This window comes from Esox lucius, chromosome 19 (genome assembly GCF_011004845.1).
Source record: "Esox lucius isolate fEsoLuc1 chromosome 19, fEsoLuc1.pri, whole genome shotgun sequence".
In the NCBI taxonomy this organism is placed as follows: domain Eukaryota; kingdom Metazoa; phylum Chordata; class Actinopteri; order Esociformes; family Esocidae; genus Esox; species Esox lucius.
The window spans coordinates 32,300,036-32,444,214 of NC_047587.1; the positions used below are offsets into that span (position 1 = coordinate 32,300,036).

A 144,179-nucleotide genomic window follows, 5' to 3' on the forward strand; every position below is an offset into this window, starting at 1 on the left:
CGTGTGACTAAAGAGTCTGAGCTATCTTCTGTCTGCACTGGACCCGTCCTTCACACTGATGGTAAGGTAGGCACCTTTACAGGCCTAGGCTAGCTAGTGGCTCCTTTTTATTTTCTGCTGTCTCAATAAATTATTTTCAGCAATGAACCTGCTCACTTAGGATTTTCAAAAGACCGCAATCTAAATTATAATGATTAGCTTTCTGAATTGCTGCCCCAGTCATTTCATTATTTTACAGCGCAGCAGTATCCTACAAGTCAGGGCAGGCTCTAGCCATAAGGAACAGAAGTGGTTGCTTTGGGCACCGGACCCCTAGGGGGCCTCTGACAGTAATCAAATTTGTTTAGGGTCTTCAAAAGGCTAGAGCTGCCCCCCAACAAATTTGCTTACCATTTCCTAGGATAGTGCATTGAATGCTGAGGGCAAGGTGGCGAACTCTTTTATATTTCTGTTTGTGTCTGACTCCTCCCTCTGCTATGCTCCACCCACGCTCATACATTTAGTACTGGTGCTGAACACTAGTGACTGTATTTATGTATTTTTTTAATACATATGGTATTTACGCAGCGAATCCCTGGGGACACGCTTGACCCCACTAGTGCACCACTGAACATAATTTATACAAGCACTTGAAAGTGTGTGCATGGGCACAATTTGTGCACGGATTGCTTAAATCTGCTTCTTATTGGGGGGGGGGGGGTTGTGCATTAATGGGGGATTTTGGCCATTTTCACACAATTATTTTCTAGCTCTCTTTCATTTTCTGAAAGAGAGCTAGAACACAACACCCCCCTGCCAGTTGCCGAGTGGGTCAGCCCAACACCCCCAGCTCACCACTGTGGAGCACGGAATGGTACATCCTGCTGGTACGTTCTCTGCACAGTCATGATTCCAAAGCAAGCAGTCTCCTCTCCTCTCTGTGAGGCTTGACACTGGGAAGGAGAGATTAGAAGAGGAGTATCTCCACTTATTCTGCTTGTTTGAAAACATTCCCCTGCTTTTTCTCTTTCTTTCTCTGTCTCTCTGGTATGACCCTGTTCAAGAGTGAATATCACAGCCTAAGACGTGAGTATAGGGTATCCTACCTTTTCTCTCTCTCTCTGCGTGCATGTATCTGCTGAGAAAACACAAAGATGAAAAAGCAGCGTATCAACTGTGTTTGTTGTGTCTGAACTGTCTGGTCCTTTTGATCAGTGCTATTAGAACTTCTTCCATGCGCATCTTTTGAAGGATGCTGGGTTATCTGTGCATTAAATGGGGTGCCACAAGATACGTGGGCACAAGCCAAACAAGCATGTGTGGATGTTGTTGATATCTAGAGGTAGTTTGTGTGGTTATATCTAGAAGTTCTTTGTATTGTTATATCTATAAATATTTTGTTTGTGTGGTTACTGTATAGAAGTAGTTTGTCTGGTAATAATATAGAAGTATTTAGTTTGGTTATAATACAGAAGTAGTTTTTGTGATTGTATTTATATGTTTTGAGTGTTTACAACCTAGAAGTAGTACCTTTGGTCATACTATAGAAGGCGGTTTTATGTGTAGAGCTAGTTTGAGTGTGTGGGTGAGAGGTTGGTGAGCTGAAGTGATTGAAGAGGCTATGTAGATATTAACTGCCAGGAAGGCAGGAATCGATCAGATTCTGCAGCTTTGGCCAGAACAACTAAAGCCTCCGTCATTCACACAAGGGAAGGACAGAATTCACGGTCCGTGTGGAATCCTTGGTTAGGGGATTTGAAGCTTCCCTGCAGTATATTAGATGTTGTCTAGAATGTTTCTAGTCTGACCCCAGGTCAGGCACAACAAGAACATTCTTGAAAATGGTCCTGTGACCTGGATGTGAATGATGAGGTAGATGGGGTTTGGTGGAGGAGGTCAAAGCAGGGTGGATGTTAGTGGATGGCAAACCGGCCTATAGCATTTTGGCTGGAGTACAGAAGGTTGCTTGAAGGTTGTACAACCATAGATTAGGCAAAACAGGATGTACTCCTACACTTGCAACATACAATTGTGTTCCAATGGTTTCACAGATTTCCCCATTATTACAGAATGCAATCAAATTCTACAGTTAAATTACATTACAATGAACAAAACTCTTACTAATATTTACCAGTGTACCTCAATGTGCTCTAAAAACATTATGGGTTAAAACAACATAATTTGGGTCTTTGGAATCCCAACACTGATTAATAAATGGACAAAACACACATACAAACAAACAAAATGTCCACGGCAGTTAGGTTTGCGTGAATAACCTAGTATGTTAAATTGTTGGGATTACACAAACATGGTTTCATTAAACCATACATTGGGTATTATTTTACTTTCATGCTGGGTTAACCTAGCAGCTGGGCCTTTTAAAAAGCAATCATTTGGTTATTTTCAGAAGGCTTAGCTGGTGCGATCACAACATGTGTTCATTTTACAACAGAAAAGATTCAATCCTTCATGGGGAGGCTAAACAATCTGACAGCCGCACCCGCACTGAAGCAGCCTACCAGCCAGCAGTTTGGTGGTGTCCAAACAAATAAGTGTGGGGTCATATATTGTCTTATTTTCTTCAAAGCACTAAAACATCTCTCCTGATATAATACATAACCCAGTCCAAAACACAGGGCATAAAATATATACCGTAAATATAATTACACATTCACTGTCTCCCCGCCTCTGTTTTCTCTGTCTCTCTCTACTTCACCCTTGCTCGCTGTCTCATTTGCTATGCTGCATATGTTGCCCAAACAATACAAGGGTAATTACAAAATAAATAGCCCTAATCATTCAGTCACTGATGCACAATTACCCCGTAAGCAAGCTCTGAACATTCCTGTGACCTGACAGCGATATTGATCTCCGGGGTTGGCCGATTAATGGTCGCCCGCCAGGCAGCCAACAGATGGTGGACGATGACGCTCGTAAACCCCGCACTGAAAGAGTAACGCACCCCCAGCAGCAGGGTGCCTTTCTGTCATAAACAATGCTACCATGAGGTGTCACTTCTCAAAGGGTGGGCTCGGTGCCACCGGCGCATTCTGGTGTTCGGTGGTTGTTCGGCATTGTGCCGTCCACTGTTGACGGCGCTCTGACAGAAACAAATACATTGTCCCCCACGCGGGATACCTCATTGGTCTTGAACACGAAGATGGATTGTTTGTGTGTGTGGTGCATTTCTTCGGTTCTCAACGTGCATAGGTGGATGTTGTGTATGGTCAGAAATGAGACACAACGTAATGAGGTCTGTGTCTGATGGCGAGTCCTCATTAGAAATCGTTGAAACTCAAGTCCAATCAATGTCTTGTCAAATGTTCAAATTCCAGCGATAGACCTTTATATTGCAATCAGTTTTTGATTGAATATGGCACTTTTTGTGGACTAAGATACTGTTTGGTGTGCAGATCTCGTCATCTCCTCAATTGTATCCTTTTGTCACATGTGATTCTCGTAATCGGATATGCGTAGAATCAGACATACTTGTCATCTGAAAAAACAGAAGGGTATTTTAAATACACCTGGGTGCTCTATGCAACCCTGTGCAATTTTAACAAAGTGCGCGCTGTGAAAACAAACCATTGTCAGCTCTCGTTGCACACCATAACAACCGTGTTAATGTCAGCTCGCAAAACCCTCAGAGCTGACCCAAAAATATCCCTTTAAAGCTTATTACAAGGCAGTCAAATAACAGTGTTGTAAGATTTTAAAGAACAATAGTAAACGCCAAAAACAACTACAAAACCCTTACAACACTGCCTCTGCAAAGTCAGTGGAAAATATAACATCCTTGATACCTAGCTATCAAATGATTCCGACACAAAATGTATGTGGAGAAAGAAATGGAGACAGTTCAGCCCTGAGAGACGAATGGGTGACAGTGAATGCATATGCCACTACGTTTGTATGTGTGGTGTGGGTGACAGTGAATGCATATGCCACTACGTTTGTATGTGTGGAATGGGTGTGCTTCTCTGATGATGTTTTGTCTGAGTACTCGGCACACCCATAGGTGATATTCTGTAGAGCCATAGTGAGAGAGCCTAGTTTTGACAGATTCCTCATGAAACATACTGTAAATATGTATGACAGTTAAAGATGCGTTATAGCGGTTGAGTGGAATTGATCCAGGTGTAGAAGTGGTGTTCATGAGCCCAAACAGGTCCTGTTTTTTTCAGTACTACATCATTAATTCAGTGCTATGTCACACATTTGGTATGATATACTATGACTTTACTACTTCCACAAAACATTCTTTTTACTTAAGGAAGAGGTGACACGCATTTTCCTCACATATATATTTTTTAAGACATCAGAAGGAGAGAGGGGAAGACGAGGCATGGTGAACAGTAGAGACAGGTGTTGAACCCTGGTCTCTAGAGAGGAGCCATATTTGTTAATGTAACCAGAAGTGTTATCACTGGACCGTTGCACACATTGTTGTTTATTTTCTTCTTGTATATTATAATATTTGTATGTTTTAGATCCCACAGTGCATTTTTTACTTTATAACATCAAGAGAGCATCAGTGAAATAGCATGAAGCAGGAACAGCAGCCAAAAGGAGCAGCTGTAGTGGAAGACAGCACTATCAAGAAAAGGAACTAATGGAAGCAAGCACTCTGTCCCCGTTAGAGAGAGACTTTGACAAACCCCTCTGCCTTTAGAGCATTTTTAATCTTTTAAGATATGACAAAAGCGGGGCCTTTTCCAACACACAGCATGGTTCAAATGAGTTCAGAGGAGACCGGAGACAGGAAGAAAAAGGATGGTTGGGGAACCCCATTGAGCACAGGGCCTGAGGGTTTGAGAGGGGTGGGGTGGTACGGGGTCTGGGTCTGGGCTCAGGAACTCTAATTGACAGACAGGTAGATGTTGGAAGAAGTGAACCAATGTGACTGTGAAAGCCAATTCATTTGACTCTGGCAGATGGCAATTAGGCTCGGAGTCCTCTCATTATTGTGTCCTGTGAGTGTGTTGTGAGGGTGTTGTGTCTGTGTGTGTGTGTCTGTGTGTGTGTGTCAGTGTGTGTTCGCGTGCGCGCATCAGTATCTGTGCACTTGTGCATGCGAGCCCAGGGCTCGTAAAAGGTCAGACTGTATCTGGCAGGCCACTCCGCTCACCTGTCCACCTCTATTCCAGTTACCCACAGGGTTTCTTTTACAAGGACACACCTGTCTTGAAAGCTGACGTTACTGAGCCTCTAAATGGATGTGACTTCACTGCCACTGTTACACTGTGTTTCAGATAAAACCATGACTGGGGAAATGAGAGCCAGCCGCCCAAAGGCGGGAACCAAGAGAGCCAGCAGTGAGGCCTACAGGTGAGTCCAGATTCAGGTCACGTTCCCTTTTCACTTCCATGTCTACTAGTAAGAACCATCTCCCTACTGCAGGGGTGGGCAGATAGATTCAGCCACTGGATGACAGAGGTCGGGGGTCAGACTAGAGTGAATATTGTGAAAAATGGTCAATTAGGTAATTCAAGCATTTTAACAGAAATCCTTTTCCCTTTTCCGTAACTTTTACAGAGTGCCCTACTTGACGCATTAGCCACCCTCATTATAATAATTGCACTCATTATTAAAATAATTGCACTAATTGCGCTAAATTGTACAAATTTGCCACAACTAAGCCCAAGAAGGAATCATATTTGACAATAGCGATGGCTGCTTATCTCCATTGAACAGTGACACGTTCACGTGATTCACGTAATGTAATCATTTAGGAGATTATTTGCCAACCGCCGGACGCCAACCACGTGCCTCTCGAATCAACGCTGACGACGGACACGTTTCCCATATTGCTGTTGTTATTTGAGGTAGCCCGGGAGCCTTGGTCATTTATCAGAAGTGGTGTGTCGTAGCAGTGGCGTTTTCACCGTGTTGTTGTTTCACGGTTCCTTTACCACACGTTTGGCTGCGCTGACTGTGGACCCGTAATCTGTTTGGAAGCTTGGGAACTGGGGGCAGCTGCTGTAGAGAAATGCCTTTGTCAGACTAGTTTAGTACAAGGTATTCCAGCCCAGCCAGCTGTCCCAAGCTGTAAGCCTGGTTTATACTAGGGTCAAACGACGTGTTTTAAAGTGACAATCTGAAAGTTCGCATGTAAACACAACTATGGCCAACTCCCCAAGACCCTACAGTCATGCTCCCCTGGAGGGATTAAGAGGGGCCTAGCCGACGTCGGGCTTCAGCGCTGGTCTGGTGGTTTGATTAATGGACCAACAGCAGGGATGCCGGCCCACCAGTCCAGTATCTAAGGGATCAATGCAGTCATCCTGAGCACACGGCGACATCCCAGAACCCCTGTCTTTGTGGTGTATAACGTCAACATCAAATGGATCCCTATCGCTGCACCCAGACAGACAGGATTAGGGCGTTTTTGAAGATGACATTATACTGCACTTTGAAACTATTGTGGTGTGTGACCTATGCAGACCAAATTCCAACATGATAGAAGGCTCTATTCTTATTATCTCATTCCTACTATCATGTCTTCACTCTTATGAATCCAGGTTAGTCTCACTGATATTACATTTAAGGATCTGGTCTAACCGAGGCAGCGACGAAGAAACGACGGTTCGTAGAAATAGCAGAATTCCTCAGCTTGCAGAGTCAGACATGCCCTGAACTCATTGTACTGTAGATGTAGACATTACAATCAAAGAAGCGTACAAGCGTTATGGATCAAATCAATCTTGACGATCTGGCTTCCGAGTCCTAATGACATTTCTCAGTTCCCAACTTTTTAACACATCTAAGGAAATAAGACTCTGAAGTTCCATACTGGTCTAAAGAGAATCGCCCAAATTCTCATAAGTAGACCTTAGGGAGTTTTTTTTGGCTTGTAAGGTCACTTTAAAACAGCCACACTGCTGTGAACTGTATTCTCTGGTATAATGTCTCAGCATGTACATTACTGCTTCTGGTAATGAGGCATTGTTAGTCTCCGTTAGATGAGAGAGAGAAGGCGGAGTAGAGTAGGCATACAGACCTGTGCGCCCGTGAAGCTGCTGGACAATGCAACTTCCCAAACACACGGCCTTTCGTCAGTTGCAATCCCTCAATACCTACTGATTGCAAACTAAATTGTGTTGGATTCTCATGGTCATATAAGTGACCTTACTATTCTCCATGGCCCATTAGTGTACAGTTGTTCAAGTTAGTGGACTGCCAGCATGTATTAAACATAATGGTTCCGGTAGAATCTGAATATGTAAATTATAAGTGCACCTTTACAGTCTCAATACATTTCCTGGGAGAGAATTTGAATGGGGTAGTTCTGGGTTTAACAATAAAGCCCTACTGTCCTATTGTCAGTTCAACATGGGGATACCATATTATGTATAGTTTGTCTATATCATAACGGATGTTAATTGTGGTTTTGCAAGTCAAGGCTCTCTAGCGTTACCACAAAAGGCTGGTATACGGTACTGTTGAAGTATCCCTTTATGAGCCATTCCCACCGTCTTTCCGTTCCTCCCTCCCGGAGTGTCTGCACCTTGGCTGTCCCCCCCTCCCTCAGACTCCCTCCGCCCCATTCCACCTACCTCTACCTCTGCTGCTTCCTGCTACGCTCCATTAAAGAGCGGTTACCTCCGTGAGGACCTGACCAGCCTACAGATAAACACGCACGCGCAAACACACACACGCGCGCGCGCACGCAACGTGTGCATAAATAGGGTGGATAAATAAAACTCTTTCCCGCAGAATTTACATTTGCTGAAGCAGAACAATGTTTGGGGAAAGAGCATTTGCTTGATAACAATGATATTGTCACCGTCTCTGGTTGTCTTGGTAGGGGCCTGTCATAATGTTAGTGGAATGTGAAATGTGTGGCTGGTGTATTTTAGCCAGCAACGGCCCGCTCTCACGATCATCTCTCTGGTCCTCACAAGTCATCGGAGCGTTGTTGTTAGGATTTTCTGTCTGCATTTTAAATGTCTCCCACTGGACTCGCTTTCATATTTTACACTGAAGCTTTAAAAAAGACAGTTTGCATCCATATGCATTAATTTGACACTTCAGTTCAGAAGCGAAGATGAGAGGACTTGGTCTCCCAGGTGGCTCTGCTTGGCTGTGAGGATGTTTTTTAATGCTGTGAAGACAGGTTTTCTGCTGTGTGTGTGTGTGTGTGTGTTTGTATTCACGTGTGTGTTTGTTTGTGTTTGTGCACAAGGCATAGCTTGAAGGCTGTTGGGCTCAGTTGTCTGTCCGTCTCTTGCTGCTCGTTGCGAAATGACACACACACACACATCCTCTTTGACAATGACCTTGGCACCGTCGTTTCCTACCTATTGGCATCCGACGCCGCGGCTCCACGCACCCAAACGCTCTCATTCCTGTTAAGTATATTATTCCAGGAAGCCTCCTCCCCAGACGCAAGCTTAGTAGATCATCAAATGTGAAGTGGCAGCCGCCAACAACACCATGTTAGCAGTATAGGAGAGAACACTTAGAGGGGTGTGGCCAGCTGGCCAACGGTGTTATGCTTTGGGTGTCGGTCTGTGCTTCAGAGGACCTCCATCTCCGCCTGGCGGAATCTTCCAAAAGACTTAACCACCCTCCGGAGGGACGCTGGCCCACGGAGCCACAGCCCATTGCTTTTTATAGTCTCCCTGCCTGCCTTCTAGGGAGTGCATTAGAAAACATAATTCCTATTCCAATTCATGTCCTGGCTCTCGTCTCCACCATGATTTCCCTCCATTCACTGTCACGTAGTGCCAGACTTCACCCCATAAACAGTCCCAATCAAAAGGCTGGCGGGCTTCAAGAGCCCAGGACACTGATGCATATTTCATAGGGCGTGGAACTCAAGCCCCTCACGAGGCCTGAAGAATGGGGAGCGATGGAACTGTCCACATCCTGAGCAGATTCCTGTTGCTGCTAACATTGAATACAGATCATTATCTCTGCTGTGACTTGTCAGTGCTTCCCCTCTGCCTATCAGGGAATGGAAAAATACAGTACAAAGGGGAGTAAAGGGACTCACAGTTTCCCAAGTTGTCCACAGCGCTGTAGCCAATAGTTATGCGTGTGTGTTTGAGCTGGGGCGAAAAGTGATAGAGTGCTTATTTGGCACAGAGGAAGCTATCTGCTGTCTGTGGATAGTGCAGCTTCAGGGTTCGCCACAGAAATGAGGCCAATTTGCTCTTCCCTGCTAGAATAACTAGCTGCCCAATCTACTGCCTCCTCCTTCAGCTCGGCACTGGGGCGTCTGAGAAGGTTGAATGATGGTACTGTAATTGCTTCAATACACTTACTTCAGCAAGTGCCTTCGTGAAGTTGCTATTTGTATTGTAAACACGCCATATCACAATTTGTACAGGTGCCGTATCTTAAAGAGTAACTATCACAAAAAATAATAATTCAGGCAAAACCACATGCTTTAGCTATATTGAAACGTCAATTCTGATCTTTATTGTGACAGTTTGTTGCAAAAGTGATGTATTTCTTAATTTATTCCAGCTCTTTTTGTCCCTTCAGCTTATGCCATTTACTTTTCTGATGTAGAGGCACCTTGCAAAGGTGCTCCATTCTAATCTCAAGTGGGTTGGCAGTTAGCCAGCAGTTAAATCATTTGACCAGTAAACAACATTTTGCTGGATCAAATCCCTTTGCCCTGTTGTTCTGTCCCTGTACAAGACAGTTAACCATAATTGCTTCCATCTTATTTTCCTGCTTTAGCAAACTTGCTCAAATTAAGATCCAATATATGTATGCTGTGGTAGACATGTTTATTCTTCACAGTACTGATTCATCTGTCATTCATAGGATGAACCTAAGCAATGATAATAAAGCGTTGACCTCACCACTGTGGTTTTCAAACTGAAAGACTCAGAGATAAGTAATTTGTCTGTATAACTTGTTTTAAAATTCCACTCAAAGAAATGTCAAACAATATCTCTTTGCTCCGCTCATATCCCCATCCATCACACTTTAATCTCTTGGGGAAGTTTGTGTCATGTCCCGTTCTGTCGCTCGCTCATCTGTCACTATGATGTAGTACTCTCCATATCCTTCATATTACTCTGGAGCCATCTGACTAAAGAGCTGTCCCGATAGCAGCCCAAACATGTCACATACAATGGATCTTTTCCCCTCTGTCCTCTGAAGTCACACACAATGCAGACTGTCATAATGCAGTCATTATAAAGAGCCCCCACTTCCTGCCACTGTGGGATGACTCTGCCTGAGGAGCCATCTTAGTGTGGACAAGTGCTTCTTCTTCATGTTCTTCAATGTGCTTGTACACCCTATACTATGCAAGGCATGCTGGTAGACCTTCCGCGCACACACGCACACACACACACGCACACGCACAATGACCTTCTGTATATCCACGGACGGATGCTTAGCCTGGCTGGCCCAGTCCCAATGCAGTGGAGCTACGTCCTGACCTTGGTTGGTCTGTGTTAGCATTGCTGTGGGATCATTATACTGTCTGGGATAGTCATGCCGTTTCTTTTTTCCTCACTCTTTATTGTTGGCTAGGGTGGTGGTCCTGCGTTCTAAGACTCTTCCTCTGATGGGCATGCCCTGCTGCAGTGTGGGTTTGAAAAATATTGCCTTTTTTCCTGACCTCATTCTTGCCCAATAAAGCAAAACGAACACCTGAAAAAAATTTCCTTAAAACTCTTGAATGGTTAAGAAGATAAATCTTTGTTTGGACCATATAGACATACAATTTAATTACTTTCAACCCTTAAAAAAAAACTGAAAACGGCATAATCAAATACATTTATTCCAAGAAAATTATGTCTATACCAAGAAAAGTGTGACACAATATTATAAAAGTTAGTATCTGGAAACCATGGTGGATGGTGGGAGATATTACTGGAGCACATGATATGATCAGATGGGAAGTTTTTATTAAATTATCTATTAAAAAAACCCATGAAAAATCATGAATCTGAAAAGTGAAAGTAATACTTAGGAAGAGATCAGAATTTAACATAAGTTCAGTCCATCTTTGTGCTTGGCGTGTCCAAATTGTGAATATAGTGCAATATATAGTGAAAAAAAGGCTTGAAAAAGCTCATGTACAACAACCTTTATGGCGTCACAGAATTACAGAAGTTACAAAATTGTGAACTACTCAAGAATTTAAGAGTTTCATTACTGTCTCTGTTTGCTGTCGATTGTCTTGAAATATTCAATGGCCTTTCAAGGGGAGTCAAGGGGAGTCAAGGGGAGATGTTCCGTTGGGGACAAACATTAACTATGGGGTTACTACCGGGCCCGCGGTGGGTGGGGGGCGTGCTCGCACTGGCAAAACTCCCGGGGTGGTTTTACTTGGACACATTGTTTATGTTATTCTGCCAAGTGCAGAAGCATAAATCAATGCATCCTAAATATGTATTCCTTATATTGCTTGAAATAATACACAAACACTAAATAATAGGCTACAGAGGTTATAGAGTAGCAATTCAATATACTAACAACATTTTAATTACAACTGTTAATCACATGACCACACATCACATTTTGTGGATGTTATATAGATGTCCATAGCTGTCAAATTTAGAATTATTGTAGATAAACCATAACTTTCTCCACAGATGAAATTAACCATTTAATTATACATAGCAAGCTACAGCAATGTTAAATGCCCCTTTGCTAGCTATCAGGACAAGTGTTACATGGCAATGATGGCAAGCTACTTCATCTGCAAATTTGCTAGCTCACAAACTTTACTAATAATATTGACGATTGCATTACATTAGCTAGTAGACGATATCAGACATGTGTAAACTATAATAAATGGCTGCTGATAACTATAAGCAGTGGTGTAGTGGTGCCCGGAGAAGTGGGTATACTGTAATCAGGGGTGTAGAATTAGAGGGGGGGTTCATAACCCCCCCCAAAGTTACAGACAGGTCAATGTGACCCTCCTGGAAAATAGTGAAAATCCTGGGATTCTGCTAATGACTCATATTTGTATCCTAATTTAGTTACTTGGTGTTTTGCATATGCAACACTGACTCAATGACAAACAAGTTATTCATAAGAATACAACTGATGGCACCTTTATTCATAGCAATTAGTTTCTAAGTAATTAATCATTTTATTGTTAATCATAAATATAATAATAAATTATGTCATGCAGTTTGATACAAAATATGAAGCCATTTTAATCAAATACAAATCACAAAATTCTATTTTGTATTTGAAATACATGTATCATAAATACTGCCCATCCCTGTATAACACCATGTAGATACATTGCAAACCAAGTCAACCTTTTTATGGGGAAGGGGGGACTCAAAGATATTAGAACTGGTTACCATAGAGATTAACATCGAAAGTAGAATAAATATAATACTATTCAATAAAATTAAATATGTATATATTACAGCAGACAATCCTGACAACTGGGGTTGCAGGACATGTTTTTAGCTCCCACCCATTCGCCTTATTCACCCACGTCACTTCCTTTAAACCAAAACGAGGCTGTGGGGTACGGAAGTAACGTTGGCTCGCCCATCGGTAGACTTCTGTCATAACGTTACCTACAATGCCGCCGCATTGTTGGTTTCCCAAATGTACGTCTTCAAAGAGAAAGAAATCCTATACAGGTCAAACCTTCCATCGTTCCCCCAAAGATCCTGTACTTGGCCGTGAATGGATTCATAAAATAAGAAGAGATCCCGGTCGCCATTTCAAGGTATGATATTAACATTAGTTTACGATGCTAACGTTAGCCATATTTACGTTAACTGTCAGAGATAACTAGCTTAACCTTCTGGCTAAATAGACATGACTTTATTAGCCACAAACTAGTCCTTTTTATGTTATAACAAGCGGAGGGCTGATTCGGGGATAACGTTAAGCAAGTTGTTGCTCTTTTTACTAGCCTGGGCAGCTAACGTCCTGCCGCCGTGTCTTACAGCAAAATATAAACAAGACTTGAACTGTGTATGTTTATGATAATAACCATTGCTAATCTAGACCATGTTAAGCACACAACTACATTTAAAAAAACCATCCATTTTACTGGGTTTGTGCATCCCAGTAGACGACATTACTGATTTGTTTTTAGCATCTGTGTTACCTGTGAGACCTGAATAGTACCTTCCCCAACCCTACGTAACATCGCTATGTGAACTGAGCAACCCATGCCTGTAAACAAATTAACTTATACTTAATATTTATTAATTTTAATAACCAACAGTAGCACCCTGCCTTACTTTGTAGTGACACATTGGAAACAAGCTATTTTGAATGATGGTTCCAATACACTTTTAGCTAAAGATCACATCAACTGCACATAACATGTTATTTTTAGTCTAGCATGGAAAGATGAACTGTTGATATGAACAATCAAGATGAACTGTTGATATGAACGAGATGAACATTTGAACGTTTAGCTAGCGTATTCTAGCAGTGGCACCACTCCGCAAACTGAGCAGTTTATCCACAGTCATGATACCTGAATGTTGTAAGATGCCTCGTTTTTTCGCATTGAGCGAAAAGACTTAGCTCTCACACTGACTGTCTCGCTCCTCTTGACTGTCGGTAAAATAATTTATTGTTAACACTCAAAATAACAGTCAGTCTGGTGTGGTTAATATATCTTAACAATGCTTAGCATCAGCTTGTAATGTTGTCACGTCCTGTTGTTTTATCTAGCTAACAAGCTAATTTTAAAAGTAACGTTAACTAATGTTGATTTCAGAAAAAAAGCTGTGATCGTCTGTGCATTACCTTCCACGTCGTGCACATATCCCTCGATCCAGTTGCTGTATCCTTTCAGAAAAACAGCCCGGGGAATCATGCAGTCCTTATTGGCCCATTTTTCGACATAGTCCACTGTTATTTCGGGAAGACATGAAAGATTTGATGTCCACACAGGTATCGCCATGATGACAGACGCCCGCTGCTGCGCTCTGTCAATGAACTTCCGCTTTAGAGTGTACCCCCTAGCCTCGTTTTGGATTTCAAGACGGAGGCGCGGTGAATAAGGTCCATAGACACCCCAGTGGTTTGCCAGTGCAAACTCGCCGTCCACTGCTTGTAACACACGTGAACGCCTTTATGACAACCTTCCACATTTTTAAGCTAATACAAAATGTTACCTTAGATGGCAAATTTACAAATGTAGAATTTGCCGTCCAAGGGTACCTTTTTTATTATTCGTTGTCAACGTGGCGCTTACGTAACAGTTATGCTTCCTCTGCTGACGGCCCGCTCCCATGGTGGGACGCACACTGGGCGCGAACTCGCGGCCTTCTGCTTCGCAAAAACCTTTTGAGCTATACAAAAGGTGCAATTGTTTGACAAATCGGCAACATTTTTAACTAACATTCTAGTCATACAGTATTCCACATAAGTCAAACATTCCAAGTGACGTCACACACCGTTGTTGAGGCTTGGACCACTATGTCCATTGCTTAACAGGCTGAAACTACTACATTTGTATCTGTAAACATGTTAACATTCTTAGACAAGAAAAGGCATCGTTTTGACATTTTACAACTAGTTAGTGACAACATCAGACATATTTTAACTATAATAAATGCCTGCTGCTAATGCAAGATTAATTAACAAGATTACATTTTATATCGTACATTTAGTAAAAATATGCAGCAGTACCTTATTCCATTACTGCTAGGCTAGTCTAGTGCAATCCTGACTGCACAGTTGCGTAGAGTACCACGGACCGACGCCCAGTGTTTTCACAGGAAGGGAGAGGGAGCACCGTGGTAACGGGTCCAGGCGGACTCTGGGGCACCACCTTTTTATGGTAAAGGGGGACTCAACGATATTGGAACAGGTTACCTTAGAGATTAACAACGAAAGTAAAAAAATATAATACTATTGAATAAAATGTAATAATATATTATAGCAGACACAAGTGACAACTGGGGTGGCGAGTGGGGTGCACGGTAAGAAAGGCAGCGTGGCCATTTGAGCTGTTCAGGTGCGTTCAGAAGTTGGGCCATGGTCAATATTATGCAAATGAATCCGCCTAATGCGAGGCGTTCATCCAATGGACGTAGGTTACGTCTCCAATCGCATACTACATTGGAGGATGGTGAGTTCCGTACTGTTTAGTATATAGTAAGCTAGTATGCCGGTTTTGGGACTGATTAGGACATACTACCTCGTCGTCAAATTGTGTCTCAACATTATATGATTTTGTCACGTATGAATATCATGCCAAGTTTGAATATTTAGCTAGAAACCATTAAGCATTATGTTAAACTGACTATAACATTTGTTATGAAATTTACTTCCACCACAAATAGCATCTATTAACTATGTATTTTGCCAGTGGCGGTTTTAATAGCATATTAGGAGTATCTTACAGTTTGGAATAGTCATACGAATTGAGCAATTGCTAGCTAGACATGATGAACTTTACACTGCCAAAGCTTTTTCATTTCATGGTTCGTTTTTCTTTTATTCGTGAATGACATTGATACAATAACTATCAATATAGGTGATGATAACTGACTTTTTCTTCAAGCGAAAAGACGAGAGAACGGTGGAAACCCCTTCTCTTTTGGTGTGCAAGCGGTTGTCGTCTACATTACCCCAAGAAGCATGCATGGATGCGTTCTTCGAAAGTCCATCAGAAATAGTAGACCATCCTGGAACAATTGGCATACTATTTTCAGCGTATGAGACATACTAATCTTCTCACATACTAATCTGTACAGTTTTTCATAAACAAAGGAGTGTCTTCCTTCCTTCGTTGTACTGCAACAGCACATGAAATTTGCTCCATGTGAAATGTTCTGCTACCAACTGGAAGAAAAGCAAATTATAACGGGGGACAAGCACAATAATGCTTAGAGCAGTTGTTCTCAACCCAGTTCCTGGAACCATCCCGCCCTGCATGTTTTAGATCTCTCCCTGCTCCATAACACCTGATTTAAATGATCAGCTCATTATCAAGTCCTAGATGAGCTACATCAGGTGTTAGGGCAGGGAGAGATCTAAACATGCAGGGCGGGGTGCCTCCAGGAGAAGGTTTGAGAAAGCTGGTGTCTCAGGTGAGTTAGCACTGGGTTTATAATGTGCTGTGTTTATTTAGAATTGAGTTGTTTGTTTTATATGGCAGCACCACAGAAACATGTTGCCTGATAGCATAGTGTTCATGATAATGTGCGTTTTCTATTTTTCCCATGAGTGAGACAAATTATAGTTGTTGGTTTCGTGTGAATTTAAAAAAGTTCATGGAGAGATGTCAACACAGCCCTCCCCCGCCGAAAAACAAACACCTATAGCGCATGCGCCCGTAAGCGGCCATCTGAGGCAAGGCCGCGCGCTTGCAGCCAAATTCGTGTCAGAACAGTGGACGTGCACCATCAGTCGATGAGACATGTGTCATTTCGTCCGATGGCCACGTGTGCGAGGCTACATCTGGCGGTTGAGTTACGGCTGTCAATGAGAAGCATTTTAAATATCCCTAAACTGGCCCCTTCGCTTAAGTCCAGTGTATTCTGAATCTCTGGGCAGAGCGTCGTACATTCTCCGGGTGAGGGGGTGCATAATAATAGTCTTTATCATTGGGTGAGTCAGTAACACTGGAAAGTTTATGGCAATACGTTCCTCCTCCCATCTAATGGATATCAAATGATGTCTCCTGTTTTTGTCCCTCTAGATCAGGTGGTTGCATTCTAGACAAAGCCGATTTATTGTCAGTGTCAACTGGTGTCAACAGAGTAGGCCTAGCTTGTCAAGATCCCAAGCGGCTGGTGGGAGGACAGTCCATAGTAATGGCTGGAATGAATGGAATCAAACACATTGAAACTGAGTGTGATGTGATTGACATCATTCCATTTATTCCATTCAATACACCAATTAAAAGGCCAGTGGCCACCTGTGGTCAGGACTCTGGTAATGTTTTGTGAAGTGTAGTTGAATTTCATACATTGTGTCATTGCTGCTGCAAACGGTATTAGAAGAGACACATACAAATGACAACTAATACAGAATCTATTTGTGAATCAACTGCTTTGTGAATCTGTATATTTCACTGCAACACTGCTCACTGTGTCCAAGTTTCTTGTTAAAAATACATTTTAAAGAGGTGTCATTCTGCTCATGAATATAAGCTCTCTGCCCAGTTCATGGTAGTTAGGCATAAGGGAAACATTTTTTTCTTAACTTGTGAACATTTGATATAGCTAAACAGTAAGCTACTGTATGTGGCCAATATACCAGGGCTAAGGGCAATTCTTAGGTTTTACGCATCGGGATAAATAACATTATAAATCATCCTGTTCAAATCCTGAAAGCTGATTGGCTGAAAGTGGTAGTATATTTAAACAATTAGGCACCAGGGGATGTGGTGTATGGCCAATACACCATGGCAAATAGCTGTTCTTTGGCACAAAGCATTGCAGAGTGCCTGGACACAGCACTTACCCATGGTATATTGGAAATAAACTTCAAACCCCAGAGATGCAATTATAAACTGGTTGCAAACTAGGGCTGGACGATTTATGGATTTACACACTGTCCCGACCACCTGTCCAAACAACGTTAGTGATCCATGGAACGGTCGTATGTGCTCTGCTCTTGGAGAGATGAATTACACAATGTAACACAATGTATTAATAAAGGAATAACACAATGTAACAAAATGTATTAATAAAGGAATATCACAATATATTAACACAAGTTAGCTCAATTCTTAAAAAAGCCTCAAAACAATGTAAACAACTTTAAATTCCCAAGATAATTCAGCCTACTTCTTATATAAAAACATTTGAAAGACCCAATTGACCAGGACCAGTCTTTATTTCATCAACAAATTTTTGCCATTATTTTATTATTGTAACTTTTGTGCTTGACATTAAACATTTAGATTGTTACCGTTGTCTTCTAACTTCCTTATTCTGTTGTAACTGGCATAACAATTATAAAAGTTACCAATGCAATTAAAACAGTAAAAACAAATGTTTTTCCTGGTGTACAGTTACATATTTTCATGACTTTCAGCATTCAGGGACCAATCACCTGGTTAATAATATATATTTTGTATTTCACATGGCTGACATGTATGAAATGATTCAGACTGTGGTAAGAAATCTATATTCTCACAGACCACGTTTCCAATATATTTAGACAGTTGAATACTCTTTTATAATTGTATAATATATATGACATGTTGTGTTTTGTTATAAACCAGGAAATGTAGATGCCCACATTGGGAACCGGTTTAAAATAGCAATAAGGCATCTCAGGGGTTTGTAGAATATTGCCAATACCACTCCGTGTTGCATCGTGCCCAAGAACAGCTTTTAGCCATGGTATATTGTCCATATAACACACACTTTTTACTTGAATACAACAGTGTCAACATTTCCCTCTAAACATAAACCAACCCTACATACAGTATGTCTGTCTACCACTATAACATAGGGAATGACTAGATGAAAGATAAATTACTTGGCTTTGATTTGGTATGTGATGAACACAGGGATTATCTTCAGTAAGAAAATGCAGCATGCATACCTTCATAGTGGTCATTGCAGGTTATTTAATCATAGTCATTTCACGGATCATTTTGAGCCTTTTTTATTTGGTGCATTTTGTCTCACACACAATTCAGTTTCCATAATCTTGCAGGAATGATTTGTCTCGTTGACTGCGATGATTACGTTCCTTTCTAATATTGCAAAGTCTTTGTCATTATAAGTTGCTATTGGGAGAATACTACCTTATGTTTGGTTACTTTTCCCTTTGAATGAACATTGGCTGCAGAATGTAATAGTACATACAAGAAATACAAATTGTCCCCTATTTCACATTGCATATTTATTGTAATGGGAAAATGAATTTCATTGCTCACTATGCAGTCAGTGAATACTACGCTTGTTGCTAGCACTTTCAACTCATACAAGGATTAAAAATGGCAGATGTTGACACATACGTCCACCTAAATTGTGTTCCAGGTGCTGTATAGTAATTTGCTATAATTAACAAGGCAGGGGTGGTGTTCGGTTGGCAAAACACCTCAAACCTATGATGCCTTACTGCTATCTCAAACCGGTTACCAACACAATAAGAGCATTAAAAAGTGATGTGATGTCATACCACTAGTATACAGCCTCATGTACCAACTGGCAATCAGGGTTCATGTCACCCAGTTTATAATGAAGCAGGAAGATGGGTGGTAAAGATGGCCAGTATACCAAAGCTGAGGTGTTCTTGTGCACGATGCAACACAAAGTGCCTGAATACAGCCTTTAGCTGTGGTAAATTGGCCACATACCACAAACCTCGGGTGACTATGAAGGTAGAAATAATGTTTGTCATAACCGTGGTCCTGTTTACAATGGCTTTTAGCTAATCTGCATTCAGGATTCAAATTACCCTGCTAATAAATGTTTATAAATGCATGACAAAGGTGCCCTGGGATGCTTCTGGTTGGCTCTACTCGTCACAGGATTATGTTTAAACAAGTCCACCCAGGTTCAAGCAACGATGCCTATTTGCCTGCATTAGCCAATCAAATTCAAATATTAAACGTGTAAGTACTCTCCAGAAAGAAGAAACAAGCCCAGCATTAACACAAGCCCAACATTAACACAAACCTTAACTTTAACTCAAACATCCCTAAACCAGGCAGCAAATATGCAGCTAGTCATGCTAAGGTGGTTAATTTGTTTGTAAATATAACATTTCACCTTTTAGGGATATAGCGGACACTCTCCACCATAGTGACTAGATGCTGGGTAACTGCTATGTTCATGGACGACATGACAAATCTTTCCCCTTGCCAGCTCGGGATTCAATCTGGAATCCTATCGGCTACTTGTCAGATGCTATAACTGCTAGGCTAACTGCTGCCTGCTTAACTGCTGCTAGGCTAATTGCTGCCTCCTGAAAACTAACCAATAAAGAAGTGAATTTATAATTTCATGTTTGAATTTGATTTATTCACATGTCAGAATGTGCAGAGTTGCTCTAACTTTTACTTCCTGGCCCAACAGTCCTGCCATGCCAGTACAATCCAACAGACCTCCCTCCCTAATTTGGAGAATGGACAGCTGTTATTATTTGTTGTTATTGCCCTCATCTGTGTTCCTGATCACTGTCCCAGTTCCTCCTTTCCCAGTGTATCTTGTCAGTTAATGTTTTCAATTTTATTCTGTTTGCTCTGTTCATTTCTTTTTTTAGTTTGATTAAATCCTTAGTTGTTTTTATTAAAAGTCGTCCATTCTCCCAGTGTCTGTCCTGCCTCTTACATGCAATGTTACATTAACCTGGGTTTCGTTGCTTAAAATATTGGTCTGTGAGGAAGCAACAGCTTTTGTCATTTCTCATCCAACCGAATGTCATATGCAGAGTCAGCGTGTATGATTACATTGTTTAATGTACAGATACAAGATGGATATGATGTCATACCCTTCATTGTTCTAAAAAGTGTATTCTGTTTGTGTATGGTGAAGAAAAGCAGAACATATCAGAATGAAATGATGACTATGCATACTGAAATTTCAATTTGATTTACTGAATAGCCTAATACTGCTTTTGCATTCTATAACTTAGCTAGTCATTTTGGTAAAAAACACACACTTCTGAAATGATGCCCACCTGACCCGAATTGCAGTTTTAAATGGGATGTTTTACATTACGTAAACCATAACAGCACTTGTTTGATGGTGAAGGAGCAATGTTGTATTGCAAAACAAAACAACTACAAGTGCTTGCTCTAATTTCTTAATGATACAGCTAGGAGAGTTCAAAAATCCGACTCTTGTTTGAGTCGTAAAACTACACATAAATAGACTGTGCACAGGGGATATATTGGGATTTGGGAAGTGGGGGAGCCCTACTTTCTACATTCCAGTTGTATCTAAAATGTTAAACTGCTGGCCAGTGGAAGTACAGGAGCCCAACTCCCCCTAGGGGTCATTTGGACCTTCTGTGCAGGAGCTCTGCTCCTCCTGGCTTTGGCCCAATTTCACCACTGACTGTGCGCCAGTTGATGAGGTGTGTGGCCCCTTGGAGACATCAGGAACTTCTCTCACTCAAAATCTTTGTTAATTCTTTTGTCTTGTGTTCCACCCACTCCACATTTTCCAGGAATATTATCATGTTACTGAACGTATGCAGGATCTTTTTGCACATAAAATCAACTGTATAATGTTTGGATTCAGCCTTGTTCCAGGTAGTGTTGTTCTCTCACTTTAGGTCCAATCATCTTTTTGTCTTTTCCCCCTTCCTTTCCTTGCATTATGGTATGCATGCATGTGCTTTTATTATTCCTTCTGTAAGAAACCTTTTAGAATGTAGCTCCATCCATATAAACCAATTCCAAACAGTGTAAGGGGTTAAGCGTGCAATATCAACTTGATATGAGTTACAGCCCAGCTTCCAGCCCTATAAAAGCAAATAGAGCCAGCCTTTTAAAGATCAGCCCCGTGGACGCGAAGAGATAAAGTGATGCTCAGAGGCTTTTTAAGAGTGAAACGTCCCTCCACTGTTGTTTTCATTACACTCACCTTGTGTTTTACACCTTCTCCACTGAGCAGTGGAGAGAGGCTGGAGTTTATAATGCCTGAATCCAGTGATTTTCTTTAATATACAAAATATTTATTAGGCTTCATCCTGTTTTTTAAGGTAACTCATCACTGCTCCCTGCATTTTGTGTCCATAAAAAAAAACAGACAACTGTGTAGGTTCTTGTACTGTACATACAGTGGGGAGAACAAGTATTTGATATATTTTGCAGGTTTTCCTACTTACAAAGCATGTAGAGGTCTGTATTTTTATCATAGGTACTCTTCAACTGTGAGAAAAGGAATCTAAAACAAAAATCCAGAAAATCATATTGTATGACTTTTAAATAATTAATTTGCATTTTATTGCATGACATAAGTATTTGATCACCTACCAACCAGTAACAATTCCGTCTCTCACAGACCTGTTAGTTTTTCTTTAAGAAGCCCTCCTGTTCTCCACTCATTACCTGTATTAACTGCACCTGTTTGAACTCGTTACCTGTATAAAAGACACCTGTCCACACACTCAATCAAACAGACACCAACCTCTCCACAATGGCCAAGACCAGAGAGCTGTGTAAGGACATCAAGGATAAAATTGTAGACCTGCACAAGGCTGGGATGGGCTACAGGACAATAGGCAAGCAGCTTGGTGAGAAGGCAACAACTGTACAAGATCTCACCTCGTGGGGCATCAATGATCATGAGGAAGTTGAGGGATCAGCCCAGAACTACATGGCAGGACCTGGTCAATGACCTGAAGAGAGCTGGGACCACATTCTAAAATTAAACCATTAGTAACACACTACGCCATCATGGATTAAAATCCTGCAGCGCACACAACGTCCCCGTGCTCAAGCCAGCGCATGTCCAGGCCCATATGAAGTTTGCCAATGACCATCTGGATGATCCAGAGGAGGAATGGGAGAAGGTCATGTGGTCTGATGAGACAAAAATGTAACTTTTTGGTCTAAACTCCACTCGCCGTGTTTGGAAGAAGAAGAAAGATGAGTACAACCCCAAGAACACCATCACAACCATGAAGCATGGAGGTGGAAACATCATTCTTTAGAGATGCTTTTCTGCAAAGGGGACAGGACGACTGCACCGTATTGAGGGGAGGATGGATGGGGCCATGTATCGCGAGATCTTGGTCAACAACCTCCTTCCCTCAGTAAGAGCATTGAAGATGGGTCGTGGCTGGGACTTCCAGCTTGACAATGACCCGAAACACACAGCCAGGGCAACTAAGGAGTCTCAAGGTCCTGGAGTGGCCTAGCCAGTCTCCAGACCTGAACCCAATAGGATCTGAAGGATCTGGAGAAGGATCTGGAGAAGGTCTGTATGGAGGAGTGGGCCAAAATCCCCGCTGCAGTGTGTGCAAACCTGGTCAAGAATTACAGGAAATGTATGATCTCTGTAATTGCAAACATACAATGTGATTTTCTGGATTTTTATTTTAGATTCCTTTCACAGTTGAAGAGTACCTATGATAAAAATGACAGACCTCTACATGCTTTGTAAGTAGGAAAACCTGCCAAATCGGCAGTGTATCAAATACTTGTTCTCCCCACTGTAAATGACAACTGAAAAAGCCATTAGTCGTTTGCTGAATGCTGGAAACAGTGACAACATTTGCAACATTTTCAGATGAAAAATATTGATTTGCAACCAGCTGGAATGTGATTTTGACTTGTGTGAGAAGTGTGTGGAAAAACTGAACACAACTGGATACTAATACTGGTTGCTTTATGTATGTTGAATCAACGTATTTATCACTTTTCTTCCTCATATTTGTATTTCTGCAGTATAGTGTTCTCATCTGCATTTGTTTTATCTCCTGTATTTTCTTCTTCATGTTAGTTCCTAAGTTTAATGTCATTGTAATTTACTTGTTTTTTTAGTTTTTCTTCCTTCCTACGCAATATTTGCCATTTTTGTTTGCCATTTTTACTCACTGATGTGTACTCAAGCTGCATTTAAACTGCTTTTGCTGAAACATCTCGATGTATTCAACTCTGGACTTTAAAATGCTTCCACCGAAACTACACCAGGTGTATTCAGTATCTGGCCTTCAAAGACAGCTCCAACCCCCTAATCAGGGACTTATTTAGACCTGGGACACCAGGTGGGTGCAATTATGATGGAGTAGAATAGAAAACCAGCAGGCTCCAGCCCTCGTAGGGTAAGGGTTGAATACCGCTGCTCTACACCCACAGCTCTTGAATACTTCTACTTGGAAGTGCACTTGCACATGCGTGATGATAAGAGCAAACTCGCTTTGGAGTTCCCGATGGCTACACACCTCACGATGAGTCTAATCCAAACATGTAGTGGAGTTGATTTCTCACTTTGGGATTGCTGGCGTTAGAGTCATGACTACAGTTTGAATTGAATTGTCGTTGATATTGACTCTGCAAGTCAGTATGGTTGTTTGCTCGTCCACTCAATGTTTATAGACCTAACCGAACAAAGGTTATAGACCTAACCAAAGATTCTTGTTTTCACTTTTCTTATTTATTATAGCTTATCTTCCTTTGACGATATACACTGCTCAAAAAAAGTATAATGGAACACGTAATCATCACAGTATAACACCAAGTCAGTTAAACGTCAGGGATAGAAATCTGTCTAGTTAGGAAGCATAAATGATTGTGTATCCATATCACTTGTTTTGGTGCAAATGAAAGTGACAACAGGTATACTGGAGAGGCAAAAGCAAGACAACCCCCAAAAAAGGAATGGTTTGCAGGTGGTGGCCAAAGAAAATTGCTCCCTCCTTATGCTTCCTGACTGAGTCTTCTCTAGTTTAGCATTTTTCTATTGTCCTTGTCACTACTGGTAGCATGAGGCGGTACCTGCAGCCCATTCAGGTTGCATAGGTAATCCAGCCCCTCCAGGATGGCATATCCATAGTGCCGTCGCAAGAAGGTTTGCTGTGTCTCACAGTACAGTCTTAAGAGCATGGAGGAGATACCAGGAGACGTTCCATTACACGAGAAGAGCTGTAAAGGGCTGTAGAACTCCATGAGGGTGGCATGAGGGCCCGACGTCCTCTAGTGGGACCTGTGCCAGCACCGTGCAGCTCGACTAGAATTCGCCAGAAATTTTAAAGTGTCTGGAGTCGCCGTGGTGAACGTTATGCTGTCTGCAACATCATCAGCAACATCATCAGCATGACCAGTTTGGTGGTGGGTCAGTGAGGATCTGGGGAGGCAAATCCTTGGAGGGTCGCACATTATGAGTTGCTGTTATGAAATTCTTTCAAGTTGGAACAGCCTGTGATTTCAGTTGTTTACTTTGATTTGTCTGATTCGATGTGAGTTTGAATCCAGCCCACCTCATTTTGTTTTCAACGCATTATGCAATGTACAGTAAAGATTGATTTTTAATGTATTTCCTTCATCAAGACCCAGTGTGATATAAGTGTTCCCTTATATTTTTGAGCAGTGTAAATGTTTCCTGTTCCAATAAAGCCTATTAAACTGAAATGTTAAATAGCACAGAGATAGAGTGAGAGAGAGCGCACATACACTAATGCAAAAAGCACAAGCAAGTGAGAGAGGCACACTGAAATATTAGGCCTGGATTTTGGTTTTATATTCTTGATGTTCAGACATTCCCCTTAATACACATAGAAGAGAGCAACCAAATGCTGTACTTATCTAACACTGTCATCATAAGGCAGTAAGCTTTTACATCAATTGGCATAATAGCACCAGCTGAAGACCATCAATATCAAATCTCAAACAAAGTCTATTCAAAATACAGACGGTGGGCTAATTAAAAGTAAAAATCTGAATGACCGGAGGAACATAACGATTGCAGATGCTTTTATAAAGGTGTACTGCATGATACAATTAAGCAGTTAACATCCTATCATGCTCTCAGGGCCAGCTGACCTAAATTTTCGATCAAGATGGCAAGAGGAAAAGATCCAATTGTTAGACAGCACTCTCCACCACAACCATCAAAACACCAAATGGGGGAATATCTTGGAAGAACGGTGTTCCATCCAGTAGAGAGAGACTTGTAGATTTTCTGCCAAGGCTTATTGAAGCTGTTCTGGTGGCTCGTGGTGGTCCCACACTACTGAGACACTGTGTTGGTTTGTCCTCGTGGTGGTCCCACACTACTGAGACACTGTGTTGGTTTGTCCTCGTGGTGGTCCCACACTACTGAGACACTGTTGGTTTGTCCTCGTGGTGGTCCCACACTACTGAGACACTATGTTGGTTTGTCCTCGTGGTGGTCCCACACTACTGAGACACTGTTGGTTTGTCCTTGTGGTGGTCCCACACTACTGAGACACTGTGTTGGTTTGTCCTCGTGGTGGTCCCACACTACTGAGACACTGTGTTGGTTTGTCCTCGTGGTGGTCCCACACTACTGAGACACTATGTTGGTTTGTCCTCGTGGTGGTCCCACACTACTGAGACACTATGTTGGTTTGTCCTCGTGGTGGTCCCACACTACTAAGACACTGTGTTGGTTTGTCCTCGTGGTGGTCCCACACTACTGAGACACTATGTTGGTTTGTCCTCGTGGTGGTCCCACACTATTGAGACACTATGTTGGTTTGTCCTCGTGGTGGTCCCACACTACTGAGACACTATGTTGGTTTGTCCTCGTGGTGGTCCCACACTACTGAGACACTATGTTGGTTTGTCCTCGTGGTGGTCCCACACTACTGAGACACTGTTGATTTGTCCTTGTGGTGGTCCCACACTACTGAGACACTATGTTGGTTTGTTCTCGTGGTGGTCCCACACTACTGAGACACTGTGTTGGTTTGTCCTCGTGGTGAACCCACACTACTGAGACACTGTGTTGGTTTGTCCTTGTGGTGGTCCCACACTACTGAGACACTGTGTTGGTTTGTCCTCATGGTGGTCCCAAACTACTGAGACACTATGTTGGTTTGTCCTTGTGGTGGTCCCACACTACTGAGACACTATGTTGGTTTGTCCTTGTGGTGGTCCCACACTACTGAGACACTGTTGGTTTGTCCTTGTGGTGGTCCCACACTACTGAGACACTATGTTGGTTTTCCTCATAGTGGTCCCAAACTACTGAGGTACTTCATGTTGTTTTTTCTCTAAATAGTCACCCATCTGTACATACACATTTCAAAAACACATTTTATTTAATGTCAAACATTAGTGTTACCAAACTCCATATAAATATACCCAAACCCTTGTAAGATCAAATCCTTTTAAAAAGAAAGACATTCTGTGACCACAGCTTGGCCATAGTGACAAATAATAATAAAACAAACATTGCAAACACTTGGTTATATGACATGTAAAATGTACATTTTCTTCTCCACGTCTCAAAATAAAATTCAATCAGAGGTATTTCTATTCTGACATTTGAAAAAGAATTGCAGTATTTTTTTTAAACAGTCCAGTCAGGAAGATGTATGTAATTTCCTTTGGAGAAAATATAGTCTGCAGACCTTGCAGCAGATTATGAGACCTTAACTCCCACCATGTGACACAGAAGTCGTATACACAATGATAACGTTTTCCCTGTCAATTCCATTCATGCCAACAAAGTACCTATTGATCTGAGAGATGGGGATATTAAGCAAAGATGCAGAGAGTGAGAGAGCAGTGAGACAGAAAAGAGAAGAACACTAATTATGTCTTTGTCCCTCAGACAGACAGATGGAGTGGGAGAGAGATGGGACAGAAAGAGAGAGAGGGAGAGCAGAGGGAGAGAGAGAACAGGGTAATGATGTCTTTGTCCCTCATTGGGTACTCCTGCTGAGATGTGCGTTTAACAGAAAGAGGAATCAGCACTTCCTTTGAACAGAAAAATAACAGCTGAATAACTGTGCAGTGTAAAACTCCAACCATTTAACCTCCCTGTCTCTGAGACAGTACATCCAGGATGGTAAGCTGTGCATTACCAGCAAAGAACAAATGAATGAGGGGAACTGTTTACAAAAAAAGAAAGTAAAAGGTAATCTTGCATAGAGGTATAGAGTATAAATACTGGGTTTTTTGCATTTAAAGAATGCTCTGCTCCAACAAAATAGGGCTTATCATTTACATTTATCATTTACACTTGGCTTTTATCCAGAACAACTTACCCGACTGTGTTATTGTATAAATTATGTACATACTTTACTTGTTTTATTGCCTATTTTTAAAGGGGAAGGAGAGGGGACGATTCGGCCATCATCAGATTAGAAACTTTGCCAGAACACCAGGTACTCATATGATCAGTGCCACAGAATCTTTAATGATCAAAGGGACTGAGGACACCTGTTTAACAACCCATCAGAAAGATCTCACCCAATGCCGGGCAATGTCTCCAACACTGCCCTGGGGCACTGGCATTTTAACATTATACCAGAGAAGAGAGTTCCCCCTACTGGCCCTCCAACACAAAAGCCAAACGCATCTGGTCTCCTATCCAGGGAGCGACCAGAACTAACCCTGATTAGCTTCAGAGGCAAGCCAGCAGGGTTTCAGGGCGCTACCAAAAGAACACATCTGGACCAATCGATGCAAATGTTGATGAAATCACCAACCGGACCTGTGATACTGCCAGTACCGCCAATTTACCTCATAGGTTGGCCCCCTTAATTTGCTTCATATGAACCTCTGTCTGTCTGGAAGACACATTTCTATATGTTGGTCGTAATTCAGCTTAAATCCGGGCCGCCCTTCGATTTGAGAGGAGCTGAAGTGGCAGGAAATCAGCTCCCCGGCCCATTAACCCTGGTCACGCTGCAGCCAAGCTGATTTATTACACAGCAACACGCTACTGAGGCCTCAATTTTAAATAGGAATACATCTATCTGGGGAGACTGAGGGAAGGCAATTGTGACATGCTTGAATTTTAACCTTTATTTAAAGCCTTATATTCAATCTGTCGTCTCTTTTTTGGGGGATGGTCCAGCACTATCCTCTATGACTACAGCTTCCATTTTTGGTGCAATTCTTTTTCTAGATTAGGCATAGAATACAGGATCAAATCATGTTAAGTCACATGCTAGTTTACTATTGTGTACAAAAGCTAGTTTACTATTGTGTATTTTATCTAGCTCGGAGTATGCCCAACCATGGCTTACCTCTACATTATTTTGACAGCCATACCTCATTTCTGACCACTTTGCTTCGCCTCAGCTTACCTACGTACCACTCAAGCGTGCCGCACAAGCCCTGAAAAGTGAAGCCAAAACGTCTCGATCGCCCCCTGGTGAGTGGTCCCAGTATAGGTCATAAACCCCGCCCTCCCCATGTTATTCAAAGGGACGCGAGACCAACTAAACAATTAAATGACCCTTCAAATATATTTTTTCCGAAGCTGGTTTCTGTCATTTACTGTAGTTTGTATCACGCTAATGTAAATTCAAGAGTTTGTTTTTAAAATAAGTTTGTTTTTAGTTAGTTATTTAATGCTCTAAAAACGGTGGTGTGACGTCGTGATTCACAGCTGTGATTGACAGCTATCTGAGCCGAGGAGCCACTGAATCTTCGGAGGACTGAGGAGATTGGAACTTTACATTTAATCTCTAAATTTCTATAATTGATATAATTTCACACGGACATAATGGGTTGTTCTGCAGTACATTGTGCTAACCGATCTGGCATTTCCAATCGATCTTTGAATTTTTTTCGGTAAGTTAAATTTATAAGCTATTTAATTAGTAAATAAATGTAATGGGCTAGCTAACGTTAGCTAAAAGACAACAAGCCTCGTTAATAGCCATGTTAATAGCTAGCAGGTGATCGTTAGCTAGAAGTTACCAATTATTTTTGTATTAGGCCTATTCTAAATTAAGGTTAAACACGATGTAAGTTAGGCTATAACATATCGTCTAGGTTTAACAAGCAAAGGTTGTACTGTACTTGGACTTGCGATTGATTACGGTATGCGCATTCTGCGAGGGAGAGTGAGGGCGGGGCACAGGGGTGGGGCCGTTGATTTCGCGGCTTTACGGCTTTACGGCTTTACTTCCTGCTCGCTACTGCGCATAACTACTGCGCAGAACTGGTCCCAAGATCGCTATCTGCGCAGACGCAAGTCCAAGATGTCAGCGCCGTATCAGGACACTGGTGGCTTCATTTTTCACCAATGGAAAAGAGCGAAAGGGCGTCGTCCATTATTTTTACAGTCTATGGTACCACTCAATTTTATCTCAGTTTTCCTGTTTACCTTCATGGTGTTGTCAACCATGATTTACTGACTGTATAAAGTGCAGTAGGCAAATGTCTCTATGTAGCACTGAAGCTAAACAATGGTTAAGCTCCACCAAACAGTCTCCTTTGACCTCCTGCTCTGCAGCTGAACAAAACCAGACAACACAGAGACAAAGAAAGAGATCGATAAGTCTCCCAGAATACACTTCTCTATTAATACTGATGACGGCTCACAGTTAAGGCCTTTATTGCTAGTATCCTATCATTTGTAATATGCCGGCCCGGATACCAGAGTTCCCCACAAGGGAAAAACAAACAGCTGCTGTCATGAATCCATGTTAGATGGTGGGAGTTACTCATCAATGCTGTTGGAGATGATTAGGACTAAAAAGCCCTTAAAACAATAATGCACGGGGAATTGAGACAAGGCAAGGACGTATAAACGTCAATCTTCTCAGGTACCATATCTAATTACAACAGCTGGCACCGCTCTTTGGAATAAAACCGTTATCCACTCTGTTATATTCAGGAGGGGCCGGGCTCACAGAGCTGCTTTTGTCTACAGACAGATCAATAGTAATAGTTATATGCTTGGTTTTACACAGCTCAATATGAATGGTTCACTGCATTGTTGTACACCGCTCAACAGTAAATGGTGGGGAGCTTGGCAGTGACCAAAATCAATAATTCAGTTAAATACTGATTAATACCCATTAACGCTGATGAAGATGAATGGGAGTGGAGTCATGCAGGGCCTTTAATGAGCACACAGCGGGCTGGAGCCATCCATTGCTTTTGCTTACAAGGCCCGGTGTGTCAGGGTGGTGGAGGGAGCGTCCACGCTAACACTGATACGCTTTGTTTGTACATTTCTCTCTTTCACACTTTCTTTCTGGTCTGTTTCGAATTCACTCACTTTCTCTCTCTGTTCTTCTCTCATTCTCTTTTTGTCTCTGGTATTTCGGGTTATTCACACTTGCAACAGTTATCACTACAATAATTCATTTTGAATTACATTTGCATAATATGTAAATGAAGACAAATCTCAGTGATTGGTGGATGTAATGATTCGTAGAAGACAGACCGAGACCCAGGCGCAGAACTCAATAGTCGAATTTAATTCAAAACTAGGTTAAGCATCTAGCTTTCAAGAACATAATCTCCAAAACCACGGATACGAGACAATAACACCTGACCAATAACAAAACCAAACTGAACTAAATAATAGAGTGATTGTGCAATACAAAACAGTCATGCTAGACAAGACAGTGCTAATGAAAAAGGGGTGCGATCAGAAGAAGGGGGAAACCGGCACTCCCTGCCGGCGGTCAGCAGGAGGGTGATTTGGAACGCCGATGGGGGTAGCGATGCCAAAGGCCTGTTACGGTGGAAAACATGCACACTCAGCGCCTTGCCCTGTCATTACATTACCTGGTGATTTGGGCAACAGGGCTAGTTCATTATCTATTACAAATTTGCATGAAATGAAGTATAATTCCCAAAGAACAACAAGTGACTATACATTGTGCATCAAAAGTCTGCACACCTGTGATGAAAAATGCAGCTTTTGCTGATCTAAAGGTTGTAATCAAGACAAATGTTATTGGAAGCCACACCTTGTTTGATTTTGCTGTGTGCTTCAAATCGTTGTCATGTTGAAAGATGTAACTTTTTCTTCTTCTACTGTATTATGTTCACACAAACCAGCCAAAATAAGAATAATTTCTCCCAGGCAGAGAGATCCCGATCAAGCACGGTTAGGCTCCAATGTTGTAGTACACTTGCAGTTAGCAATATCTGTGTTTTACATAGTGATTACTAGCTACAGATTTCAATAGTTACTGTAGCTTCTAATGCTACAATTTAGAAGGGGTGCAGAAATTCCTACGGCCTCTATTTTGTGGTACAAATCAACAGAATTAACATATTTATTTGCCTTTTTGGTCCTGATTAAACAGCCCAAATGTGATTACTAAATACACTCTTCAATCCGTATTTCATCAGTAGAAAGCTCAGATTCAAACACGTATGGCACAATATTAAATGTAAGATCACTTCCAAAAATGTTATTCTTCATGATGACAAGCTGTTGTGTTGTTTAATGTAAAGTTAGTTAGCCAACTAGATGATGGATAGAAAAACCTGCCAATGTGAGATGGAGGGAGTGGCCAAAGCAGAAAGGATCTTCTCCCTGGAGTTTTAATCTTTTAGAGGAAGAATTTTGACCCCTTGTACGTTTATCAATATATCTGCTAATAGGAACATTGCTGAAAGACACCCAATCGCTCTGTCAATCAAGGAAAACCGCAACTACACATAAATGTACTTGTAGCGCTACTAGTAAAACATGGAGGCTTCCCGAAATGAAAAATATGACTACATAAACATTCAAAGCTTGTTCTTTACTGACAATTATGTGTGAAAGAAATCTCACTGCCCTGGAAATCTCTCAGATATGATACACACCACCGGTTGTGAAGGGCCCCTTTAAGGTTGCCTTTAGCCTCTTTGTAGCTTCCATGATGAGCCTTCTCCGTCTGACATTTTGTAGGGACACCCTGATCTTTCCAATGTCCTAGTGGTGCAATCTTACCTCCACTTCTAAATGATGGTCTTCACAGTGTTCCATGATATATGTAATGCCTTCAAATTATTTTATGCCTGTCTCCTGATCTCTACCTTTTAGTAGTAAGATCCTAAAGATATTTTCTTTGCTCCTTGTGGACCACGGCTATAACTAACTTATGCAACCAAGAAACCATCAAGAAAGTTCCTACAAGAACAGCTAATTAGATTCACCTAAATGGAGATCAAATAATCTTTGTGCATAATTTGGAAAATGATCTGAACACAGTTACAATCTCCATTATCCGTACTTGTGCAACCAAAGCATTGACATTTCTTTTCCCTTTTTATTATTTTACAGATACATTAATAATTAAAAATAATACATTAGATAGGTTTAGTTACCTGCAGTATGCTTGAGAATGTGATGTGCATGGAGATTTTACCTACAATCTTTATACCATTGGAATGTGACCAGATTTTATAAAATGACTCGATTTCTTTCTTAACTAGTATTTACTCAAGTCCACTAAAAAACACCTGTTGCTTTTGGATAGCCACAGTCCAGCTGACTGGCGTTTCAGCTTTAAGCAATAAACATTTTTGGAACTGCTCGTAAGATTGCTAGTAGACTGCTAGTAGACAGACTGATGTTTTCTAAAGTAAATTTCTTCCCAGAAACAGTGGTTTTGAACACTGTCGAGTGGAGGAATGTTTCTTGGTCAGTACCACATCTACAATATAGCCAGACAAACAACATAGTAATCTAAAGGGATTAGTGTAAGGGAATCACACATAACATGCTGCATCAAAAGCTAGCTAGCTACTACTTCTGCAAAGAAATTAACTCATGTTTGCAAGCAAATTTTCATGAATTAGCAGCTGCCTTCTCCCAATTCGCAGTAAATCAAAAGTCAAGAAAACACTGAAATGCGGACTGATTTGTAAATTTGGGTCAGCACATTTAAAACTGTAAACTGACATCTAAGCACGCCGTTTGTGTGAAAACTAGTTAGGCATCTAGCTCTTTACGTAAAACATGTTTTTAAACATTTCTGATAACACCATAAAACAGGAAACATCCTTAGACCTCCTGCGACATCGGACAGGGAGATAGCTTAATATGTTTAGCGTTAGCAGCTAGCTAGTATAGTCATCTAGCCATCAGTGTAGAACGTGTGGATTGGAATTCCCAATTTGATAGCCTATTCTGTCCTATTATAACCACACGGAAAGTTTTTGTGTCCTTGGCTAGAAAGCTTAGCTTTCTACCAAACTTGCAGTGATGTGCAGTTCGCGTACGAATTCGTTCGTTTTGAACGAATCTTTTTAGTGACCCGGGACTCACAAGTCCTTTTTTCTAGTGACTCGATCGTTCATTCAAACGCTTGACACCGGATTTCTACAACATGATCACTTGCTTCATAAACGGTCCTCCAGCTCAGTTCTCTGATCAACGACTATGTACGTCATTAGCAGAGAAAAATCGATCAAGACAGGAACACCATAAAGACATGTTTATAACTGATAATTGAAATCACACTATAATAATGAATGTAGTCAGTTGATTACTGATGTCACGAAAATAAAAAGTACTCGCGAACGACTGTTTAGTTTTACGGTTTTGCTAGCTGCTGTTGGACCTGGATCACAATTGTATTCCCCATAGACTGTATATAAAATGGACGACGCCCTTTCGCTCTTTTCCATTGGTGAAAAATGAAGCCACCAGTGTCCTGATACGGCGCTGACATCTTGGACTTGCGTCTGCGCAGATAGCGATCTTGGGACCAGTTCTGCGCAGTAGTTATGCGCAGTAGCGAGCAGGAAGTAAAGCCGTAAAGCCGCGAAATCAACGGCCCCACCCCTGTGCCCCGCCCTCACTCTCCCTCGCAGAATGCGCATACCGTAATCAATCGCAAGTCCAAGTACAGTACAACCTTTGCTTGTTAAACCTAGACGATATGTTATAGCCTAACTTACATCATGTTTAACCTTAATTTAGAATAGGCCTAATACAAAAATAATTGGTAACTTCGAGCTAACGATCACCTGCTAGCTATTAACATGGCTATTAACGAGGCTTGTTGTCTTTTAGCTAGCCCATTACATTTATTTACTAATTAAATAGCTTATAAATTTAACTTACCGAAAAAAATTCAAAGTTCGATTGGAAATGCCAGATCGGTTAGCACAATGTACTGCAGAACAACCCATTATGTCCGTGTGAAATTATATCAATTATAGAAATTTAGAGATTAAATGTAAAGTTCCAATCTCCTCAGTCCTCCGAAGATTCAGTGGCTCCTCGGCTCAGATAGCTGTCAATCACAGCTGTGAATCACGACGTCACACCACCGTTTTTAGAGCATTAAATAACTAACTAAAAACAAACTTATTTTAAAAACAAACTCTTGAATTTACATTAGCGTGATACAAACTACAGTAAATGACAGAAACCAGCTTCGGAAAAAATATATTTGAAGGGTAATTTAATTGTTTAGTTGGTCTCGCGTCCCATTGAATAACATGGGGAGGGCGGGGTTTATGACCTATACTGGGACCACTCACCAGGGGGCGATCGAGACGTTTTGGCTTCACTTTTCAGGGCTTGTGCGGCACGCTTGGTATTCCCCCTTCGCTTGAAGCTTCGATGCTGCTCCCATCATTGTAACGTCAGAACTACCCATCTTCTCATGTTTCTGCCTCTCAACAAATTTACTAAATACGTTTCTCAAGGGCACATTTCATTATATATGTTTTTTTTTATAATGTATTTTTTCCACCTTGAATTTTTATGTTTTGTTACTTAAGCAAGCAATCTTCCACAGTTCAAATCTTTAGCAAATGAGCCGCCAAGATCTGACGTTACACCCAGGGTTGCCATATATCACTGACATACTGACCAACCACCTGCTTCTTTTACATAAAGACTACAAAAACGCTACTTTTGTACAACCCTATCCGCATCTGGCAACACTAGTAGCAGCCACACAGTCACATTATCATCATACAAATGCATCATGGAATAACAAAACAAATATAGATGCTTATCACTTCAATGTCAACTAAATTGTATTCAGCAGAAAGTCATGATACCATTTTATTTTGCTAGCAATATTTTTTTACTTCTTGTGGGGCCCTCTGATTGGCTGCCTCGCACCCATTTAAGCTCCATCTCTGCCTGGACCAAAATCAATATGAAAAAATTATTGTAAATATTAAAAAGAAAAAATACATAGCGTGAACATTCCAACAAAAACTAAGTATTTGTGAAGTACTACAAATAACATATTTCCCCAATACCCTTTAAAATATAATTAGCAGTCATACAAATGTCTCCTTTAACATACATTAAATCATTCTCATGTAAATTGGCTATCTATCTCTCTGGCCTCTGTCCTGATTAACTCAGTCCTGTGTGAGAATGTCTTATTGCTGTATGGGGCAAAGTAGTGTTATTGATTTCTGTCCTGGAGTCTAAACATTGACTTTTCTACAACTGCAACCTCCCACTCAATATCCCTATATCTGTCTTTCACCAATCTTTTTTTCTTTTTATACATCGTTCCTGGCTTTGCTGCTCGCTGTGGTTCTGTGTGTCAGTCTTGGTGGTGTTTACTTATTGTTATAGATGACTGTGTTAGTTAACATTAACATCAGCAGCAGGGCAGTTTTTGCTCCCAAAGCAGAGAACCAAGTGCACGTGTCAGTATGTAAGACTGAGTCAAAACCGGAGTTGCTTTGTCTGACAACTCTAACTGAACTGCTTCAACTGCAGTTACTTACAAAATGTTGGGTGTTTTACAAAACATCAGCAATGTATCAAGTCATCAGTGACTGGATTGTCCCTCAACAATCAAGGTATCAAAACCAATGAAATTTAAAATGCCACGTGTGCATTGGCTAAACCTATAGGTTTCTGGGACCAATCAGATGGTTGTATCGTTTTGAGATATGGGATGTGGTCTGATCGAGACTTACTGCTGAGAAGAAATTAATGTCAGTGGGTGTGACAGTGTTTGGTTGTAAGGAATTTGGGTATCCAGGCAAAGTTGATTCTGTAGTTGTCAGGTCTACATTATATTACAAATCTATGATAGAGGAAGAGTCCTGAAACCATAATAATAGTCTATTTCTGACATTGTAATGAAGTGAATGTGCTGGTATTGTAACCCTATTGTTTTATTTCATGTTTTAAAATTTGGTATCCTGCCTGATAGAATAACGACCCCTGACAGCAAAATTGCAAAGCATGACTGTTTCCCATTTGATTTTAAAAAGCATTCAACCAAAACTGTGATAATGGCCGGGTAAGTGCTAACAGGGGAGCATACTTCACTTCCCTAAGGAGTGTCAAGGAGAAAGAGAGGCTTTGTCCCCAGTGTGACAAGGATTTTACAATGCGTGTCAAGGTTATAACGATGTTCAAACATATCCCAGCCTTAAGTGTCTGTATCAATCTGTCTCCTTCATGGACACTCCACCTATCTGTCTTCATTGACCTGTGTTCTATAATTCCTAACACCCATCATATCCCAACCTCCCTCCCTCCTCCAGGCAGCCATCTTATTCCTCTTTCCCCCGTCTTCTCAGATCTGACTATGACCTGGAGTACGACAGCTATCCAGATGACCTCTACAACAGGTGTGTTGCCCAGTTCTACCTACAATCACAGATTTGCATCATGAGGTATTCTTGCCCTTCGCTATTATGGCCAAGTAATGATGAAACTATTTTATGATAAACTGTTCTAGTTCAGAACTAGGTTATCTCGACTTATGCAGTTATTTCTCTCTTAGGAAGGTTATTCATTCTGTCACCTCTGTGTTCTGAGGTACTGCTGTGACCAGCCTCCAGTCACACCTCATGAGGTCACATCCAGTGTAGGTCTGCTATCTGATTGGAAGTCAACTTTAGAGTGATACCGTTGGTCAACCACTCAGGTCTATAGGATTTTGGGATCGTAGCATCGGCTCGGCCCTGCACTTCTCTCTAAAAACTGATTTGTATGAATCTACCAAAACCTTCTGGGCAAACGTAATGTTTCATTAATGTCGGTATCATCTTTTAATTTCATCCATAAAACCTTGATTAATGTGATGAGATTCTTGACGTCTCTCAATGATTCATGTTGCTTGTTTGTATCACCCCTACCCAATGTTTAAATCATGAGTTCGATCATGTTTGACAGACCTTGTTTAAACAAGGTTATTATTTGCATAGTCTTATAAAGAGTATATAAGAGTAACACACACTGCAAATATTTCTCCACTACAGTCTTGTGCTTCAAACCCCTTTTGTTTGTGAACACAATTCTCCAGTACGCCATGTCTCCTCTTTGACTGCTTGAGTTACATGGAGTAGTATAAGAGGGGTGTATGCCTACGTGTGATAGGCCTCTTGAATGTGATACCAGAGAATAGACTGTACCGTTAACTCATCTTAAATCCCCTTGTCTGGTACAAACCAAACGGCTAAACAGCACAAAAGACACTTTCTTCGCTCCAGCAACTGCGTCTATACTCTTCCCAAGTGGTAATAGCGAGACTGGGGACAAGGGCCTTGGGAAATGTTGAAGTGTTCTGAGTGCTGTCTCAAAGTGAACCCCTGCTTAGTTCTAAGGCTCCACTTGAATAACGCAATTAGCCAGGCTTTGATTGGCTGAGAAAGGGAGGGGCCCAATGTGACTGGTGCTGATGAAGAGGGCTGCAGAGAGGAGCGATAAGACTGCAGCAGAGCCTGCCAGGGCAGGGGGAGGGTGTTCCAGCAGTGAACTGAGAAGAGACAACAGCCTGAGAAAAGGGTCTTCATCTTCTACCGTGAGGTCCAAGAACTGCTGATGCCCCGGATGAAGAGGCCAGCATACACAGTGAGGTCCAAAAGTATTTAGACTGTGACAAATGAGTTGCTGTTTTGGCGCTGCACACACTCAGAAATAGAAGTACTGGTGTGTACTTAAAAGGGTACAAATGCTGGTCGCTGAGGGTGTACCCTTTAGTGTCAGTCCATTTTTGTACCGTATCAAATTGTACCAGCAAATGACCTACACACGTTTTCAGTGCTGCAGGGTCCAGTGCAGCCCCTCCCCTCGGGGGTGAAATGGGACACATTTGTTTTTTCTTTTGTTTAATTCACTCTGTACCATTTCTGTTAGTCAAAAGGCACTCTTCTGTCCCCATAAAGACCAAAATTGTACCTTTGGTGGAACATTCTTTAAAAGTGTACCTATAAGTACAGAACTGTTCTTGTTTCGTACCTCCATTTTTGAGTGTGTACTCCAGCATTTTAGGTTTTTATGATAAAATGTTCATCCGTATGGAGTGAATTGTATCAAAATTACAGTAATTTTTCTGCTTAGTCCCCCAATTCTAGGAAACAAAATGTTTTTTGAACACATTCCCAAATGTGTTTTGGAAAGCAGTCAAAAATTGTGTATTTGGTCCTACTTTCATAGTTTGCAATGACTGCATCAGACTTGGAATTCTAAAAATCTGTTGGATACTGGCAGTTCGTGTTGATTGTGTTCAGGTTATGTTTTGCTCAATTAAAACGAATGGTAAATAATGGATTGTGTCATTTGACTTCAGAATGTTACCTAAAGTTACTTCATTGCCACTTTTAAATGGCCCTTAATGTGTCCTTGCTTATTCACAGCTCTTGTAGCGTGGTCTCATTGACAGGGCTTTCCCTGTGGAATACTGAAGGTGAACGAACTCTTATTTCTATACACTGAAAACTCAGCAAGTTCACATATAGGGGATGTGACCTAAAGGAAACACTGGTGTCCTCACTGGTGTTGAAAAAGGGAACGTTTCTATGGGTATAGGCGACAATAAGGCACTTTTGGTAATGTGTGTGTGTATGTGGTTGTAGAAACATTTTCTGCTTCTAATTCTGAGCCCATAAACCTAAAACAACCCATTTGTTCATGTTTTACTCAACCATCGGTGCAGTAAATAGGAGCTGCCTGTTCTCTTAACCAGAATATCAGACTCAGCTAACAGACGATATTATGATGCAGTGCTTCCCCATGGGCTGCATCTAGCCGGGCGGCAGAGTTTCTACTGACCCTCACTGTATCCACATGACCTGACATGCCCCCCGGTTGTCTGCCGCTGGTGCTGATTTCACAGATGGGTGAACACGGTCTCTCTGCACGGCTGACTGGACACCTGGCTGCCCGCCCTGCTGGTCCGGAGTAAAAGCACGGCTCAGCTTGGAGCACCGTGAGGCAAGAGGAAATGCCACAGCAGGGGAGGGAAAAGGGCAGAGCCGGGGGGGGGGGGGGGGGGCGACAGCATGCAAAATGACTGAATCGGTTCAGCCCCTTTGATTCGGTTCAGCCCCTTTGATTCGCCTTCAGCCCTTTTGATTCGGTTCAGCCCCTTTGATTCGGTTCAGCCCCTTTGATTCGGTTCAGCCCCTTTGATTCGGCTTCAGCCCCTTTGATTCGGTTCAGCCCCTTTGATTCGGTTCAGCCCCTTTGATTCGGTTCAGCCCCTTTGATTAGGTTCAGCCCCTTTGATTCGGCTTCACCCCGGTGTCTTTCTGTCCTCAGTTTCATCCCTTTCTCATATTTTACTCACTGGCACACAACAACACAAGATGACTTAGAAAGCCTAGCTGGCCGTGGACCATTGCTCTTTGGAAACTCGTAGGATTGGGATTATTATGCTGAAGGTCCTGATTTACAGGGTATCCAATAAGGACTTGGAGATATATTTCCACCACAGTCTACCACATCACCCTTTAGCCTATATCCATACATCCTGTTTGAAATGCTCTCCGAGACTAAGCCCTGCATGTATTCTTCTTGAGCCCAGTCAACAGTGGCCATGTGTGTGGGTAAATATTTATTGGCAGTTATCTGCTCTGCTGTGGATTAAAAGCTTACAAAGGTACATTACTTTCAAAGTGGAACTCGCTCTCCTTCACGTTCCTTTGTTGCCAGAGAGCACAGTACAGTACAGTAGGTAATCGTATTCACAAGTTCTCAGTAAAGTCAACCTACCGTTCTTTTTCACTTCCCTACAGAAAATTATTCACACACTATTGCCTATAATGTATTGTTTTACAAGGATGTTATTTCTCATTGATAAACAGATCATGTAGAATGTCAGATTTTTCCTTCAAAGGTCAATAAACAGTGTGATTAAATAAGAGGTCATTGTGTTCAGAAAAAAGCTCAGTGTGGTCATATAGGAGGTCAGTGTGGTCATAGAAGTGGTCAGTGTGGTCATATAGGAGGTCAGTGTGGTCGAAGAAGAGGTCAGTGTGGTCATATAGGAGGTCAGTGTGGTCATATTAGAGGTCAGTGTGGTCAGAGAAGAGGTCAGTGTGGTCATATAGGAGGTCAGTGTGGTCATATAGGAGGTCAGTGTGGTCATATTGGAGGTCAGTGTGGTCAGAGAAGAGGTCAGTGCGGTCCTCTAAGAAAAAAACTGACAATAACACTGATTTATCACCTAAACTCAATTTAAGTAATTCAGCAGACACTCATATCTAGATGAGTGAGACATGATGAGACCTTATCACATTAATCTCTAAGAGAAGCTTCTGATGATCCTGATAGACAACGGGCATTTGGTTTTGGAGGGCAAACAGAGTGGGGGTAGTGTGGGAAAACATCTGACAGGGAAACATCTCTGTCGAAGCACACAGTCTATATCAGAGATAATCTGAAACAGAAATACTCCCTCCCCTAGAATCCGCTCTATCTCTCTCCTACACACACACACACACACAACCCCCCCCCTCCCCCCCACACACACACAGAGCTGCAATGGTCACACTTGAAGAGATAAGCGCACCTAGGGATGAATGGACTCTAGGATGACTGATCCATCTCCTCCTGGCTGGTTGACCTCAAACACTTTGAGATGGAGGGACTGAAAGAGTGAGAGACAGAGATAAGAAAACAGAGAAAGACCGGGAGACATTGAAAGGGACTGAACAGGAGGGAGAGGGACAGGAAGAGAGAAGACATACTGCCATTGGCTAAGAGCCCAGCGAAATGCAAAGAACCTCAGAGCTCTTTGAGACAGAGCTTTTTAGTGACAGTCTATGAGATCCATGGAAAATGGGTTACACCAATCTATTATTGTGATTAAAGAGTACATACTGTACAAATCCATCAAAGAACCTTTTACTTTTCATCTGGCAGGTTTTGATCTTTATGCAGACGACAGTAATCTAATGGGCAAAATGGTCCTACTCTCTTTTGCGAATTCAGGAAAGAATGTGCTGACACATCAATGGATGATTGTTTTAAAGTGCATGCTAGCAAGGGAAATAAACCTTGGTTCATTTATTGTTTTAAATCTCATATAGTTGCTAGGTTCAATAACGGTGTCAGGAAACGCTCTAGTAATATTGTTTAATGAATATTTGAAAACACTTACTACTTCCTCGACAAATCCTCATAAAGCAATGTGGTTTTCCCTCAGAGTGTTTGACTACCAGCGTGTCCCGGCCTCCATGATGCCAGCAGAGCCCAGCCCTCTGAAACGCTCGCGAGGCCCGTCTTCCGGCCTGCACCGCTCCAGAGACAGAGCACAGGGCAAGAGGAGCACGCAGCACACCGGTTCCACCAACACCAGGGTCAAGTGTGAGGAACCCCAAACATACACACGCATACATACAAACAGCACGCTGGTCCCAAAGTCAACACGATAACAGCCCATCATAGTGCAGGACTCAAACACCCTGGCACACCGAACACTTTTTACAATCACGCACCAACACACACACACACCCTCTCCACACAATAAAAGCAACAATCGCATGGAGCTCTCATTACAGGGAAAATGTGATCCGTGCATGTGCGAAAATTTTATCTGATGTGTGTGTGTGTTTGTGTTTGCTTCGTGTTATCTCTCGCTGACTAAGTGTGTGCGTGTCTATGAGCCCATGTGGGAGTGTGTGTGTGTGTATTGTATGCCTGAGTGTTCCTCCTGGTGTAATGTCTTGTCGGCGTTGGGAACGACAGTGCTGGGAGCCCCAGGGCACAGTGAGAGGCACCAGATGGTCTCTTCATTAAAACCTCTCTACTGCAGGGCCCCCGCTCTCCTCCTCTCCCACCAGCCAGCCTACCGTAACCAGCCTATCAGCATGCCGCAATTAGACCAAGTTAATAGTGCATAACAAATAAGAATTGTTTATACTAGTTTATTACAAGCCTTAATAGTTTTTACTGCCAGCCCATCAGAGGGAAATTACATTGCCTTTGTAGCTGCAGAGGTCACACAGCTTTTGATACTAAAGAATTTCGGGGTGGTTTTCTCCGAGCGGGCAGGTTGCGATACGACCGTCCCATTAAAGACAGCCTGGAGTCAGGACAGATGTTAACGGGGAGAGGTTACAGTGATGGCATTAATTAGAAGACAAAAGTGAGGTGTGAGTGAGTGAAGGGCTCATGCTGTTTCTCGACACGCCGTATACTGGCCTCAGGACCGAATCCTCTCTGAACACCTCCATTCCCGCTGCTCTCTTTAATCCTTGTGGTGGAAGTTAAGCGTTGGCGTTATTGAAATGTAACGGCAATGTGCCCCACATAAGCACATACCGCGTTCCATGTAAACACCGCATATGGTGGCCTCGTCGGGAAATTGCCTTTACATTTCTATTGCCCCCACATCCATTACGCTTCAGGGAGAGATTGAATAGTGTCTCTTTCTCCTCGTCCTTTTCTCTCGGCAGTGAAGATGGCAGAGCTGCTGGCCATAAAGACGGAGTTGACTCTGATCAAGGTGCAGATTGATGGTCTGCTGGACAGTGTTGACAAGATGGACAGACAGAGGAAGGACCAATCAGGTAGGAGGACTGGGCTTTTCTAGTAGCTCTTCGCTGGAAGCTAAAGTTAAGGAATGTTTGCTGCTCATATGACCATGCTTTGTAATGGTCTTTGGAGTTAATGATAATGACAGATAAAAAGTAGAGGAGTGAATTACAATTCATTGACGGAAGTTACTCAAATGGATTTAAAGGTCTATTGTGACTTATTTGTCTCATTCCATGGAGTGCTGAGTCACGCAGATAACAGAACATGGTCGACAATAACTGTCAAAGCGTCGGTGTGTGTTCCAGATTCACCTCTGACCCGGGAGGGTAGTGTGTCGGACTCGGTGAGCAGTCTGGACGACTCCCCCACCAGCCTCCCCCAAAGACAGAGAGAGAGCCCGGAGCCGGGAGAGGCCAGCGAGGATGATCACCACCACCAGAACCCCCACCGGGTAAACACACTGACTCTGGCTCCCTCTGCTGGAGACATATCACACCCGCGTCTTTTTATCTGACTGGGGATTTCTGTACAAACAGTGTCTTAGCAAATTGTCTTAGATCTTTAATAAGTCTGTGTGTGTGTGTGTTATTGAACAAAGAGATGAAGGTTTTGGGAGAACAAAAAAAAAAAGTTAGCAACGTATTGTTCTTCATACTTTGGGACTAAGGCACAGGCTCCCCCAGTGCCTCCACCTCTTCAAAAGAAGAGTAATTATCTACAATTACAGCCGAGTGTCTCCCTACCTAGCTGACACAAGAAGTGTTCTGCCCCCGTTCCTCTGTTCATTCTCAACACCAGGCTGTGTGGGCTGAGCTGTAAGTGGTTTCACCAGGCAAGGGCAGCTATTGTTTCTCTGACAGTTGGGGGGGGTATGAATAGAGGGAAGAGTGTTTAACCAGTCAACCACAGATCAGCAGAATCCCAAATCTGTCCCACTTTAATAGATCACATCAAGTAAGTCTTAACTGTAATTCTCCATCCGTGTATCTCGATGGAGTATGTAATTATCTCTGTTCCTTTATATCTGTTCACCTCTTGCTCTCTCTCTCTCTTTTGGTTTCCCAGATGAATTACTCTGATCTGGAGGATGACATGTGAGCCGATCAGGTATGTGTTAATGGGATTTGACGGGATTGTATCACAAAATGTTATGATGCTTTGTAGTTACAGTATTGAATTTAGGGACTTAAAAGTTTTTTTTACAAATATTTGTCAAATAGTTCCCGGTTCTTTTAACAATACTTGTTAAAAGAACCTTGAAATATAGATTTATATATATTTGAATGTAGATTTAAATAGACCACCTTTGAAATATAGATTTATATATCCCACTGTATCAACTATTATAACATTTCACAATGCAGTCTGGGAAATTTACAAAATGGTGGTCTACGTCGTAGAGCTTTGGGAAACCCATCACAGATGCTATCATCTTTTCCAGTTGATGCTGAATGTTTTTAATGTTTGTGGGCACAAATTTACTTTTGATTGATGGAACCTATGTTTAATGACTTTACAACATGGACCCAAATCCAAAAATCCTGGAATACATCTTTAAATTGTCAACCTTGGTTTTTTCCCTATACTTGTTTAAGAAATGAAACTAGATTTAAGTCGACAACATCAAACACCACAAAAGCATCTAACTAATACAGGCATTATCAAACAGATGGTAAAAAGCCTTGATTCTTTATTTTAATATATCATTTCATTTATTTACACAAACGGCAAACTTATTTCTGTTGGTTTAATAGCACTACATCAAGTGGCAGGGCTTATTATGTTTATTTACACTTGGAATTTTTTTCTAGATTCAGAACTAAAAACAACTTAATGAAGCAGATATTATCTCTTAGGTCTTGCACAGCAAATACTTGGATAGTGTAAACATGTGTTGCAGAATTGTGATTAGAATATTTACAAAATCTTTAGGGGTTAGCAATTAGTGCTTTAGTTGACAAGCCACTGATAAATTTGACAGCTGTAACTAAAAAAATCTTTTTTTCTCTCTCTCTAAAAATACAAACATTAGTAAAATATGGAAAATGATTCATTTGAAAATCTCCAATGAATATATAGACGTGTCAAATGTTTTAGCCCTTTGAGTTAAGGTTTGACAACAAGTCTGGTGGAGCTGATATTTAAATGTTCTTTTCAAACACGTATTGTCTACCTCCGTTCAGCTTACCACCCCGTCTGTTCCTATTTAATAAAAATACCAAACAGTGTTAGTGGTTTTCCTGTTGGACAGAGATTGTCTCGATTTTCCATAATTCTTTGATAACATTTCATTAACTTGGTGTTAATTTGGTGTTCTTGTCGGTTGCCTCTCCCTTCATTTGCCAGTGACTCAGTCGACTCGGTGACGACAGCAGCACCGACAGATGCCGGCATACTCCAGAGAGCAGGAAGAGATCATCTCTGATGACAGTCTACATGGACAGCACCCTCAAACATACAAAGTCACAAAGTTTGATCTTCAGTGAATCTTTTCATTTGATTTATAGGAAATACCTCTCTGGTTTTCTTTCATATCTTCATCACTCCTTTGCAACGAGTTCCTACCGACTAATGGACAAAAAATGGCAGCTTAAAAAAATAATAAAAAATGTTGTTGCTTAAGGAAAGGGACTGACTGATGCACATTAGATTATTCATAAGGTTTATGTATAACCTCATCTACTATTTCCATAGGTGTCTAAAAACTGTCCATATCCACGTAAATAAAGACAGTCAGTGTGACGACAGCTGTGTTATCACTTGGCTCATAAACACCAGGCTGACTGGCTTTATTTGAAGCCAGATGCTTGGAACTATTAGCACAGCAGTTTACATGGTTTTATGTTGACTTGACTGACTGAAAAACTCAGTTGTAAATCTAGAGGAGAGTACTGCTGTTGTTTGTGACCAGTGTGAGAAGTGATACGTATATGCTGACTAGTGGCTACTTAGAGAACAAACCGCCATGTTTTGTTATTGTCAATGACTTGAGGAGGAATTCTTCTGATTGCGTTATCCTGGGGACCATTTGGGCTGTCAAAATGATTTTTTTTCATGTCACAACTAAAAACTGTTATTCATTGTAGATTATTCATTTACCATCATTCAGACATAATGTTTACTACAGTATATTTAAAACCACATTGTTTGAAAACAACTGTTTAAAGGGTACATTTTAATGATCAAGAAAACAAATCCAGACTGTATTTACTCTGAAAAAAAATCTGTGTTAGATTCCCTTTGTTTTTATTTTTCATAATTATCTGTTTCATGAAGTCTGGAGGTTTTTGTTTATAACGTACTCAATGTAAAGTACATTGTGACAGTAGTAAAGGTATGATTATTTTCATATACCTGAGTGGGCCTATTTACCTGATGATACATTTCAGGAGTAGTCTATAGGCCTAGAAATTTGGTCGTTTTTTGGATTGGTATTGTTCTATTCAGCCTTGTTAATTTCATACATGGTAACAACCGTAACTTAATTGTTAGGCTATTCTGTGAGTTGGCTGGACTTTAGATGGAGAGGAAATTGATGTATGAACATTCGTCCTCTCAACACACTTTCCATGAACTCATTTTAAAGAAAAAACGTGTTTAATTATTTGTTTTAATATCTATATTTTTGCATGGACATTGAATGGACCAATCTTTTTATAGGTTGTGCGTTTGGCACCCATTAGCTGGTTGATGGAATTTATTTGACATATAGCTACCTACCTGTGAGCAGGATGGTCTTAATGAAAATCCTGGCAGCCATTCTCAGTGGAAACGAAACGTTAAGCTGTCTGATCGACGAAATCCAAATGGAATTACACATCACTTTGAAAGCCGGCGTTGAGGCTGATACAGGCAAACTGATAGCTTTCTCAACACATTTCATGGAGGTTGATTTAATTATAAAACAGATGCAATGATAGGCATATTGTATGTTTTCTTAGCAATTATGGCATCGAGATTTATTCAACGGACAATCTTAAGGTCACTGTAATATTCATTTTAACATAGCCTATATGATAAACAAATACGTAGCATTAGGATTGTAGAGTAACCCACTACTTTTTTTACAGTCGATTTTTAATCTTTGGACTATTCCAATTTTACTGTATTGTCTATTGTGTATTATTAACTCGGTAAGACCACCACAATAAACCTTATGAACTATTTGGCCAAACCTTGTCAACGTTGACAAGATAACACTCAGTTAGTCTGGTCAACCTTTGGCACCTGACGTGTTTGCGCATACTAGTTCCAGTGTTGCTGCCCTCGAGACGAAACATTTACTCGTTGTCTTGTTTAAAACAAGCGCGTGTTTGTGTGAGTGCTGAGGACTAAATAAACGTATTTTCGTAGCCTGGGGATAAAACAACCAGTTATCCACGTTGAGAACCAAGGGCGAATTCTCGTACGCTATATCAACCGCTTTACCAGGTATAATAACACGTTTATTAACATATTCGATTTTAACGCAGCAATTAATGTGATTGTTTCAGGCTCGTTATTTTGGATTATCTTATTTTGTAACTTTTGGGTATGTTAGAATTAAATTAAATGTGTCAACTTGCAATCTAAATTGTCATAATATTACTGCAATATTAATAGTTGATCGTGACACATTGTGGTGTTTGGAAAAGTTGTTATAAATGAGTCAAATATAGGCCTATATTTATGAAATTATTATTATGGGAAACTACAGCAATGATGTTTGAGTGTAGGACCTTCACCACATCACACCATGCCAATTTTGTCACTTTCCCCACAGTCTTCAAAGATGTCTTTCAAACCTCAGGAGAACCCCTTAACAACCCATGTGTTGAACACATCTGATGGAGTCCCAGGGGCCAGAATGGCTCTTAGTCTGCACCGTCTGGACTCCAAACTGGTTATTTGGAACCTAGTTACCGTGGGGTACAGTGAAGAACTGTCTGACATAGACATACCACTGTCTCAATCTCAAAGTGTATGGCTAAATATAACTGTTGGATTCAGATTGTCTAGATTAGGCCGGTTTGTACAACTGCTGTTGTTTGCTGTTGTTAATTAATAGTAAGTGTTAGATGAGACTACACAATTTAAGATACAGGGAACACATTTTTGGCCATGTACATTTTTAAATCCTAAGTATATAACAACAGTTATGCATGCAGGAGAATCATTAAAGTTGTCATTCGTTTAGAACAACTGACGAAGATGGTCGCTGTCCTGGACTCATTGCTAGCGAAGCTTTCACACCAGGAATGTATAAAATGCGTTTTGAGACTGGACAGTATTGGGAGAGTTTGGGTCACACGTCCTTCTACCCTTATGTTGAGGTGAGTGGGTGTGAGCGTTATGCCCAGCCATCAACACCACTTAAGACATACCTTCACCCTTTATGAAAGACGTCTCTACACATTTCAAAGCGTTTTGGTTTAGAGAGCAAATGTTTATTAGAAGGTTTTTGGTATATACGTTTACCGCTTCATAATGAAAGCTAATTATGTCTGCCAAAGTTTAAGAAGTTATAAATCTAAGGACAATGTACTTATATTGCATTGAAGTAGTGTTTAGTGTTTATTCCCATGTAGTACGCAATGAACTTATCAAGCCTGTGACTTTATCCATACTGACATCAGATTAGTGAGTATCCATTAGCACAGTATCCACATGATTGTTCAGAAACATCTACATACATGTGATTCCAAAATGACAATAATACAATACATTATTTTCCATTCAGTTATATTGGAAAAAATATAATTTGAAACAATAAAATCAATCAGCAAATGAATCCAATAGGTTTGTAGACTCACAAGCTTGATGTAATAATTCAGTTCAAGAAATATGATATAGGAACTTAATTTCAAAATGGTGAAACATATTTCTACCCTCATCTAAAAAGTGATATTCTGTACCGTCCCCTCATAATAATAAAAAAATGTAATCAAAATGCAGAATTATGGTGCCCCTCTAGATTGTGAGTTTATAGATTTTACAGATGTCCTAAGATAAAGGTGATGGCTGGGTATGTATGATCTAGCACGGACATACCAAATACACATTCAAACATGTCTGGTGGATTTACAGCATTTAAAAATTATTAACTGAACAAAGATTATTTTTTAAAGATTAACAAAGAAAGTGTTGTTGTTGTTCCTTTGTCTCATTTTTGTTCAACAGATTGTTTTCACTATTAAGGACCCCAGCCAGAGGTTCCACCTACCCCTGCTCCTGAGCCCATTCTCCTACAGCACTTACAGAGGAAGTTAGAGCAGTATATAGTGGCACTTCTGATAATGTCCCTCCCTACTAGCTATATTCTCTTTTGTATTTTATAGGTGAAAATCACCCATTTTCACATGTCAGGTTTATTTTCATTCTTTCTGTGCTTGTAGTTGTCAAATTATCCTTAGTCACTACTCACCATTGACTATAATGTGATAAAAGACCAACATATAAAATAGGTGGCTTAATTTTCACAGAAAAAGATGAGCTTCCCCTTTAATAAATATATTGGGCTCATCCTTGCGTGGATATGGATACTATAGTTTCAGCCACAATACTGTAGGAGTTTGAATGTTTTGAGGATGATAAACTGATCTAAGCCATATGGTTGCAAAACAAAACAATATAAAGGTCGTTTAAGTTACTGAAAATGGGTGCTACTGTGTTTATCACTTAGTGAATATGTTATTTAGCTTTTGTGAATCTCATATCGCGTACTTGCATACTATAGTATGCCAGGTTACTATGCCAGAAGAACTACCCCAAAACGCATGCACAAAAATGCACCAGAAATATTAGACCATCCGGGAACTTTTGGCATACTATTTTGAGCGTAGTATGGTTTGGGACATGGTATTCTTCTCACATACTAATCTGGCGTACTATATAGTTTGCAAGTATTCGATCGGAGAGTCACCCTTTGTCTGTTCGTTATGACTGTAGCCTTAACATTTGTAATCCACATGTCAAATCTCTTGGCCAAGTTAATAAACCAATAACAGAGCAAGATCATGTTCTGCAGAAGACCAAACGTCCTCACATTTGCGCCAGCATTAAATATATATAATTAAAGCTGCAACCTTGTCATTATTTAATACTATTTATGTTTTCATTGTTTTCATAAAAATATCAACATATTTTTTCAAACTGTCCATCAGACCATAAGAAAAATGTGAGAAATATTAATTACAACACAATTTCCATCAGGCATATGTATGGTCAGCTTATTGGGGTCCTCTATAGTCAGTGTCTGGATGACATTCTTATAATATGTAAGCACTGGACGTTATTCAATGCTTAATCTCAGATGAACTGTACGAAGACAGAATAACCAGAAATACATAGTATTTTGAAAGCGTAGGGGTCAAGTGGCACTGGGAGAATGGCTCAAATGTTGGGGCTTCTCTCGAGGGCTGCTATGCCTCTACGGATGTCCGTAAGACCTTGTTATGGACGGAGTACAGTGGTGGCAGCAAGAAATGTTTCTGTGCTGCTTGGCTACCGTGGGTCTGTCAGGGTAAGGTTTTTCTGTGATAATTTAACCAGCTAATATTAGCTAACAGTTCTATCGATCTTATAGTTGGTGGCTAGAACTGTTATAGGATAGGACAGTTAGAACTGTGACATGGCCATATTTGCGTGTTGGCTATCTGTCCTAGCTAAAACAGTACTAGTGCAGGTCAACAGGCTGTCGTGAATTGACCTAGCCTAGTTATCCAACGACACAAAAAAAATCATAATCCTGATGTGACGCTTTCCTCCTCAGACTCTTGCTAAAAATAAGTTATTATCCGCTCATGAAATATATTCATCTCATCAACCAACGTTACTGTACTCCACTGAGCCACCAAACGGTAAGAAAGTCTTCCAGAGTATCTATAGAAATGTCTCTTGGAGATATGTCTACATAAACTGTAGTACAGTAGTGTTAGGAATGCAGACTGTTGAGCTGATCTAAATTATCATCCTTTCAAATGAAGGATAGTTGTTCTAAGGGGAAAAGTGAATGGCCTCTGGATCAACATTCTTTCAGATGTTTAGTAACAAGCTTTAGTAATGTTATAATGATTGTACTGCTGTTTAACATGTAGTGTGCAAATAAAAACCTATAAATATATTTGTACAGATTTACCAAATTTGTGTGGTTTGGAAAGATTCTCATTTGGACATTTCCAGCTTCCTCTGAGCTCGTCTCCTTATCCTAACCCATTAGATAATGTCTCTTCCCTCTGATGTTTCTTTTTCAATTGGTTTTGAGAAGGAAACCTATAGATGAAAGTATGAGAAATAAAAAGTCATAACAATACTGACCTGTACTTCTCAGGTACAGAAGCTGGGTCAACTTAGGCTTCCCAGAGTAGGCCTGCCACACTAGATACGGCTCTTTGGCTCTGTCAGCAGCGTCTGGACTGTACCTAATGCTCTTCACTTTTAATTAGCAGACGGGAAAGGGAAGGAATCAGGTGGCAGTGGAGGTCGTGGAGGGAAAAGAGGAGGAGGGGGGAAAGACTGGTGGAGCCGAATGCAGAAGGTATGTGATGGATCCTATTGTCTGTCCTCACAATAGGATCCTTACATTATTGACATTGTCTAGTTATCAAACACAAGTTGTCACTTACCTTGAATTGTGTGTGAAATCGACAAAACATTTCGCTGTCTAATTGTATATCAGTCAGTATTAAATTAAATAATTCCCACCTTGATGTCCCACCTAAATGCCCTCACATAATGTTGATTCACCCAGTTTCTCCCAGTGGGATTTTTGTTGTCTGCATCTATTTGACATTCTGTGGCAGTGAGTGCAGAAACATTAGCACTGTGCCGTGTTGACTCTGTCCTCTGTCTTTCTAGGGTGACATCCCTTGGGATGAGAAAGACTTCCGTGCCTTAGCTGTGGTGTTAGTGGGGTTTTCTTCGGTGGCTCTCTACTATCAGTTCAGAGACACAGGCAAGGAGATCACCTGGAAAGACTTTGTGCATCGCTACCTTGGCCGAGGAATGGTAAGACCGAACGACAAACGATTCATTGAAATAATCAAGAGTTACTTTTAATGGAAATGCTTGATGGATGACGTAATCTAAATACCAGTGTGATTTAACAGGCTGCAGTTTTGTTGAAAGTGTTTTCTATTTTGCGGTCTCTGTGTGTGTTATAAGCATAGGCTTTTTCTAAGCATGGTCATTGGTCTTCTCTCATCAAAGGTTGACCGTTTAGAGGTCGTCAACAAACACTATGTGAGAGTCATTCTTGTCCCAGGAGCAGAGGCTGACGTGGTAGGTAGACATATACCGTTCTGAAACCTGAGCTTTAGCCCTGAAATTAACCAGGAATGAATGACTTGATGTTCTGTCGATTTTTCCCATCAGGATAAATGAGGGATTTAATAGTGCAGTTAGTGTTTTGTGAATACATTGGAAAGCGCCAGCTAAGGGCTTATATCCTTGTGTGGGGCTGCGTGTCTTTCCCCAGAGCTATGTTTGGTTCAACATTGGCAGTGTGGACACCTTGGAGAGGAACCTGGAGTTGGCTCATCAGGAGCTGGGACTAGAGCCCTCCAATAGGACCACAGTGGTGTACAGCAGCGAGAGCGACGGGTGAGGAAATGCGCGCGTGCACGTGCACACACACACGAGACACGCACACCATTATGTTGTCACATCAGTTTCACCATTTTCTCCACAGGTCATTTGTGATGAACATATTCCCCACCTTGTTGTTGATTGGCTTCCTGCTCTTTACCATGCGACGGGGACCTATGGGAGGAGGTGCTGGGGGTGGAAGAGGCGGTCCGTTCAGCATGAGCGAATCAACAGCGAAGATGATGAAGGACAACATCAACATAAAGTTTAAGGATGTGGCTGGTTGTGAAGAGGCCAAACTCGAGATCATGGAGTTTGTGAACTTCCTGAAGAACCCCCAGCAGTACCTGGACCTGGGTGCTAAGATCCCCAAGGTAATCCTAGAAGCAGAGGCGGAGCTTAAATCGGTGCAGTGGTTAGGTGGGTGGGCTCTGCGGCTATGGTTCACACCCATGAGAGAGAAAGGTATGCTCTGCCACTGCCTAGAACACACTTCATTTGGATGAAACTGGGACCACCAGACATACTGCTCTTAGAGCTTTCTTGTTGTTTGGGTTCCATCAGTCATACTAGCCCTTCAACGCCTTTGAATTTCAATGAGACAATATATAATTCCTAAAACGCATTCATTGGGATTATAAGTGTGCTGACGTTTTCCAATGTTAAATGATGGTTCTATTCGACTGCGATAAAAAAGAGAACCCACTGTCAGGTGACTTCCAGATTGTGTGCGTGTTGCCCTGTGTGTTCCCAGGGTGCTGTGCTCACTGGACCTCCGGGCACCGGGAAGACTCTGCTGGCCAAGGCAACAGCAGGGGAGGCCAACGTTCCCTTCATCACTGTCAACGGCTCAGAGTTCCTGGAGATGTTTGTGGGCGTCGGGCCTGCCAGGGTGAGTACACACAGGGGACTTGGCGTGTACTCGTCTATCAGTAGAAATAACATTAAACTCAAGGCACATTGCCTACTCCGAGGATGTGTCGGAAAGCTGTTTCATAGAGTTGAGCGCTTTTCCCCTGTAGGTGAGGGACATGTTTTCCATGGCCCGGAAGAACGCCCCTTGTATACTGTTCATAGATGAGATAGACGCGGTGGGCCGTAAGAGGGGCGGCGGTAATTTCGGAGGCCAGAGCGAACAGGAGAACACTCTGAACCAGCTTCTGGTAGAGATGGATGGTGAGTGGATTTAGGGGGGTCGAATGAGATGGGGGGGGGGGGGGGTGGCCTGGCGCGTTTTCTCCAGAATGTGTACTTTATCGGGTCTTATTCTGTGGATCTTCTCCTTCTAGGGTTTAACACCAGCACTAATGTAGTCGTCCTGGCCGGGACCAACAGACCGGACGTTCTAGATCCGGCGCTCATGAGGCCTGGCAGATTCGACAGGCAGATCTACATAGGTATGGAATCTCTGTTTCCCCGGAACTCAGGCAACACGTTGGCCAGCAGTCATTTCAGTGAAATGTCGGCCTGCTGCATATTGATAAGTTGGTATGACCAGGAGTGTGCCTATGTGTTAAGACTTATGTCAACCTTCCTGGAGACATCGCAACACGTAACCCAGACAATGTGCGTAATTCATTGAATATATCCCTGTTTCAGGCCCGCCCGACATCAAAGGCAGGGCGTCCATCTTCAAAGTGCACTTACGGCCCATCAAACTGGACCCGGCTATGGACAAAGACGGCTTGGCCAGGAAGATGGCCGCCGCCACACCAGGCTTCACGGGTGAGTCCAGCTACTCTCTGCGAGCACCTGATGTCGCATGTCGTGTATCATCAGTGCGTTTCAAACATCCCCTGTCTCCAGGCGCTGATATCGCTAACGTTTGCAACGAGGCTGCCCTCATCGCAGCCAGACACCTCAACCCACACGTGGAAGGGAAACACTTTGAGCAGGCCATCGACAGGGTCATTGGAGGTGGGTTGTGGAGTCTTACTGAATGACCTCTAAACGCTACAGATTTGAGGTAACTGCAGGTATTCTGATATGTTAGTTGTGTGCCTTCACCGTCGGTTCTGTTCATTTAGGCCTTGAGAAGAAATCCCAGGTGCTCCAGCCGAACGAGAAGAAGACCGTAGCGTACCATGAGGCTGGCCACGCCGTAGTGGGCTGGTTCCTGCAGCATGCTGACCCTTTGCTGAAGGTAATGGCCACTTTGAACGTCATGCTCCGTTTTAGTCAGCGGTCGCTAACCAGAGACACGTCACCGTGAATAATGTTTTCATGAGCACGTTCGTGGCTTCTACAGTGCGGTTGAGATGCCGCACACTAAGCAACTGTCACTTTTTGTAAGTTGGTGGGAGGAGAATGCTTGACTTCTAACCTCCACCTGAGCCAACTGGAATCGCAAGGGGACCGGAGAGAATAGTTAAAGTCATTACATTATAATGTTCAGGCATGAGTTTGAAGAACTCTCTCGAACTCCATCTCGGGTTGCAGGTCCGTTAGTGTGGGTGTTGAGGCGTGCCTCGTTTGAAGTGCTTCGTGGTCCAGTTCAATCATATTTGCCCGCCTTAGCAGTTGCTAAATCACTGTTTAGGTTCTGCCCCAATAGGTTTTGTCTGCTGCGATTGTCTCCCCATGAGTTGGATGGAAGTGTGCTTTGAGTTGATGGGATTTGATTTCACCATTTAGAAACGCAGTTCAATCATGCGATGAGATTTGACATGGCATGTAAGCTGGGAATTTGGGGAGCTGCTGTTTGTAGCATTATTCTAAAGCCGTGTATCTGTATCTGTTCCCAGGTGTCCATCATCCCCAGAGGAAAGGGTCTAGGCTACGCACAGTATCTTCCAAAAGAACAGTACCTGTACACGCGGGAGCAGCTGTTTGACAGGATGTGCATGATGCTGGGCGGGCGTGTGGCTGAGCAGGTCTTCTTTGGGAAGATCACCACGGGAGCTCAGGACGACCTGAAGAAGGTCACTCAGTCAGCGTATGCACAGGTACGGTACCGTATGCTGCTTAAATACCGTATGCTGCTTAAATACCGTATGCTGCTTAAATACCGTATGCTGCTTAAATACCGTATGCTGCTTAAATACCGTATGCTGCTTAAATACCGTATGCTGTTTAAGTGAAAGCCCTGCACTCAGCACTTTCACAGGAATGGCTTTCAGATGATTCCCCAGTTACACTCAGGGGACAGAAAGCGATGGTACAAAAAGCAATGGTTAGCATGTTTTTATATTTTAAATTTGTGTTTTTTGTTTTGTTTTTTTGGCCCTACTGTTTTTGCCCTCCAATCTGTGACAATGACCTTGCCTCATAACAGCAACTCCACAGTGGGTTTGGGAAAGTTGAGGATTGCGACGTGTCCCAAGATGCACAAGCCGATCTGCTTCTTATCGCACTGCTCGCTCATCCAGGAAGTATTCGTCGGTACCTACGTCCTTGGAGGAGAGCGCGTTCCAGCTAACAAGGGTTGACTTGCCCGCGCCCCACCCACCACAAGCTGTTGCTAAATAGTGTCAAAGCAGCCCTGTCCGATATTCTGGCCATACACCTCAGACGGTCACTGCCCGCTGCGGGACCCCTGTCCAATGTCGGTACGCTGCGACCCAGGATGTAAACTCTGTTCAGCGATGTGGATAGGATTGTTGTTGTACTGTTATTTTAGTTGTCTTGATGAAGCCTCTCGTTTCCTCTTCCTGTCTCCAGATTGTGCAGTTTGGGATGAGTGAGAAGCTGGGCCAGGTCTCGTTTGACATGCCACGACAGGGGGAGATGGTGATGGAGAAGCCTTACAGCGAAGCCACAGCAGAGCTTATAGACCAGGAGGTCAGAGATATGGTGGACAGTGCCTACCAGAGGACCATGGAGCTCATTGTGAGCAAGAGAGACTGTGTGGACATGGTGAGAATGAACCTACGTTAATATCAGGTCTCTGGGGGGCCAAGCCTAAATGTAATTCAATTCATATTAATAAATTGTATCTGAAATGGCCACATCTGACTGGATGCAGAATGCAATTTGAAATGAAGGAATTGAATCCAAAGCGATTCATGTGAGACATGTAACATGAAAGCTTAATGTATTTGACAGATTTATTATGAAGATGCAGTACCTAATCATGCAAAGAAGACAAACAGCATTTTTTATGTTACATTGATTATAACTCAAACTGTTTTATTTTCTTATACGTTAAATTGTTCACCTCCGTAATGCATTCTGGGAGATGTAGTTATTTATTCACTTATTAAAAAATATTAGGGGAATTGGGAATTATCATAGACAAACATGATCATAACATGATCCAGAGAAATGTCCTGAACACTGTGACGGGACGGAGCTTAGCTTTCTCTCCACACCCAACCTTCTGCCGCTAAAATCTTAATATTGCTACCTGATTTCCCAACTAAATGATAGAGGCAGATAATATAAATATTTAATAGCCTACTCGCAAAAAATACATACGTGTCATGTACCATGATGAACTGACGCTTGTTATTGGGCTACAACAATATCTACAGCATTTACAAAACTTCACTGCTAGCTGCTGTTGGACCTGGATTATGACTGTATCTCCCTTTAGCTTGCAGCTGCGATGCTGCGCGCTTGATTGTAAAGTCAGATCTATACATCTTCTCATTCCTCTGCTGCTCAACAATTTTACAAAAGACGTTTCTCAAGAGCACATCATGTTATTTTTTTATAATGTATCGCTTTTATTTCAGTGGCAGACATCTATTTTCCATTTTTATGTTTTGTTACTTAGTTAGCTATTTTCCACAATTCAGATCCTTAGCAAATGAGCCGACAAGATCCAATGTTACACCTCGGGTTGCCAGATTCACTGACAATATACTGCACAATCACTCATGGACTCCACATGAAAACAGCACAAACGCTATTTGTTCTATACAACCCTATCTGGAAACCTCTGCATCTGGCAATAGTTACAGCCCCCACTGTCACATATTGGTCAATCATACATGCATTATGGAATAACAAAACAAATATAGGTGTTTATCAATTCAGTGTCAACTAAATCTGTCATCTGATCTAGCACATTAATCATAATATAATTTTATTCTGCTTGCTATAATTTTTTCAACCATAAGATAAACTCCCTGTGATTGGCTACCATTATTTAATAATTTAATTTAAGCTCCGCCTCTGCACTGTGACCAGTAATTCTTTAAGTATTTTTGTTTTAACAACTGTAATGTTTAAACCTAATGCTACATGGTGTGGCTAATCATACATTATTAGCTTCCTCTGTATCTAATAAATATTGGATTTGAAGAGCCATCTTCAACACAATTTAGAACTGACTTCAACCCTGATAAATATCAAGGTTTCCAAGGTCATCGGGGCACTGTGGCGTCATCGGGGCACTGTGGCGTCATCGGAGCACTGTGGCGTCATCGGGGCACTGTGGCGTCATCGGGGCACTGTGGCGTCATCGGGGCACTGTGGCGTCATCGGGGCACTGTGGCGTCATCGGGGCACTGTGGCGTCATCATGCTCTCTTAAACGGTCCCTGGAGCTGCTATCTGGCTCTGAATCTGTTTCTCATGATTATTGCTTCGTTAACTAACCCTACCTTTCCTCTTCCCAGGTAGGAAAGCGTCTCCTGGAGAAGGAGGTCCTAGACAAGGCGGACATGCTGGAGCTGCTGGGGTCGCGGCCTTTTGAGGAGAAGTCAACCTACGAGGAGTTTGTGGAGGGGACAGGGAGCTTTGAAGAAGACACCAGCCTGCCTGAAGGCCTGAAGGACTGGAACAAGGAGAGAGCGGACCCAACCGAAGAGCTGGCCCCAGCCAAGGAGAAGCAGGCAACATCCTAACCACCCCCGTCTCAGCACGTCATGTAGCTTGGGTTGAGAGAGAGGATACCAGTATGCCGTTATGGCTCCACATACCGGTATGATTTAAAGAAAAATACTGTCAGTGATGATATATTGCTATGAGGTTTAATTTAATTAAGAGCTCTTCACACTGGACTTTGATGTTTGGTTTATTATAAAACCATAATAATGGCAAAAGCACAACTATAAAAGCCCTTGGAATGTAGTTGTTGCCATTCAAGAGTCATGTACGCCTCAGTAGAATACAGGCTCAAAATATATGCGCAACTAATCGGAAGTTGCATCAAATGGGAAGACCGAGAGGTGCTCATCAGAGAATGGGTTTAAACAATAGTGACCAAGAAGTTGCAGCTGTGTAGAAATATTAAACTTTAAACAAATCCAAAGCACTGTCTCTCCTGGAAATGTTTTTTGTTGAATAGCAGCTATTGCCTGACAGGAGAGGTACCAGGTTCACCTCCATGGCCTTCTTCAGGGTGCACAGGTTTACAGTGACAGGTGGAATGAATTACCAGAAATGGAGGGGTGTGGACAATATCCATTAAAGTGTAAACTAGTACCTGTAAAGTTAAAATCTGAAAATCACTTTATCCCTATACAATGTTAGAAATAATAACTTGGGGTTAATCAGAAAAAGTTGTACAAATAGCTGCATACTTACAGACTAACGTTTTTACAGGAGATTGTGCCTTGGTTTTAACACAGCTGCAAAATGATTTGGTCACTATTCAAAATTCGATTAGTCTGAAACATAAAATGCTTAACGAAAATAGTTATATATACGAGTCCTAGGTTGACTTACCACAGTTCCATTTCAAAGCCAACCTTTCAGAAAGTTGAATTCAGATCTTCCAAAGCCTTGTTATTGGACAGTTTTTGGGGGTTGACCTGATATCATCCTCTTTTAAGGCAAAAATGGTTGGCAACTGGCACATTAGAATTCAGGGTTTATTTAGCAATTTTTGCTTACCACCATATAAAAAAGACAAGTTGTGATTTATGTTCAGCTCTTTATTTCAAAAGGGATTTTACCTCCTGGTAACATTCAATTCACCATTGTATTTTTTCTCCCTGAAACGAATTCTGCATTTGAAAGTTGTTGTTGTCCCAATGAATTTGCGTTAATGCATTAATCTGCATTTTCCCTTAAGACGTTCTGGGCAAAGTAATTGTTTAGTAGGGGAAAAAAAGGTCTGCTTCTGAAATAATTCACAAACTGAATGTTAATGAAGATTACTATTAAGATTATATTCTAGTTTATCAAAATGTTACTGGCAGAAAGACCACAATTTAATACCCAAGACCTTTTAAAAAGTTCACCTCCTCCTCTCAGGCCTGCATTGATGCAGCCGCGTGTGACACTGCAGAATTTAGTGATGATCTGTGTAAATCAGGATATTGCTACCTCACTTCAAAGCGATATTTTCAAATGAACTGCTCTCTTACAGGTTTGTTAAAAGCCTCTTGCCTTCCCCTTTTAATAGGATTTCCAGTACTCCAACATTGTATCTGATCTCCACTGAATGTCTGTTTAATTATTTTAAGTATGTAATACTCTGGAGCGAAAGTTTGTATATATCTTTTGTCATAAAATGTTTGTGTAATTGATGGTGTTTTCAATTGTGCACTAAAAGTACATTTACCTGTTACCATCTCTTGTAAAGTGTTACTGGTGGATGCAAGTGGTTTCCATTTGGGTCTGTCAGAAGCCGTATGATAGCGATGTGCATACTACATTGTATAAATGGTTTGATCAATAAATGCAGTGGGCTTTCTCATTATTTCAGTTCTCTCGTTTTCACCAACCAGTTAAACACATCCTGATCAGTGGCTACTGCTCTGAAACATCAGGTTAATTAGGCTTATGCCTACAATAGAAATGGTACCATAATGTCGTGACCCTTATTTAAGTATTTAGCGTTGAGACTGTTGTCCAACCACATTAGTGCCATTTGACGATGACCGATGGCCTGTGCAAAGGCATTTTCAATGCGGCCGGCATATGGTGTGACTTAGGCTATGGTAAACTCTGCATTGGAAAATGGCAGCATTCATGAGCACATTCTTTATCAGCTCTTCTTGGATGGGAGAAATGGATGACAATGAGTATTAAAACAAAGGATCCTTGGAACACTGACCTGTATGGACCATACGGAGAAAGAAACCAGACACGTTTCTATATTCAGTGCATTGTAATATTAAGATATGAAAGCACCTATGGCAAGTCATTTACATTAATTCCTAGCTTCTAAATGTACATGATTTGAAAATGAATCACATTGAAATACATCATGAAATTCATACATTTATCAACTTTGAACTTGGAATGATTTCACAGGGGAAGAATTTGGCAGGAGTCATCCAACAACTAAAGGGTTGCTGGTGTCAGAAACTCAGATCTCCTGCCACTGTGACCTTGAGCAAGGCACTTAACCCCTAACAGTGTTCTATGGCTGCTTGTAGCTTGTGAGCTAGTGTCATGACATACATTATTGCCTAGAAACGCAAACCTACAAACATGGTTTGTAATACAGTTTTGGTATGGTAATTCATTTCCACATAAAAAAAAACAAAACCCACTATCAATAAATTACATCTTAATGTTACTGTGTATAAAAATCACAAAAAAAGCAAAGAAATCCTATGTTCCTGAAAGTCCTGCATATCATCTGTCTGGGTGGTTTGTCCTGTCTGCACTCAGACTAATTATTCAGAAGAGGGCAGTAGTGTTCCTATAATGTTTAAGACTCCCAGTTCCTCAGATGTCCACAAACTCATAGAAGAGTCTGAAGCGTAGACGTGGCATTAATGGACCGTTGACTCTGAGTGTCAGAGTGGTAACATGATTCTTACTAGAAAATAGCCCTTGGTGCTCCAGAACTGACTTTTACTACTGTGTTGGCAGGTCCTTTATGTGGCTGACAGTTTTTAAGGAAGTAGAAACGGAATGAGAAAATAGTTTGGTCTGAATTCTCATGTCCATCCGAGAACCACTGGCCATTAGAGAGATGGAGCCTAGTTATGTCCATCTGCGTAGGGCCAATGAGGTGAATAAAGAAGCCAGGAAGAGGGCCAATGATAGGCTGATCTCTGAAGCTCCTCCACAGTCCTTGGCATTTTCCTACAATCAACAAGAAGAGAATGAAATGTCAGTATAACTTATATCTTTCTTTATAGATAGAACAATATCATGGGAACTGTGTTTTCTGCACTCCTATTGCTTTATATTGATTGTCGCAATAATCTACTTTGACTATTACATACCATGTTGATTAATAGTTTTGAATTCGAAAAACGTACATATCCTAACCTTGTAGTCAGTACTACACCAATGTACAAAAAGTTGGGCTCACCTTTGGATGGTAGGCATGACAGGACTTTGGGCGTCTGCGGACCTTCTGAGATTTCATCCTGTTACACTTGACGGATGCGTTGTATTTGATCTCCTTGGGCTCCAGGGGGATGGCAGGGTACTGGCGGGAGCAGTCACAGTCCGCCTGGACCACCATCAACACCAAATTACTTTCAGGAATGGCCTGCACCACAAACATTCTGGAACACAAAACATTCCATTACCAATCTGGAACACAAAACATAATGTTAACATCCTAGGACACAAAACATTCCATTACCATTCTGGAACACAAAACATTCCTATTACATTTTGGAACACAAAATCAGTTCAACAACATCATTCTGAATTGCAAAAGACTCAGTTGACATAATATGGAACACTGGGAAGAAACTTTACTGTAGTGAAGTGGAGGGTTGTTCATAACTGAAATTCGGACAAAAGGGTGGGGAACCCAATTAACCCAGTGGGTCAGTTCAGGGAGTAAATAAACACCTAGCCATCCCACTCAGTTAAATCAAGCTATCCAGGAACAGTGTTGTTCCTTAGATGTTTGGTAATTCATATCGCAGGAATATAGCATGGCCACAAGATGGCACCAACACAGTGGACTTGATTGAGGGGATCTTACTTCTGACAACGGCCACATTTGATGAGACTGTTGGTCTCTCGGATGGAGAAGTCTAACATGAAGCCAGGGTACTCTGTGTCACACGGCTGCAGTGCTTCAGACTTCTTGGCTTTATGGGCTAATAAGGATAAAGTCCACATTAATGACATGGTTTCAAAAAAACGAAACATTTTATTTCCTATCTGGTGCCTTGTTGGGACCAGGAACCCAGAAATCCATGTTCCCTAGTCTTAATCTTAGCCCAACCCTAACGTTCACCTCAGTAACAGAACCTTTACGCATAAACATAACCTACAAGAGCCTAACCCTTAATCACCTAATGCCTATACCTAAAACTACCCCCACTTCTAAAACAATTGATTGTTTTATCCTAAACCTACGCCCTAAACTAGAAATAGTATTTTCCATAGTGGAAACAATGCCCAAAAGCCTTGTGGGGACCAATTTGTCAGGCTTCACTAACTTTGTGGGGACATCTGATCATACCAGGTACACACATAAGACCTGGATCTCACACACACACCTTACACCTATCCTCATCTACAAGCCCCATCCATACCAGAGCTGTGGAGCTCTACTCACATGTGTGGTAGCCAGCCTTGGCTGTGTGAATCACAGTGGAGGGGGGATGGTTGGAGAACCAATCACCATGGACCACAGATAGATGAACAGGAAAATGAAAGCGGTGTACAGTCAAATGAAAGAGGTGAGAAAACGGACGGCCGACAACGTTTAGATGAGATACAATGAAAGGTGAATGAGACAGACATATTGAGGCACGGCATGAAAGCAGCAGGATGATCGTGGCAACATGAAAGCACAAACATGTATTATGTTGAAAGTGATATGGCCGGTTTTATGACTCTCCCTCTACGGTTGTGTCCAAAAATCCTGTCTGCAATGGTCTTTGTCACACTGTTTCCAGAGCGGATAACTTACCGTCTACAACGTAATCCGAATGCCACAACCCGCAGAAGTTGAACTCCAGTAAGAACCTGTAGAGAAATGGATTCGTTGGAGAAGAAAAACAGTGTCAAAAGCAAATTTGTTTAATATAGTTTCAAACAACTGGAATACAGTTCAAAATGTACCTCAAGGATATCGCCTCAAGGCTATGGTTCTCGCCTATGGAACAAGAGGAACTACTCCCTACCATCAGGCAATGCTGAAACCCTACATCCCTACCAGGGCTCTTCGGTCAGCCACTTTGGGGCTCTTGGCTGTCTTACACCTTTCAGGGCAGTTCCCCATCCACGCAATCAAGTGGTTGTTTCACTTAGCTCTTTTAAAATGTGTGTAGTTACTGTCTGTCTCTCTGGATCAGAGCGCCTGCTAAATGACTTGAATGTAAAAATGTAAAAGTTAACAAACAGCACGTAGGGAGCTTCTCTCCCAAACTCTGGTTAGAAAAGTGTTTCTCACACTTACATCAGCATGTGAGAGAAGAACCATTTAATCACTGCAGAAAGGCCGTAGAATGGCTACCGGGAGGCAAAGAAAGAGAGAAAAGATAAGAAACTACTGGTAACTACAGTGAAAAAGAACACAGGAACATCTGCATAGTCATTTTACCCATTTAACACCATAACGACAATGGGTGAATATTAAGGCATTAATACATCATTTATAAGGAACACACATTTATTACATGCTTATTATTGAATTTACGCCTGTAGAACAACTGACCAACGATAACTAAACGATAACACACTATATAATTCTCAGGCAATCAGTAAACCTAACCAACATAGTGCCGTCATGGGGGTTTAGCAATAGAAAAACACCACTGTAATGACTGACTTACACTAAGAAGTGGGCGGGCACCACTGGAATGGCTGTGTCCTGTTCTACACATGCCTTGGTAGTCATACAGATCCACCCTGTTGGACAAGCACACAATGGTGAGGAACTAGGGGTTACATAACCCTGTGTACAGTTGCACATTTTGGGGACAGTATGTGCAGAGTAATGTCGTTTATCTCACTTCTTGAACATGCCCGACTTGATCAACGATGCCATCACCGACCCGTCCACTGCACCGAAGAAACGCCCGACCTGCATCGACAGAGGCATTGTTAAGACCTTGGTCATCCCAGAGCTGTATGACCACAAAAAGGTACATGACTTGAGAGTCAGAGAGAATGGAGTCGGAGAGATTGAGTCCGTGAGGGTAAAGTCAGAGATGATGGAATCAGAGATGATGACTTCAGAGAGACAGAGCCAGGGAGATGGAGCCATTGTGAATAGAGACAGTGAGATGGAGTCATATAGGATGGAGTCAGAGAGATGGAGTCAGAGTGGATGGAGTCAGAGAGATGGAGTCAGAGAGATGGTATCAGAGTGGATGGAGTCAGAGTGGATGGGGTCAGAGAGATGGGGTCAGAGTGGATGGAGTCAGAGAGATGATGTCAGAGAGATAGTGTCAGAGTGGATGGAGTCAGAGAGATGGAGTCAGAGTGGATGGAATCAGAGTGGATGGAGTCAGAGTGGATGGGGTGAGATAGGGTGGGGTCAGAGTGGATGGGGTCAGGGTGGATGGGGTCAGGGTGGATGGGGTCAGGGTGGATGGGGTCAGGGTGGATGGGGTCAGAGTGGATGGGGTCAGGGTGGATGGGGTCAGAGTGGATGGGGTCAGGGTGGATGGGGTCAGGGTGGATGGGGTCAGATAGGATGGAGTCAGGGTGGATGGGGTCAGAGTGGATGGAGTCAGAGTGGATGGGGTCAGGGTGGATGGGGTCAGGGTGGATGGGGTCAGAGTGGATGGAGTCAGAGTGGATGGGGTCAGAGTGGATTGGGTGAGATAGGATGGAGTCAGAGTGGATGGGGTCAGAGTGGATGGGGTCAGGGTGGATGGGGTCAGGGTGGATGGGGTCAGAGTGGATGGGGTCAGGGTGGATGGGGTCAGGGTGGATGGGGTCAGAGTGGATTGGGTGAGATAGGATGGAGTCAGAGTGGATGGGGTCAGGGTGGATTGAGTAGAGAGAGATTACATAGCAGCAACAAGGCCTTCAGTATTGCTACATTCCTTATTAGGACACACTTTCACAATGTTTCACAAAGTCTGCATAAACCAAGATAAATACCCCCTGTGGATCATACAGTATTAAGATATGCCCATTTGCTACCTCCAGTAGTTAATCTTAGTGTTTACCTGTTCCTCTTCCTTCCTCTTACGTTCTCTGTGTTCGGATTGTGTCGGAGTCCTGTCACGTGTGATAGTGTTTTGTCACAGCTCTCCCTAACCGACAGTACAGAATACGCTCCTCTGCCCTGCGTCTATCTTCTCTGACTTTAGTACATCTCTGTACCCTGAATTATTCAAAGCCACTTTGTTTTAGCAACACTGTCCAAATTTACAAGTCATCCTCGATCCTCCCCCCTTTCACTCTAACTGCGGCTGACACTTCACTTCATTCTCAGGGAGAAGGGGAGAAGAGGAGTGGAATTTCCCAGTGGCTTTTTAAGAGATGCAGTGTTTGCTGAGTGTGTGTGTCCGTGTGTTCGAGTTAGTGTGTCCGTGTTCTCCAAGTGTGAGCTCTGCTCCCGACAGCCAGCACTACGAATGAAACTTGACGCTCTATTTACCTGGCAGCAATGCTGTGAAATAAAAATGCTACGTTTTGGCAGAAAATCTTTGCAAACCACGCATCTATCACAGAATAAAAATCCAAGGCAGGGTGTTCTCAATCAACTCTATCACTGAATGTTGCGTAGCCAGCGTTGGTTCTTTGTTGCTTAGTCACAGTCCTATAACGTGGTACATCTAAAACTCGGAGGCATGTTTTGTATGACCCATTTCTTGAAGTCAGCACTGTACTGCATCCATATCTCCAATTATTAAATATTTACAGAGCTCTGCTTAACCCAATCCCTCTCTTGGAATAAAAAAGGGGAGCTCTCTGTGTTTCCACAAAACTTTGTCAAAGTCCGAACCTCAGCAAAATGTTAGGGGGTAGCACTTAATCATTATATCTGCTTAGTAAGGTTTGCTTTAGTGCCTCACTTAGACAGACCTATTGAATTCAAATGGAAAATGGAAAGACTCCCATCCGCGGCTGGCCTCAAGTGCCCTGAATAGCGACACGGGGGCATTGGCCTATTCTACAAACTCCTCGAAGCCCCGGGCACACCCTGTGGCTTACACGACCCCTTCCGATCCGGGTCGTTTCGGGGCAAGCTAAGCCACATCTGTCGGCATCTGTTTGGCAAAAGGAGCCTGGTGGCGTGGGGGAGCTGCGGGGCTCCCGGCTGATCATACCTCCACCGTCCACACCGCCTCCGGGGAATCTCACAGACGCGCTTCGTGTCCGTCAGGGGTGGAGTCGAGCGAGGGCGCGAGCCGTGCAGTGGCGGGCTGTGTGCTAATCCAATGCGCATTCGTTCTTCTGCCGGGGGTTTAGCGGGTAATCTCAGTGCATTACATCTGATGAAATATCACACTGACGTCTTATTGCGCGTGGTGTATGGATCTCATAGCTCCCCGCGTTTCCAGGAAGCCGTATTGGCACGCGTTTATGCAATGGGACGGCCTCTGTGCTGTGAGGTCAAGTGAGGAGGTGTAGTAGGTTGCTAGCTGCCTGTAGCCCCTGCTCAGTCCGTTGGTCGCCTCTACCTATGTGTCTAAAAGGGATTAGGACCATAAGTGTCCTCCTATCCTATGAGGGCTCCAGATGTTGTTGTTTTAGCCTATTACTTACAGCCTCACAACGTGCCCCCTCCCCTCTCTCCTCTCTGTCTCCCTCCCTCTCTCTCTCTCTCTCTCTCTCTCTCACCCTCCTTCATTCTCCTCTCTCTCCTTCACTCTCTCCTTCCCGTAATCCCCACCTCAAACCTCTCCCCCTTCTCTTTTGTCACCAGGGCGCCAACAATTCCCCCAGAACTATGTTAACACAATCACCTGACCCCGCCTATTTCAAGCTGAAACCAACCGGATCGATTATATTGAACCATTCGCTGGTCAAAAGGCTTCTAATGCTCAACGTTATCTGGGTTCATTTGTTACATAAAGCACACACCACGTATTGCCCCAGAGCCACGGGTTACGTAACAGGTGTCAAGTGCTGTCAGGACGGGGGTATAGATCGGACACTTCGATCTGGTCCGGTGAACGGACAGTGCCGTCGTCCACAACTCACCTCTGACTTCTCTTTCGAGACCACAATGAAGCCGTTACTGTCCACAAGGAAACAGTTGACATCCTGGAGGAAAAGTAGACAGGACTTCAGTTAAACCTTATCGCTAATTATCCTCTAACATTATTGCCGTTCGTGCATTGAATCTTAAATGGCCGTAACCCCACAGAAAAGGCTCGGTACTCACACTGCTCTGACAGCTGAGAGGACAGACACCTTCTACATCAGTACACTGATGACAGACAGAAACACACATACAGAGAGGGAGGGGGACAGATAGAGAGAGATAGACAGATAAAAAGGGAGACAGAGAGAGGGGTAGGGACAGAGGAGGAGAGAGAGGATGATTGACTGTTAAGCTCAATGTCATGTGCGAGAAGGTCGACCATTTACTAACTGACAGCTGAAAGACCAGTTTAGATTTGAGGAAAACACTGTAACAACAACACAAACAGCCACCCCGCATGGAGCGCTGACCTCATTCTACTCACACAGGGCAGCTCATGTACAAACAGGAGAGTTCACTGTTAACTTACATCTGTGTCATCGGGCTGTGGGTGGAGGTGACAGACAGAGAGAAATGAAAATGACTATAGCAATGGTAAAAAGGACAACATACTACTACTACCATTAATAATAATAATAATAATTACAAAACTACAATCACATTACAGTTATTATTTTGAATAAGAATAATTATAATAATGATAAAGTATAGAAATACTACTACTACTACTACTACTACTACTACTACTACTACTACTACTAATAATAATAATAATAATAATAATAAATAGATTGTGACTTAAAGCATTTGGAGAGCAAATGCTAAACGCAGATAACAAAATAAAATAGAGATTATACAGGATTTGCCCTCAGTGTAACAGGGAAATGTGTGTGTGTATGTGATCCCTGTGGACATTGACCTGTGAACTTGATGTTGCCAACTGAGCCAAGATATATGTGTTAGTATTGTGATATATTCGTCAGGATTCTGAGTGTGTGTGCCTATGTATGTGTGTGTGTGTGTGTGCGCGCGCGTTTGTGTGCATGTGTCCCACCTGAAAGGTAATGGCCCATAGCCTCTTCTCCAACATCTCCAAGGACATCTGCACTCCAATGGCTAAAAATAGAACCAACACAAACAGGTCAGAAACATTGACTCTGCAAAAACCATGAACCCTAACTTTACTGCCTTTGATGAGTGGGTGGGGGTGGGGGGTGGTTGGCTCTCACAGTGGGACAGGAAATCAATCAGGCCTTCTGCTCACCTTCATGCAGTTTGCTCTGTTAGCGCTGACTGCTAGTGCGCTAATGGACCAGTGTAAACACTGATGAGGCAGCGTAAAGCCTGATACAGCTACACGCACGTCCTGTGTGAGGTCAGACTCCGCCGCCATCTGTCAGCCAGTGTCTCGGTTTTTTGGGATCACTGCTGTGTGACAACTACTCAGAATCTGCATTCAAATTGCCTTTATTTGCTAAATACACTCACACATTCACATAAAATGACTGCTTTTGCTGTGGATCAGTATGTAGTACATGTTTGGGAGATAAAAGACAAAGCACTTTCTAATGTTACTCATATAATACAGTCATTGTGTATTTTATCCTACAATGATGGTTCACACACAGACACACGCACATTGTGGGGACCAGAAAAATGATTCCCTACATTCCCTAAAGCCCCAAACTAATCCCAACCACAACCTCAATAACCTAATATCTAACCTTAATAACCTAATATCTAACCTCAATAACCTAATATCTAACCTCTATAACCTAATATCTAACCTTAATAACCTAATATCTAACCTCAATAACCTAATATCTAACCTCTATAACCTAATATCTAACCTTAATAACCCATGATGTCTAAACGGCTTACCCTGACCCCCAATTCTAAACACTAACCCCAGTTCTTCTATCTTTTTGGGGACTAAAATCAAGATCACAACCACAGACACGCATACACACATCTCATTTATCTAAATGGGGAAATCAACATGATTGACCTAAATAAAACCTCAAAAGCCTAACCCCAATTTTCAACCCTAAGAAAGTAGCTCAGCAGTTCAGAGCATCTGACCAGTAACAACAATTAATATTTCTTTAATTGTAAAATGTAAATTAAATTCATAAATGTTTCTATTCTTGTGGGACCTGAAACCCAGAGATCCCTAAACCAAAGCCCAACCCTAACTTTAATTTAACCCTAATCTTAACCTAAACTTTATGCAGAAATGTTACCTCGCCATAACGCCCAATGCTAATCCTAACTGGTAAGTGCTAAACCTAAAACAAACCTACCCTAAACTCCCAAGCAGGAAATCAAAATGGTCCTAGTGGGGACCTGCCAAAACCTTGTGGGAACCTATTTGACCCACTGTTAAAACATTAAAGTGGACACATTTTGGGGCAGATCAACCCTGTTTTAGAGAGGACTAACTTGGTAAAGCATCCAGCTCCAAACCCTACACTAACCAGGTAAAGGATTCAGCTTCAAACCCTGGACTAACCAGGTAAAGGATCCAGCTTCAAATCCTGGACTAACCAGGTAAAGGATCCAGCTTCAAACCCTGGACTAACCAGGTAAAGGATCCAGCTTCAAACCCTGGACTAACCAGGTAAAGGATCCAGCTTCAAACCCTGGACTAACCAGGTAAAGGATCCAGCTTCAAACCCTGGACTAACCAGGTAAAGGATCCAGCTTCAAACCCTGGACTAACCAGGTAAAGGATCCAGCTTCAAACCTTGTTGTAGAGTGGACTAATTTGGTGCTGACCTCTAATAAGACGATAGAGGACGAGCCAATCAGACTTCTACCTCCCTGTCAGACAGTGTCTACCTTTCCACAGAGATCAATGACACAGCAGAATGAGTCAAGGACAGATTCTGCCCCGGCATAATGACAAGATGATTATCGGTGGCAGGCAGGGTCCCTGGCGCTAGCCTTTGGTGCAGCAGAGGTGCTTTTTATTGTTTTGCTGCTGTGCTGCAGTCTGTAGTCTTCCACCAGATACATGGCTGAAAATAATGGAAAAAGAGGCACAAATGCAAGCACAGGCACGCACGCACGAACACCTACACACACACTTACACGCCTACACACACACGGAGACACATTGACACACACACACCTACACACGTACAACGACCTTCACTGTGTGGATTTCGGGGACAGATCCAGATGTAGCCGAGGGTCCTGTCTTTAAGAGACTGATCCTCTGAGCTCTGGAGCCTCGTCAGTCCACTCCTCATTGCTTCTCTTTATTTCTCACCCTCCCGTCTCTTTTCTCCCTCTCTCCCTCCCTCCTGCCACCCCCTCCCTCCTTGTCTCTCTCCCTCTCTCCCTCCTGCCACCCCCTCCGTCCTTGTCTCTCTCTCTCCCTCTCTCTCTCCTTCTTTTTCATTCAGTTTGAGAGCTTACACAGCTGCAGCACACTCTGATGTTACTATTTCTGTCAAGCCAAGCTTAATGCACATGTACACACACACACACACACACAACACCAGCAAAGAAACAAACAAATAGACAAACACTCAGACACACCCACGCAACGCCCACATCGTCCGTTAGAAACAACTCTCTCGTAGTGGATCATACAAAAACATGTGCCATTGGATCCTGCAAGAGCAACAATGCGCTAACTCTCTCCCACGCAGACACACGCACTAGCGGCGCACGCACACATGCACACACACCGCACACACACAGACAGACACACAGAGCTCGACCGAACCTCTGGACGGTAGTGCACTCAGACTAGCAGGAGAGCAGGGTTGGAAAGAAGACCTGGGAGAAGAGAAGAGCAAGAGAAAGAAAGATAGAGAGAGAGAAAGAGAGGGAGAGAGTGAGAGAGAGAGAGAGAGAGAGAGAGAGACTGCTCCAAGAGCTACAGAAACAGCAGAAGAGAAGGTTTGAGATGTGGTTCTCCACCAGGGATATCTCCCTTTGGGACCACAGCATCCAGGCATCTGCATACAGCAGGGCACACAGCTGAACTGGAGCACATGTAGCTGAAGGCTGAGTCAACACCTCTGTTAGCAGAGACATCAAATGAAGCGTTCTCCTTCTCCTGAACAGGGAGGAGACAAAACACTACTGTAGCACTTTTTTCTTGTGAAATTATTTTCAGACAGCACTTTGGAGGCTGGAGCATCGGCAGATGGTGAGTACATTGCCGTGCCGCGTTTCAGTGTTTTCGAGAGAGTGGCGTTCTTCGTGTAGAGGTATCTGCTGTTGGGGTGGTTCAGAGAATATTCCAATAACTAGGCTAACGCATTGAGCCTGTTTGCAGGTAGGACTCGCAAAACAGGGTGACCATCACCCCGCCCTCCCCCACCTTCCAGTGTAATTATCAGAGTGAACTAATCCATAAGCTTGTGGGAGCAAATGAGGGGAATGATCATTGACCAAGCTGCAGTAAGGTAGCAACGCAACAGAGGCAGTGGGAGCTGGGATGAAAACAACAACTTCACGAAAAGTAAAAGAAGACTGGGGATTAAACATACAGAACTAAGCTGAACGAAACTGCCTGCAGACCTCTGCTGTCAGTTGAGGCGGCTTTCAAGACAGCACTGTTTCATGTAAAGACAGACACGTTCTATAGCTTTAGCACTGTATAACCCTAGTTATGAACTCTACCGCCTGTTGAGACTTCTGGCGACTACACACTGTTAGGGATGACAAATATCATTTTCCTAAAATGATAATGATAATAACAACAACAACAACCACAACGATAATGTGGTACAATAACCACAGTGGTTTAATGTGTTTCATCGCCTGCCTAACAGCCATCTGGAATGATAACAAGCATCTGTCCTGCAGTCTAAATCCTGCTGCAGGATGAGTCTTAATCTGGGGCAGTAATAACTGCACGTTTACCTCCCGTCAATGAGTCCCATTAACATGCATGGAGGCAGGCGGAGGCCTAATCTAATGTGATCCGTGTGATGGTGCACTTGATGGGACAAGCTGTCAACAAAGTTCACCATGCCATGGTTCCTAATCCAACTGATGCCAAGGTACGCCAAATCACAAACCGCAGCTGCCGCATGCTCTTTCTTTCTTTTTTTTGGAGTGCAGTGAAGGAAAATGTACGGAGGGTTTTCTGTTAGAAACTTGTTGAATTACTATTTTTACATTCCCACTATAGACACCTGATGCTTACCCCAGGTATGATGGATTGCGCAGTAAGCATGATGGATTGCCACCAACTGAATTCATTGGAATTTTAATTAGAATAATTCCATCTGGGAGAGGTTTTGCTTTTCATGGGAACACTCAATTGTAACTTTTGTCTGTCAAACAAATATGTCTGTGAACATCAAGCTCTTTTTAAAAATGTATTTTAGAAGACATGGAAAATAATGCCAGACTCTGGTAATGTACAACACCAGTCTAAAGTTTGGACACACCTACTCCTTCAAGGATATTTCTTTATTTTTACTATTTTCCACATTGGTGAGTAATAGCGAAGGCATCAAAACTAGAAAATACACATTTGAAATCATGGAGTAATCAAAAAATGGATGAAAAAATTAAAATACATTTATATTTTAGATTCTTCAAAATAGCCACCCTTTGCCTTGTTGACAGTTTTGTACACTTGTGTTATTGTCTCAAACAGCTTCATGAGGTAGTCACTAGAAACGCCAGTAGTCTTGAAGGAGTTCCCACACACGCTGAGCACTTGTTGGCTGCTTTTCCTTCACTCTGCCGTTCAACTCATCCCAAACTTCAAGAATGTTGGAAAAGCATTCCAGGTGACTACCTAATGAAGCTGGTTGAGAAAAAGCCAAGAGTGTGCAAAACTATCATTAAGCTGTCATACATGAAATGTATTTTGATCTGTTAAACACTTTTTGGTTACTACATGAGTGAGATTTTTGTTTTGTTTTATAGTTTTAAAGTCTTCTCTATTATTCTACAATATGGAAAATAGTAAAACAATGAATAAAAGAAAAAAGAAGGAAATATCCTTGAATGAGTAGACGAGACATTTTGACTGGTAGTGCATATGTACAGAAAACCAAACGTCTCAACACTAGCATGGCTATCCACCGTCCGTCTGTGGCCCAGTTTCTCCTGAATGATTGATTCTATTTTGTTATTGTCTGATGGCCTCCCAAGTGCTTCAGTCGCATCAAACTGACGACCTGTATGCTTCCGGAACATAAGGACAAGCTGTTGACTGAGTTAGAACCTGTGTAGGGCAGAGGCAAGGGGACGTAGAAGCTGACTGAGGGACTGAATACGAAGGGGGAGAAAGGGAGTAAGAGTCCGTGTGTTGTGTGTGTTATACATAAATGGGCAGAATGCGGCCAGGGACGGCTTCTGTTCAAAGCCAAAACCACAGAAACTGACGTACCTCTCTTCAATCTGAATGTTTGTATTTTTATACTTATCTTTGACATTGGGCACTGTGTGTGTGTGTTTGTGTGTGTGTGTGTGTGTGTGTGTGCATTCGTGTTTATGTCTGCATGTACAATTATAATCATGGGGACCATATTTTCCTGCAAGAGTAATAAAACATGACAAATTTAACCTTGCCAGTCCCCATGAATACAAACAACATTTTAAGCTTAAGAGTTAGGGTTAGACTGAAAGTTATGGTTGTGGTTAGGTTTAGAATTAGGGGTGTAGTTAGGAATCCGGTGTTAGATTCAGAGATAAGGTTAGGGGTTTGACTCTGAGTTCAAGGTTAGCATTATGGTAAGGGTTAGGCTAAACAAAATAGGTTTTTGAATTGTAATACATAGGTTCCCACAAAGAGAGTAAAAGGAAGATGTTTATGTGTGTGTGTGTGTGTGTGTGTGTGTGTGTATATTGGGTTGTGTAATGACAGTGTTCAGTCTGACCCAAATAAAACAGCGGTAAGAACATAGTTGATTGAATTGTTCTTACATATTCATATTGACATAAGTTGTTGACCTAAATTGTCAAATTCCCACACATTCCTTCGCAGCAACGGAAATTAATAGAAAATGCCCCAAAACGCATTATCAGATGTAAATGTCATCTCTTTATGTTGTAACCTCCTCTGCTGCGCTGGATCTCTGACAGGCAGGTCAGTGTAATCTCATCAGGACCCCCATTACTAATGGAAGAACAAGGATTTCCTCATCCTCTTAAGGCTTAAGCTGCTGCTCTTGGAACAGTTCAACATGGTGACACCACGCTGTGGTTCAGCTGACTCCAGATCAGATGGACCCAAAATGCTCTCATCACAGTCTCACCACGTCGTGGCTCAGCTGACTCCAGATCAGGTGGACAGAAGACCACCCCACAGGGACACACACCTACAGTAAACAAGCCCACGGAGACGAAGACGCGAAGACACGTCCTACTGAGAAAAGAAACGAGAAACAGAACCGTACGCACTCCAGTGCTGAGAAACAGAACCAATCGTGAACACCTTACGCTTCACGCTTCACCCAACCAAACAACACCGCCCTCAGTTGCCTCACGGCTCTTCCCACCGCTTAACATCACCCGGGTGCCAGGCCTGAGGGCGCGTGCGTGAGTGCAGAGCGTGAGAGTGGGGGAAGGCGTAGAGCGACGCGGGGCCCTGGTGGAGGGATGACAAAAGAAGGACCTTGAGGCTCCTGTTCAGTGGTGGCAGTAGGCGTGCATGATGCAGCCACTTCATCCCTCCCCAAACAGGAAACAAAGGACACATGTTTCTTTCCTCCCCTCTCTCCTCCTCCCTCCTCTCATCCTCCCCCCTCTCCTCTCTCCTCCTCCCCTCTCTCCTCCTCCCCTCTCTCCTCCTCCCCTCTATCCTCCTCCCCCCTCTCCTCCTCCCCTCTCTCCTCCTCCCCTCTCTCCTCCTCCCCCCTCTCCTCCTCCCCTCTCTCCTCCTCCCCCCTCTCCTCATCCCCTCTCTCCCCCTCCCCCCTTTCCTCCTACTCCACCTTGACTTTAAGAAGAATCTCCTCTTCGACTGTCTGTAGGTGATTGATGAGGCTTGTCTGTTAGATGTCTACATCTGGGCGGCCGTTCCGCTGAAAGTTGTCCCTGACTTCATCTCTGCGCACTACTTTTATTATTGGATAATCACTCTAGACACATCCGAGCTTATGGATGAAGGAATGGAAAAGGGATGACAAGCGAAAAGGGTGTGAGGGTGGTGTATAGAACGACGTTGTTTCGACATCGGTTGGAAGCCCTTATGTTATCTTTACTAATCTGTATGAATGGCATCCTGCCACATTCAGTATTATATAAGACGAGATGAGTCAAAACAGGCCGACCATCTCCCTCTCCTACACACTGACACCATCGCCATGTGAGGCTCTTCTGATCTGATCGGTCCTCCTCTCCCTCTCTGCCAGAGCTCGCCATAGCCGGTGGGTGGCACAACGGGGGCACCTGCCGATGCCAGTGTCAGTCTAGGGTTGGCACCGGAGTGGGCAGAGCAGACATGCAGCCCCTCGACGGGCCTGGGAGGATCCGCCTGAACAGCCTGGGTGAGTGACGCAGCAACATTGTCGTTACGCTCAAATCCAATCCAGAATATTCTACGCATGTATTTAACTTGGCTCCCAAAACACACTAGGGTCTGATCGAGATTAGTCAGAGGTTTTGGCCAAACCTTCAGTTGGAAGTGTCTTGTGAAGCGCCCGATCAAAGTCCTCTTCCTGATCTGTCCCCTCCCCAGTCCGTACAGGCCTGCTCAGTTTGCTGCTGGTGGTGCTGGCTCTTCTGGAGGCTGGTGGCTGTCCCACTGTGTGCATCTGCAACAGCAATGGCACGGACTGTACTGGCCTGGCCCTGCTCTCTTTGACCACAGTCCTGCCTCTGCTGCCCCAGGACACACGCACCCTCCGCCTGCCCCGAAACAACCTCTCCTCCCTGGGCGACGGGGACCTCTCCAACCTCAGTGCTTTGGAGTTCCTGGACCTCTCCGACAACCACCTCTCCGTCCTGCAGCCGGGGGCTTTCTACGGTCTCAGCGGCCTCCGATGGCTCAACCTTTCTGGGAACTACCTGGGCGACCGCCCCCTTCCTACCTCATTGGACCCCGGCAACCAGACGGAGGTGACCCAGAGTAACGTGAGCCTCCGAGGGCTGAGTCAAGACCTGTTCCAGGGTCTGTGGATACTGAAAGGGCTGGACTTGTCCCTGAACGGCCTGCTTGTTCTGCCCAAGGGCCTGCTGGATGGGCTACAGGGCCTGGCTTGGCTGTCTCTGGCCGGGAACAAGCTGCGGAGCCTGGACAGAGCCACCTTCCAGCCCCTGGCTGGCTTACTAAACCTCCAACTGGCAGGGAATCCCTGGGAGTGTGACTGCAACCTGAGGGACTTCAAGCACTGGATGGAATGGATGATGTTCAGGCGTGAGTGTCAGACTGGTTATTAAAGATACATTCCAGGACTGTTTTAATAACACACACAAACAATTAAACCTCCCAAATACGTTGTTAATATGTCAATCTAAGAGTAGATATAAATATGACACATCAGTTAGGCGTGAAATGTAAGTTTGATGCGAATGGTTTTGATTACCCAGGGCCCATACTGTACAGGATATAGTACACATCTGGGCACCGGTTCAGGCTCGACAGCGCCACGTCTACAGCTAGTGGCCAAAAAACACAGAAGGCGTCTTTAAGATGCAGTGTTCATGTCAGAAACCCGATCTGAACATTAGACTGGTCAGCTACTTAATAAACATCCCAGGAATCTCTCTGTTTCAGACGGCCAGCTGGACGCCATGAAGTGCAACCTTCCCTTGGACCTGAGGGGGCGGGACCTCCGCAGCATACCCATGGAGATGTTCACCTACTGCCTGCAGCCGGACCAGGCCAGGGTCCCCGGCTACGACGGTTCCCGAGGGGGACGCCCCCCCTGCGCCGTCAGGGCTAACGGGCCCCCCAACGGGCCCCAGGTCAGCCAAGATGACTGCCTGCGCCAGCGCCACCGGCCCATTAGCGTGCGCCGGGCCTGGGTCACGCAGATCGTGGCGGCGTGCGTGTGCGGCGTGGTTTGTGTGATGATGGTGGTGGCGGCCACCTACGGCTGCATCTACGCCTCCCTCATGGCCAAGTACCAGAAGGAGATGAAGAACAGGGGGCAGCCCCTGATGGCGGGCGAGGGAGGGGGCGAGGGAGGGGGCGAGACGGACGCTGAAGACGGGCCCTGTGCGTTCTCCCCGACGTCAGCGCAAATCCAGCCTGAAGAGTCCAGCCCCGTCGTCCACGGATACAGAATAACAGGCTTGTGACCGTTACTTCTAGTCCCGTTGGAAAGATTCAGCGGGGGGACTCCATCCTATAGCTGCATATCTTACTCTGCGCTCGAGGGCACTTTGAGAGGGGGGAACGTTTAGAGCTGAGCAAGCATATCCCTGGCTGCACTTTGCCGGCGAGGATTCGTACAGTCACGATCACACAGACGATCGCACCGAGGGAACGGGACAACTAGACCAACTAGAATGCAGCATTGCTTCAGAGACGTGTGTGGATGCGCTGCGATTTGTTCTGCCCTGTGCGTGTGAGTGTGTAGTCAGCTCTCCAGCTGTGTCGCGATGGCTACAGCGCCTCTGCACCTTGGTTTGAAATACTTTCCTAGATATTTTTTGAAAAAAATTCAATGTTATTTATGTCTGCCTATTCTTTAATCTAACGTTGGTCAAAGTTTGTTGCGTTTGAAGCAAGAAAACGCCTACAGTTAACTTCTGTGTCCAGTGTATTGTAACTGCTCCACATGTTTTGTTATAGGTCCAGACATAAAGACCCCATTGTGTTTGTTCAGAGAAAACTAAAATACAGTAAAACTTTATTTGGAAATGTGAATGGATTGTGAAATCTTTATCAGACAGATATATGTCTTATGTTATAGGCCTGCGCTTGTCTGCAGTTTCTCAATCCTTTCTCTACTAAATTAATATTCCAACATATCTTTGCAGATTGAGCTTGCATTCATGTACCAAAGCCATACAGCGCACAAAAGAACACTGCTGACCTCTAGTGGATATTACGACTACAACAGTTGAACAGAATCAGTAACAAGGCTAACAGCCATTAAATCACAAACCGAATAAAGTTGTCAGCTAACCTCATTCAACCATTTTAACTGTTGAAGAGATCAACACTGACCTAAAAACAGGTCTATATATGTATTTCAGTATCTCCTCATGAATCCGACCCTTATTTTTGTCTCTATGTTCATTGCATATTTCCTCTTTCGTTTTGCTAGAGAGGATCAATTGAGAAATGTGTTATTCTGTTAATCATGTTGACAACAATAAAGTATTTATTTATCTATTCCGCTCAACACAGTTGTCACTTCAGTTAAGTTCCACAACAGAGGAGATGTCAAAACATTTAGCAGCAGCACAGCAGAGAAAGGTTCCATCAATAAGGACACTGCATTACATAAAGAAGCCAGAAGAATGCTTCCAGAATTGGTGTAAAGCTGCCATACATTTCAGAGAAAGTAAAAGCAACTGCAGCCTACCTCCAGCCATGGCTGTCCTGCCTCCTGATGACACGGTCACAGCTGTGACGGCTATGACATACTTTGACGTCCCTGTAGCAAGAGAATCAACCAATCAGCAATCAATCTCACGCAACCTATGACGTTCTGTAGGTCTGTCCCGTTATTTTGTGATGTCAACAATACGAATGGTAAAGAATTGGGTCACTCCTCCTGATATAAATTCAACTCACTCTCATTGACTGGTAGAAGATTCCATTTTCAGATGCTTTAACGCACCACACTGACCGATGACTCGGGTGATAGGTACGGTACCTGTCTTATCTTTGACACCTTGTTCTTCCACAGGCATGTAGTAGAGGAAACGTCCAGGGGGGTTCTCCGCAGCCATGCGGTACCACAGGGGGAAGTGGTCCACGGTGAACAGGTTCTCCTTATCTGCCAGAGTCAGGAACTTCCTGTGGAGCCGAAAGATAAGACTTTAGATTAAGCTCCTGGTCCATATCGTGTCCAATAGTGTGCACTGTAGGAAAACTCTCTGACCCTCAAAATAAATGATTCTTATTGACCAAGTTCTGGTAGGCTCTTCCTATGTTCGTTTTTTTCATTTTATACCAATACTGAATACTTCTATGCTCAAACGACACAGTGGAACTACAGAATAAAGTAGGCTAATGTAGGCTACAATATGGGTATGCTAATGTAGGCAACAACAGGGGTTAACTTTGTGCTTATTTGACTCACCTGGCGATCCTGGTCTCAATGCCGCTGTACCTGGTGAGCCGGAGGATGCCCGAACGAGTTCCCAGAAAGGCAGTCTCCACACCTTCCTCCACCCTGAACGTGTACATATACACACAGGCCTTTAAATACACTCAAACACACTCACACGTGCACGCGCAAAACACCCAGAACAACGTAAAACACAAATGCAAGTTAAAGAAATAAGGTCGCGTAGACAGTTTTGTAGGCTTACCCAGATGCGTTTAGCATGACCGCCTGCCAGTAGGCTTCTAAAGGCGCTGTCAATACAGCATCAAACAGAGTCTGCCGCAGTAGCACCTCGTCACCTGGAGACACAGACAGGAAATATAAAAACTGATATCAGGCCTTTCAGGTGGAACAGCCTCACAAAACAAACTGAGCACCAGTTTGTTGAGTTCGAACCATGACCGTGACAGAGGAGGACGAGTGGATTTCTTGCCTGTAAAGGCGAACTGAGGTTATCAGGCGAGAGAGCGTTCACATCACATATTGACCGATATGAATGATATCTGTGATATTAAGTAATTAGTTCCTTAGTACTATATAACTAACTGTAATAACATCATATTTCGTGGTAAAATATGATAATCATGTTTAGTGGTACCCATAATTAGTACAAGGACAGTATTAACACACCATCCACTTGCTGTAGGTTATTCCATATAATTGTAATTAGTAGCTCATTTTATTAATGAACATGTACAATATGTAATTACGGTTTTGCAATTAAAATTTTGAAAATTACCAGTGAATTACCATGTAAAGTAAATTATTTGAAAAAAATCTGTTGTTCATGAAGTGCTTTGTTACAATGGTTCCCAGGTCCTAGACTATTGAAATCATTAAGAACATTATGGAATCCATCCATGATTTACCTGTGCATTTGATGGTAATAGTACTGTAATTCACTTCAGTGGAACAGAATAATGTGTCCACTGGAAAAGAGGAAAATACTTCATGGCAGACATATAGTCACATAGTTGCAAGTCACACATAAGTCTCAAGTCTTAACCTTCAAGTCTCAAGACAAATCCCAAGTAACAATGGGCAAGTCTCAAGTCATGTCCCAAGTAACAATGGGCAAGTCTCAAGTTCAGATTGAGTCAAGACAAGTCCCACATTTTTGCTTTCAAGTCTTCAAGTCAATAGTTAAGAAATGTTTTGTTATATGATGGAGATGATCACATCTTTTTTTGTTAGCTAAATTAGCTAAAAATTTGCTAAAAGGAACCTAATTATTATTCAGAAGATTGTCTGTATGTATTGATATGCAGTTAATTGTCTTCATATATTTAGATAAAATTTCAACCAATCAGCCATAACAATATGACCACCTGCCTAATATTGTGTAGGTCCCCCTCTTGCTGCCAAAACAGCCCTGACCCGTCGAGGCATGGACCCCACTAGACCTCTGAAGGTGTGCTGAGTGATCTGGCACCAAGATGTTAGGAGCAGATCCTTTAAGTCCTGTAAGTTGCAAGGTGGGGCCTCCATGGATGTCCAGCACATCCCACAGATGCTGGATAAGATTCAGATTGGGGGAAATTTGAGGCCAAGTCAACACCTTGAACTCGTTGTTGTGTTCCTCAAACCATTCCTGAACCATTTTTGCTTAGTGGCAGGGCGCATTATCCTGCTGAAAGAGTCCAATGCCATCAGGGAATACCATTGCCATGAAAGGATGCACATGGTCTGCAACAATGCTATGGTATGTGTCAAAGTAACATCCACATGAATGGCAGGACCCAAGGTTTCCCTTGGAACACACCACAAGGGCTGTAGTTTTGGAGTCTAGTCATCATGATTTGGTCCTTGTCAAATTCGCTCAGATCCTTACGTTTGTCAATTTTTCCTGCTTCTAACACACCAACTTGGAGGACAGAATGTTCACTTGTTGCCTAATATATCCCACCCACTGACAGGTGCCATGATAACGTGATTATCAGTGTTATTCACCTCACCTGTCAGTGGTCATAATGTTACGGCTGATCGGTGCATGTGTTTTAATAAAAAGCCTATTAAAGGATGTTGTTTTTTCCCACACTTAATCATACAAAAGAGACAAAATACAGACAGACAAACACAATACTATGTAAGTGGTGCGTCGTCCCTTGCTTTTACATCCGGGAGATGTGAGGGCCCACGCTCCAGGAAAACCACAAAAACAATGGGCACATGGGTCGGTCCACCAGTCTCCAGTGAGACTGTAACAACGTCTGCAGTTGGGAATCCAGTGCATGTGTCTGAGTGACACTCGACAACCTCCCCGGACCTGGATTAGCACCATGTTCTTGGTCTAGTCATTGTGCCATTGTTCAGCACAGATCCTGTTCTGGGTTACGTACACATGTACCTTGGGTATGTATATTGTAGACTGTGACCAGATGCACAACATCACGATATCACAGTTGGGATCTTACCCGTCATTGGCTAACCAGCCCTCTTCACTGGGCACACTTCAGGTCACATATCAGGGAGGATTGGAGGATGTAATATATGTCACTTCTCCAGCAGCCCGTAGCACAAAGCAGTTTCATCATGTGTTACAAAAACAAAAAGAAAAAAAAGAACATGCCGCAGAATCCGAAGTTCCCCAGAGCACGAGCCAAAACCACCACCAGACTACGAAAACTTGGTGTGCAACGAAAAAACTTTGCCTGTTCAGACACAAATATGAAACAATTGATCTTCCCGAGATTACCAGTGGAATCTCAGTGGGATAAATCCATAATTTCTATTCACAAAAACACTCATACATACATACATATGTGCATTCATACATACATGTACACATGTACACTTATTTATACACACACTAATTTTGTTCTAGTAATTTAATTTGTTCCATCCCTCTAGATTCCAAAGAGGCAACCATCTTTCCCAGTACACTAAAAATGTTTTTATTACCAGCAGCAATATTTCTTGGTCTTACTATGATTCTTTACAAAATATTTGAATCTGTCGAGGCTCAAGGTGTCCACCGATGTGGTCTTGAAAATGAATGTTTTACCAAGAAGACTCATGTTTTCAATTGATTGAGCATTGCCTCCCAGGTCACCCAATATGACTGTCCATAAAGTAACTTCCAGGGTGACTCTGTGACACCATAACCAATCTTGAACTTGAATCCAGAATTTTGCCACTATAGGACAATACCAAAATAGTTGATATATTGTTTCTGTTTCATTGTAACAGTCTGCTGCTCAATTCCACTTAAGCATTTTTTTGGTCACCAGAATTCTGTGCAACAATTTAAACTGAAAGGCTCTCAGAAACACGTCAATAGTTGTTTTATATACTAGTCCACACACTTGGTGCCATGGAATTGGAATATCAAAAAGATTTTCCCAAATGTTTTGAATACTGTAGGATGCCGCAGTCAGACTTTCTGTAGCAAGATGGAAGAGATACATTTTACGGTTTATGTTAGTCCGGTTTAACCGTGCATGATCTTTAATAGATGGGCGACCAAGAGATCCATTGCTTTCTAGAGTTTAAATTTTCTTTCTCCATTTGTCTGGTATGGCTGCAATGAGTTGATTATACCTCTGAAGTGAGCATGTTTCACCATATGCTTGTTTGAGTTGCTCATGAGTGAAAAGTTTCCCGTCTTTTTCCATGATGTCTTTAGGGACCAAGTTACCATTCTTGTACATGTTTCCTATGAAAATATTCATTTTTAGTTTAGCCATATGATTTGGTGTAGGATTTGTTCAAGCTGTTCAGGTGGGTGGAATTGGAATTGTGACCAGCTTTGTATAGATTCCTTCATAAAGGCTGATGTTTCAAATGAGAAAGAGCCTGTCTTTTAACATGGGATCGGCCTGTCTTATTAGTCTACTTGAGAACCAGTCAGATATATTGGTATAATTGAAGCTTTAAAGCTCTGATATTTATTAGTTTGACCCCATGTATTTCATATTCATTATATAAATATTTGTTTAATTTTATCTGGCTCACCATTCCAGATAAAATCTAATATAATTGTGTCTATTATAATAGTAGACTGTCTATGTGTAGGGAGTGTCATGAATAAATGGGTGAACCGGGATAATACAAGTGAGTTGACTAGAGTAACCTTGCCATAGATAGATGCTTTCCTGTCCAAGGTTTTAATATGCAATCGACCTTGGTCATTTTCCTGTCAAAGTTACTAGAAACAAGATTTTCAATATTTCTGGGAATATGTATATCAAGGACATCCACATTCCCATCGGTCCATTTGATTGGAAGTTTACATGGAAGCGTAAAAGGAGTATCTTTAATGATCCAATGCGTAATATGATGCACTTTTCATAGTTGGGTTTTAATCCAGATAGATTTGGAAAACGGTCTAGATCTTTAATGAGACAGGATAGTGATTCTGTATTTGGCGATATGAAAAAACTTGAATCATCTGTATACATGGAGACTTTTGTTTTTAATCCCTGGATTTCCAAATCCTTCATTTTATTATTTGTTGTGTATCAGCCAGATATAAAACCTGTTTGATCAGGATGTATTATTTCTGGAATGGATTTTTTTAATTCGAAGTGCTTTGCATTTTGCTAAAATCTTTGCATTGCAGCAATGTACAGTAAGAGGTCTAAGATTTGTTGTCACGTAAAGCAGGACAACAGGCATGGAAGAACAAAAAAAAGGGTTTAATAAGGAAACTAAGGGAGGTAAAAAACAAGAAAACAGCAGGAAAACGGCAGGCAGGCAAAAACAGACTGGTGGCAGGTACATACAAAGGGCTAACAGAATAGGGCAAACTAAATAGGGTGCTAACAAGGACTAAACAACAAACAGGTGAAAACATTCAGAACAAGGAAAGGATACGTTAAAGAAGAGCAGCAAAAATAAAACAGAACCTTCCATTTATAACTCAGTAGGATCCTAATAATTACCGTCAGGGTGTCAGCAGTGATATTAGACCCTCTTGCAGAGTTGCAGATAATTTAGACACCTGATATGAGTAGTTAAAACAAACTAATAATGGGTTTGTTTAGTACTTAAAAAAATTTGAGATATACTTCTGTGGGAATGCCACCGAGCCCTGGTGACTTACCAGTCTCAAAAGATTTGATAGCCTCCAGGAGTTCCTCTACTCTTATTTTTTCCTTACCCTTTTCCTTTTGTATATGTTAAATTAACCTCCTGTTAATTAGGAAAGAAATCCATGAAATTTTCCTCAGTTTTATTGAGTATATTTCCTCAAAGACATATTCAGGTGAGTCATGAAGGACTTGCAATTTTTGAGATAATGTTTTTTGTGTTCCTGTGTTGAAGATTTTTTCAAATAATGAGTAAATGTTTCACTGTTTTCCATCCAGTTGGCTTTGTTTTATAATAAGAGAGTTTTGATAGTTCCTGAATTATAGACTCCATTCCTTTTTTGTCATTTCTAATTTGTTTTGTATATTGTCTTGATTGTTTCAACTACTATATAACTCAACATAGATTCTTTATCCCTGTCTTTAGTTTTTTTCCCCTTGCCAGGTATTATTTCTTATTTGTTGCAGAATATAGTATTAAGTGGCCTCTAAATGTGCATTTAAATGCATCCCATACCACAAGGAGTCAATATTGTCCTTAAAAAAAATAGTAATACATTCTCTTGTTCTGGTCACGAATGATTGATACTTTAAAAGGCTTTGATTGATCTTCCAATATACATGTCCTCTTGGGAATTCAGTCAGAGTGGAGTAGATGCCAATCAAATAGTTATCCAAGCACATTCTAACAGACCTTTTTTCATTTTTGGAACAGCTGAGAATGGAATGAGAAAATAATCAACGGCAGGCATGAGATAGCTCCTCCAAGTATATCCCACCCTGTTTGGGATTTTTAATCTCCACACATCAACAAGATCTTCTGTGTCCATAATTTCAGTAATTTGTTTAAGTGCCCATGGGTGATAGTTTGTTGTGTGATGGCCTTTACGATCCATTGACATATTAAGGACAATGTTGTAATCCCACACCATTAAAACATTATCATTCATGTTTTTTACATTTACAAGATTACTGTATACGTCTGCAAAGAATTGTGGATCATCTTTGTTAGGAGCATTGAGCTTAATGAGCCATAACTGTCTATCATCTAGTTCCAAAAATGATCCACACTTCCATGTGTCTTTAACTGTGTTTTTACCTTTAAGTCTGCTATATTGTGTACTACAATCGCAACCCCCTTAGAATTTGAGAGACCATGATTATAGTATACAAGTGTGCTCAAAAGTTTGCATTCCCTTCGGGAATTGGTAATATATGTACCATTATTAAAGAAAACATGAGTGAGCAGGCAAAACACATTTATTTTATTGCTTATTGGACTCATATTCAACTGTAGGTTATAATAGAAAAAAAAAAAATTAAATAACCGTTGTTCAAAACTCTGCATACCCTTAGTTCTTAATCCTGTGTATTGCCCCCTTTAGCATCAATGACAGTGTTCAGTCTTTTGTAATAGTTGTCTATGAGGCCCTGAATTCTTGCAGGTGGTATAGCTGCCCATTCGTCTTGGCAAAATGCCTCCAGGTCATGCAAAGTCTTTGGTTGTCTTTCATGAACCACACATTTGAGATCTCCCCAGAGTGGCTCGATGATATTAAGGTTAGGAGACTGTGATGGCCACTCCAGAACCTTCACCTTTTTCTGCTGTAACCACTGGAGGGTCAACTTGGCCTTGTGCTTAGGGTCATTGTCGTGCTGGAAAGTCCAAGAGCATCCCATGCACAGGTTTTGTGCATAAGAATGCCAATTGTCTGCCAGCATTTTCTGATAACATGCCGCATTCATCTTGTCATCAATTTTCACAAGATTCCAATGCCTTTAGAGCTCACACCCCCCCAAAACATCAGTGAGCCACCACCATGCTTCACAGTGGGGATGGTATTCTGTTCACTATAGGCCTTGTTGACCCCTCTACAAACATAGTGCTTATGGTTGTGACCATAAAGCTATGTTTTGGTCTCGTCACTCCAAATTACATTTTTCCAGAAGCTGTGTGGCGTGTCAAGGTGTTGTCAGGCTTTTTTGTGGCATTGGCACAGTAAAGGCTTCTTTCTGGCAACTCGACCATTATAGCTAATTTTTGTTCAAGAATCATCGTATTGGGCTCCTTTTTCCAGAGCAGCCTGTATTTCCCCTGTGGGTTTTTCTTTGTATCCCAAACAATTCTTATTTTGGCTGGAATCTTTCTTGATCTACCTGACCTTGTCCAGGTATCAAGAGATCCTCAAATTTTCAATTTCATAATAAGTGATTGAACAGTATTACAAGACTTTGGATATCTTTTTATATCCTTTTCCATATTTATTAAGTTCCATTACCTTGCAGGTTTTTTGACAGTTATTTTCTGCTCCCCATGGCTCAGTATCTAGCCTGCTCATTGCATCCACGTGAGAGCTAACAAATTAATTTACTATTTATACATAGCCACTAATTGCAATTTAAAAAGTGGGACATTTTAATTGCCATTTTCACCTGTGTGTGTCACCTTGTTTGTCTGTAACAAGGCCAAACATTTAAGGGTATGTAAACTTTTGATCAGGGCCATTTGGGTGATTTCTGTTATCATTATGATTTAAAAAGGAGCCAAACAACTATGTGATAATAAATGGCTTCATATGATCACTATCCTTAAATAAAAGACAGTTTTTTGCATGATCAGTCATATTTTCAAAATCAATGCCAAAATGTCACAATTTCTGCCAGGATATGCAAACTTATGAGCACAACTGTATATGCCCTTCCCCTTCTTTTTGCCATACCTGTTCATCAGAACATTTTGAATGAGTTTCCTGTAGGCAGTATATGTTGTAGTCTTTCTCCTTTAGCCATGTGAATATAATTTTTATTTTTTGTAATCAGCCAAGCCATTGCAATTAAAACGTATATGTTACTGTAAACTCACCAACCATTAACATAACTAGGTGTAGATAATGTGTTTGTATAATTCTGTTAGCTAAAAGACATGACTGGTTAGGGGTATGGTGTTTATGCATGTTCGGTTGTTTTGTTTGTATAATTATAATTTTTTAATTGTCATTGTATTGGTTATACTGTAGTGTACTGTACAAAAGTACAGATGTGATTTCTAGAATAGCCATGGTGCCACTTTTTTATCACGGAATAATTGCCCATCTATAAATACTTTCTCCTTTAGCTCGTTCGCTTTTTTGAATGGGATAAATCATTTGTCATTTATTTCCTGTGGGAAGTGATCGTGTCTCTTTGAGTTTTCTGACTATATTCTTAATCAATATTAAAGGATGTTAAAAACAAAACAAAAATGCGGTCCACGTTTGAAGAAAAATTCTAGGGAGAGCCATATGCTAGTCAATTTGAGAATATTACCAGAAGTACTTATTTAATGAAATGAGGAGTTGTTGTCATTCTTACCTGTCTTTGTGGGATTTCAGGAATCTCACAAAATTAGACGTTGTGGCGGATCATTAAGTTTAGTTTTGCATGTTGCTGTTTTTGCACATTCCTGCCCACTTCGACAAATTTGTCGAATCCAAATGTACCCTACTTTCAAAACACCAGAGGCCGCAATAGCGAGTTCTCAATGAAGTCCGAATTGACGACCTGACGTTGACAGCTGAACGCTAGGTCTAGTTTGAGTGACTGAGAAAAGTGAAACTAGAGTGAAGTATTGTCGTGTTATCCCGCCCACCTTCAACCAATGGATGCATGTTTAAAACATTGAACACCAGGTCTTTGAGCGCCGGGCAGCACGAGCAGACTGAGGTTGAGAGGAAGGTGCTAGGAAAATCTAAACTTTTATCAAGTTAAGTCTCAAGCCGCAAGTTGCAAAATATGTGACTCGAGTTGCCCTCCATCCAAGTCATCCAAGTCCACATCTCTGCTTCATGGCGTAATAAACTTGATGGCACGGTATCATAAATCTGTCTCAGTCTTGAAACAGTTCTGAAGTGTTGTAATTCACAGTAAATACTGGTCTATTTCAAACATTTGTGGTTTTTAATCAATGGCAGACAGAAAGGATAAATTATTTTCTCTTTGTTTTTGAGCTGTAAAAAGTTGGTTATAGTTTTTCAGCACATATTTCCACATACCTCCATTAACATCTTAATTAACATAACTGTTCATTTATGATCTCCTGCATGAACATAATCATTTTCTTATACATTGTCTAGTAGAACCTGGCTTTGTTCTCCATCAGTACACTAGAGTTTAACCATATTTTATGCAGTAATATTTGTACTGCCGCTTCTGAAAGATAAAAAAGGAAATGTAGTGTTGTTATTGCTGATGCCCTTGCCATCGTTAGTGTTTAGGGGAATCCATCAAAAAATGTATTGGATTTAGGATTAACGTAACATCTGTGTTGAGGTTAGGGTTGAATAAATGTAACGTGGGTGAAGAAACAGTACTCACATTCCAGGTCAGGTTCCTTCCCCTGCAGGTAGCGGATCATAGCTTGGAGCTGAGTGTATTTACGATGATGAGGGTCAATATCTGTCTCACAATACGTCCTGAATAGGAAGGATACACAAGTTTTCACTTCATGAGGGCTATTTAATGTCAATACAGTATAACAGTCCAACACAATCATTTAGTTAAATATCTTATAATTTAAATTATTAATTATTACTAATTACTAAGTTTATGTAGTACTGTCCAATATTCTGTTATTTAGAGAATTACAATTGAATATTCTGTTCAATTATGTCACTGTTATATTTAACCAGGTGAATAAATTGAGATTTTCAATGGCAAAGTAGCCAGAGGCATAAAGCAAATCTTACATTTTATAGTATCATACTGAAATGACAGTGAAACATCAATGCTTACCACTCCGAGGCTATGGATAAGTCAGGCGATGTCAGGTCATGCAGGCCTGGGAAAGACATTGGATGAGCCCAGTAAAGAAACCTGATTGTTCTGCAGTAAATGCATGGCAGAGAGGGGCCAAAGGCACTAGGGGGCATGAACACTTACCCTCTTCCACAGAGACCTTTCCTATGAACATCAGCTGTCCATGACCTCTCGTCAGCACCATGCCAAAACTGTGAAGGCAAATCATTTGTGAAGCCAGTGAGATGTACATTATTGAAGCAAACAGGGTTATGACCACAGGTAGGCTTGCAGGTCACACTCACAAGAGTGTGAATAGTTGAACACTTACCTGAATGGGGTGTCGTTGATAGTTGTGTAGTAATAATCGTTTGTTAAAAACAAAGGCCTTTTCTGTTGCCAAGACAAAATTGGAATTGTGTTATGGGACTGTTGTTACAATCAGTATTCAGTTATTTTACAGAAACCACTGAGCCAAATATAATTCCCCACACAAGGACTCTCTCACCGATTTGTCCACTGATGCTCTCACATCTAAGGTAAGAGCTCCCGTCTCCCCTTTTACCATGGCTGTCCGTAGCTGGAAATAAAACAGATTATCAACACACGTGACATATTTAAATCAGTTACAATACCAGGGTTCTGAAATGCAACTTAAGACTAAATTCATTAGTATGATGTTGATAAGAGCAATTTATTTCTCCTTGCTGTTTCCCAAAACCATGGTTAATAAAGTGGCCTTAAATGAGCTTGCCTCAGATGACCTCAGACCGCTCCCAGAACATGAGTGGTTCATTGGCTGCGTCGTTACCCACCAGTGAAAAGTGATGCTTCAGAAGTACAGTGTGCAAATGAATTATGTACTGTGTCTATTGTAAAAGGTTTGTGTATACTGCAGTGTTAGAGGTTCAGTACTTAATTTCTCAATCCATACTGTAAAGTGAAACAGTTACAATTCTTTAAGTGTTTTGTAAGGAGTTATGCGATATGATATGAACCGTATATATACTAGAATTTCATTTGAATGTGTGTGGAAAAATCCTTTTATACCCCTGGGTTTGCATTGTTTTTGTTTATTTCAAAGCGACTTCGGAAAAGCCTAATAGGTGATGGACGGTATGTTTCATTATTTTGCAATACTACTCACTGTCTCGTCTATGTCCTCCCACTCCACTTCAGAGAGGTCCACACTATTGTAGTTGGGCTTGGGCTTCAGCTGCTTACCGTCTTTATACTGTGGGACAGGACCGCAGAACAAAAGGCAGACAAAACGGGTGAAAGAAGGGCACATGCCTGTCATAGATGTACGTGTGCAAGCTCAGCTGTCCACATGAGTGTTCACTGAGACGTGAGGCCAGCGGGTTCCAACTCCATGACATGGTACTCTAACCCTAAATTCTCCAATTTCATGACCTCCCGTGGCTCCAAAGTGAACAAGTAGGTCGATTCTTAAATGCATTACCTTGGATTGTTTTCATTATCTGTTGCAAAACGATTTTAGTTCAGTGCGCTTGCACTAATTAAAACGTGTCAAACCTAGGGCTGAGGAAACTAAACTCACTTGGTTCTATATATTATTAAAGGGCCACTTCACTCTAGGGAGGTGTAGGCTGTCTGAGAGATTTCTAAAGCAGTGAGATTTGTTTCACACTTGCACAGAATGTTTTTTGTGTGTTAAACACAGACACAAATATGTCACAATGTGGATACTGAAGGGCGAGCAAAATCTGAAATAAATGTAGTCCAGTTTGTTTCATTTCGCGTAGCCTTCATAAATTGCATGTTCAAGTCAATTTGTGTGCATTGCGGTGCAGTCCTTGATTGATAGAGTCAGAGAATGTCTTTCAGCAATGTTCCTCTCAGCAGATATATTGACAAAGGTACAACAGATTCCAACTCTCTGGAAAATACCCTTCCTGCTTAGGCCTTAGGCACTTATCATGAAGGATACATTTTTGGATGTGATCTTACATAGTGATATTGAACCATACATGTTTGAACCAAAGCTTGCAATTAGTGAATGAAACAAATATGGATTGAAGAATGTATTTACTAATTAACTTTTTGAAGAAAAAAAAAATCAGGACCAAGATAGCAAATTTGTAATAAGGTTATTGTTAAAACTGTAAATTCACTGCATCATTGGAGCTTAACCCTGCTTGACCGGGATAAGTTCTGGGGGCATTACTAGCACGAGGCAAACAAAATGCAAAAGAGTGAAGTAAAGCCAGGCACAAAATTATCATCATGTGTTTTTTGTATTCTAAAAATTATTGTATTCTCTAATTGCCATTTTGTTAATGAGGAGACTTTTGCTTTTAATTCATTTAATAATCAGACCAATACAGAAGAAGTAGATTATACAGCAAAATTCTAATTTGCTCTTTCTAGATCTCTCACAATAAATTCCAGAACAGTTCCACACCATTTTTTCATTGCAACTCTCTAATCAAGAAGCTTTGCTCTGGTGAAATGCCCCTTTAACTAGAGACAAATTAAATGGGGAAGCCTAAAACCGGCAGACAACAGGCCCTCCTTGAAATTAGTTTGACCCTCCTGCTCTAGCTGTGGAGCATGAGGACATCGGAAGACACTTTTTAACCATGTCATTTATTATTCATGCTCAGTTCGATAACCAATCAGTGACCCCAGACAATGAAATGTTCCCTAACATTTGGACTGCTTTTGCATGGTGAATAACAAAGAGGATGAAACACAAACAAATCAAACAGACTAGGCTAACCTGAGACCTGAATATCCTCTGAGCACACAAGCACTGACCGTTGAGTTTGACTGTGTTTTCACTAAACAATCACTGAATGACCTCCCACTAAAGAGCTGCATAGATGGTACATTGTAGAAAATATATTTTCTTAACAATAACTTTAGAGGGCTAAAGTTATTATGAACTTTTGCAGCGAGGACCATCTAAGGCAGTGGTTCCCAACCAGGGGTACTAGGACCCCTGGGGGTACTTGAAAACACTCATGACACCATAGACTTCCTAGTGAAATGAACATGAGGGGGTACTTCAGGGGTACTCCAAGCAGTGCCAATTCTTTTTGGGGGTACAGTAACTGAAAAGGTTGGGAGCCACTGATCTAAGGAATACAGTAGTACTTGACCCAAAGTGCAGAGCACTGTGCACAGCGTGTGAAGGACACTGATGAAATACACAGAGAGATTAGATCAACAGATGAAAAAGAACAAGCTGGATTACAAACTGAAAATAGAAAAACATGCTTGAAAACAACAATCCGAAAGTATCATACTTTCGTATGGATGAGAAAACTGCAGCAGTGTTGCAAACTGACAACAATCTAGTGAAAAAGCGGTGTTGGGCTGAACGGACTGTTCATTACTGAGTGCATGTGGCAAATGTACAGACATTTGCTAATGATTCATCCAATGATCACTGGAAAACTGCAGAATGCCTCAAATCTGGAAAACTGTGACTATTCCCAAAATGAACAACCCAAAATCCCTGAATAAGTATTGTCCCATCTTCCTAACCTTGGTGATGACAGTGTTACTGTCCTTCAAGACCTGCTTCAGTTTGAATATCAGGCCGCAAAGTTGAAGATGCACGACTCTTCCTCCTTTTGCAATATCTGTGTAAACCTGGATGAACCACTTTGTATGAAAACACTTTCAGTTGATTTCTACATCTCTCATAACATATTTTCAGTTAATATTGTATGGACTAAAGGCTCCTTAATGTGAAAAACAAACAAACAAGGAGTTGACTTCAGAGCCATAAAAGAAGACACAGGGTCCATCCTTATTAACTATGAAGTATATAACAAAAACAACTAAATAAAATGACTGCATTTAATTAAATAGCAGCAAACAAATCTCAAGCCGATTCTGGTGCAATCATCTGAATTTCCACTAAAAAACAACTACCTAAAATATTAATGCTGTCAGGAAAAAAGATGTAAGTGAACCTCGGAAGTAGTCTTCTGAGGAGTAGTGCAAAATACAGCTTAAATCCATAGAAAACAGCCACAGTCTTAAACACCACTGGAATTAAGTCTATAAATGTATAACTGCCTAGTCCTAGATGGAAATGTATCCCCATGTTGGGTTGGCCGCTATCTTTATTGCTTTTCATTTATTGATGCAAGTCTGCACCTCTGTGGCGATGCTGGGCTGGGTGTTGAGATGCGAGGCACATTTCCCGGAAGATACACTGAAGGAATTATCTTACCACAACACAAGCACTATTTCAACTAAACTTGGAGGGATAACGCCTCTTCTCATAGAGACTCAGTATTGCCAAATTACGATTATCTTTTTGCATAATTTGTGGGGGACCATATGTTTTCTGTTGTCCTGTTCAGAATTGTACAGCATGAAACCTATTGTCTACTCTATTGAAGAACATGGCAAGTGAGCAACTGTTTAGAAGTGTGTGATACTTGTGTGTTGATCTAGGAAGCACAAACCGCCAAAAACTGATTGTAAAAGATCATGTCAGCAGACTTGTAGTCTATCATATGCTGTGGTAGATAGTACTGGGGAATGTTGTCAGGACTTCTGATTAGTAGTAGATAGTAGACTACAAGTGACACTAACTATTGTGAAAAGCCAACATAAGCACTATAGCAGGTCGTCTTACCAGGGGTCGTAGGTCAGGGTGTGCCAGAATATAACCATTGTTGGTGATGAGAAAGGCATAACCATGGGGACCAAGCCTATATCTGGGTGCCATCTTCATTACCTCCTGAAGAGGGATGTCTGAACCCACCACTCCCAGAAGGATTCCATGTGACAGCTGGTGGCGGGAAAGGGAGACAATGGTTCATAAGAGACAATGGACCCACAACAAATGCTGTCACATTACAAAAAACTAAAAATACTGTAAACTGTGAATGGCTTAGCTTGGTTGAAATATTGCACAATCCCTTTGGTTTTAATACATATATAAAGTAACCTCGCCCCCAGGCTATTGGTGAAGAAGGCTCTAAGGCATGCGACTACACTTGAAACTTTGACCATTATGACTTTGGTCTCCACCAGGCCTGTGTTTTATATAGTTCCCATATAACAGAGGTATTTTGTCCACTCACAGTCTCTTTCTTCTTGCTGAAGACAGGCATTGCCACAGAGGTCATGAGAAGTAAACTTTGAGCCTTTGTGGCAAAAAGCTGAAGGAGAAATTGCATATTTAGAACATACCGTATTTATTCATCACAAATAATATTTTGTTCAACCTAAAACAAATAAACTGTTGGTTCCTGTTCATGTACTGTTTTCTACTGATTCCTGCAATTAAGAATCTCAACACTAGAGGGAGCTATGTGACTCCAGTGTCATTGCCAATGCTTCGAGCTCGAGGGAATGCGTTCACAATTACCACAAAGACTGAATGCAACAGGAAATGCACTACAAAGGCTTCACCATCAGACAAGCTACATTTCCCAGAGTGGCTAGTCTGTTGTTACCTCCTTTGTATTAGGGAGCTGTCAGTGTGAGGGAGCGAGTTCAGGTCCAGTGACAGAGGTGAAGTGAGATGAGTGGCGAGCACAATAACAGGATGAAAGACAAACATGGGGAGGATTCATGAAAAACACAGATACACAGAATGAATGAAGTCCTGTACTGTAACTAACAGTACACCATGAGAATACACTAGACTTTTAAACAGGACAACGTGAGATGACAATCGGGAAGATAAAGGCCAAAACGACTTTCTTTCGAAGCCAAAGGAAGTGCCTATTATATTTCTGTGAGATAGGTCTGATTGTAGGTAGTACTTTGACATTGCGGACTGGGTTGGTAGCTCTGCCCTGCTTACCACAGTGTCCATGTAGGCTTCGGTCCAGATGATGTCATGATTGTGATTGATAACCATTGGTCGGCTCAGGACGTGAAGGTACTCCATGACGTTCTCCTGTACGTCAGCCAGGGTGGAGATATGTGTGTAATAACCCTTATTGTTGCAGGCGATCCACTTGGTGTTTTCGGCGAACGTCATCTCTCTGCCTATAAGGTAAGTGAACAGCCGCACCTGGAAGAGACAGCATTGGAGACTGGTTTTCAAGTCGGTAGATTTATTGTGTAAATGCTGAACATATTACACTTATTTGGCAGTTCCATACATAGACCTAGCTATGTTCAGTGGGGAGATACTGTATATATGTTACTGTAGGTCAAGCGGATATGTAGGCATTCGTGTTTGAGTAAATGTCCAGTTTGGCCAACAAGTACCCTGCGATCGGGCCAGTTGAACTCTTCAAATACATCCTTGAAGTCCTCCATGGCTCCATCTGTGATCAGCATGATGGCCTGGTTACACAGGCTGCCCTGGCCCATGGCCGCTGCCTGGAAGGACACCACACAGGGAGGAAGACGTGAGTCTGGCCCAACAGCATGTGTGTGGGAGTGTGTGAGAGTGTGGGAGTGTGTGTGTGTGTGGGAGTATATGTGTGTGTGTGTGTGTGTTTGTGTGTGTGTGAGAGTGTGTGTGTGTTTGCTGGAGGCGAACCTCGTTGAGGATTTTGAAGGATTCCTTCATGGCCTTTGCGACTTTGCCCTCTCCTTTCACATGTAACTCATCCACCAGCACCTTAAAATGCTGGAGAGAAAACGAGGGGGGAAGAGTAAAAGAGACAGAGGGAGAGAGAGACATGGAGAGAGATACAGAAAAGAGAGACAAGGACAGGGAGAGAGATACAGAAAAGAGAGACATGAACAGGGAGAGAGAAATGAGACAGAGGGAGAGAGGGACATGGAGAGAGATACAGAAAAGAGAGACAAGGACAGGGAGAGAGATACAGAAAAGAGAGACAGGGACAGGGATACAGAAATGAGACAGAGGGAGACAGAGGATAGAGATACAGAAAAGAGAAAGGGAGAGAGAGGGACAGAGAGAGAGATACAGAAAAGAGAAAGACAGCAAGAGAAAGAGAGAGTCAGCAATCCTATTCAACACTTTATGGTGACAATAAAATGGGATGTAGTTAGAAGACACAGGACAGCATATGGTAGAATATGACAGCACATATCTACAGAAAAGTACAGGACAACAGGACAGGACTACAGAATAGGACTACGGGACCAGTCTACAGGACAAGATTACAGGACAGGAGTACAGGACAAGACTACCGGACAGGACTACAGAATATTTTTTATCAATTACACCAGTCCAGTTGACTTTTTATGAGTGCTGTGGGTTGTTTTCCTTTGGGGTCTCTGATTGCTGAATGCTTGGCAATTTGTGAAAATCTTATTCCTGTAAGAGTCATCATGACGCCACAGACTTCCAGAAGGTTCCTGAGAGGATCTGGTTGTAGGATGTAGGAGCAGATGCTGGGTGGCTAAAACCCAGGAAAACATTAACGGCTCTGTCGGCTCAGCCCCCCCATCACAAAGTCTCCCAGCCCACAGCCTGCCTGTCCAACACGTACTCAACTGATTACGGCAGACAGTGACTGACTAAACGATTTAACGTCACTTTCTGTAGGTTTCACTGCCTGGCAAACACACGTGTAGACAATACACACATTCGGCATGTTAAAGTCTTATCCATGGGTAAAAACAAGCAATCGCTGAACGTAAATAAGTACGAAATACAACATTGTTCAACATGCTCTCATGTCTCATTTCTTGATGGGCATATAGACCCACGTACTCAATATCATAGAGGGTGTTTTACACACGTACAAAAAAAGTCGCTTTGGCTGAACTAATGTAGTCCTGTCCTGTCATACAACGCAATCAAGCTCCTATCAGACAGATACATACCAATCCTAAAGCAAGTGTTTGGATAAGAGCGTCTGCTTAATGACTAAAATGATACTGTAAGATATAGCTGTGTCAGCTGTAACAAGCTGAAATGACAAGTGTGCTTTTGCCAACTGCACTGGCTTAGCAGTAACTGACATTATAGCCCATATGATGTCACCTACTGTGAAGCATATTACACTCCCTAACTACACTAGCCTGCTGGTTGGAAGTGACAGATGACCTGACCTGCTCTCTGATTAACACCAGTCAATACAGGGAGGAGGAACTAGGCCAGTAGGTGGAGCCAACTATGCCCAGCCCAGCAGCATGACTGACAGCTAAGGTGGCAACTCACATTCACCCCTCCATATTGATGTAATATCACATCAAAACCCTCACGTTCTCCCCTCCATTTTGGTATAATATTTCATCAAAACACGTTCTCCCCTCCAGAGAGGTTTAATATCACATCAGACCACTATCCTTCTCTCCCCTCCACAGAGGCATAAAATCATATCAGAACACTTTTAGCCGTTCGAGTCCCACTGAGAGGTTTGCACTCTGTGGTTAAGTGAACACAGCTTATCTGAAGCAGATAATGGACTTACCTCGCGGTTGTCCAAGTCAGCCTGTACCAGAGTCCCTTTGAAGCAGGGCTCCACATAGCGAACGTAATCTGTGTACTGTGGGAAGACAAGATGGGTTCAGGTGAGGACAGGCCCTGTCAAACCAGGCCGTTATCCTGTCAACGGCGCGCTGTTTGGTAAAAGAGTGATAGAGCCACGCTGTCGTCTTCATCGACCAAACGGCAAAAGAAAATCAGAAGACCCTGTGCCTGAGGGGGACGCCAGCGCTTAGCGGGAGGGTGGACTCACAGCGATGACGTTGACAAAGTCATTCTCCCCCAGTGTGTCCAGGATGGTGTTGATGGTGTGTTTGGCAATGGTCATCTTCAGGCCCTTCATACTGCCGCTTATGTCTACCACGATGATGATGTCCTTCGGGGAGGTGGCAGCCTGGATGTACCTGGAAGAGAGGAGCAGGGCTGGAGCACTACGGCCACCGTGAAGCTTCTCCTGCCTCCACGGGAGCTGAGGGCCGTTTACCGTAACAGGGAGGAGAGCACCCCTCACTCGCACAACCGCTCCAAAATAGAAGATTTCTTAACATTAAAACATCTGTTGATTCAAATGATATTTAAAAAGAACACTGTACATCAGAACAACAGAAACCACACCAATGTAGCTAGAAAAATCACTGATGAAAATGTAATAATGCACACGCACACACCTCTTTGGTATTTTGTGTGTAAACAGACACACAGGTGAGCCCTACTGACCTGGGTATTGAACTGTTTGTTAACCACTCAATGAGCAGCTTAAAGTCTTTACAGGGGATCAGGTCAGGCTCTCCTGGCCTGACCTGTGTCTCCCTGTGTTGCAGTGAGTCTCGAGTGCTATCCATGACAATAACCTTAAGGCCTAGCCATGGGCAACCCAGGCATCAGGACACACGCAGTACATGATGCATATGCAGTACTAAACTGAAGCTTATCGACAAAGCTTGGTCAAGATTTGGAAGATGGGAGTAAGGGCTCAATTCAAACACCCTGTGCTGCTGTTTTTACGCAGCAGTGGATTTTGCAATAATCAAACTAACGTACAGACTAATCTTGGACTCTGTAGAAAACACTACAATCAGGATGACCACCTGGACAGGTATCCCTTCCCTTTTTAGAATGAGAAGTTATCTGGAAAACTATTGTCAATAAAGACACTTATTTAATGGGTGGGTTGATTTGATTTGGTGGGTAAAATAAGCCCAAGTCTAAATCCTGTCAGTTGCGTTCTTTACTGAGACATTCCTTCATCGGACTAGGGAGACCCCAAGGCCCAGAAAAGTGAGAGGGGACTCACGCTCTCCTCGGTAAGAGAGTGAATCAAAGTCCCACTGACTCTCAATTGTCTTTAATGATATCATGGCATTTGTAAGATTAGGGGTGTTAATCCCAGTGTCAATCACATTCTCTAAACTGACAGCTTAAGGGCAGCGTGGGTGGAATATACGGCCAAGTCTCAGGACAGGCCCTTTAGGCCACATACCCATGGCACATCATGAGGCCTCCCCTCTGGCTGAGTTAAATAAGGTAGGCTGAATCAGGTGATGCTTTATTAAGTGTATCACATTAAATTCAGGGAAAATAAATGAATGACACCAGAAAAATAGATAGTGTGTCAATACATTTTATAGGCGCTTATAGGGAGTCTTAGGGCACAGAAGGTCACATATTAGTGTCTGCAAGTCTTGTACAGTAACTCTGATAACAGGGTGCAGTTTACAAATCGTTTTAAGAGAAGGCCACTTAGCGTGCTACTGGCAACAGAGATAGTAGATTTACTTAACCTACCAGTTACGGTTCCTGCAGTCAAACGCAGCCACGCCATTCGAATCTGGCGTCCATTTTATGCCTGTAGAAAAATAGTCACATCATATCTAGCTTCTTATGACCATTCAACGTTTTCTAGATTTGAACACCATACTGTGCTAGCCATCTTGTGCAGATGTGGGCCAATCACATAGTTACTATATGTTGTGTCTAGTCTTTTACCAGGGTAGATTCTGAAGAATCCCGTAGAGCTGCCAAAGTATTGCCAGGTGAGGGTTGGGTCTTTCTGGAAGTTATTGATGAACACGTCGTTCAGAGCCTCCGACATGTAGATTCCATTGAGGATGTTGGGATCTTTACACAGAGACAGAGGAGATTGAGAATGAGTAACACGTGAATGAGATGTGAACAATGTGTCACATACTGCTTTGGCAACATCTGTGTTACACACAAATGTATAGCCACAGGATTTGCGTCAAGGCGAGGATTTGGACCGAGGAGCCTGCGAACAACTTTTGCTGTGTTTTAGCTGCATCTCACCTCACCTTTGTTGTAAACGTTTGTGGGAACCTGCACATCGCTCTGAATTGTGTTGACTGGCAGGTTGTTGAAGTGCTCATTCTCCTCCAGAGGAAACTCCCCACCCAGCTCTACAAAGTTACCATCGTCATCGATTGTATTCACCAGCATGGAGTTATAGTAGTCAAACTGGAGAAGGACAAAGCACAGGGCAGGCGGACATGTTGCACTGAAGTGAATCTGGCACGATATTAGCAGGTTAGCATTTGGGGCCTACTGTTGTATGTCGAGTAACATCACTGATGTACTGTATATTCTAGCTGAAACAGGCTTCTGCTCATGACATTTTGTGGTCTGCAATCATCAAGATGGTGAGGCAGTTCATTATCTCTGTTGTGGTACTCTCTACTACAGTGTGATGGATGCATGATCCTCAGAGTTATTTCATAAATGAAATGAGACCTTAAATGTTACCAGAAAAGCAGAATAACAAACCTGTAGAGATTTGTTGAAATCATGGTATAAATCTGCATCCTCTGCAGACTCAGCTAACCTCTGAGGAGAAAATTAAGATGGAGTATTTATTAGGAATCCCTAACCCTAACAGGAATATGACTCTGGACATCCAGTATATAGCAACACGTATTTCACTTGTATTCCTTCCTTTTCTGTGAACGCTTTAACCGGGTAAAGCTACTACTACTATATTATCCAACAAATTATCAAAATGTGTTTCAGAAATGACCATAATATGAATGTATTATAAATAGCTAATACCTTTAACCCTGTGTCCCAAACAGATACGTGAATATGTTGCTGACGAAACCCTCTGGGCTAACAGTTAAAGGAATAATAGACTAAGGCACTGACATTTACAACACTTTGATTTTTCAAAGACATAATACAAAAAATCAGAGTGTAGTAAAAGTCAATTCCATGTCTTCTGTTGATGTGAACTGGAGCACTATAAACCCCAGACCAGAGTGATTAGAACAGTTCACTATGCTGACAAGATAATTGCTTAAACTCTATATTTTAAGTGTTGGTTACCTCCCGCAGATACTGAAATTGTCCATTTCAACTGTTCTTCTTTATCTTCTTATAATAGATATACATTATATTATTTTAAAATGTACAGATGTGCTCAAAAGTTTGCATACCCTTGGAGAGTTGGTAATATATGTACCATTTGTAAAGAAAACATGAGTGAACAGGCAAAACACATGTCTTATAAAACAAAACATGGCAACAAAGAAAAAAATTAACTGACCCCTGTTCAAAAGTCTGCATACCCTTAGTTCTTAATACTGTGTATTGCCCCCTTTAGCATCAATGACAGCATGCAGTCTTTTGTAATAGTTGTCTAATTCTTGCAGGTGGTATAGCTGCCCATTCGACTTGGCAAAATGCCTCCAGGTCATGCAAAGTCTTTGGTTGTCTTGCATGATCTGCACGTTTGAGATTTCCCCAGCGTAGCTCGATTATATTAAGATTAGGAGACTGTGATGGCCACTCCAGAACATGTACTTTTTTCTGCTGTAACCACTGGAGGGTCAATTGTCGTGCTGGAAAGTCCAAGAGCGTCCCATGCCTAGTTGTCTGCCAGTATTTTCTGATAACATGCTGCGTTCATCTTGCCATCAATTTTCACAAGATTCCCATGCCTTTCGAGCTCACACCCCCCCAAAACATCAGTGAGCCACCACCATGCTTCACAGTGGGGATGGTATTCTATTCACTATAAGCCTTGTTGCCCCCTCTCCAAACATAACACTTATGGTTGTGACCATAAAGCACTATTTTGGTTTTGTCACTCCAAATTACAGTGTGCAAGAAGCTGTGAGGCGTGTCAAGTTGTTGTCGGGCATATTGTAACCAGGCTTTTTTGTGGCATTGGCACAGTAAAGTCTTCTTTCTGGCAACTCAACCATGCAGCTCATTTTTGTTCAAGTACCATTGTATTGTGCTCCTTGAAACAACCACATCATCTTTTTCCAGAGAAGCCTGCATTTCCCCTGAGGTTAGCTGTGGGTTTTTCTTTGTATCCCGAACAATTCTTCTGGTAGTTTTGTCTGAAATCTTTCTTGGTCTACCTGATCTTGGCTAGGTATCAATAGATCCCCAAACTTTCTACTTCTTAATAAGCGATTGAACAGTACTGACTGGAATTTGCAAGACTTTGGATATCGTTTTATATCCTTTTCCATATTTATTTAGTTCCATTACCTTGCAGGTCTTTTGACAGTTTTTTCTGCTCCCCATGGCTCAGTATCTAGCCTGCTCATTGCATCCACGTGAGAGCTAACATATTAATTTACTATTTATACATAGCCACTAATTGCAATTTAAAAAGTGGGACATTTTAATTGCAATTTTAGCCTGTGTGTTTCACCTTGTGTGTCTGTAACAAGGCCAAACATTCAAGGGTATGTAAACTTTTGATCAGGGCCATTTGGGTGATTTCTGTTATCATTATGATTTAAAAAGTGGCCAATGTGATAATAAATTGATTCATATGATCACTATTCTTAAATAAAGAATGATCAATGATCAATCAACATTTCTGCCAGAGGATGCAAACTTATGAGCACAACTGTATATTCATTTAAATATGATTTTGCAAAGCCTAACCAACCGAACCAATACACAATTTTACAGCTCAGTTTAAGATTATTCTCACATTTCTAAAAGGACATGCTACAAAAGGACATGCTACATGACCAGGCAGCCCATTTCTATTTTAACGAAGCCCATTAAGTTTGTGTTATGTTGTTATAGTTACAAAAACAAATGTGTGTAGCATGACAGAGAGACCTCTGATCTCGGTACTCACCTTAACAGACTTCATCTTGGATCCCAGCATTCTCTCAATGTCATCGGCATAGTCCCTAAGTTGCTCTCTCCCATCTATTTCCACTATCTTTATACTGGATTCCACATCTTTAAGTTTCTGAAAACGGCAAGTGGGAGATATTCAACAAAACATTATAAGGATGCCTGACATGTAACACCTTTGATCATCTAATTTTAAATGTTTACAGAAAATAACATACAAATCCAATTGCGTCTTTGTCAAGCTAACCTATTATGTATCATTCCCTCTTGGAAATGACTGAGGTATCTTATGTCCATTAACTCCAGACATTTTAATAAATATAAGTAAGCACTGGGATAGAGTCCAAACAGAGCATGTTAGGTCTTAAAGCCCCTTAATGCATGCTTTGTAATTGTATTCTTAAATCATCACAGTATTTCAAAAGAAATCAGTTTGATCTCGTGGTCAATAGGAAACAAATTTGAAATACTGCATTCATATACGCAGCCATGTTCAAATTGAAATCCCTTACTGTATACTTATTTTTTAAAGCCCACTTTACATCAACCACGGTCACAAAGTACTTATGCAGACACCCAGCCTAAATGATAGATGGGGTGGTATAGAGCCACAATCAAATGGACATCTCATCAAGAACAGGTAAAACATCCAGAGTTTTGATTTTAAAACATCACATAAACAAACAGGGCATTATTAAAATTCTCAAAATATGTGTATTATTCTGAACACATAATGTGGAAATAGAGAAAAGGGAAATCTAGTTATTGATAGCACTGTGCTGTTAATCACTCAATTAATTCCCTCACTGATTCAAATTAATCCAAGCAACCTATCCACAGAAGAGTGAAGGCTTTATACTGTGTGTACAGAAGCTTTTAGAGCAGTCTGATTGGCTCTGGTGTAGAGAGTTCTGTCTCTGGAACCACTGCTTCTCCAGGTCATCATTATACCAGAAATGCTGTGCCACGTTCGTGCCAGTGAATCACTTCATCATGGACACTTGTTTTCGTTAATTAATGCCCACACCTGTTTTCACTCTATTTTAGGTCCAGCTTCCACAATGTTCCCTGTGGGTCTTTGTATTGGTTTTACCCATAGACTGTATGGTTTTACCATGTGTGATATTGTTTTGTCTTGTCTGGCCATTTAGTTTTGTCATGTTTTACTTCCTTTATTTCTTGTCCTCCAATCTCCCTGTGCTTGTGTCCTACCTACCCAATCTTCAACTTTACATTCTGATATTGAGGTAAACTTGTAAAATGCTGAGAGAACTGTAGTTAGTGAATATAAGAGTAGAAACACTGAAACAAACTTGGGACATACAATCTATAAAGGAAAAAAAATCCTGAGGTTCATTATGGTATTGAGTTCCTGGTTCTTATGGTAAAGCAGGGCAGTAGATTAGGGTGATCCTGTTAGCAGCCTCAGCTATCTCTGTCTGCTGCCCCAGGCCACTAGCTGTGCCAATCTCTCCATTTTCTTTACCTGACCATCCTCAGGAAGCGGGAAAGCCCTGCATGAAGAATTGGCACCAACACCACACTGACTGACTATTAACATAATGAGATTACAGGTGGTGGCAGAGTAAAAGGGGAATGTGGGGGGGTAAGATATGCTGAGACAAGGAAGCATGGTGTGGACGCTGATGACTGGGACATTGTGCACCATCTCAGGTGAAAGTCAAGGAACATTCATGCTTCATGGCGAAAGTAACATTCTGGTATGAGACACAAAACTGCAAGCTGTTTGGAACCTGTAACTGCAGTCAATTCTGTGTTATTCTTCCATGGTAATCAAGCCCTTAAAATCTACAACTAACAAAAACTTCTAGAATCATTGATATTTTACCTTTTGAAGAATGTGAGCTCCCGAGTATGTTGTGGAAACCTCCCGTAGTTGAACTGAAAGTTTATTTGCCCAAACCTGGACACTGAAATACACACAGAGAAAAAGAGAGGAAGAAATTGATGATGCATGAAAATCATCAAGATTTTGGCCATGCTGTAAATTTCTAGTTCAGTATCCAGAAAAAGGCCATTAATACTGTATCACAACAGTAACACCAACTGGTTTAATCTGTCTCTAGCTAATGTTGTTCAGTTGGAGGGTTCCAGGTGTCCCTTAAGCACATAATGAGATTGTTACCTGATGAACTCTCTCTATATTTGAAGTCTCTGCACATCAACAAAAAGGATAGCACCGTGGTTTATGGAAATTAAAGTGGAACATTAACAACCAAACATTATTTGGTTGCTCTTAATGACCACATCTGAAATTGCTTTGGAACTCAGTTGCTCTTTTGTCCAGCTGTTGTGTAGAGCCCTGAGATACCATTTATAAAGGATTACACAGAACGCCTTTCTAAGCCAGTGTATTACTGTCCCTCATAAATTAAACTGGCTCAGTCTACCACAGCAATGATTAACCCATTATGGGGAACCCCATGATGCAAAACAACTACACACCATAAAATAAACAGGTAGCCAAACATTTCATATTAACTGTGTATAATGGTTACCTCATTGGTAACCTATATTGGAAATCTCACAACAGCATCAGTCAATGATAATAAAGTGTAAAGATGTAATGGACACGGTATGCAGAGGCAGGTATAGCTGGTATTGGAGTCACAGAGAAATTACTGTAAAACACTTTGAAACAAATGGGAGTGGCTTTTGAAGTGAAGTGGATGACCTAGATAGCCCTTCTGGGAATGCCACCGGCCGACAAGGGCCAGATTGGTAAAGGAATTTGATTTTAGGCTGGGCTGGGAGAGGAGTTGGATGTTAAGCTGGGAGAGGAGAGGAGTTGGAGACATTAGCAGACAAAGGCTATGCCTCCTGCATGTATCTGCAGGTTTCAGCGAGTTAAATGTATGACTTTTTTTAATGCCACTTTGAATTCAATTTAAGACCAATTTCATAACACCCCATGCAAAAAATACACAAGGACACCCATTTGACTGAAGTAAGGCACTTACAGACTTTAGTTGTTGATAAGCACCAAAACAAGCAGCTGTATAAGGTGCTTCTGCATCTGCATGCAACAACAGGGGAACATGACTGTAGCACTGATATGCATTGGTAGTGAAGCTACTGCATCTCTCTCCAATGTTGTTGAATTCCCTCTAGTGTATGACCAATCAATGTCCCCATCATCAACATAATGGTTTACTTATCTCGACGCCAAAAGGGCTAGTGGTCTTTGGTTCGGTATTGTACCTACTTTTGTTTAACTAATAACTCTGGCCTATTTCTGTCCACAGGGTGTAATTCTATTAAAAACGAATTACATCTAATACATTTTAGCACTATAGAAGTGTGATCCCCCTACACACTTCTATAGTGCTAAAATGTACTAGATGTAATTCTTTTTTTATAGATTCAGGAGGAACAGTGTGGTTTTCGTCCGGGCCGTGGAACACTGGACCAGCTCTATACCCTCTACGGGGTGTTGGAGGGTTCATGGGAGTTTGCCCAACCAGTCCACATGTGTTTTGTGGATTTGGAGAAGGCATTCGACTGTGTCCCTCGCGGCATCTTGTGGAGAGTGCTTTGGGAATGTGGGGTCCTGGGTCCTTTGCTAAGGGCTGTCAGGTCCTTGTACAACCGAAGCAGGAGCTTGGTCCGCATTGCCGGCAGTAAGTCAGACTTGTTCCCAGTGCATGTTGGACTCCGGCAGGGCTGCCCTTTGTCGCCGGTTCTGTTCGTAATTTTTAGGCGCAGCCAGGGGCCGGAGGGTGTCAGGTTTGGGGACCACACAATTTCGTCTCTGCTCTTTGCAGATGATGTTGTCGTGTTGGCCCCTTCTAACCAGGACTTTCAGCATGCACTGGGACGGTTTGCAGCCGAGTGTGAAGCGGTGGGGATAAAAATCAGTACCTCCAAATCCGAGGCCATGGTCCTCAGTCGGAAAAGGGTGGCTTGCCCACTTCAGGTTGGTGGAGAGTACCTGCCTCAAGTGGAGGAGTTTAAGTATCTAGGGGTCTTGTTCACGAGTGAGGGAAGGGAGGAACGGGAGATTGACAGACGAATCGGTGCAGCTTCTGCAGTAATGCAGTCGATGTATCGGTCTGTCGTGGTGAAGAAAGAGCTGAGCCGCAAGGCGAAGCTCTCGATTTACCGGTCAATCTACGTTCCTACTCTCACCTATGGTCATGAGCTTTGGGTCATGACCGAAAGGACAAGATCCCGGATACAGGCGGCCAAAATGAGCTTTCTCCGCAGGGTGGCTGGGCGATCCCTTAGAGATAGGGTGAGAAGCTCGGTCACCTGGGAGGAGCTCAGAGTAGAGCCGCTGCTCCTCCACATTGAGAGGGGTCAGCTGAGGTGGCTTGGGCATCTGTTTCGGATGCCTCCAGAACGCCTTCCTGGGAAGGTGTTCCGGTCCCATCCCACCGGGAGGAGACCCCGGGGAAGACCTAGGACACGCTGGAGGGACTATGTCTCCCGGCTGGCCTGGGAACGCCTCGGTGTCCCCCCGGAAGAGCTAGAGGAAGTGTCTGGGGAGAGGGAAGTCTGGGCATCCCTGCTTAGACTGCTGCCCCCGCGACCCGGCCCCGGATAAGCGGAAGATGATGATGATTTTGGCACTAATAATTAGTATAAACAAAAACAAGCCTAGACTTTTTTCTGTCTGCTCTAACTAATGATTTTAACACATTTTATTGGTGTTTTCACGTCGTGCCATATCTTAAACATTATTTATCGCAAATGAATAAAAGAAAGAATGTGCATATGAATTAAATGTTACCTGAACTAATAAACAACATGCACAGATTAAGTGTATATATGCATTTTGTACTTTATTTTGCTTAATTTCTACTTTTCCCAAGGTTTAGCCGTCATTACCAACACGCTCTGTATAAAGGCATTTTCCTACTGTTTTTTCATTAAAAGTTTATTTGGTAGCCATGGTAACCTAATATCATAGTGGAGCACATGGATTTCAAGCTGCAAGACTGATGCCTTGATATCCAGAAAAGTAAGTAAATCTAGTCATTATTCTTTGTGTTGGGCATGTACACTTATTATGCGTCATTACCATATGTGTTGTATTTCGGTATAAAAAAAAAGGGATTATTTTTATCACTTTAATAGTTAGTTGACAAAAATGTCAATAATGACAGGTTGTGGTGGTGATGACAGCAGATATATTAAACATACTGTTCTTTAAGTAATTTATGTTGAATACATTATCTTAAACTAATTAATATACATTTACCAATCAAAAGTCACTATGTTTTAAATGAAGTAATGCATTTGTTTTTAAAATACTAAATGAATTCATTATAATTGTTTTGTTTAGGTGTGACATGGCTCAAGGTCCAAATCATACAGAAAACGTCTAAAAGATAATCCTGAGAATTATGCACAGTATCTGCAGAGTGACAAAGAGAGATATCGTAGAAGAAGAGAAACAGGAAAATTGAAATCTGTTTCCCTATTGAACACGCGAGAACACAGATATGAAAAAAAGCAATGGAAAGTTAATCAACAAAGGAAGAGAGCTAAGGACAGAGAAAAAAGATAAATTTAAAATGATCTTTCAATGAATAGTCCTCCAGAATCTCCTGATGTCCATACACAAGAGAATCAGAATAGGGATGTGCCCAATGCAAGGAATGAAAGAGGAGGTATGGCGAATTCTGTTCAAACCCCAAAGCAAAGAGGATGCAAAAAAAGTCAATAGAAACAGAAGAAAGATCTACTATGATCTTCAAAAGTCTAATAAAAAGCTGGAACCTTGCAAAAGGTTGATAAGTATAGGAAAAGATAAGCTAGATAGGCTGACTAAGAAGCATACCACTGAGCACTCGCCAAGAACTAAAGCAAAAAAACAGATGAGCCAAGGGATGCTCAATACAACGCCTGAAATAACCATGTCTTTGGTGGGAGAATGGTGTGTGGTCTGTTACGATGGGGAGGCCTACCCAGGTGTGGTCCAGGATGTCGATGAAGAGTCTTTCCAGGTGAAAACAATGTGTATCATTGGGGTTAACCATTTTTTTGGGCCTCTGAAAGACGACATCCTGTGGTACAGGCATGAAGATTTCCTGGGGCTCGTGCCAGAACCAAAACCAGTCACCAAGAGGCATATGATGCTTGATGTCTCTGTCTGGAATAAAGTATCATCCATGATGGATGAGAGGATGGAAGTTTGACAAGTTTTTGTCTGTTGTGTGAAAGATTTGGTATCAATGACATGTTTGTGGTGTTTCATTTTTAAGCAATTGTTGAACAAAAAGTTTAAATAAACTGTCAGATTAGATTCTAGTTGTTTGGGATACGTAATATGACTAATGTGTTATTTCAGCGTTATACCTGTTCTTAACTGCCCTCCTGTTTCATGTTTTTTTTATTCAACATGGCTATGAAATGATTAAATAGTCTGTTTAGACTATAATTATACTGAACCAATCCGTTTTTGTTGGTCTAAAGTCACTTAGGCTCTTAAATTACAATAGGTTATGATCAGTGATTTCTCATCACCACAACAAACTGTCATTACCAGAACTGCAATTTCATCACCATCACCATACATATTTTTGTCAAGAAAGAAAGTAGAAATTACAGAAACATCCAACAATTATATATTTCTGACAATGTTGGAAAGTCTAAATGATCAATGTATTAAAAAAGTTTTGATATATGGCATTCACTTAAAATATGCTTATATTCAAAGCCAGGGTAGATTGATGAATCAAAAATGTAGAAACTTAAATGACTATAATTCATCTTTCAAGTAAAAATTAACAATCCCATTAAGTTCAAGATAAAATAGATTCCATGTGAAACAACAAAAAGTTTTAAAAGCACTGATTTATCATTTGAGTTTTATTTTTTACATATATTCGATGATGTGATGGTAATGACACATTTACTTGACATAGTTAAGAAAATGGCAAAAAAAAAAAAAACTAAAAATCCCTTATCTCATGGTCTCAACCAAGCTCATAACGTTGCTCCTGACTAAAGGACTGATAATTTGATGTATACCAATTAGTCAGATTTGGAATTTTTATTTTCAAAATTGCAGAAACCCAATTCGGCCCTTAATCTGAGAAATGACCATCTATAATAATCAAATTATAACAATAGGCATATAGTCTAATAATTATAAGTAGAATAATATTCTACACAGATAAAACATACAAATATCTGCTTACCTAGCCAACTAAATTATTTCATGTAGTTGTCGTACATTTTTATTTAATTTACAAAAACGTACATCTGTAAAGTAATTTTTAGATCCCAAACCTAGCTTCACAAGAGCATAGTTGTTACTATGGTAACCAACCCCCGCATGGTTGTACACACACCGTAGGCTGAATATTCTCTCAATTCAGTTGTCGCATATCACTGTCTGTAAGTGCCTGTACCCACAGTTGTTAGAGCAGTAAGCCTACCGCAAACAATAACGTTACTGATTACTCCCTGTGACTGTCGTCTGTGATACGACCAAACAGAACTGAGAAATGCCAGGAGAGAAATTCCATGGTACCAGCGGGACGTTCAACAATAATTTTGCTACTATTCCTAGCTAAATTACCTAGCTTGGTATTAGCTAGCTATCTACCTCATGACCCGCGGATATCCTGTAAATAGTTAAAGTAATTCAGTTTTCAGGTACCACTCAACACTTCAGGTACCACTCAAATGCTAATTAATTATTTAAAAATCATACAATGTGATTATCTGGATTTTGTTCTAGATTCCATCTCTCACAGTTGAAGTGTACATATGATAACAATTACAGACCTCTACATGCTTTGTAAGTAGGAAAACCTGTAAAATCGGCAGTGTATCAAATACTTGTTCTCCCCACTGTAGGTGTTGATTTTGTACAGGTGGGTCAGAGCAGAGTGTAAAGCTGTGGAGATGGTATGGAACCATGCAATCAGCTGACTTAATGCAGTTCTCCAGGGTGTGGGTGGTGCATATAATATGCACAAGGGAATCCCTAATCACAGACATGTGACGTAGTTTGGGCACAATTCCATTGTACACGCCAAAGTTGACACCAGCCCCATCTGTGCAACTCAAGACCAACTTCAATTCGTTTTGCATGAATCGGTTTTAAAATGAAACCATCCATATGTGTTGTGCAGTTCGCTTATAGCGCCAGTTAAATTAATCGAAATCGCAGGTATGCACTCCGTTGCTGTACACGGACACAATGTAAACGGTCACCTGCCCCAATTTTGTTACGTAATCTGATCCATCAAAAAGCACACCCCAATATTAGGGTAACTTCAACTTTTCCTCAATTCCGAACTGATTGCTTGTGTGATAGTCGGCATTATTCGCGTTCCCCTTTCTCGTGAATGATACGCACCTCCGACATTCACTCTGAGCCTCCTCAAGGGAACGATATCATCTGCGTAGGAACACATATGTTTCGCTTTATGGAAGGCCAGAAGAAAAATGTTACATAGTGCTTGATGTTGTTCTTGGTTCAGTTCGTTTTGCCACCTGTCAAGTGCGCGACACGATCTTTCATCTTGACTAGCATCTTTGTTAGCAATCGCCTGTAGGAGGAGAAAAGGTTTAAGATTGTGAAATTACATACGTTCTCTTAATGGATGGTGAGTGGTACCCCCTGTTTACAGAATCTGAGCTTCATTGTCGGTGATGTATTTACAGGTGCTGGTCATAAAATTGGAATATAATCAAAAAGTTGATTTATTTTAGTAATTCCATTCAAAAAGTGAAACTTGTATATTATAATCATTCATTACACACAGACTGATATATTTCAAATGTTTATTTATTTTAATTGTGATGATTATAACGGACAACTAATGAAAATCCCAAATTCAGTATCTCCGAAAATTTTAATATTACTTTAGACCAATACAAAAAAAGGAATTTTAGAAATATTGGCCAACTGAAAAGTATGAACATGAAAAGTATGAGCATGTAGAGCACTCAATACTTAGTTGGGGCTCCTTTTGCCTGAATTACTGCAGCAATGTGGCGTGGCATGGAGTTGATATGTGGCACTGCTCTGTTCAAGAGTGGCTTGACACAAGGAATGCGACTGCTGAAACCTTGCATATGTCTGTGCGTGGTGGTTCTTGAAGCACTGACTCCAGCTGCAGTCCACTATTTGTGAATCTCCCCCACATTTTTAATCAGAGAACATAACTCAGCAGCAGTCCAGTCCTTTTTGTCTTTAGCCCAGGCGAGACGCTTCTGGCGCTGTGTCTTGTTCAAGAGTGGCTTGACACAAGGAATGCGACTGCTGAAACCCATGTCTTACATATGTCTGTGCGTGGTGGTTCTTGAAGCACTGACTCCAGCTGCAGTCCACTCTTTGTGAATCTCCCCCACATTTTTGAATGGGTTTTGTTTCACAATCCTCTCCAGGGTGCGGTTATCCCTATTGCTTGTACACTTTTTCTACCACATCTTTTCCTTCCCTTCACCTCTCTATTAATGTGCTTGGACACAGAGCTCTGTGAACAGCCAGCCTCTTTAGCTATGACCTTTTGTGTCTTGCCCTCCTTGTGCAAGGTGTCAATGGTTGTCTTTTGGGCAGCTGTCAAGTCAGCAGTCTTCCCCATGATTGTGTTGCCTACAGAACTAGACTGAGAGACCATTTAAACGCATTTGCAGGTGTTTTGGGTTAATTAGCTAATTAGAGTGTGGCACCAGGTGTCTTCAATATTGAACCTTTTCACAATATTCTAATTTTCTGAGATTCTGAATTTGGGGTTTTCATTAGTTGACATTTATAATCATCAAAATTAAAAGAAATAAACACTTCAGATATATCAGTCTGTGTGGAATGAATGTATATATTGTGTATATATATACACTTTTTGAATGGAATTACTGAAATAAATCAACTTTTTGATGATATTCTAATTTTACGACCAGCACCTGTACGTGTATGCTCCTTACTTTTTTCATGATTGACAAACGCTGGATGGCTGAAATTCTTTGTCCCTGTATAACAAGAAACCAGGCAAGCCTAGTTCAGCCGACCCACAATAGAAAGTGCTGTCCGTTGTTGCCCTCCCGAGAATCAAACCCAAGTCACCCACGTGAAAGGCTGTGTCTTTAACCACTATGCCAAAGAACTATATACTTGCTGTGTGTCGGTATATCCTCTTGACATTATATAATTTTGTCACGCATTAATCTCACATTTTTCGTTAGTTACCATTAAGCATTGTTTTAAACTGAGTAACGTTTTTTATTAAGTTTACCTCCACCACAAATAGCATCTATGAACTGAATGGCTTTTGCCACTGGCCATTTTAACAGTTTATTAGCCATTCATGAATGACATTGATACAATAAATACTGTGTCAATATAGGTGATGATGACAGACTTTTTCATAAAGTGTCTGTCTATCCTGAACAAATCCTAATATCCACCAGAACTGTTTTATTTTAGGCTTCCTATTACGTAGCTACTGAAGGGTGTAGCAAGCGAGGCTTTTGTCTGTCCTGAACAAATCCTAAGGCATAACCTGTTTTGACTGTGATGGGAGTCAAATGTGGGACTTGTTGTTCTGTAGTCCATGTCTCTATAACCACCACGCTTTTTAACAAGGGGCAGTCAGTCAGTCAGTCACCCACTGAGTCAGTCAGTACGTAAGAGACATTCGCTCTTCTAGGCTGACTCCGCTTACTCGGTCAAGCAAAAAGCACTAGTTTTATCTGCAAGCTGAGGATGTGCACGTCACATTTTACACCACATCTTGTTGCGCTCATCGTCGGATTCAACCCACGGTAGCTACTTCGTGGAGCCACTTGTCAGAGAAAACTCGTTTCTTACGCCCAGGCTCTTGGAGTATTTTTGCAGGTGGCGAAACACCAAATTAATTATTTAATGTCTGCTGCTTTTTCAACAATCCCCCCCCCCCACAACATTTAAGTAGCTATGGGAAAAATACATAGAAACCGCTTTAGTAGTTGGTACGCAAGTCCAAGTCCCAAAGCAAATATACCCGCGCATTTCTGATTAGGGCCGCACCTGCGCACCTGCGTACCAGTTAGGCACACCCTGTCTATGTGCCTCTTTTATCAAATTATGAAAACAAAAAATAAGTTTTCACTTGTCAGAATGTAAAATGAAATGAAAATGTTCGGGAGCCACTGTTCTCCTGACTACATCTCCATGCTTAATTGAAAGTCCCATGGTAGATTGAACTTCCATAAATTATTCTAAGAATGGTATTCAAAATCTGTATTATCTGCCTATATTTTTGACATTGGAAACAAGTTGGGACGCAGTTGCATGGCCATGCCTTGCACCCAAGGGAGTGAAAGCTAAGCTCCGCCCCAGGGGGGAGAAATTAAACATAATAAAAAAATTATAATTCTCACTTTGATTTGAATCCAAACACTTACCCTAGCATTCTTTTCTGTCCTCTATGTTATTGTTTAGTACAGTAGTTTGTAAATAGCTGCTCGTTACCTGAAAATATCTGTTTGTATTTTACACCGTGCCAGACTGGACGATTTTTGGGAGGTGTCATCGCAAATTCTTGCTGGGAGCTACAAGTTATGGGGTCAGGATTATGCAAACATGGGCCAAGATAATACTTGTTATAGGATCACATTGGATCATCTGGTGGAGTTAAAGTATGACACATACATTGCTATAATATGACAGTGTGTATGTTTGTGTATGCATGTGTCTGTCTTTATGAGCAAGACTTTAACCAGACTTCAACCTACCCAAACTATGTTATTAAGAATCGGATGGATTATAAGACACACTCAGGAGAATATGGCCAACAAGGCCTAAAATAATATTTGGTTCACCTGCCACAGTGGCAAACAGATACAAAAATCTGCCAGCCAGTCAGAGTTTTTACCATTACATCACAAAACACAAACCAAAAATATGCTCTGTAAATTTCAAATAAAAAATATCACAGTCTAAGCCAAAATATAACAGTTGATATTCAGCTGCACTTTTAAGGACACAAGGTTACTATTGTAATAGGCCTAATTGACTAAAATCCCAATAAAACCTTGTGACAAAGCAGCTCTTTGCGTTATTACTCCATTCATTAAATCCACTGGGGATTTCAAATAAGGTCTGTGTTTCGTCCAGGCTTACACCACCTTGCCATTTTGATAACAGGAAATATCAATAGAAATGTTTTTATCAATATTGGCCAAATAAAAGCTTTTCTTTTGTAGAGTTAATTGAAGCAAGTATGTGGACAAAAGTCACCTTGCCTGGAAATGTACACTTTTATCAAAATGCTGTACCAGGGAAAGCCTAAACACAACTCAGACCTTATATAAAGCTGTAATATGTATGTAATATTCATCATGAAATAAATGAATTGTGAAATGCAAAAAAAGTATAACATGTTCCATTTTAGGGGGATTAAAAAGTTCTCTATTTCATTCTATAACATAATAATCTTATGCCATTCCTACGGGTAAACCTGGCGAGTGCCACCTTTTAACACAAAGGACATATACACTGATAATTGTTGTTTATTGAATAAAATTACAACTAGTAATCAGAAGATCTGTCTAACTGAGGAACTTGATCTCAAAACCTTCTGTAATATCTGAGTGGAGAAACATCCATGATGACATTATTTTGGAAAAACAAGCACTTTGTATAAGATATTCTTATTACTTATTGTTATAAGTTATTTGAAGTATCCTAAAAGACTATTCATAATTGTTATCCTACGACAAGCAAACTAGCGAGATACAAACCTAATATTAACCCTGACTGTTCTTTTTGCAACAAGTTATAAAACTGTAAATCATATTGTTTGGGATTGTGTGTTTCTGAATTTGATTAAAACCAGGTTTACCAAAGAATTTGCTATGACTGTTAAGTATGTCTTCTTTCTTTAATAGATAACAATATCTATAACAACCGACATGCCTTTTTAATTAATCTGCCTAGTATTACATTCAGTAGTGCAAATTTGCTTACCACAAACCCAACTTTAAACATTATCAGAAGCATTCCAAACAACACATTTACACAGGAAAATTTGTGTATTTTATGCCCATGTTCAGTTTGTTTTATACACTCCATTGTATTGATTAAAACCAACAAAGTGAACATATTCACTTTGTGAATATGTTATACTGTATTCTGTTAATTGTTATGAATAAAACAATTATAATTTTACGTCTTCGCTAGAAGTGTTAACTCAATCTAACATTGAAAACCACCAAGGACGTTAATAAAACTATGTAATTACCCTAGAAACACTCACATCACAAGATTCAAGGCTAAAATGTTTTCTTCATTTTGAAGAGCCTTGTGTGACCATCTGCCAGGGTGGCTGGTGAAATAAACATTCTACAAGCCAATGTCAAAATCTCCCCACATTTGGCAGGTGTTAATGTTTTGCCCTGATGGTTAATATACCATGACTAAGGGCTGTATCCAGGGTCTCTGCTTGTTTTGTCTAAGAACAGCCCTTAGCAACAGTGTTTTGGCCATGTACCACACACCCTAATGCCTTGTTGCTTAATTGTGACATGAGGGTCCAAATCAAGCAAGGCTCTTTGACAATAGTACTCCTGCATACAGCTGTAGTCCATCGTTCCTCAGTGTTTCATAAGAGCACAGCTTCATGTACTGTGATGACACCTCGTACTTCTACAGTCCTGCAGTGATGGACCCAGTGGAGTGCAGATTAACATGCTGGTCTGTTCACAGGAGGTTCCTCTGACAACACAATTTAACATGCATGGCCATCTGTTGCCTGTGTGTGTGTGTGTGTGTGCGTGCGTGCAGGCCTGTTTGGGTATGGGCCTGTTTGTGTGTGTATAGGTGTAGGACTGTATGTATGTGTATACATACTGTATGTGTGGGCCTGTGTGTGAGTGTGTGTTTAGCTGTGGACCTGTGTGTGTGTGTGTGTGTGATCTCACTTTCTGCACAGACAAATAACAGCTGACTGGTCAGCCAATCTGAGAAATGTGACAGTCACCAAAAGTACAAAACAAACAGGGTGGGTAAAATAGGTTGCAATGATGACATCATGATGCCTTTGAGACATCATGCTCAGATTGTTAGATTGTTTGCCAAATAAATATATCAGTGACATCATATGCTGACTGCTGGGAAATAAGATGGGTAAAAGCAAGTCCATTTTCAGACGTAAACTGTTTAAACGTAGTGGGTCACATATATTTTCTCTGTGACACAGTGGCTTAAAAACCAGTAGAGCTGTTGGTGCTAGGCTAAGCTGCTGGCAACTTTGAGAGCGAGGCAGCTTTAGGTCAATCACTATGATATTTGACTGGACTCAAGGATTTAAATGTATGTAAGCTCAAGCAAAATATCCCGCTTGTCCAGTGCCGGATCTGTAGTAGCATACAAATCTAATCTGCAGAATAACAGACTCGCGCAGAGCAGCCAGCTCTCCACATTGTGCCTGGGGGAAATAGGGATGCACTTTAGCACACAGACCAGGCCGTTGCAGTCCCTCATGGGATGTAGTGAACCATGTGACATACACTCAATCACATCAGCACTCTAAGGGAACGGATGATGGCACACAGTGACCTGATGATGACGTTTGTTCTCTCCCGGCGGAATAAAAGGGCGGCTGAATTCTGCGAGGGGAGAAAATCTGGATTTTTTTATGCAAAGGGAGAAAATCCTGGCTTTGAAGCCGGATGATGATTCACATCAAATTATGGGCCCCGGTTGTCCGCTGGCACTGAACCCAAAATATGGTGGCATGAGAGATGAGTGTGGACAAGGGACCAGGCGAGTAGAGTGCACTGTGGGACTCAAGCATGATTAATCTCCCTGGCTCAGGGGACCTTTTTAGGTGCTGTGGATGTGGTGACAGTTGGATGGGGTTCATTTATAGCGGAAGGAGAGGAATCAGGGTCAATGTATAATCAGGCCTCGAAACAAACCAAACAGTGGCTGACTGAAGATGAATAAATAAGCAGCAGATAGGAAGTCTATTCTGCTGAAACAGAGGCTCAACTGAGAGACCCACTATTTAAACAGCTTTTTTCCCACTCTGCTATGACTGGGTGGATTCAACTGCTGAGGAAATCTGCTTTCTCAACAAACAAAAAAAAAATCAACGGGCAACAATAGCTGTTGCTGAACCATACTTTTGGTGACAAGGTTCCTGATCACTACTGAGACCCATCAACATGAAAAGCCAACAGGATTGCTACAGATCGCACAGGTTGGATCCCACTGAAATCTGAATAGACCAATGCCCTCATGTTCTTCTACCTCCGAGATTTATTTGAAGCAAGTCCTCCATAGGCTACCTGAAGCTACTGGATCTTCATGTTGGAGGGTAGCCGTACTACATAGTACAAAGGGGCTACTCACGTCTCAGGCGGTATTTTCATCTGAGCATAAGCGGTGGAGCAAAACCAGCCGAAACACAGGATCCACAGGCCCGGCCTCAGCTGCGCTGGGGTCCTTCTTTGTCCCATCCTATTTTTTACTCCACCTGACCCCGCTCTTGGTCCTAGTCCCATCCTGCCTGGGTCTAGTGGATCACCTGAGGAGGTACAGGTCCAGTAGGCTAGCTATGGCTCCTCTCCAACGTTTCAGTTTTCAGAATGCAACAAAACAATGCAACACACCTCAGTTTCAACAAGCCTCAAGAAAGTGTTGAGGAGCATCCCAGGTAGTCTGTGGGGGAAAGGTTCTTGATGTTGGGTAAACCAACTGGATATCCCATTATTTCCTTTTTAACTGAGTTGAACGTGTGACCCAGAATGTTCTCCTTGGTGTCTATGAGCACAGAGTGTCTGGATTCTGTCATCCTCCAACCATTTCACATTATCTTCTCATCTAAAAACCATCTGGCAGTCAACCTCTCCTCTTTATGGACCCAAAGCACCACAGTCTTATTTAATCTTCAGTTGTTAGATGTTGAAGAGATCCAAACATTCCATAATGAAAAGGCACTATTTAGATCATTATGACCAGTCAACCATCCAAGAAGTATTTACCAGAACTTTGCATGGTTGTCGTCACCATCTGGTTAACTGTAGGTCCTTTCTGTGCTTTGCTGGTGATGGTTCCTTTACTGCTAGCCCAGAACAGATGAACAGGTTACGCACTGATCAGACTGACATGCTGTCACACTGAGAATGTTCGGATGAAAATATCCCAGGAAAAAGGCAGGAGGGACGCGTGCAGACAGCAGCCATTGATTTACCGACGTTCCGATGCAGCCTCTTCTGACTGTCACCCAATTTAGGGCATAATCTGCTTGGATTAAAACTACCCACCCCTCATGAACTGGGGATAGGATAGTGAAAGAGGATGGGAGGGGTGGCTGAAGGGAGGGAGAGGAGGGAGGGAGGGAGGGAGGGGGGATCGAAGCAGAGGATTGGACGAGGGGTTTGTTTTATCTAAGAGGATTATAGTGATTTCTGGAGATGGGCTCTTGTCCATCCAATCAGTAAATGATAAATAGAAACCCCAATGGTTTGTTGAGAGAAGTCAGTTCTGGACTGGGACGTATAGCTCAATCTGAGCTGATACTTCCCTCCAACAAAAATAAAAACACACTCACTGAGCAAACTCTCAAAGAGCCACTCTGGCGCTGAGGTACTCGGAAAGAATGTGTTTCTAACTGAACACATTGCTGACTGAACACACAGACAGGCCACATGCATGGCATTAAATAAAATAAAAAGAATGTTTATCTGTACATTTATTGACAGTTCTACTGCATAGCTGGATCTAGTAAGTCAATTGCTGGATCTAGTAAGCTACACCTCACTTAAATATATATATATATATATTTTTTTTTTTAAACAACTTTGAAGACAGCACTGCAGTGAGGCTCAACAATAAGACATGTATCAGTGAAACATCAACTGAGGGGACTTTAGGTTGCCTTTAAGACTAATCTCCTTTAACAAAAACCAACCTATTATGAGATCAGTAAGCTGCTACTTTTCTGACCTATGGGATCTCATATCCAGGACTTTTCAGGTCTTATCCATGACTTTCAATGCAGCATAGGTTTAGACTCCCCAACGGTTTTTTAAACTGTTTTGGAATCCACAAATGGTGCATTTAGCACAAACCCAAAGTGATTCTAAAATGATAGTGAGCTAAACCCATCAATCCATACCACGCTGTCCTGTCAGTTGCCCATGGTTGAGAATGAAGGCAAGACAAGTGCTCCCTCTGCTGTCATGTGTGGAAAAACGCAGGTGATTATTACTGGGAAGATAACCTACAACAGTACAAGGATTAAGTTAACCTTAATTCTGACCTGGATGTAATAGAAAGCCACACATCCATTATAAGAAAAGCTGGGTTGAAGTACATTCCATTGAAATTCAAAAAGTGAACCAAACTCCCAACTTCCGCAGCACACTAGAAATATCTATTCAAATATATGAATGCAACAATGTAACAAAAAAACTTACCCTAAAATGTGAACTGTACTAAAACATTCTAGCATGACAATGAAGTCAATTATTTTCTCTGTAATTTTCCTGAAAATGTATGTTACATAGAAAGAGGTGTTGGGACGGGCATATGGCTGTCTATGGGGCAGGACATTATAGGAAGTTGTAACTTAAAACAAATTCTTTGGATAGCTTGCAGAAAATGTATTCCACAGCTATAACCATCTAGCCTTGGAAATGATGCCCAACTCAACCACCTGTCCTACATTATCTGTTAATACGGTCCACAGTACACATGCTATGACACTACTGTAGCACCTGTCAGCACTTCTGCCAGCGCAATCACACATCCTTATGGTGCACTCAGAACACTGAGTGGAGTCAAAAGAGAGAAGGTGAGAAGATTAAACAGCGCTGATGTAACTGGTTCAACCCAAGCTCACCACAGCTCACTTTGAGTCAATACATACAATCAGAATCAGAATGACAGATGCTTTTACGGTACCACAAGGCTGTTTTATTTAGCTGTTGTTGCACAAGATTTCGGTCACATCTGTGAGCGCAACTCCTTGCTTGCCAGTAGACGCTGATTTGAACGCTGTAACGTAATATGGAGTTAGTAAATGTCTTTATCTTAATCCTGCCATTTTAATTCACTGAGGCAACAATTATTTCCAAAATTGATATGTGGTTATTTCAACTAGCTATCTTAAAATGAATGTACTAATTGTATTCAGTGGCCAGTCAGGAACACCCATGAAGGCCTGAGTTGGACTACTTTTGCACCCAGAAATGCCTGAATTATTTGAGGCCTCGTTTCTACAAGGTGTTAGTCCAGTCTAAACTGAAATGTAAATATTTTGTTGTCTACTGAAGCTTTTAATGGAAAGCGCCTTGTGCACCTTTTGGCTGTTGTAAGGCGCTTTACAAATAAAATTTGATTGATTGATTGCTTTTTCCACTGTTTCTGGTAGCGATGATTCTGTACTGTCTCTGACCTGTAGACGGTAATGATGCAGTCAGTCCATCCCTTGAGTGATTGATCTATATAATCCTTATTGTAGCTTTTCTGCCACTTTGTGTGTAGAGAGTTCTATAGAGGGTAGGCAGCGTGCTCCTTCCGGGCAGAGCGATTATCTTAATCAGGCACTAATGCAGTGCAGAAATGTGGTCTTGAATGTGCATCAGTACAGATTTCTGAGGGTCCTCTGGGACAAGCAACATTTCTTTAGCTACCTTAGGTGGAAGAGATGCAGTTTTGCCTTTTCAGCCATACATACAGTGAGGGAAAATAGTATTTGATCCCCTGCTGATTTTGTATGTTTGCCCACTGACAAAGAAATGATCAGTCTATAATTTTAATGGTGGGTTTATTTACAACCAAAAAAATCATTTTAATGAGTGAAATAAGGATTTCATCCCCTCTCAATCAGAAAGAGTTCTGGCTCCCAGTTGTCTTTTATAAAGGTAACAAGCTGAGATTAGGAGAACACTCTTAAAAGGAGTGCTCCTAATCTCAGTTTGTTACCTGTATAAAAGACACCTGTCCACAGAAGCAATCAATCAATCAGATTCCAAACTCTCCACCATGGCCAAGACCAAAGAACTGTCCAAGGATGTAAGGGACAAGATTGTAGACCTACACAAGGCTGGAATGGGCTACAAGACCATGGCCAAGCAGCTTGGTGTGAAGGTGACACCAGTTGGTGCGATTATTCAAAAATGGAAGAAACACAAAAGAACTGTCAATCTCCCTCGGTCTGGGGCTCCATGTAAGATCTCACCTTGTGGAGTTGCATTGATCATGAGAACGGTAAGGAATCAGCCAAGAACTACACAGGAGGATCTTGTCAATGATCTCAAGGCAGCTGGGACCATAGTCACCAAGAAAACAATTGGTAAAACACTACGCCATGAAGGACAGAAATCCTGCAGCACCCGCAAGGTCCCCCTGCTCAAGAAAGCGCATGGACAGGCCCGTCTGAAGTTTGCCATCTGAATGATTCAGAGGAGAACTGGGTGAAAGTGCTTTGGTCAGATAATACCAAAATCAAGCTCTTTGGCATCAACTCAACTCGCTGTGTTTAGAGGAAGAGTAATGCTGCCTATGACCCCAGGAACACCATCCCCACCGAGGTGGAGACATTATGCTTTGGGGGTGTTTTTCTGCTAAGGGGACAGGAAAACTTCAACGCATCAAAGGGACGATGTACAGGGCCATGTACCATAAAATCTTGGGTGAGAACCTCCTTCCCTCAGCCAGGGCATTGAAAATGGGTCTTGGATGGGAATTCCAGCATGACAATGACCCAAAACACACGGCCAAGGCAACAAAGGAGTGGCTCAAGAAGAAGCACATTAAGGTCCCGGAGTGGCCTAGCCAGTCTGCAGACCTTAATCCCATAGTAAATCTGTGGAGGGAGCTGAAGGTTCGAGTTGCCAAACGTCAGCCTTAATAACTTGGAGAAGATCTGACAAAATCCCTCCTGAGATCTTTAACTCCCACCTCCGGCAGAGCTTTGACTGGATCCCGAGGGAGGCTGGAGATATTGAGTCCGAGTGGACCATGTTCTCCACCGCCATTGTCGAAGCGGCCGCTCGGAGCTGTGGCCGTAAGGTCTCCGGTGCCTGTCGAGGCGGCAATCCCCGAACCCGGTGGTGGACACCGGAAGTAAGGGATGCTATCAAGCTGAAGAAGGAGTCCTATCAGGCCTGGTTGGCTTGTGGGACTCCAGAGGCAGCTGACGGGTACCGACAGGCCAAGCGGACTGCAGCCCGGGTGGTTGTGGAGGCAAAAACTCGGGCCTGGGAGGAGTTCGGTGAGGCCATGGAGAAGGACTATCGGCTGGCCTCGAAGAGATTCTGGCAAACCATCCGGCGCCTCAGGAGAGGGAAACAGTGCCCTACCAACGCTGTTTACAGTAGAGGTGGGCAGCTGTTGACCTCAACTGGGGATGTCGTCGGGCGGTGGAAGGAGTACTTCGAGGATCTCCTCAATCCCGCCGTCACGTCTTCCATTGAGGAAGCAGAGGATGAGGGCTCAGAGGTGGACTCGTCCATCACCCGGGCTGAAGTCACCGAGGTGGTTAAGAAACTCCTCGGTGGAAAGGCACCGGGGGTGGATGAGATCCGCCCTGAGTACCTCAAGTCTCTGGATGTTGTGGGGCTGTCTTGGCTGACACGCCTGTGCAACATCGCGTGGCAGTCGGGGACAGTGCCTCTGGGATGGCAGACCGGGGTGGTGGTCCCTCTTTATAAGAAGGGGGACCGGAGGGTGTGTTCCAACTATAGGGGGATCACACTTCTCAGCCTCCCCGGGAAAGTCTATGCCAGGGTTCTGGAGAGGAGAATACGGCCGATAGTAGAACCTCGGATTCAGGAGGAACAGTGTGGTTTTCGTCCAGGCCGTGGAACACTGGACCAGCTCTATACCCTCTACGGGGTGATGGAGGGTTCATGGGAGTTTGCCCAACCAGTCCACATGTGTTTTGTGGATTTGGAGAAGGCATTCGACTGTGTCCCTCGCGGCATCCTGTGGAGAGTGCTTCGGGAATATGGGGTCCTGGGTCCTTTGCTAAGAGCTGTCAGGTCCCTGTACGACCGAAGCAGGAGCTTGGTCCGCATTGCCGGCAGTAAGTCAGACTTGTTCCCTGTGCATGTTGGACTCCGGCAGGGCTGCCCTTTGTCACCGGTTCTGTTCGTAATTTTTATGGACAGAATTTCTAGGCGCAGCCAGGGGCCGGAGGGTGTCAGGTTTGGGGACCACACGATTTCGTCTCTGCTCTTTGCGGATGATGTTGTCGTGTTGGCCCCTTCAAGCCAGGACCTTCAGCATGCACTTGGACGGTTTGCAGCCGAGTGTGAAGCGGTGGGGATGAAAATCAGTACCTCCAAATCCGAGGCCATGGTCCTCAGTCGGAAAAGGGTGGCTTGCCCACTTCAGGTTGGTGGAGAGTGCCTGCCTCAAGTGGAGGAGTTTAAGTATCTAGGGGTCATGTTCACGAGTGAGGGAAGGATGGAACGGGAGATTGACAGACGGATCGGTGCAGCTTCTGCAGTAATGCGGTCGATGTATCGGTCTGTCGTGGTGAAGAAAGAGCTGAGCCGCAAGGCGAAGCTCTCGATTTACCGGTCAATCTACGTTCCTACTCTCACCTATGGTCATGAGCTTTGGGTCATGACCGAAAGGACAAGATCCCGGATACAGGCGGCCGAAATGAGCTTTCTCCGCAGGGTGGCCGGGCGATCCCTTAGAGATAGGGTGAGAAGCTCGGTCACCCGGGAGGAGCTCAGAGTAGAGCCGCTGCTCCTCCACATCGAGAGGGGTCAGCTGAGGTGGCTTGGGCATCTGTTTCGGATGCCTCCGGAACGCCTTCCTGGGAAGGTGTTCCGGTCCCGTCCCACCGGGAAGAGACCCCGGGGAAGACCTAGGACACGCTGGAGGGACTATGTCTCCCGGCTGGCCTGGGAACGCCTCGGTGTCCCCCCGGAAGAGCTGGAGGAAGTGTCTGGGGAGAGGGAAGTCTGGGCATCCCTGCTTAGACTGCTGCCCCCGCGACCCGGCCCCGGATAAGCGGAAGATGATGCTATGCTATGCTATACTAAGTGATGTTTTGCAGAGGGGTCGAATAATTATTTCCCTCATTAAAACGCTCATTAAAATCTGGATTTTTTTGTTGTTATTCTGTCCCTCACCGTTCAAATAAACCTACCATTAATATTATAGACTGATCATTTCTTTATCAGTGGGCACACATACAAAATCAGCAGGGGATCAAATACTTTTTCCCTCACTGTACAATACAGAACAGAACATGTCCCCCCAGGACACCGCCAGCATTAAGGAAAATACATCTGCATGCACAGGCTTCCCTATGAAATGGTATGTGGACGACATCCCCAGAAGACATTTTTACATTCATCCTGCTGAAAACACATGCCACCTGGCTAGGAGCGTTCGGTTAGGCCTCCTCCCTGCACAGCTGGGAACAGACAGGAATCAGGCTAGAAGGATTGTCAAAAACAACTCCTCACAGACTCTTCAACGTCCTCAGCTCTCTCTGCTTTATTCCTTGTTCAACCACAACTGTGTGGCTCTGTATGACACCATGCACCATAATGTTATTTTACACTGTTGCCAACCCTTTAAAACATCCATGTGTGTACCAAGCTAATTGTCTGTATTGTCCTATAATCTACAGGGGTTGTATGTGAGTCAGACAGATAATATGGTTTTGCATTATGTCACCATATTATATGGCTAACTGCAGGTGGCAACCTTTCAATTTCAACAATAACGTTGCGTTTATCCTCAAGCCAGAAATACTTTATACCTAATTGTCTTTTTCATTTGAAAGTGTGTGTATATACAGTAGCAGCTAATTCTGAAACCTAAAGAGTCTGAAAAGTCTACAGTCTAAGATTATTTAGCAATTTGATTTTGATTTGTAAGACCTGTAGAGGACTCAAAGGGGCAATATATATGTTTTTACTGTACTACTGGCATAGATACAAGCAAAAATGGCCAGTAAACATCTGCAGTTAATGTTGTAAGTTAATGTTACAATTAATATTTTTCCATCTATCAGTTTGCGTTGGCTTTTAATCTTGTTAGACTCGCTTTAGACAATCACATAACTATATTTCCCACCGTAAACCTCCCTGGATTAGCTAATACTATTCTGGTCTCGTTCGTTTAGGGAAAACGTGGAGGAGACAAGTTGTGTTATGTTTTTGTGGCAGGATTCTACACAGTACCCCTTAAAATTGCAATTTTCAAATGAATCATTATTCTCCACCATGTAAAGCCCCAGGAAGTCATATATCTACAAAAATGACTGGAGTGGGCATTTTACAATCCTTCTGAAATGAGAGCCTCGGCTCTAGTTTGTCAACTCTGACCAGAGCCTTTCCTTCCTCTTTTCCATGGGTCTACGGCTGTGGAGTCCAGACAATCTGTTCCGAGGTGTAATCCCAAAAAATGGCTCCTCTACAGGGAAGTTGGATTTGCTGAAATTGTGGTGAGTTATTGGCGATCAGATGACCAGAAGTCTTTGCCGACTGTATGTGTGATACCGGTGTTCTTGGCGAATAACATGACACATAATACTTTAGAATCCTAAATAAAAAAACTAGAGACTGCAGAGTTGGCTCAGGGCCAGAGCATATGTGTTAATAGGCACCGTATTGTCATTAGTTATATTTTACATTTAATTCATTTTTGGAGACACTGATATCCCAAAGCAATTACTATAGAAAAGGGATTTAATAAAGTGTGTGTGTGGCCCCATAACTTAATGACTAAGGAATGATGTCCCTTCTCAATTCTGTTCCTCTTCACCTACACTTTGTTGGTATGTTTCCTCAAACTAACCTTCTGGTCCATCAGCCACAGTTGTAGGTTGATAGAAAAAAGTCTACCAGTCAATTCCAGCCCAAAGATATTTCCCTGAATTATTTAAAAAGACATAACGTGTGAGCTTGCAGTGACATTTTTAACAAACAATACATGAAACCACATGCTATTTTTCTCAATTTAAACAGAAGTTTTCCACTGTGATCTGGACTGCAGAAGGCTACTGTGATTGTGGAGCTACTTGCACTGTGGGAAAATGTCTTGACACCCGCTACAGTAGCTTGAAATTGACGTCTTTGCTGGTTTGCAGTTTAAACTTGTAACTTAAGATATTATTTGCGGGTACAATTTTTTCCTGCTAAGCTTATAAAGATGTATCTGTGGACATTCCATGTAACGATAGGTTACAGTGCGCAGCCAGTGATTGCCACTGGGTGCGTTGTTCGGTTAAATGTATCATACTGTAACGGGTTTCTGAATCCCAAGCAATGGCTTATCGTACTTGACTTAAGGACATTTTATGTTGCAAAACTGCGAGTGAAGCGCTAACGCTGTATAGAGCCCTGTATCCTTGTGTCCACAAGGTCCATCCATCCAGCCCAACAGCCCCATGGCCACTTTGGTCGAAAGGGATCAACTTTTTTGAGCGAACATTTAGGCCAAACCGATGGCGCAGTGAAATTCAGTCCCTGCTAACATGTCTGTTTTTGAACAAAACCCAAATTCCTAGTGAAAGAAAACAATATATTTTATACATTCTGTTATATTAACAGTAAAAACAGATGATACAGCATTTTGGCAATAAACCTCTTCAACTGCATTCTTATCCCCCCTCAGTTCTGTGAGCCAGCCAGCAGCCGGGTCAGTGTTGGTTGCCACAGACCCATAGACCCATACACAACCAATACATCAAGCTCCTCTGATCCACTCTTCACCCCCACTCTCTTCCTCTCTTCCAACTATTAACACACCAAGTAAACTTTCAACCATGACTGCTCTAGCTCTGATATGGGGGCTTATCCAGTACTCCCTAGAACAATGCTCCATGTGAGGAGTACAGAGTGGCCCCCGCGTGGCCCCGGCCCTCGGAGACCAGCCAGGGCCAACCGTTGGGGGCCAACAGGGGGCTAATAGGCAGGCGGGGCCCGGTGCCTGATCCATGCAGCTGTCGCCTGGCACACTCCGGCCTCAGGGAGACATGACAGCTAATGTCAGGGCCAAGTGGCCTGCTGCTGTACGCTGCATGTGGAGTGGGTGGTGGGGTGGTGAGTTGGTGCCTGGAGCTGCTCTGTCATCATGGGCACATGTGGCAATACGGGGAGGAATTCTACATGGAGAGGTGGATGGAGAGGTGGATGGAGGTATGGATGGAGAGGTGGATGGAGAGGTGGATGGAGAGGTGGATGGAGGTATGGAGAGATGGAGAGGTGGATGGAGGTATGGATAGAGAGATGGATGGAGGGGTGGATGGAGGTATGGATGGAGGGGTGGATGGAGGTATGGAGAGATGGAGAGGTGGATGGAGAAGTGGATGGAGGTATGGATGGAGGGGTGGATGGAGGTATAGATGGAGAGGTAGATGGAGGTATGGATGGAGAGGTGATGGAGGTATAGATGTTGAGGTGGATGTAGGTATAGATGGAGAGGTGGATGGAGGTATGGATGGAGAGGTGATGGAGGTATGGATAGAGAGATGGATGGAGGTATAGATGGAGAGGTGGATGGAGGTATGGATGGAGAGATGGATGGAGGTATAGATGGAGAGGTGGATGGAGGTATAGATGGAGAGGTGGATGGAGAGGTGGATGGAGAGGTGGATGGAGGTATGGATGGAGAGGCGGATGGAGGTATAGATGGAGAGGTGGATGGAGAGGTGGATGGAGAGGTGGATGGAGGTATGGATAGAGAGGTGGATGGAGGTATGGTGTATCCACCGCAAGGCTGTGCTGCACAAGATGGTACACAACCCTGCCCATCCATGATCTACTCTTTATTAACATGTTCATCCTGTCTGTAGGATAAAATAGTGAGGGGGGTGTTGTGTCAGTAGTAACTACAAGCATAAACCTTTTTTAATTCCTGAGATTATGCCATGTCAATAGAAACAAATACATTTTTTACTTATCAATTTAGAGAGGGGAGCTGGGAGGCATTGGTGTGTTTGTGTGTGTGTGTGTGTGTGAAAGACAGAGTGGGAGAGTGAGCGGGATAGAGCGCTGCCTACAGAAGAAGTGTGAGCATCTTGGCAATTCACAGTATTGTCTGAGAAAGAAAGAAATATATAGCATGCCACAGGTAGTTATCTGGCTAGCTACAGTTTGCACTGTTTTGATGTTATGTTCAGACCAACAGACACAAGCATTGCCAGATTTAGATGTGAATTGTTTGGAGCTTTAGAATCATTAAAATGTGTGTAACAGTTAACATTGTGAGAAAATTGCTCAGTATATGGATGAAAGCAGAGTGAATAAATCTCAGACTTTTATGCCTAAATGAACCTATCCCTAAAGCTAACCCTACCCTCTAATGACTAAACTTGAAAGTAACCCCAATTGCAATACTATGGCCAATTATACTTTTTACCTAAACCTAACCTAAGATAAAAATCACATATTCCCTTGTGAGGACTTTCCAGAAAAAACCTTGTGGGGATGAATTTGTCAGGTTATACTACTGTTGTGGGGGTTTCAGATTCCCAAATATAGTATGCACATAATTGTAGATCACACACAAACGTACAGTATATGTACATGGTAATTATGGAGATTTATTGGATCAATAATTTTAGGCAAATTTTAGAAGGGCAGGAATATTTTATGTATAGACCTGGCAGCCCTGGTCCTGCCTTCAACCAATCAGGGCCCAGTTCACACAGGTCAGAGAGCTTCAGAGGTTTAACCAGTTCTGTTGTACATTGCTTCATATTGGTGATAATAGAAACTTCCTGCGTTTTCTGCACAGTGACGATCACTCACTGCATTAAAGGGGCGTGATAATGTCTGTTTTTTTATCAGAAGGAGAAGTTCCTGTGAGACAACATGAATCATAGTCATGTGTGAGCAAAAATTATCATGGCATATTATAAATAGATTTTATTAAAAAAGTGAAATGCAGAGGCCTTAAAAGTAGGCCAAAAACACATTTTCACCCTCAACATTGTTTTAAAAGTAGCTCAATTTGCAGAAAAACATGGACATGGCAACATCTCTGCTGAATGTCCACTGAATGGCCACTGTATCACTTCTGAACAGACCTTTGGGATGGACTGGGTTTAGAAGTAACTAAATGCTTGGCTAGAAACAAGGTAAATAACATGCCAACCAATAGAGATTATTGGAACAGAAGCACGTGAATATAATTCAGTACTTATGCAGTGATGTTTTTTAGGTGAACTGTTGCCAGGCATAGATGTGTCTGTGAAGGCAAAATTATTAATCTGTATACCACAGTACGAGTACATTCTATTCTGATATTGTTACAGACTGAAACTGTGTCGCTGTGTTTAAGGGTACTGCACCCGGAACCTTTATGAATTAACCCAGGGACGTTAAGAGGGTTATCCTGCCAGGTTGACATGTGCTGCTCTGGGGTGTTCCTACCTGTGTATGTGGGCTGCTGCAGACGTTAAGTAAAGTCCGTTAACCGTTCAAAGTGTGCGTGCATTATTAACCATCTAAGGTTATAACAGATATGCTTTGCATACTTTTCCTTATTATGTTGTGCCCATTGCCAAGAATGAATTGCTCTTACTTGCCTGTATTACAGATAGCCACGTCCTTCTCACACGATTACTTTCGTACAGCATTAAGGTTCCCTTGTGTATAAACCTGAGGTTGCCTCATCGCCTCTGACCAGTGTACCTGGTGTGTCCTGTCACAGATCAGCCCAGACAGTTGCTCTTATTCAAAGATGCACTGAAAAATCCCCCTAATGTGGAGAATAGGCCTGGGCCAGGTGTCAGCTTAACGCTTTGATAGCAAGGATCGGTTTTGTTTCCGTGGAGTGAGTCTCAGGTCACTGGGGAAAAGGAGTGCTGTGCCATGGGAATGGGGGAGGGGGGGGGCACTATTTCCAGAGCTGGGGGGTGCCGAGGCATGGGTAATTAAGGATGCTAAAAATACTGCTGCATTTGTTTGAGTTAATGGTCTTGCTGCTACAGTACCCCCCCCCCCCCCCCACACACACACACACACACTATACAGCCTACACACACAAACACATACAGAGGCCAAGCGGTAGATAGGGTTACCCTGCTGACGGAGCTTGATGCCTGGGCAGGACAGCCCAGGAGAAGGCCTTGAGAAGAGTGCAGAGAGCCAAAAAAGGCCCCAAGGGTTGGAGTAAAAGCTGACATCCTGTAGGGTCAAGTGAAGCAACGGAGGGGGGGGGGGGGGGGGGGGGGGGGGGGGGGGGGTCGGGGGATGAAACAGGCTGTGAAGTAGACTTGTGATTTTTTTTTGGCTGTAATCCTAACTATAACACTAACCCTAGAAGTGCATTCTTACAAACGTTACTCCATCTCGTTTTCCATTTGGCTGATGTAACACGTGGACATGTGTGAAACATATCCCTACGTCTTAAGTGTTCATGTCTGCACTGGTCACAACCAAGCATGGCCCAAACAGTAGAGAAGCCTTAGGGAAATAGGGGTACTCCATAAGGAATCCTATTTGCACCTCAAAGTGTTGTTTTTTGTCTGTATGTACCCAAATATGTCAGCTGTTTACATATTATGAAAAAATATAGACTACAAGTGAAGTTTTTTGGGGGGACCTGTGACTTTCACCCGCTTTGTGACATCAAAATTCATAACAAGACCCCAGCAACTTTTCCCTGAATTTGTCTTGCTGCAAAATTAACTGTCAGTACCAATAAATTAATAACCAATTCTAGATACACATTATTACTTGTTTTTCTATAAGGCCTAGCAGTAAGGGACATGCATATGAATGTAATATCAAATCATTTGTAAAAATGACTTAACACAAGCAGACACATTCCAATGCACACACACACACACACACGCATGCACATGAAAACACAAACAGACATGCACGCACAGCACCAGGTTCAACGTGATACCCCCCAAACTGGTTCCTCTTCCGCAAACACTCTGCCTCCAGAAGAGCATGCCATTGATCCATCCAGAGAGTCCATTCTGCACATGCTCTCCGGCTTATTGGCTGATCCCTGTGCATGTGACATCACCACGCAGTCCAATATCAGGTTGCTCAGAAGTTGAAATATTCATGGCAACATCTGCTTAATTAAACTTCAGGCCCTAATCTCCTGTGGCAAACCGCGGGTGCCGGGGTTTAAAATTCTGCCACAAGTCATGCATTTCCCCCTTTCTTGAAGCCTTCCCCCCCCCCACTGAAGAACAGTGCTTATCTCACAGTTGGTTTATTATTAAGGCCAACAGTTGCCATTCGTTCTGCCTGTTGCTCCCTACAGCCCTCTGTCTGTCGGCACCTGCAGCTGTCACTTCTGCCCGCCTGCCTGCCATCTCCACGGCTACTGCAGATCATCTCCCCCTCCTCTGAGCCGATTTGGCGGCGTACCCTCAAAAGAGCAGAGATACTCTGTCTCTGTAAAACCAAGTCTGGAGATCAGAGAGGCCTATCTATCTATCATGTAGAACACGTAAGTGAAGAGGTTTCTGTTAAGCACAAATGTGAAAGTGGACGTGATACGGATGTCCACCAGTGTCTCTTTCCTGGACGTGTCCAGGACTGGGTTCCGTGGGGATGACGCAGGAGCTCTCTTTTTGTAGTTTGGTGTCCGGAGACTCATGGAGGCCCCTGCTCATCACCCACGCGCCTCGCAGTCTACCTGATCCCCATACCTCTGGCGTTTCCCGGTGCCGCCACTGATCGTGGGCCATAAAACCCCAAAACAGAGTGACAGTAAAGAGCCAAAGAGCTTCACTTGTCCTACAAACCCGGAGGCCTGCTAGCTCAGTAAACATCGGCCTGTGTGGGCGTACAGTTATAAACCTGTACGCGTGTCATGCAGAGCCGCTGCCACTTGCCTCACACATAAAACTGGATTGTTAAAAAAGCTTGTCCTCCTCATCTCCTTGTCCTCCATCAGAGGACAACTTGAAGGGCCCCCAGGTGTTTTTTCACTCTGTGCATCTTTGTCTCAAAAACAAAGCATCTAAAAAGGCTATGCGAGTGTCCGGGCACAGATGTGGTGGTTCTATCAGCGCTAGTCACCTTGTAATGTGTTCGGATGGTGTTGGGTTTCCCACTGCCCTGGCCGAGGTCAAGTGCTGTCTTTACATCGTTCTCAATGAGGCCTGTCGAACACGGTTGCTCTCTGGTGTTTTAATGGATGCAATCCGTGCGTTAGGTTTTAAGAGGGAGGAGAGAGTCCTAACTGGAGCCTCAATTAGAGAAAACATACCAATAATGTGTGTGTGTGTGTGTCGTAATGAATTCAGAGGCAACATCCAATGAAAGCATCTGCAAAGTCAGTGCTGTTTGTCAAATATCAGACACATAAGGGGAATATGTTCCAAAATCATTTTTACAAGCAACCCTCTAGAATTACAGCATTTTCCCTTGGTGTCAGAGCACATGGCCACATGTTGTCCAACCGCCGACCACAAACCAGGGTAACATTGACCTCTAACCTCTGGGTTTTGGGCTTTTACCACAGGTAAAACACACATTCTTTCTTCCTTACTCGGTTACCCCAGTGGCCACACCGAAGCAATGATATCATATCACTGTTGAAATACTTTACTTACAGCGTCAAAAAATATTTACGGAATTTTAATAACTGATGTTAACTAGATGGCAAGGATGTTCCTCCAATGAAAAGTAGCAGTAAATGAGACAATCAGTGATTGTGGTTTACAGATTTATTTTTCTCTACAAAAGTGTAGAGTATTATATTATTATTACATATACGTACAGTGGGGAGAACAAGTATTTGATACACTGCCGATTTTGCAGGTTTTCCCACTTACAAAGCATGTAGAGGTCTGATTTTTTTTATCATAGGTACTCTTCAATTGTGAGTGACGGAATCTAAAACAAAAATCCAGAAAATCACATTGGATGATTTTTAAGTCATTAATTTGCATTTTATTGCATGACATGAGTATTTGATACATCAGAAAAGCAGAACATAATATTTGGTACAGAAACCTTTGTTTGCATTTACAGAGATCATACGTTTTCTGTAGTTCTCCCTGCTGCACACAATGCAGCAGGGATTTTGGCCCACTCCTCCATACAGATCTTCTCCACATCCTTCAGGTTTCGGGGCTGTCGCTGTGCAATACGGACTTTCAGCTTACTCCAAAGATTTTCTCTTGGGTTCAGGTCTGGAGACTGGCTAGGCCACTCCAGGACCTTGAGATGCTTCTTACGGAGCCACTCCTTAGTTGCCCTGGCTGTGTATTTCGGGTCATTGTCATGCTGGAAGACCCATCCACGACCCATCTTCAATGCTCGTACTGAGGGAAGGAGGTTGTTGGCCAAGATCTCGCGATACATGGCCCCATCCATCCTCCCCTCAATACGGTGCAGTCGTCCTGTCCCTTTTGCAGAAAAGCATCCCCAAAGAATGATGTTTCCACCTTTATGGTTCACGGTTGGGATGGTGTTCTTGGGGTTGTACTCATCCTTCTTCTTCTTCCAAACACAGCGAGTGGAGTTTGTCTCATGAGACCACAAGACATTCTCCCATTCCTCCTCTGGATCATCCAGATGGTCATTGGAAAACTTCAGATGGGCCTGGACATGCGCTGGCTTGAGCAGGGGGACCTTGTGTGCGCTGCAGGATTTTAATCCATGACGGCGTAGTATGTTACTAATGGTTCTTTGAGACTGTGGTCCCAGCTCTCTTCAGGTCATTGACCAGGTCCTGCCATGTATTTCTGGGCTGATCCCTTACTTTCCTCATGATCATTGATGCCCCACGAGGTGAGATCTTGTATGGAGCCCCAGACCGAGGGAGATTGACCGTCATCTTGAACTTCTTCCATTTTCTAATAATTGTGCCAACAGTTGTTGCCTTCTCACCAGGCTGCTTGCCTATTGTCCTGTAGCCCATCCCAGCCTTGTGCAGGTCTACAATTCTATCCTTGATGTCCTTACACAGCTCTCTGGTCTTGGCCATTGTGGAGAGGTTGGAGTCTGTTTGATTGAGTGTGTGGACAGGTGTCTTTTATACACGTAACAAGTTCAAACAGGTGCAGATAATACAGGTAATGAGTGGAGAACAGGAGGGCTTCTAAAAGAAAAACGAACAGGTCTGTGAGAGCTGGAATTCTTACTGGTTGGTAGGTGATCAAATACTTATGCCATGCAATAAAATGCAAATTAATTATTTAAAAATCAGACCTCTACATGCTTTGTAAGTAGGAATACCTGCAAAATCAAATGTATCAAATACTTGTTCTCCCCACTGTATATACTAAGTATTATACTATTATTACATATACAAATATACTATGTTTTATACTATTATTACATATACATATATACTATGTATTATACTATTATTACATATATATATATATATATATATATACTATGTATTACAATATTTTAGGAAATACAATGTACAGGGCATCTATTTTGATGGTTTGTTATTGTGTAAAATATTTCTGACCATTACTGTATAAAAAAAAATCTGCTTATTTCGTGATATCCGTGATGTATTTGTGATGTTGCAACAGCCTAATTTCCCTGCTCTATTGCAACAGCTGTCAGCGGACTCAGGATAGTCAATATCGAAATGCTTGTCTTCCAAAGAACATTTAATGCTTTTCTTGTTTTTATCACACTGCTCACTTAACCAGGAAATCTATACTAGAAGTGTTACAGGCCAGAGGAAACTCCTCAGGCCAGCACTTGCCCTCCGCGGTACACCTGGGCTAATCCAAGAGGAAACTCCTCCGCGGTACACCTGGGCTAATCCAAGAGGAAACTCCTCCGCGGTACACCTGGGCTAATCCAAGAGGAAACTCCTCTGCGGTACACCTGGGATAATCCATGAGGAAACTCCTCCGCAGTACACCTGGGCTAATCCAAGAGGAAACTCCTCTGCGGTACCCCTGGGCTAATCCAAGAGAGGGACTCAATCCCTCATCTCACAATGACACAGCTGACTGTTTACTGATCGTTCGGAAAACACAATGTGTTTCCAACTCTCCTTACTGGACGTTTGATCTATAAGCTCCACAATGTATATGCACTTAAGTTAACGCACAGGGGCAAGAAACCCCATACTAAAGAGCCAGAGCCAACGCTTGCCAGCCGTCTTCTCTCTGATAGACTGGGGTCAGTCAGAACACCATGAACTCAACTCGGCATCAGACGAACCCACGCTTTAAGCCCCTGGCACAGCGTCAACCTGCCTCTCTCACCCCCAAAATCTAGCAATAGAAGATTTCCAACTTGGCAAGATTTCCGAATTACTGTTAGATACAGGAGGACCACAACGCAGCAGAACCCCCCCCCCCCGTTCTGCCGCCTGGTGTCGAGTTACCCTAATAATCTTGAGGGTTTTAACTTCTTCCTGTGGAAATCAATATATTCTCTGTGGTGAAATAATTCACGAGGAGGTTTTGACCAAAGCAAATGCTGATCCCTGTGACTGGGCTGCAGTCTGTTGCCTTTAAACAGTCATCCTTTAAAGTGCTTTTCGTCTTCTGACATCCTGCTTAATCTACCCTGGAGAGAACTGAAAACATCTTATGGGGACAGAACCTGTCAATTTTGTGTTATGTTTGTTGTTTGAATTTTTTTATGTTAATTACTGTGTTTTGTAAATCTAATCTTTGTTAACTTATTTGGTATTTATGTTATCACCTTTGAATTGAGGGTATTATGATTTTCAGTGAACAAAAAATGTTTGTAAGTAATGAGGTTCATCCTTTGAGTTGACTGAAAAATATTTTGACCAAATGATTGCAATTTCATCATGGATTCCGCCAGGTCATAAACAGACGTTCTAAAACATCTACAGTACATTGAGCAGAGTCTGTAGCGTGCCAGATGATAAAACAGCACACTGTCTCTATCCACAGGGCATGCTGTTGAACAACACTGTACATTACACACCAGCACATACCCTTGGCTGCTCAAGGTTAACGTGCCCCATGAGGGCGCTCCTTGGACCCCTGCTATCACATACATACACTGCGCCATGCTAATCCCCTAAAGTAACGGCTTTAGTGTAATTTGCGCTGCAGCTGTCCACCCCTGGAAGAATCGAGAAATTGTCCTCCTGCACATGTTCAGCTCCATGAACAAATGTCATGGAGGGATCGAGAGCAAATGAAAACACAAGATGCACACCCCATCAAAAAAACCCAGACAAGGCCTTGTGCCGGACCAATGAGGTGATGTGGCTGGGGGGAGGGTTAAAGCTGCCGGAGGTTTTAAGGAAGTGAGGCACAGTTTGAAGGGGCATGTCAGGAGGGTTGTGTCCGTGTTTCCTTGCCAAATGAAGGCCGTAGACCAGGAGAGGGTGAGGAACCGTCAATACTGTGTAGGAACAACCCTACATTTTTAAGGAAATAATTGCTTTGTCGTTGGTTAATGTGGTGATTAGTTCCACATGACTCAAATGTGATTATTCCTCTTGTAATGCACAACACCGTTTCCCAAAATTTGGGATGCTGTGTAAAATGCAAATGAAAAAGAATGCTATGATGTGCAAATCATTCATCCCTACATTTAATTGAAAACAGTACAAAGACAAGAAATCAAATGTTGAAACTGAGAAATGTTATTGTTTTTGGAAAAATATATTGCCATTTAGAATTTGATGCAACATGTTTCAGAAATGTTGGGACAGGGGCATGTTTACCAATGTGTTGCATCACTGCTTCTTTTAACAAAACTTTGGAAACGTCTGGGAACTGAGGTGGCCAATTGTTGTAGTTTTGAAACTGAACAGTTTTCCCATTCTTGCTTGATATGGGATTTCAACTGCTCAACAATTCGGGATCTCCTTTATCGTATTTTTCATTTAATAATGCGCCAAATGTTTTCAATGGGTGACAGGTATGGACTGCAGGCAGGCTCTTCTAGTACAGAGTCATGCCGTTGTAATAAGTGCAGAATGTGGTTTGGCATTGACTTGCTTTAATAAGCAAGGACTTCCCTGAAAAAGACGTTACATGGATGGCAGCATATGTTGCTCCAAAACCTGTATATATTGATCATGGTTGATTAAAAAAACATATCATCAAATACATACACATTCTTTGTTGAGCCCAGGAGGGGCAGTAGCTCTTAGAATGTATATCCAAAACATCCCTTTTTGTAGGAGGCGTGTAAGACGATCTCCTCCCCTCTTGCTGATAACGATTTCCTCAATGACCATAATTTTAAGATATTCCGGATCTCTGTGCCCTGTTTTATGGTAGTGTACGGCCATAGGGTAGTTTTCTCTGTTCTGCTGATTGGTTTGTGTTGTCCACACACTTTTTTGTTTTGATTTAAGTCACCTGTACACCGTATCTGTTTTGGGTATTGTGAAAAAGGAATGTGAGCCGCAATGCGTTGGGGCTTTTTATTGCCATTCCCTAAACATGTTTTTGGGCTTTTTTAGCACAATCAGAGAAGAGTGCCGTCGAACCTTCAAGTATGTCTGAAGCTTCTACTGTCATCTAACTATATGTACATGTACCCTAGGAGCACCACTCCACTACACCTGATGCCAGTGCTCTTCCTACTCTATGTTATTCTTAAAGTGTCTTTCGCAGAGTGGTGAACCCCTGCCCATCTTTACTTCTGAAAGACTCATTCTTTCTGGGATGCAATTTTTATGCACAATCATGTTACTGACATGTTGCCAAATAACCTAATTAGTTGTGATATGCTCCGCCAGGTTTTTTTTCTTTTAGCATTACACAACTTTTCCTGTCATTTGTTGCCCATGTCCCAGCTTTTATTGTTTATGTGTTGCTGGCATCAAATTCAAAGTGGCCATTTATCTTTCAAAAAACAATAACATTTCTCAGTTTCAACATTTGATATGTTGTATTTGTACTATTTTCTATTAAATACAGGGCTTAAATGATTTGCACATAATTGCATTCTGTTTTTATTTCCATTTTGCACAGTGTGCAAATTGGGATTATAAAATACCCAGATATTTGGGTGACTTCAGGTCTGTTGTTCACCCTCACTTACTGTATGTTATTAATGTATGTGTTTTCATTAGCTTTTGATGGTTGTTGATTCAAGCAAGCTATAAAAGTCACGGCCTGTGCCATGCTGGCTGTTGCATTTCAAAGGTCAGTATCTTTGTGTTCTAGTTGTTCTGTTTATTGGTTTCACTTGTGTCTAGTTTAGTCTTAACCTGTACCTTGTTTATCCCTACTCATGTTCCTATTTTAGTTCCTCCTGGGGTAATGTTTGTTCAGAGTAATTTTTTTAATATTCCGTTCTTCGTGTCGTGGAAGTAAAGAACGGAATACTACTTTTATGTTTTAGTGCCAGTACTTTATATATATTATCATTACAGACTCTCACATTTTGTGTAGATATGATTGCACGCAAGGTGTAAGCACCGATTTCGTTTGTACGCGTGATTGATGAATGAGGCCCCAAGGATTGGTGATGGGCTGTGGACTGTACAGTGCAGTGTGCCCCCATGATACATTTAGAGTGACATAAACAAAGAGCAAAAGTTTAGGGAGAAAGATAGAGACCCTATTGTTTTCTAAAAAGGTTGACAGACAGAACTTCTTTAACCTCCTCATTTACAGGTGCTAAAGGCAGACCGAATATGAATCGACCATGCGTCTGTGTAAAAGCAAATTAACAGCTTGCTGAGGAAGGGAATGTACAGCACATATCATTTCTAATTCACATGCCTTGAAGTGGAGATAACTATAGCCCTGTATAACCAGGGGAAGTGGACAACCAGGGGAAATGGACAACCAGGCGGAGGTGGTGCTGCTCAAGCCTCACCATTGTATCTTCCCTGAAGATATTTACCTTGTAATATCAGCTGTTCGCCCTACAGATTTGCTTCAGATTCCTCCCCGGCCCACAAGATCTGTTTCTTGAAACTCTGCATCAGGAACAGAAGATACAGCTCCGGAAAATATTCAGAGACCAATGCACCTTGAAAAGGAAAGTTTTGAGTGAGGAACAGAAGCGTTCAATTTGCAGTGGTCTCTTAATTTTAACCCTTCAGTTCCTCGCCCAAAACCTTCCTTTTCAACTTTTTTGGAAAGGAATGAAGAAGGGCAGTGGTCTCTTAATTCTTTCTGGAGCTGTATGTGCAGAACCAATGGCTACATAACACCCAGCTGGCCACTTAGGAGCCGAACGACATGCTACGGGCCCAACCCAACATGGGCCAAATCCATTCATTCACCTGCTGTCTGCTGCAATCCAAAACAGTGATGCCAGTAAGATCATGTCATTTTCTCAACTGTAAATTGTAAATCAAATCTGTATGAATTTACGGTGTAGGGACATAATTTTTTGATTTACATTTTATATTTTAGTCATTTTAGTCAACTTGCTGTTACTGTATGCAAGAAGCTAGGTAGTAGTAAGTACTGTATTTCACATGCATTCATTATATGTCAATTACCTGAGTTGATATGCCCTTTGCTGTCTTTTTGACATAGTTCCTGTCAACAACAGCCAGATCACTCCACAGACTACATATTTATGGCTGACTGATTTGTCCAACTGTCTCTCATGAAAATACCAAAACAAAGTCCTTGGTCTTTGTTGAAGTCTGACAGGGAAAATATGACCCATTTGTTGTCATCGGGGGGGGGGGGGGCACATCAGAGAGTGAGCAGAGGGGTTGGCTCTGTTTGTGAAGTGGAGTACCGGCTTTTCTCCACATACATTCTTGGCATGACCTGGGTCTCAGAGTATTAATGAGCACATTTACAGACATGCCACTGATGCCATGCCAGTCAAAGGCCAGACAAGGCCAACACACAGTGGATGATACCGGCCTCCTGGAGGAGATGCACATCTGTTGAAGGACGAGGAACCGTCTGTCTGTCAACCCAAAATGCTTCCTGATGGGCATTTCATCATTAGAAGAGCTTAGTTCAGCATTCACAGTGTTTTATAAGACATTATGTGATTAGATATGCCACAGACTAATTGAACGGCTCAGGTTAGAATAAATTACAATTCCATTTCAAAGTAATGTTCAATGTTCAACTATTTATATTGAAGTATTTGTGGTAAAAGTGTGTCTCAAAAATATTCACCTCCTTGGACCTTTGAACATTTTATTGTGTAATGGGGAGAGACACAGGGAACAGACACACAGGGTGTGTTCAGGGCCTTGGAGGGTGTTTTATTTACCAAAAGGAGAAGTGCAAGTGGAGGATGTGGGGAGGCGGCTTCGACTCTGGGGCTGCCTCCCGCTGGTGGTTTGGGAAGAATATCTGCTGGTGGGAGACAGGAGGTGGTAGTTTGGGAGGAATGCGTGCTGGTGAGAGAGAGGAGGTGGTGGTTTGGGAGGAATGCGTGCTGTTGAGAGAGAGGAGGTGGTGGTTTGGGAGGAATGTGTGCTGGTGAGAGAGAGGAGGTGGTGGTTTGGGAGGAATGCGTGCTGGTGAGAGAGAGGAGGTGGTGGTTTGGGAGGAATGCGTGCTGGTGAGAGAGAGGAGGTGGTGGTTTGGGAGGAATGGGAGCTGGTGAGAGAGAGGAGGTGGTGGTTTGGGAGGAATGGGAGCTGGTGAGAGAGAGGAGGTGGTGGTTTGGGAGGAATGGGAGCTGGTGAGAGAGAGGAGGTGGTGGTTTGGGAGGAATGGGAGCTGGTGAGAGAGAGGAGGTGGTGGTTTGGGAGGAATTGGTACTGGTGAGAGAGAGGAGGTGGTGGTTTGGGAGGTGTGGATGCAGGTGTTGCACAACAGTCAGGAACAATCTTCCTGCTGATGTGGTCAAAACTATGTGTCCGCTAATCTCGGTTTGTCTGTTATTCATCTCATCTTCATCCGCTTATCTGTTATCGGGTCGCAGGGGCAGCAGCTCCAGCAGGGGACCCCAAACTTCCCTTTCCAGAGCCACATTTGCCAGCTCTGACTGGGTGATCCCGAGGCGTTCCCAGGCCAGTGTCGAAATATAATCTCTCCACCTAGTCCTGGGCCTACACCGAGGTCTCCTCCCAGCTGGACGTGCCTGGAACACCTCCCTTGGGAGACGTCCTGGGGGCATCCTTACCAGATGCCTGAACCACCTCAACTGGCTCCTTTCGATGCAAAGGAGCAGCGGCTCTACTCCGAGTTCCTCACGGATGGCTGAGCTTCTCACCCTATCCTTAAGGGAGAAACCAGCCACCCTTCTAAGAAAACCCATTTCAGCCGCTTGTATTCGCGATCTTGTTCTTTTGGTCATGACCCAGCCTTCATGACCATAAGTGAGGGTAGGAAGGAAAATTGACCCATATATCGAGAGCTGGCCTTCCGGCTCAGCTTTATTTTCGTCACAACGGTGCGGTAAAGCGAATGCAATACCGCCCCCGCTGCTCCGATTCTCCGGCCACTCCATTGTCCCCTCACTCGCGAACAAGACCCTGAGATACTTGAACTCCTTTACTGTCATGCTGGGTCGTCAGCATGACAACGACCCAAAGCACACATCCAAATCCACAAAAGCATGGCTTCACCAGAAGAACATTAACATTTTGGAATGGCCCAGCCAGAGCCCAAACCTGAATCCAATTGAACATCTGTGGGGTGATCTGAATAGGGCTGAGTGCTGTAATAAAATCAATAGGTGCTTCAACAAAGTATTAGTTTAAGGGTGTGCACACTTATGCAACCAGGAATATCTGGACGAGAAGGGTACAAACTTATGAAGCCACTAAGAGGCCAATGGCAACTCTAAAGGAGTTTCAGTCATTCACAGCTGAGATGGGAGACACTGTACATACTGCAACAATAGCCTGGTTACCTTTATTGGAGAGTGACAAAAACATTTTCCATAGAATCTCGGCCAGAGTTTGCCAGAAGGCCTATGGGAAAATCTGAGACAAAGTGTTATAAGATTATAATGTCCTGAGACCAAAATAAATCTTTATGGTCTCACTGCCAAGTGCTATGTTTGAAGCAAGCCTAACACCGTACATCATCCTGAGAACACCATCTCTACCATGATGCAAGGTGGTGGCAACATCATGCTATGGGGATGCTTCTCTGTATCAGGGGCTGGAAAGTTTGTGAAGGTTTGGATGCAGCAACATGCAGGGAAATCTGGGAAGAAAATCTGCTCAAGAATACAAGACACCTGGGAAAATATTAATCTTTCAACAGTCAAAGCGTGGATTGAGAATATGTAGAAAGAGTAAAACATTGCAATGTCTAGATGTGCAAAGCTGGACTCATCTATATACATTCAAGGCTTTAGTTTCTGACACATATTCACTAAAATACTGAATATTTATGCAATCAATTACTTTCTGTTTTGTATTTGTAATTAATTTTGAACAATTTCTAGATTATGTTTTTCGCTTTGACATTATGGGCTTTTTTGTGTTTATCAGTGACAAAATGTCCAAATTCAATCAACCTTGATTTCATGTTGTTACACAATTAAATGTGGAGGTCCAGGGAGGGGGAGAATGCTTTGGAGAGCCACAGTACTTGTAGAGCTTGAATACATGTAGAGATGTGTGCCCTCTAGTGGTCTAAGCTATTGAAGAATTTTTCAGATTATGAATATCCATGGTGGATAAATGTTCTTCTTTTTTTAAATACAAAAAGTAATCTACAGAAATATGACACCACAACTAAAATGGTTTACTTCAAATGTGAATATTTTTTTTGCAAGCTATTTTTATAGAAGCCAAGTAATTTCATAGAAGCCATGTCCAAACTGATCCTGGATTAATGTGAAAACTAAACACTAGCTTGTCTTCTGCTGCCATCTTATCCAGGCAAGATGGAGCAGGAGAAATGTCACTAAGGCCTCTCTGGGGTTGGGATTGCCACCGCCATGTTGGAAAATTACACATATATTACACACAGTGAATGACTATCACAAATTTCCCTAGAACGACCCAAAGGGAATGTCACTTGATGAAAGGGAGAGCATAAAATGAAAGGGTAAAGTGGGAGTACAAGCATTTAAAAAAAGATTCACAGGATTAGAAAATATTTCTCGAAGTAGAATGGGCAAATTATTTTTTGCATTGAAAATAATGTTGACAAGCCATCAAGTTGCTGACAACAAGGTTTCAGTCATGGTAATGCAATGTCTTCTGTCACATGTGTAAATGCTTTGTTAGTTAGCATGAATGAAACACAGTTATTAATTGAAATTAAAATCAGAAACTAACTGTTGTACTAACACATCTAATAAATCCAAACTGATTTAAAAATCTCTGAAGCAAAATAGAAAGGAAATCGCCATCTGCTGCTACTTATGATTGGTGTGAGAAACTTCCAGTCTTCAGTCTTATTTTAGTCTCAGGCTTGGGGAATATGGCCTGTTGCTTTTCTTACAGCTTAAAGGCCTGACTCTTTTCATTCAGTTGTCTCTCAGTTGCGCCTTA

At 42.3% G+C, this 144,179-nt stretch overlaps 5 protein-coding genes across 13 annotated transcripts; 4 read left to right on the forward strand and 1 right to left on the reverse strand.

Moving 5' to 3' along the window:
- The first annotated feature begins 882 nt into the window (after positions 1-882).
- Positions 883-46,557, forward strand: si:dkey-234i14.2 (RNA-binding Raly-like protein). 5 transcript variants are annotated; one of them, XM_010905407.4, is made up of 8 exons: positions 883-1,065; positions 5,232-5,307; positions 36,734-36,865; positions 41,623-41,783; positions 42,875-42,988; positions 43,262-43,407; positions 44,022-44,063; positions 45,303-46,557. In XM_010905407.4, the coding sequence occupies exons 1-7, from the start codon at positions 1,029-1,031 to the stop codon at positions 44,052-44,054; spliced, it is 699 nt and encodes a 232-aa protein (XP_010903709.1). In that variant the 5' UTR covers positions 883-1,028; the 3' UTR covers positions 44,055-44,063; positions 45,303-46,557. The 5 variants fall into 5 exon arrangements, with proteins under 5 accessions (XP_010903709.1, XP_010903712.1, XP_010903711.1 ...); XM_010905410.4 differs by having other exon boundaries at positions 36,734-36,820; XM_010905409.4 differs by having other exon boundaries at positions 36,770-36,865.
- A 99-nt stretch (positions 46,558-46,656) lies between these two features.
- On the forward strand, positions 46,657-50,015 carry LOC105031142 (5-hydroxyisourate hydrolase-like). The gene is made up of 4 exons (XM_010905406.3): positions 46,657-47,387; positions 47,719-47,864; positions 48,133-48,268; positions 49,116-50,015. The coding sequence occupies exons 2-4, from the start codon at positions 47,728-47,730 to the stop codon at positions 49,203-49,205; spliced, it is 363 nt and encodes a 120-aa protein (XP_010903708.1). The 5' UTR covers positions 46,657-47,387; positions 47,719-47,727; the 3' UTR covers positions 49,206-50,015.
- A 153-nt stretch (positions 50,016-50,168) lies between these two features.
- si:ch1073-174d20.2 (AFG3-like protein 1) lies at positions 50,169-60,113 on the forward strand. Of its 2 annotated transcripts, none has more exons than XM_010905402.4 (16): positions 50,169-50,457; positions 50,707-50,794; positions 51,380-51,471; positions 51,792-51,941; positions 52,143-52,214; positions 52,411-52,535; positions 52,624-52,894; positions 53,275-53,412; positions 53,543-53,696; positions 53,810-53,917; positions 54,120-54,245; positions 54,327-54,437; positions 54,548-54,663; positions 55,265-55,465; positions 56,181-56,375; positions 58,084-60,113. In XM_010905402.4, the coding sequence occupies exons 1-16, from the start codon at positions 50,323-50,325 to the stop codon at positions 58,309-58,311; spliced, it is 2,310 nt and encodes a 769-aa protein (XP_010903704.2). In that variant the 5' UTR covers positions 50,169-50,322; the 3' UTR covers positions 58,312-60,113. The 2 variants fall into 2 exon arrangements, with proteins under 2 accessions (XP_010903704.2, XP_010903705.2); XM_010905403.4 differs by having other exon boundaries at positions 51,383-51,471.
- LOC105031141 (voltage-dependent calcium channel subunit alpha-2/delta-4) lies at positions 59,329-119,178 on the reverse strand. Of its 4 annotated transcripts, XM_020040285.2 has the most exons (38): positions 118,260-119,178; positions 104,790-104,871; positions 102,939-103,055; positions 100,601-100,660; positions 100,132-100,294; positions 99,809-99,940; positions 99,608-99,668; positions 98,076-98,226; positions 97,809-97,883; positions 95,960-96,049; positions 95,683-95,796; positions 95,270-95,482; positions 94,917-94,934; positions 94,542-94,619; positions 94,091-94,246; positions 90,617-90,703; positions 89,978-90,049; positions 89,801-89,862; positions 89,614-89,681; positions 89,467-89,512; positions 89,050-89,147; positions 80,536-80,595; positions 79,872-79,965; positions 79,640-79,732; positions 79,211-79,353; positions 78,917-78,988; positions 68,509-68,570; positions 67,984-67,998; positions 67,635-67,679; positions 67,451-67,513; positions 64,300-64,370; positions 64,120-64,195; positions 63,744-63,796; positions 63,255-63,310; positions 62,898-62,918; positions 62,316-62,433; positions 61,686-61,884; positions 59,329-61,453 (listed from the first exon to the last, which is right to left on the reverse strand). In XM_020040285.2, the coding sequence occupies exons 1-38, from the start codon at positions 118,409-118,411 to the stop codon at positions 61,352-61,354; spliced, it is 3,438 nt and encodes a 1,145-aa protein (XP_019895844.1). In that variant the 5' UTR covers positions 118,412-119,178; the 3' UTR covers positions 59,329-61,351. The 4 variants fall into 4 exon arrangements, with proteins under 4 accessions (XP_019895844.1, XP_034144114.1, XP_019895845.1 ...); XM_034288223.1 differs by lacking the exon at positions 80,536-80,595; XM_020040286.2 differs by lacking the exon at positions 62,898-62,918.
- Positions 70,948-78,721, forward strand: LOC105031139 (leucine-rich repeat and transmembrane domain-containing protein 2). The gene is made up of 4 exons (XM_010905404.3): positions 70,948-71,619; positions 75,791-75,925; positions 76,117-76,794; positions 77,155-78,721. The coding sequence occupies exons 2-4, from the start codon at positions 75,880-75,882 to the stop codon at positions 77,679-77,681; spliced, it is 1,251 nt and encodes a 416-aa protein (XP_010903706.2). The 5' UTR covers positions 70,948-71,619; positions 75,791-75,879; the 3' UTR covers positions 77,682-78,721.
- Positions 119,179-144,179: the final 25,001 nt, after the last annotated feature.

Bases quoted from the DNA above. Each gene is read 5' to 3' on its own strand.
- LOC105031139 (XM_010905404.3), top strand. From the start codon at position 75,880: ATGCAGCCCCTCGACGGGCCTGGGAGGATCCGCCTGAACAGCCTGG. The intron at 75,926-76,116 runs GTGAGTGACGCA...TCCCCTCCCCAG, and splicing joins GATCCGCCTGAACAGCCTGG to TCCGTACAGGCCTGCTCAGT. The intron at 76,795-77,154 runs GTGAGTGTCAGA...TCTCTGTTTCAG, and splicing joins GGAATGGATGATGTTCAGGC to ACGGCCAGCTGGACGCCATG.
- si:dkey-234i14.2 (XM_010905407.4), top strand. From the start codon at position 1,029: ATGACCCTGTTCAAGAGTGAATATCACAGCCTAAGAC. The intron at 36,866-41,622 runs GTATTCTTGCCC...GTTTTCCCTCAG, and splicing joins TCACAGATTTGCATCATGAG to AGTGTTTGACTACCAGCGTG. The intron at 43,408-44,021 runs GTAAACACACTG...TTGGTTTCCCAG, and splicing joins ACCACCAGAACCCCCACCGG to ATGAATTACTCTGATCTGGA.
- LOC105031141 (XM_020040285.2), bottom strand. From the start codon at position 118,411: ATGGGACTAGGACCAAGAGCGGGGTCAGGTGGAGTAAAAAATAGGATG. The intron at 99,941-100,131 runs GTGAGGTGAGAT...CTCTGTGTAAAG, and splicing joins CACAAACGTTTACAACAAAG to ATCCCAACATCCTCAATGGA. The intron at 61,454-61,685 runs GTGAGCCCAACT...TGTTGATTGTAG, and splicing joins GTCATGCCTACCATCCAAAG to GAAAATGCCAAGGACTGTGG.
- si:ch1073-174d20.2 (XM_010905402.4), top strand. From the start codon at position 50,323: ATGGCTCAAATGTTGGGGCTTCTCTCGAGGGCTGCTATGCCTCTACGG. The intron at 51,472-51,791 runs GTATGTGATGGA...CTGTCTTTCTAG, and splicing joins GGTGGAGCCGAATGCAGAAG to GGTGACATCCCTTGGGATGA. The intron at 52,536-52,623 runs GTGAGGAAATGC...TTTTCTCCACAG, and splicing joins TACAGCAGCGAGAGCGACGG to GTCATTTGTGATGAACATAT.
- LOC105031142 (XM_010905406.3), top strand. From the start codon at position 47,728: ATGTCTTTCAAACCTCAGGAGAACCCCTTAACAACCCATGTGTTGAAC. The intron at 47,865-48,132 runs GTACAGTGAAGA...TCATTCGTTTAG, and splicing joins TGGAACCTAGTTACCGTGGG to AACAACTGACGAAGATGGTC. The intron at 48,269-49,115 runs GTGAGTGGGTGT...TTTGTTCAACAG, and splicing joins CCTTCTACCCTTATGTTGAG to ATTGTTTTCACTATTAAGGA.